This window comes from Pipistrellus kuhlii, unplaced genomic scaffold (genome assembly GCF_014108245.1).
Source record: "Pipistrellus kuhlii isolate mPipKuh1 unplaced genomic scaffold, mPipKuh1.p scaffold_m20_p_9, whole genome shotgun sequence".
Taxonomy (NCBI): Eukaryota; Metazoa; Chordata; class Mammalia; order Chiroptera; family Vespertilionidae; genus Pipistrellus; species Pipistrellus kuhlii.
This window is the reverse complement of record NW_023425595.1, coordinates 60,569,170-60,713,348: the sequence shown is the minus strand read 5'-3', so window position 1 is coordinate 60,713,348 and position 144,179 is coordinate 60,569,170. Positions and strand designations below refer to the sequence as shown.

The 144,179-nt window shown below is 40.5% G+C and overlaps 1 protein-coding gene and 1 long non-coding RNA gene across 3 annotated transcripts; both read left to right on the top strand.

The window, feature by feature from the left end:
- The first annotated feature begins 46,250 nt into the window (after positions 1-46,250).
- Positions 46,251-134,815, top strand: RDX (radixin). 2 transcript variants are annotated; one of them, XM_036428297.2, is made up of 17 exons: positions 46,251-46,436; positions 61,915-61,990; positions 72,157-72,240; positions 78,827-78,922; positions 79,386-79,660; positions 84,581-84,664; positions 84,852-84,998; positions 85,940-86,036; positions 86,864-87,027; positions 96,487-96,617; positions 100,533-100,693; positions 101,381-101,473; positions 103,805-104,047; positions 105,417-105,577; positions 114,288-114,340; positions 130,842-130,935; positions 134,255-134,815. In XM_036428297.2, exons 2-16 carry the CDS (start codon positions 61,979-61,981, stop codon positions 130,895-130,897), a joined length of 1,857 nt encoding a protein of 618 aa, XP_036284190.1. In that variant the 5' UTR covers positions 46,251-46,436; positions 61,915-61,978; the 3' UTR covers positions 130,898-130,935; positions 134,255-134,815. The 2 variants fall into 2 exon arrangements, with proteins under 2 accessions (XP_036284190.1, XP_036284191.1); XM_036428298.2 differs by lacking the exon at positions 114,288-114,340.
- On the top strand, positions 114,347-116,304 carry LOC118713596. Its single transcript, XR_004986325.1, has 2 exons — positions 114,347-115,963; positions 116,226-116,304. It is a non-coding gene; the product is annotated as an uncharacterized LOC118713596 (long non-coding RNA).
- Positions 134,816-144,179: the final 9,364 nt, after the last annotated feature.

Sequence of the window (144,179 nt, the reverse complement as noted above, 5' to 3'; positions counted from 1 at the left end):
GAGTTCACCTCCCTAGTTCCCAAAGCATTTAACAATATTTAGACATTTATCTATTTGCCTACCTATGTCTATCTGAAAGTATTAATAATAGAGAAATTATTTTAATTTTAGCCTCAGAAATCAGATTTAAAATTTAGGAGATTGTGTGTGTGTGTGTGTGTGTGTGTGTGTGTGAGAGAGAGAGAGAGAGAGAGAGAGAGAAGTTGGGCTGAGACTGTGAGAATTGAATTGCAAATAGGAATAAAGACAAACAGCAGATCATGGAGATTCAAAACACTAAGCACTAAGTCCTTTTTACAGATATGCTTCCACACTGCTATGTAACCCCAGGTAAGTCATACTCTCAGGAGCATTAAAATGGAAGTGATTTTTTAAACATGACACTCTAACTTGAACTGTCATGGACAGTAATGATAATGCATTTTAAATAGTCAATTTAAAAGGACCTGTAAAAGTGATTGTTGCATTATCCGAATTTCCATAAAAACTACTGATCATTTGAGTTTTTCTATTTGTACTTTCTTGCCTGCCTCAACTAACACCACTAGAATGAACTCTAGCTAGAGAGCCATTTGTTCCCAAATAAATAATTCTGTTTTGAAATGGCTTTAAAATCAGTTTTTGGCTTTTCTGGAGTTCCCACTGTGACTCTCCTGACTTAATAATTCTTGCTTAGATTCCATACCCTTCTAACACTTAGGCCTATCTCTTTAACGTCGTTCTCCTTATTGTAGGCTCCATCCCAGGACATTTAAATAAATTCAGACGGCCCGTGCCACGTATTTTTGAGAGTTCATTGTAGCTCAGCTTTTGATTGCAGCTATTTTGGATATGGCCTTCAGAATTCTCTGGTCTCTAGTCCCTTACCTCTCTATTCTAGCTCCTGAGGCTAGTCACAGGGTCTCCTGACTTTGATTACCTGGGTGGATGAACTTCTCTGCCGCTCTACATTCCCTTTGACCTAACATCATGCTTATTTATAAACTCATATCTGCAACTGTGGGTGAAAAGTATGGTCATTGCCCCGTTCTGGCTACAACGGACTCATTCCAGCCCACCAGCCTGCTCATCACAAACAGGAAGCTGGGCAAAGCCCGTCATTAAAGCATCCTTCCAAAACTCAAATTGCAATGTGTTGTTCTCTGGTTCCAGTGCCAATAGCAAAATGTCAGTGTGGTTGTTCAAGGTTTTATGGCTTGGCTGAGGACGGCTGACAACAGAAGGCTGGGAGGAAAACAGGAGCCAGCTGGGAACTCCCACCACTGGAATGGAGAGTGGACTAACCAAGCTTCAGTCAGGCCCTGGGGAAGGTTATTCAGTGAGGCACTGACAGGCGGTCTCAACAATCTCAGCCACCAACTCAGGAGTTGTTGGTTCTGCCAAGGGGGATGCGGGCATTAGCCATGCTCCCAGTAAGTTATACTCTTCACATTTTTACCTTAAAAAACACACCTATAAATGTTTGCTGAAGACTCCTTTCATTCTTTCAGTAAATTGTTAGGCATCAACTGTGTACCAGGCACTGTGCTGGGCACCGGGTACACAATGGAAAAGGAGAGCAGGCATGGTGACTTCTTTGGCAAGATTTGTTAACTGTCTTGGCATGAAGCATTCTTTGTTATTGTCTTGTCAATATCAGAATAGCTTTGGACCAGTTGATGTGGCTTCTAGCCAATGCATTTATGCAAACAACTCTTGGATGTGCCACAAATCTGTGGCCAAAATAACATTATAGCCTCCATTCCTGTTCTGGGATAATGACACAATTTTGCAATAAAAGGCATCTGTCATAGGCAAATAACAAAAAATATATTTGGTGGTCTCTGCATGTTTTGAATTTTCTAAGCAGTTATTTTCTAACTGATCATCCCTCTATATTCAATTCAAAATAATCCCAACCTAGAATCTTAGAATAGTTAAGCATCACAACACATTTTCTGCAATACATCCAAGTATTTATGCTGTCAAGAGTTTTAGTGATCTGACATGAAACTATTAAATTTTGTTGAACTTGGTTCTCACCACAGGATTGGCAACAAAAAGATTTGATCTCTTGAGAAGATACTAGTTAATATCACTAATAATCAGTTTCCAGTAAGGAAGAACACTTACATAAATAAAGAATTGTGTCATATTCTTGGCTTGGAAGACACACATTGTCAAGATGTCAGTTTTTCCTAAACCAACCTATAAATTTATTACAGGTCAATGAAATTCTAATGGAAATCTTTTGGAACTTAACAAAAGAATTTTAAAATTTGGAAGAATAAAAATATGCAAGAATAGCCAGGAAGATCCTAATGCAGAAGAATCTTAGGGAGAACTTGGCCAGTTATTTAAGCTGCAGTATTTGCTGCTAACCTATGGCTGCAGGAAAAGACAGATGGTGAAGGAAACAAAATATTGAGTACAGAAGTAGATCCTAATATGAATAGGATTTGATTATATAACAACATGGTGAAAAGATATGTGTTATTCAGACAACCAACTAGTCATTTGGAAAAAGAATAAAGTTGGATTCCTACCTTGAACTTCCAGACGGAATAAAAATTTAAAATTTAAAAAAATCACCGAAACCGGTTTGGTTCAGTGGATAAAGCATCAGCCTTTGTACTGAAAGGTCCCAGGTTCGAATCCAGTCAAGGGCATGTACCTTGGTGGTGGGCACATCCCCAGTGGGGGTGTGCAAGAGACGGCTAACTGATGTTTCTCTCTCATCGATGTTTCTGACTCTCTGTCCCTCTCTCTTCCTCTCTTGTAAAAAAATCAATAAAATCTATTTAAAAATAAAAAATAAAAAAATCATAAAGTACTGTCCAGTAGGTATAGCTCAGTGGTTGAGCGTCAACCTATGAACCAGGAGGTCACTAGTTTGATTCCCCGTCAGGGCATTTATCTGGGTTATGGGCTCAATCCCCAGTAGGGGATGTGCAAAAGGCAACCAGTCAATGATTCTCTCCCACCATTGATGTTTCTAGCTCTTTCTCCCCCTTCCTTCTTCTCTCTGAAACAATTTTTTTTTAAATCAGAAAGTACTAACAACTTTAGATGGCTCTAAGTGAAGGAGGACTTGAAGCCTGACAGTTGTTTGCCCACACATCTGATCTACCCTCAACCTCGCAAGGGAGAGAGTTTCCACAGTGAGCCTGTGAGTGGCCCTGGCTGGAGGAGCTGGAGGAGTTTCCACAGTGAGCCTGACTGAGACCCCTGCCCCTGGCTGGAGGAGCTCCATCTTCCCCCGGCCCACACACAGGGCCTGTGGGCACACCCTGTGACCTACTAACTCCAGTAGAAAGTGCTCAAGACTGTTTTTCGGATGGCTCTTCCTTGATATACAGTCACTAGCACAATTAGGACTATGGTTGCAAGTTCTACCCACTTAGAGGTGGCCTTGAAAGACTATTGGAAAGAAACATCTTCCTTCAGGCTTCAGTCAAAGGACACATTAAAGATTCCACTAAACTGGGAAATGAAACTTTTACTTTGCCATTTCTTGGCAAACAGAAAAGAAAATTGAAGTTTAAGCTGGGTGATTAAGTCTGACTATAAAGGTGAAAAGAGTTATTGTAGCATATGGTAACAGAGGCAGAGAGGTAATCCCTCCTCCCCCCATACACTTCCTCACACTCCATGGCCAGTGTTAAAAATCAGTAGGAGACACTAGTAACACCACACAAGCAGGGCCACTAAGGCTCATATCCCTTTGAAGTAAAGATTGGGTACCCCAACAAGTAAAGAACCCCAACCAGCTAAAGAGCAAATCAAGGAAAAGAATCATTTTTGTAATTTCAAGATAGTATAAATGTATTTTTGGTTTATGAATGATCAGTAAACAGACTGACTAAATATGTCAATATATCTCTATGTTAAGTACTAAGCCTGCTCAAGGTTCAGAGAGAAAAATACATCTCCTTGCTTACTACGGTAGTAGTTCTGTAGAGGAAGTTAATACCATCAGCCATGTTTTATGTTGCTCTCTCTTCAACCTCCCTCATCCCCTGCCTCTGGGCCCTTGGAATATTCTGCACCTTTCTCTCGTTTGAGCTTTGCTGTGCATAGTCCTTGCGTTCACCAGGTTAGCTCCCACCTCCATCACTCACACCTTGTGCTCTTTCTCCCCTTCCTCCAATGACTGCACACCTATTGCCATGTAAGATTCAGTCCTCTCAGAAGCCTTGTGAGGACATACCCAACAGAACTGACCACTTCTCCCTTACTTCCATAGGAGTACCTATTATACTGACAATATAGGCTTACGTGTTGGTCTCTGCTTACCAGATTTACCTTTAAAACCACAGGGATTGGCACCAAGAAGAAGCCCATAATAGGTGCTCAATAATGCATGAGAACTACACTGATGAATCACCAACATTAGAGGCAGTTGAGCATGAATTGACTTTCTTTATATATATATATATATATATATATATATATATATATATATTTTATTGATTTTGTACAGAGAGGAAGGGAGAGAGAGAGATAGTTAGAAACATTGATGAGAGAGAGTCATCGATCAACTGCCTCCTGCACACCCCCCACTGGGGATACGCCCGCAACCAAGGTACATGCCCTTGACCGGAATCGAACCCGGGACCTTTCAGTCCCCAAGCCGATGCTCTATCCATTGAGCCAAACCGGTTTCGGCATGAATTGACTTTCAGTCACAGACTTTAAATGAAACAAATATTCCTACAGTTTTGCTCTACCTAAAATAACTAAGGCTTATAGCCGCAAGCACTTAGAAAGAGCCAGAATTAATGCTTTCCTCTAGACCACATAAAACAACTATTTTTCAGACCCAGTATTTAAGGGGAAAAGGTTAAGTCAGCTTCCAGGCTTGTGGATCCCCAAAGATCATAGTAACAGCCAATCAGCGCTGGCCTTGGCCCTGGACTCTCCTCTCTCTTTTCTGTTAAAAGGGCAAGAGGAAGTTGTGCAAACATAAGACAGTAGTCTTCAGTGTGTTTCCCAGATCGGCAGCTCCAGGGACCATTAAGGCTTGGAGTGCAGTACTATTGGCACAATTCACATTTCTGTTACAAACTGGTCACTACTGACTTCTTCCTTTCTTTAACATTTTCTCTCCATATGATAATGTGCTTGGTAAATGTGCTATATATTAACAGCAAGCAAAATGCTAGGAAATTTGCATTTCCTTCTTTTTTCTCAAAAACACTTTTTCTAAGAGGCCATTTTCATTCAGTGTCATTGACAGAAGTAGGTTTAACGTGACAAGAGTCTTGTGACCTCTCCAAATAGTCCCTATTTCTCCCTGAGTATATTTCAATCATCTTTGTATCCCGTCAGCCCATACAATTTTAATTATTACTCCAGTGGGCATGGGGCTCAGACCAGATTTTAAAGCCACAAGCTCGGAGCAAATTAGGTAGCATTGGGGAGCTATGTTAAAGTTTTTAGGATAGTAGAGGCTATTCTTTTAAAAAAAATAAGTTTTAATTGATTTTTCTATGAAGAGGGGGGGATAGGGAGAGATATAGAAACATTGATGAGAGAGAGACATCAGTTGGCTGCCTCCTGCACGCCCTTCACGGGGGATTGAGCTCTAAACCTGAGCATGTGCTCTGGCCCAGAATTGAACCGACGTCTTCTTGGTGCACGTGAGGATGCTCAACCAACTGAACATTGGACGGGCAGAAGAGGCTATGGTATGCACTAATGTGGTAACTTGCCAAAAGCTCCTTAGTGAGCTGAGAAAAAAAAAAAAAAAAGCTGAATTTTTCATGATATTTATTTTGGTTTTAGGCAGTTAAGCAACATGAGGGTCTAAGCTAGTATGAACAAATGACTAATCTTAGATCTTACCTATTCTAAAATCTATACTGCGACCTGAGTGAACATATACAGGAAATAGGCTCAGGTACAGGCCCAGCTCTGAACACTCACATGCTTTATTTTCCTCTCTCAGGAAAACAACCTGAGGAGAAATTGTTTCTCTCTCCACCTCTTGCTTCCTCAAAGCTAATTCTTTACTCTATACATGCATTTTTAAACCCTAGGTTACAAAATATCAGATAAAGCGTGTATATTTTTACATTGAAACATAGACATAATTTAAACTAACAAAGTCAGTATTTTTCAAAATGACTCTATACATTACCCATCCCCATTCTATTGTAATCACTACTAAAGCCCCAAATGACCTCAAGGGAATTCCTGACAGTTAATTTCTTTGAAATAATCTGAACAGAACATAATATTCCACAGACATGTATGGAGCATGTACTCTGTGCCAGACACAGGGTTGAACAATGAAAATAAATTAATAACTAAAAGAGACATTATCCTGTCCTGGCTGGGGTGGCTCAGTTGATGGGGTATTGAGCTGTGCACCAGGAGGTTGCTGGTCCAATTTGAGGTCAGGGCATATGCCTGTGTTGCAGCCTCAATTCCTGGTAGGGACACAGCCAATCTATGTGTTTCACTTCACTTTCTTCGATGTTTCTCTCTCCCTGCAAAAACTATAAAAATATTTCTGGGGCAAAAAAATTAAAGAGATGACATCCTTACTTTTGTGAAATTTACAATCTGGGTGGGAATATTGATATAACAAGTCTTCAGTAATAAATGTCATAAAATGTCTAATTAAAACTCTGAGGATTTTTATCCCAATAAAATACTGAATCCATTATGGCAATGTCACCACTGACTTTCCTCTGTCTAAATCTAATGGTCAATTTTCAGTCAATCAAGAGCACTTAATGCGATTGATTACACCCTCTTTTTCTAAAAATTTCTTCAATTGATTTCCAATTCCATGGACAGACTCCTATATTTATTATTCCTGAATGTGTTTGTGACTCTTAAGTTCATATTTTCAGCCACAGCTATTTTTCTAAATTTGATACTTCCATATCTTTTGCCTACTCAACGTTGCCTCTAAGATACCTAATAGCTCTCAAACTAAACTGTCCCAAACTGAACTTTGAATTGTCTTCTACACTTCGCGCAAATCTGCTTCTCCACCGGTGTTCACTTTTTTTTTTTTAATTAAATGCAAGCCCTCTCCATTCAGTTGATCAGGCCAAACGTTTTAGAATTGTACACAACTTTTCCTTCTTTTATGCTCCTCATTCAACTTACCAGAAAATCCTATTGGATTAACTTTCAGCCTATATCATAATTTTGCCATTTCCCACTGCTTTCATTACTGTTCAAGACATCATTTTCTATCATCTATATCATTCCAGTAGATTCCCCCCGGGGTCTTTCTTATTCCATCCTTTTGTCATATTCCCTATACAGCAATCAGAGATATTAAAAAAAAAAAAAAAAAAAAAAAGAAAGAAAAAAGAAGAAAAAGAAAAAAAAGTCTGACCATGTCATTGCCTTGTGTACATCCTTTCAATGGCTTCTCATCACATTTAGAGTAACATGCTTACCATGACTTGTAAGGCTCTACATGATCTGGGCTTTGCCTGCCTCTCTGTTCACCTTCCCTCATACTCTTCTTGCTGTTTCTTGAGTTTGCTCTGCACATTTCCATTTGGGGGCTTTGGCATTTATGTCCTTCTGCTTAGAATGTTGTTCCCCTAGACATTACAATGGCCCTCTTCTTCCACTCACACATGTCCCTGTTCAAATGTCAACTTTTCAGACTGAACTGCCAAAACAGTACTCCCTGCCCACCTCTTTCTCACTATCTTTTGGCCCTGCCTTATTTTCTTTCTAGTTCTTATCATCCCCTAACATTGTGTGTGTCTGTGTCTGTGTGTTTATTTTTTATTGTGTGTCTCTCCTATTAAGATGCAAGATTCAAGAATATGGAAACTTTTGTCTCATTCACTTTCATATCTCCAAATGCCTAGAACACTGAGTGCTACACACTGTAAAAACTCATCAACTATAGGTTTCATACATAAATGTGATGATAGTAAAAATAAAAATTATTGGGAATGATAAGGTATCATACATGGACAAAACTTAGATTGGGTTATCAGTTAAGAAGGAAGCAAAAATGCATTCTGGTTAACATCTAGAAATAGAAAAGACAGCCACACAAATGTGGATAGCAGTTCCCTAACACTCTCAAGACAGTTGCACAGCCCTCTTGAGCTGACCCAGTGCTGGTAGGTATAAAAGCTCTATTGAAGAAAAATGTTTTTCATGTATAGTTTGGTTTAATTTTTTTCCCAGAGAAATGTGACCAGCAATATCTTATTTATCTGTGTAACAGATCTGTTAGGTAGTTGGACAAGAGAGATGAAAGGAGAAGGAAAAATAAAGGAATAATACCAGTGTTGTCTAAGTGAAAAGGCAATGAAACAGAGAGGTCTTGTGACACACCCAGCATGATAGTGGGAGAGCTAGACACGTAACTGATCCTCCTAACTTATTACTGATCTCTGCTTCCAGGACCTGAGATAGGAGGGAAAAGGAGAAGTTTCTGCATATCTACCCAGAGTGGATATATTTTCTCTTATAGTTTCTCAACCCAAACTTATAATCCCCATTATGACTCCCTTAAGGTCCCTTAAGGAAAGGGTAGGAGGAAAATAGGTGTTCTATAAATATTTGCTAAACGGCTACATTAACTGATAAGAGAAAAGGGGGCAAGAAAGAAGGTGTTGTTATGTGTATGTATTCACATTTACGCACACAACTACAATTCTTAATGATTTGGGCCTGTGTGAGGAAAAGAAGTTTAATTGATAGCATAAAAGAATTATAATTTATGGAATGTGGAATTGAATGGAAGATTTTTTTAAAATATATTTTATTGATTTTTTTACAGAGAGGAAGGGAGAGGGATGGAGAGTTAGAAACATCGATCAGCTGCCTCCTGCACACTCCCTACTGGGAACATGCCCGCAACCAAGGTGCATACCCTTGACCAGAATTGAACCTGGGACCCTTCAGTCCGCAGGCTGTCATTCTATCACAAAGCCAAACCAGTTAGGACTGAATGGAAGATTTTGTCTCTATTCCTCTGGCCTCTGAGTTTTTTCTCCCAATGACCTCTCAACTATCAGATAGTTTTTTATTTATGTCAAAGTATCTTTTCTGCCGGGACCGGTTTGGCTCAGTGGATAGAGCGTCGGCCTGCGGACTGAAAGGTCCCGGGTTCGATTCCGGGCAAGGGCATGTACCTTGGTTGTGGGCACATTCCTGGTGGAGGGTGTGCAAGAGGCAGCTGATTGATGATTCTCTCTCATCGATGTTTCTAACTCTCTATCTCTCTCTCTTCCTCTCTGTGAAAAATCAATAAAATATATTTATAAAAAAAAAAGTTTCTTTTCTTCCAAATTATAAAGTACATCTGCCAAGTATAATTTTATCGACCTATCAGATTTAAATATGTAGCTCATGTTTTCCCACTCCAGTCCAGGCATATGGTAAGATTGAAATGACAATAACAAACAGTATCACTTAGAATTTTTTAACCCAGTCATTCCACAGAGAATGTTCTATGTGCTCACAGATGTGATGCATGTGGCTACAGTACAGCATCTGCCATTTCTTCCCTTTTTAGCTCCTGACATGGGCCATGTGGATGCTGGGCCCTCGGGCTGTTCATTCTGTCTGTTTCTCTGTGTCAACATTTCTGTAATTCTTCCTCATTTCACTTCCAACTCTTCCAACACTTGTCCTCTGACCACTTTCCCCCTCTTTCTGAGGCACAGTGTGGTCTGCTCTTTCTTTTCCTCCTGAAGTACATACAATGGTTCTTATCTGCCTGTCTGGACATCACATTTATGTAACAACCTGCTAGGACACAAGGGCCAGGATATTATTTTTCAGACACTGACTCTGCCGTGTTTCCTTCTCATCAGGAAAGAATGAGGGGCTTGGGAAGATAATGTTAAATAGCTGCTAAAAAGCCATTCCCAAACCTCTTTAGCATTTATGTCTCCCACTGTGCAGCCTAAAAAACAGAACACTTGCTTTTCCATCTCCTCTCGCATCTAGAGATGGCCCTGGGAACCAGTGCTGGCCCATAAGACATGCCTGACCCTGCAGGTCAAGAGAGATGGGGTTCTGAGAAAGAGTCTGCTTTCCTGAAAAAAGAAAACAGAGGAGACTCATGTTGCCTCTTCCCTTCTACCCTCTTCTTTCTCTCTTGAATGCAGAATTGATGGCTGGATCTTGTAACCAGGAGAAAAAGTTCAGGAGAACCCCGACATCAACACTGACATCACTAATTTAGAGAACGCAAGGCCAGCACTTACCTTCCTATTAAATGAGAAAAATAAACCCATATTTGCTCGAGGAACTCTAGGTTTATTGTTTGCAGGTGAATGCAAGTCTAACTGATATACAGGTGCTCCCTTAGTCCACACCCATGGTCGGCAAACTGCGGCTCTCGAGTACATGCGGCTCTTTGGCCCCTGGAGTGTGGCTCTTCCACAAAATATCATGGCCTGCGCAAGTCTATTTTGAAGAAGTGGCGTTAGAAGTTTAAAAAATTTGGCTCTCAAAAGAAATTTCAATCGTTGTACTGTTGATATTTGGCTCTGTTGACTAATGAGTTTGCCAACCACTGCCCCACACCACAGCCCCCGTTAAAGAGAGAAGCCCGAGCTTTGTAAGCTGAAGGAGTAGGACATATTGGTCACCATGGAAAAGCTAAGGTGTTTTTATTTTTTTTAAAGTAGGCTACTTAGAGAATGGAGATGGATTAATCAAGAGAAGGGAGAAGGGAGACTGGGAAGGATGGGAGACTATTAGATTCCACAAATATTGTAGTAGGGACTTTAATGGCTCCTATGTAGTGCCTCAGAGCGGGAGGACCTTAGGTGGGTGTTTCTGTGTCACCAAGGGCACAGCACTGAGAGCAGAGGTACGTCGGCTCTTTGTAGCTGAGTCTGGTCAGCAGAGAAGGTCACTGTAAAGGTGACCTTCTCAATGCAGCAATTCTTGGAGACCACTCACCCTGCTCAATGCAGCAATTCTTGGAGACCACTAAGGAGCAATTGAAAATGGCATCGTGTGTGGGGAGCCAGCCCCAGGGTGCCTTAGGTGCCATGCCAGCTCAGCCAGGTTCAGTGATCCCGCGTGGGGGTCGATGAGGATTAGAAAAGACAGACAAGAGAATAAAAGCTGGGACTCGGTGGGACGCTGCTTCCCTGATGGGGACCCAGCAGCGCCAGTGCCCACAAGCCGTGTCTTTATTTTATAGCCAGATGCCACGAGGCAAAGTAAGGGCGTGGTCAGACGTTTACAACATTCTTATGGGTTTTGATCCTACTCAACTACATGCACCTGATCAAGCTTTGTTTACTTGCAGCCTGTATCACTTAGGCACATGGGGCCACGTGTTCAGACCACAGGTTCAAGCTTACAACTACAGCTGTTGGCTATCATTGTGCTGGGAAGCTCTGCCCTTCAAGCTGGGACTTGCACGTGGCCCTGAGAGGACTGTACTCTCTCATCAGTCCAAGGCTTGAACCTGTCCAAACACTGTACCCGCTCCCCATAATCATGTGTAGTATAGTGGAGCTCTACTGTATGTAAACTAAGGGCCAGGTCTCCTATCTACCCACAGGTTCTAATCATTTTCTGCAATCTATCTGTGGTTAGAGAAGAGATGGCAACAGTTTCTGATATTGGTCTTCTGTTCACCCTAATAAATAGAGGATTAAGCTAGATTCCACTTGTTTTTTTTATTAATTAATTTATTTTAAATTTTATTGATTATGGTATCACATAATTGTCCTCATCCCCCAATTCCCATCCCAAACCCCTAGATTTCACTTTTTAACCTATGTCTTTATATTTAAAGTCCATTTCTTATAAATAGTATATTCTTGGATATTGTTTTTATAAAATCTTTTTGTTTTATTCAAACAATAATTCTGTCATTCAATTAGTGTGTTTGGATCATTTACATTTAATGTAATTATTAATATGGTTGGATTAAAATCCACCATCTTGTAGGGGTTTGTTTATCCCATCTTTCTGCTTTCTTTTGAATTATTTGAGGATTTTTAACTCCATTTTTATCTCCACTATTGGCTTACTTATTACATCCTATTTTCAAAAATGTTTGTGCTTACCTTAGGTTTTAAAATATACATTTTTAATTCATCAAATAACATTATAGTATTTCACATGTTGCTAAGGACTACATAACAGAATATTTCTAACTCTAGCCTTTTATCTTTTATGCTGTAGTGATTGTATACTATAAAAATAAAATATATTGATCCAACTGGTTTTTGTTTTAGATAATTAGTTATCTTTTAGAACAGTTAAAAATAAGGAAAAGAAGAATTTTTAAAAAATATATTTTATTGATTTTACACAGAGAGGAATTGAGAGGGACAGAGAGTTAGAAACATCGACCTGCTGCCTCCTGGTTCGATTCCGGTCAAGGGCATGTACCTTGATTGCGGGCCTATCCAAGCTACATGCCCTTGACCGGAATCGAACCCGGGACCCTTCAGTCTGCAGGCCAACGCTCTATCCACTGAGCCAAACCGACGGAAAAGAAGAATTTTATATTTACCTTTATGCATGTCAGAGTTTTCATTTCTATTTGCAGATCACGTACAATATCTTTCTAAAATTAATTTAAAAACTATTATATTAAAATTGTATAAGGAAAATTATTATTTCACCCATGAGACTATTTGTTAGGTCCATAGATGATAAGAATTAATATAGAAAATACTCTTTTTCAATGTGATTCAATTAAATGGCTCAATGCATAGTTTACCGTATTTTCACTTTGGAAGAACTTTTTTAGTATTTTCACACTTGTATAAATAATCATGACATTTATACTCAAATATTTACATAAAGTTCAAACTTCAGGAACCTTTTGGACTGCATGTCGTTATTATAACTAACTGAATATAAAAATGACTTAAAACATGTATTTTGACTGTATTGATTAGATCTTCATTTGTGGCTTATTTATATGTTGATACCAAATTCCATAAAAATAGCCTATGGATTAAACTAAGTTAGTTAAACAGGGCAGAAAAAATTTAAGAGTCCTGAGAGCCTGGGATCTACTGTTAGACATTTAAACAACTGAGATATTTTCATATTATTTCCAAATGTATGGCACTGCTCTTTTGAATAGCTACCAAAAAGTAAAATATGAAAAAAATGCAATGGTACTTCTAATAGAGACCCAAAGGTATATCATAATCATTCTCCGTGTTCCTCAGTTCTTGGGCAGGTGGCAGATTCATTTTTTTGAAATAGAAAGTAAAACAGTTTCTTACAGACATTACTTATAATGATATAATATTTGCTAATACATAATTCACATTCTTTGGCATTTATTTATTTATTTATTTTTCTGCTGCTTTTGTCTGTGTCCATATAACTCATCAATTTTACTTCAAAGTAATGGTATAAGAAAAGGAATTTATATATTTTCAAGTGCCCTTGTCCAGAATGAATGGGCCGATAAACTGCCAAGATTATAGTGATTTTTGTTGTTGTTGTCATTTCCATTTGGGGGGACATGTATCAATGAGACCAAAGTTATTCATATATATATATATATTTCTTATAAATCCATGTTCCAAGTTTTATCTCTGAAGCAAGTCACAAGTCTTATTTAACCTTACTTCTAAAAACTTTCTTTGTCTAGGCTGCTACAACAGAATACCATAAGTTGGGGGACTTATAAACAATAAATTTATTTCACACAGTTCTGGAAGCTGAAAGTCTAAGAGCAGGGTGCCAGCTTGACTGGATTCCAGAAAGAGCCCTCTCTGTCTAGCTGCATTCTCCCTGTCATCACATGGCAGGGAGCAGAGAGGAAGCAAGCTCTCCGTGACTCCTGTAAGGGCACTAACCCCATTTAAAAGAACTCTGCCCCCAGGGCCTTATCTAATTCTAATCACCTCTTAAAGGCCCTACCTACTAATACCATCATCCAGAGGACGTGATTTCAGCATGTAAATTCTGGGGAGGCACAAACATTCAGTCCATAACAAAACAACCACAGAAAAACTACCGGTAGGAGCTCAGGAGGCAAGTAACTTGTTTCTGTGTAATACAGATTAGCAGCGCCATAAACCTGCCCAAAGAACAGCTGTGAACAGTGCGCAGGGGAATTTCCACCTAGTTCTTTTCATCCAGCCGCTGGAGGGGATAAACCAACTCTCCCACGAGGTGTCCAAATGAGGAGGCTCGCTAGCAGTTGAGAATGCTGCACCATCGGTTGGCCACGAGCAAGGAGCGGGCAGGGGTAGGACAGGGAGGATGTTGGAGCACTGGGTGGGCATTTAGTGGCAAGTAACGCTATTTTCAGTCTGGCCTATTTTTATATGCTGCCTTCCTTATTCTAATATCTTTATGATCCATTTCCATACATACCCCCCAATTTTTGATGAGATATACTACTAGTCACACAAACTTGCAATTCTTTAAGTGTGTATTCCAGAGTTGTTTTGGCCCTTCAAAGCATGATGAAATTTGACCCTAGTTATGGGTCTAGTGAAAACAGAGGGGCAGTGTGGTGGGTCTTGACAAGAAAGAGCAATCCCTTACAAGGCATATGCCTGAAGTGAGAAGATCACAGGAAGGCTGGTAACCTCAGGCATAAGAGGGCAAGTTACTTCTACTGGGAAGAGAGCCTTAGAGTGGCTCAGTGATCTCAGAGCCTCAGTGTGCTCTGGGTTCAACTAGATGTTCTCATTTCAAGTTTCAGGGTGCCATAATGTCCCTGTCAATACCCTAACTTTCTCATGAGAAAGTGAGACTGCGAATTCAGCTGATGTTGTAAATCTGCAACCCACATAATTAAGTTTTGTGTTTGATTTTCAACAAGATTGGATCTGTAGCTGCCAGAAATGAGATTCTTTTAAGGATGTCACAATTAGTGGTTCCAAGATCATTTCACTAGGAGTTAAAGTACCTGAGATTGTCATTTTTTTTTTTCTTCCTGCTCTCCAGTACACTCAGAAGAGCTTCTAATGGTCAAATACAGCAGCTTTCTGGGCTCCTACACACTTACTTAATTGGCATCTAATTAACTATGGGAGATAGCTTAATTATAATGCTTTATTCCCTGGGTAACTAGCATCTCATTTTCCATTGACAAGAGTCTCACCCAGTTCTCAAAATCCATCTTTTCAGGTTTGTCTCCTGGGATCACTCCAGATATGAATTCCATAGCAGTCAGAATCTAGTCAGGAGACAGAAATCACACAGTAATTAGAACAGGAAAAACTTTAAATAAAGAATTGTTAACTAATAAAAGGTCTTTAACTCCTCAAAAGGATAAAAGAGGACTCCAAAATGTTTATACGCGGCATGTGCAAAAAAGAAGTTACTAACTATAGCCAAAACCGGTTTGGCTCAGTGGATAGAGTGTCAGCCTGTGGACTGAAGGGTCCCAGGTTCAATTCCCATCAAAGGCATGTACTTTGGTTGCAGGTACATCCCCAGTAGGGGGGTTTAGGTGTAGGAGCAAGGGAATTACCCTATTTCCCCGAAAATAAGATAGTGTCTTATATTAATTTTTGCTCCCAAAGATGTGCTAGGTCTTATTTTCAGGGGATGTCTTATTTTTCCATGTGCTAGGTCTTATTTTCGGAGGATGTCTTATTTTCGGGGAAACACGGTAGTAGAGTAGATCAGGCCTTTCCAAGGAGGGTGTGGCTACCACAGAAATACACAGCCTGCCCCGTGAGTAGCTTGCCAGAGGGTCTGCACTGAAGTTGGTCTGTAGAAGTAAGTGGTTCATAAGTGCCAGAATAGGGGGATGGATAAGATCCAATCTATAGAAACATGACAAAGAAGGGTGGATTTGGAGCTGACATTAAATTGACATCTGGCACTTTTAAAGATAAATACACTGAGTGGCCAGATTATTATGATCTCTGAACGCTTAATAATCTGGCCACTCAGTGTATTTGTATCTCAAATGTGTACCAAAAGCATTCTAGACTTTTGATGGAGATCAAACCACCTATTTGCTGTGAGGTTTCTATCAGCCAGTGCCAAGGGGAAAACCGATCAGGTGCATGATTTATAGTATCTTTGATATCAAATAAATGAAGAACTCAGGAGAGGTACACTGAGTGGCCAGATTATTATGCGTTCAGAGATCATAATAATCTGGCCACTCAGTGTATATTAATCTATTTTTCCTCCTTTGTGGTTTGCTACAAAAAGAAGCCTTAACAATTTTAAGTCATCTTTTGATATCACATTATCTGAAACTCAAAAATTCAGATTGAGCAGTACTAATGACAAAATAATCCCATAATAGAACCTTTATTACTCTTTTCCTTAAGAAAACTGAGAAATTATATCATGAAAACCGGGACCTAGAGAGCAGATGTGTCTACCTTAAAGAGAAAAAGGATTTTACATCCAAAATAAGCATTTTGGATGTAAAATCCTTTTTCTCTTTAAGGTAGACACATCTTTTTTTTTTTTTTTTTAACATAAAATAGAAACTAGCTTTATTTCTCTGGAAGAAGCAGGTATCCGTAGCTGGGGCAGCGACTTTGGCGACAGACGGGTGGGAAGAGGGAACAGCACAGGGGAAGAGCTGGGTCGGAGGAAGCTCTAGTATCCCTCCCAGGAAGCCACCCCTTTGGTCTCCTTCTAACCTGGGGCTGTGGGCCCTGGTCCCTGCCAGAGAACGACTGGCACCGATGCCCTCTTCCTGGGCCGCTGCAGGCTATTTCCAGGCACAGGATCCTGAGAGCAGCCAAGTCCCAAAACACTGTCTACGGCGAAGCCACCGTTACCTCCTGGCCGACACCCCAGATCCCAGGGGCTCTCTGGACAAGGGCCCAGCCGCATGCTAGTCCACCTTTCAGTGTGGCCAACACATCCTCCTGCCCACGGCCTAGCCTGGCTTCCCCCTGGGCAGGACGTGGAGATACACTCCAGCGGCAGCCCCACCAGGGTAGATGCACCAGAGGCACACCAGCCACAGGCCTGCTGAGGCCACCCCCGTGCGAGCCTTCACAGCAACGAAGGTAGACACATCTTAATGTGTACCTGATGACAACTGTATGTAATGTGTACCTGATGGCAATATGTACCTGATGACAATTGTATTGTCCTCCAATTATTTGACATTCCTTCTTTGAAAAGGTGGAGCCTCATTTTCTTCTCCCGACATTGGCTGGATCAGGTCTTTTCTAAAACTAGAATGTGACAGAGGTGATAGTGGATGACTTCCCATGCAAAGTTACCGAAGGCACCGCCATGCCCCTTCTCCTCCACCCCATGCTCTTCGGCTCACTCGCTCTGCGTAAGTGACTGTCAGAAGGACACTGATCAGTGGAGAGGTCCACCTGAGAAGGACTGAGGTCTTCTGCCAACGACCAATACCAACTTGCCAACCATAGGATGGGTCATCTTGGGAGCAGATCCTCCAGTTCCCATTAAGCCCTCAGAGAGCAGCATCCCCTGATTTCATCTATACTGCAATCTCACAGGGACCCTGAGCCAGAACCACCCTGAAATCCTAGTCCACATATCCGGGGGCCTGATGTGGCCGGGATCTCCCTTTTCCGTGTCCCGCACAGAAAGAGAGATGAATGAACCGGTTCTAAGTGGAGGCGGCCAGGGATTAAGAAATATTAGAAATAAAGAGAGAAGACACAGAGATAGATTTTAAGCTGGGAGCTGGTTGGGCTGCCATTCTGTCTGCTGGAGAGCCAAGAAGAAGATGATGACAACCCCTCCCAGTGCATTTATTTTATACCCCCAATACCAGAAGTAACACCAACTTATTTACATGCCTGGATTTACATATCTAATCCCGCCCCTGCCGACACCTGGGCTGATATGAAGGCCGAGCTAACAACATGTCCACCATATTGGGGAAACATTTTCCCAGGGTGTGGCTCTGCCTATCTCCCTGAGTTCAGCTGAAAATAATTAAGGAAATTTGCCCATGTGCCTTCCCAGGCGGCCCTCTACACACATAAACTGTGATCATAGTAAATATTTATTGGCTTGTTTTTTGTTAATCCTCACCTGAGGATATTTTTTTTTAGAAAGAGAATGGAAGGGAAGGAGAGAGGAGGAGAGAGACACACAAAGAGAAAGAGAAAGAGAGAGGGAGAAAAAGAAGGGGTGGAGAGAGAGAGAGAGAGAGAGAGAGAGAGAGAGAGAGAGAGAGAGAGAGACATTGAGAATGAGAGAGACACATCAACTGGTTGCCTCCCGCACACCAGGGCTGGCGATCAAACCTGCAATCCAGGTATGTGCCTTTGACAGGGAATCAAAGCTGCAACCCTGAAGTCAGGACTAATACTTGAACCACTGAATCAAATCGGCCAGAGCTAGTTATTGTTATTTTAACCCAGGAGCTTTTGGGATAATTTGTTATATAGCAATAGAAAACTAACACAAGCAAGTATTGTGGTGCCACTTCATTTAGTAAAAGGTCCTTATTTTACAGGACCTTTTACTCCATGTGAGTCAGCTTACTATGTAGATCTGAGCATTGATCACATACTCAACACATTACCCAAAGTATGAAACATAATGTAACCATAACACACTCATGCAGCCAGTCTCCCTCCTGGTTTAATTAGTCCATGGTATTATTTTACGAAGTTTTGTTAGGTGTAATTTAAACATTTACTTATATATAGTAAGAGCAAAATGCATTCCATTCCAAATTGAACTGCTTTTTAGTTTCAATGATTATTTACGCAGAATGTTTTCTTGGTGAGTGAGAAGACACTTATTTCACATTAGTTTTCATTTTCATGGTCTCAAATGTAGGCTATGTTAACCACTGCGGCAGTGAGAACGTGATGTAAAGGCTCAGTTCTTTCTTCCTCCCTCTCTTATTACATCTCAGCCTTAAGCCCTTAACTTTAATTCTGGGACTGAGTTTGTTGATGTGCAGTGGGAAAGAATGGCTGTCTCTGGAGGAAAGTAGAAGAGAAGCGACGAAAATATATCTATTCCTGAGAGAGCAAAGTGTCAGGGTTTGTCTATAGGGTTGTCTGGCTCTAAACTAATGGCCCAGCGTTATCAAGCCTCCTGTGTACTGACTCTTTTCTTTGCTAAATGTCACCAGGCCAGGGCCCACCAGTCTGGCTCACTGGGCTCCATCATTTTCGGACGGGTTTTATTTCCTCTCCTGATGTTATCCAAGGTCAAAAATATATGACACAAACCATATTGACCCTTAGCTACTTGGTGCAAGTCTTCATCACTATACTGTTTTAATATACACAGTTGATTTGTATTCCCACCTGTACAATTTTTATTTCAAGAGCAGGACTAGGTAAGCCTGTTCTGGAAACCCTAACACATATATAGGGAGATTAGGGTTGGAGTTAACCAGTTTTCCTGGAATCAGAACGTGGTGCACCACACTTGTGTGAGTGCCAGAGAATATGATCTGAAGAGTGGGAGCCTTGGGCGATTGACCAACAAGGCATTGGCCAGGGACACAGAGAAAAGTGTGTCAAAGTGTTAGAGAACATGGGAGAAGATGACCTCTTCAGAGCCTGTAGGCCTTCACCCCCATCAACAGTCTTTCTCTTTTGGCCTCGCCTCAAGTGGACAGCATTCCAATTATACCCCTGAGAGCTCAGAAGTGGGAGCTGGCCTCCAGAACAGCCAGGAAAAAGGCCCAAAGGCTGGGGCCCTGGTGCTGAGCTGAGCTCTAGATCCGTGGTTCTAACAACTGATTTCTAGTTCCTGTTCACTTCCTACTTTTCCCGGTCCACAGAAGAGGCCGTTCTCATACAAACACCTTCGAGATGACCAGACTATTTGTCTTGAAGTTTGTGAAGAGTCCAGTGGACAACTCACAGCCATGGGAAGCAGCTGTGCCTGCAATGTTTGTTTTCTTTTCCACTTGCAGCTCCGTTCCCCTTGGGATGGAAGAGGAAAACAATCTCATTGTGTATTGCAAACGTTTATCTCCTATCTCCAGTTCCTGTGGTCACGGCAACTTTGTCATCTCCTTACCAACGACCGCTGCCTTTCCCATCACCAATACAGGCCTGTTGTCCTTGGGCTGTAGCCACCTTGGCTGTTGTTGCCATTGGATTTATCGCAAGGAGATATCATGGCGCTCACGTCACTACACTGCTATGCTCTTGACCACTCCTGCCTCAGCAGCCATTGAGTCTGCTGTGACCACATCTGCCACCATCTTCTCCACCACCACGTCCTCAGCAGCAGCCACTGCCCCTGCCACCTGCGAGCCTGTTGTCAGCCTTCACGGTCATCTCCTCAGCTTCCACTCTCTGTTGCCTGTTTTCCCATGGATAATACAAGCGTAGAATGATCTCTATGTCCCTTTTCCAAGAGGACCATTAGTCTGTTCAAGTTAGAGGGTTTTTCTTGCACTGGCTGGGTTACATTTCTACATGGGGAATAGATTATTTAATACAAATAAGTTATATACTGTACTGAAAACTCTTTGATCACAAACAGGGCAGCTTGGAATAATAATTCTGATAAAAGCCCTGCCTAGTTTGACTCAGTGGACAGAGCATCGGTCTGCGGACTCAGGTTCTCAGGTTTGATTCTGGTCGAGGTTATATGCTTTGGTTGCAGGCACATACCCACTAGGGAGTGTGCAGGAGGCAGCTGATCGATGTTTCTCTCTCATCGATATTTCTAACTCTCTATCCCTCTCCCTCTCTGTAAAAAATCAATAAAATATATTTTAAAATAATAGTAATAATTCTGATAAAAAATAATCTACACTGCAAAGTCAATTTATCTATTAGAATCTCCTGAAGAAGTGACCCTTTATAGCTAACAAAATTTGAAGCAGCCTGTGCAAAGGGGTAGGTATGGGTCTGCCAACATTGGGCTGCCATGAACTTGGTAAATGATGTTTCTTTACTAAATCCTTTCAAGAGGTGAGTGAGGCTTAGCAACTCCCTACCGTTCAGGCTTTGGTCATCACTAAAATGAATAATCTTTTGCTTTAAATTTTTAAAAATTTAATCTAGAAGAATCTTAATCTTAACCTTAGAAAATAAATCCTCAAGCTCAGTTGGAAAAAGAAATAATGAAAAGAAAGAGCTAAGTGAGAAACATTCACGTAGCGGCAGAGCATGTCAATGGATGGGACCTCAAGATTAATTACCTGAGTAGCTGTTTCTTTGAGCAGTCCCTTCCATATATTAGCATTTTTTAAAATTCTTTTGCCTAGGGATGACCAGTTTCACAAGAAAAAAAAAAAATCCTATGCTTTCTAGTGTAAAGGGTAATATAAGTTTGCCTCTCAGAACTCTGGGAGATCCCACTAATTATTATCTAATTGTTATTATGACTTTAATTTGACAGCACTCCCCTCATCCTGCTCACCTACACTTTCATCTATGCCTGGTGTCCCAGAGTTCAAAGCCTGACTGGTTCAATTTCTCCAGAGTGAACTTTGCTCCACTTTTCGAAGAGGTGAGGAAAGGGTCCTATAGTGGGGAGCAGATCTGGATGTACTAACTGCTCCTTTCAACTAAACCTCCTGTTTTCAGCCCAGCCCCACATCCCTGCCTTCAAAGGTGGCTAAAGACTACATGCTGAATCATTCTGTAATTCAAGGGCAGAAACTATTTCACTTCTGGTTACTTTTTCCCTGTAGGCACTTGGGTTATATTAACAAGTTGCCAGGAGGAAAAAAAAACAAACAACAACAACAAAAAACTTGTCTTTTCTTTTGTTCATTCTATCAAAATCCCTGTTATTTTCCTACTGTATTTCACTTTTTAAAATTTCATCTTTGGTCTATCAAATATTAATTTTTGTGTGTGAAGGAAGATGAGGAGATTAGAGGAATATTGCTCTATATTAGGGCTAGCCAAAGCTCCATCATTTATTGAACATCCTCTTACTTGTAACACATAAGGGAGTAGCGAATGCTTTGCCTTCAGAAATCAGAAATGGCATCACAAATTTTACAACATTTTCTCTGGGTCTTAAATGATCAGCGAGTAGAAATGTGTGGAGGGAAGTTATTAAGGCATAGGAAATGATGTGTGGAAACTGCATGGAGATAAAAAAAGAAAAAAGAAAAAAAAGATGGGAAGTGAAAAATGAGGCTGCTAAGAAGACACTAAGTCACATCTTAAAGAGCACTTAATGCCATATAAAAAAACTGAACTTAATGTATTGGACCACCAGGTCATAATATAAGATAAACCTAACATTTTAAGAGATACACACAAATCATCTTGTCATCAATTAATTAAGTGGCCTCCTGGAGGTCCCCTTTTCAATTCTATTTGACAGGTAATTTTTTCAGCTTTTTCTCTCCCAACCACACTGCATGATGCCATCACTGCTTATGCCTCTATGGCCTTTACTTCTTTTTCATCTGAATGTGACACCACTGAAAAGTTACTCATCTCACATATGCCAAATAAGCTCTTCCCACATCAGTAGAAAGCAAAAGGCAAGGACCAGGGGATAATTATCTAAGCTTTGAGTGCACTCCCTAACCACCACACAAATGAATCAGCACAGTATGGAAGCCTTAAGGAAAACAACCTTTGTTGGTGTCCCTCATTAGGCACCATAATGCTGGGGTTCTTTTCCCAGCCTTACAAAGGGTTCAGCATTCTGGAGAAAGGGGCTGCGCGTAGATGATTAAGAAGGAGTCCAAGGCCGAAACCGGTTTGGCTCAATGGATAGAGCATCAGCTTGGGGACTGAAGGGTCCCGGGTTCGATTACGGTCAAGAGCAGCGTTTTTCAACCGCTGTTCCGCGGCACACTAGTTGTTGTTGAGATGTTGCCTGGTGTGCCGTAGGTGCAGACAAGACAAGAATTTTATAATTTTTCACTATTTTGTTTACTTAATATTTCATAATAAAGTAATTATAAAATACTTTCTTTGTGTTTATTTGATTCCTATTCAAGAGAATTACTTTATATATAGTCAATATAGGCACAGAGTTAAATTTTTTAACATTTTCTAATGGTGGTGTGCCTCGTGATTTTTTTCATGAAACAAGTGTGCCTTTGCCCAAAAAAGGTTGAAAAACACTGGTCAAGAGCATGTACCTTGGTTGCGGGTATATCCCCAGTAGGGGGTGTGCAAGAGGCAGCTGATCAATGACTCTCTCTCATCGATGTTTCTAACTCTCTATCTCTCTCCCTTTATCTCTGTATAAAATCAATAAAAATATATTTTAAAAAAGGAGTCCAAGGATGAAAGATATTTTTGAAAGGCATTGGGGGTCAGAAGAGCGTCAGCTGAAAGAGCTGCAAGACTCTCCTTGTCTCAGGACCCCACGCTTTTTTTAAACACAATTTGTCCCAAGGCAAGGTGGAAATATATGCTTCAAAGGGTAAGGTATGAAGGGTACAGAAGCATTGTCAGTTTGGGGAATAGCCTACAAATGTTCAGGTGTTTGGCCAACAGGAGGCAATAAAATGCCCTGAGCTCTCTGGAAGCAAATGATCATCCTATTCAGGTTTGGGGCAAGTGCCTTTTAGCCATTTCCAACAGGTAAATTGCATGTGACTCAACCCTTTTAAGCTCTCCAAGTCCCATCAACCTTTTGATGGAACTCTTGTAATTATTACATGCTGGAATTGGTTCTCTGCAAACCTCTGCCCAAATAAGTGGCTGGCTATTAAGCTATGCAGATACAAAAATAAACCCTAAGAGGTTAGACTGAAAGAAATAAAAATTACAATTAAAATCCCAGCATATATTGTACATCAGCAGCTACATATTATGGGGAAGACAAACCCTGCAGTTCAAGTTCAGAAGAGCTACAACCCCTCCCCCCCAAAAAAAACCCCTCAAAATTTGTAGTTGCTATAACATATTAGCTAAGATGTCCAGTTTTCTAAACAACAACAACAACAACAACAACAACAAAACATGAAATATGCAAAGAAAGTGTGACACGTAGTTAGGAGAAATAAGCAATCAGTAGAAACTGACTTTTAGTGACCCAGATGTTGGCTTTATCAGGAAAAGCCTTCAAAGCAACAATTATATATAAGTTCAAAGAATTAAAAAAAAAAAGATAATTTAACAAGTCAAGGATATCTATGGAAAAATAAAAACTACACACACACACAAAGATTTAGAGTTGATAAATACCATGTTGAAATTTTTAAAATGTCACTAGATAGGCTCAACAATATATTAGAGATGGTAAAAAGACAGAAGTATCAGTGAACTCATAAGAGAGCAATAGAAATTACTCAATCTGAACAGCAGATTGAAAAAAAAAAAAAAAGAGAAAAATGAACAGAGCCTCAAAGACCTGTGAGACAATGTAAATTTATACTAGAAATTCCAGAAATAAAGAAGAGATAGAATGGGGCAGAAAATCGCATACAAAGAAATAATGGCCCCATACTTCTCAAATTTGATGAAAAACATAAATCTACAAGTTCAAAAAGCTCAACTAATCCTATGTAGGATAAACATAAAGATAGCCACTCCTAGACAAAGAAAAAAATGTTGAAAGGAGGAAAAATATATATAAAAATCCCCCTCCCTTTTGTGTGTGTGTGTGTGTGTGTGTGTGTGTGTGTGTAAATGTGGATATCTTTGTAACACAATTTAAAATCAAAGTCTCAAATAGGTTGAAAGAAAAAGGATGGGAAAGGATACATAATGCAAAGAGAAACTATATGGTGCTGGACTAGATTTATCATCAAAATAAACTTTAAAAAACATATTTCTTAAGACCAACAGGAATATTTCATGATAAAGGGCCAATACATTAGGAAGATTTAACAGTTGTAAATGGACAACACCAGTTCCAAAATACATGAGACAAAACTGACAGAACTGAAAGTAGAAATAGAAAATTCAACAACTGTAGCTGGGGATTTCAGTACTCTTCTTACAGTAACTGATAGAACAACTAGACAGAAAATTAGTGAAGATATATAGGGAAGTCATGAACTTAAACCCAGCCCTTATAACCCACTTGAGATAAGACAACCAAGCAGGAAGGAAGGGATTAGAGCGAAAGCAGGATGTCCGTGGGCCAGAGCCTTAAAGGCTAAGCAGAGAGCCAGCATGAATGCCGAAGATCAGAAGACAATCCTCACAAAACAGAGAGGGAAATGATTTTTCTACTTAGAAGAACAGAGAAACGAAGCTGGGCCACAAGAGTCAGGGGAGATATAAAGGAAAATCAGTTGAGGCCCACGCTGGAACTGACAACCAGAAGGCTGATCCCAGAGAACAGACACAGAAGTAAGTTCCAGGAGGAATGAAAAATCCTTTCTGAGATTCCACCAGAGATCATTTGTTCCAAAGTAACGTTGGGCCAGAAATCTGAGGAGCTCGGTCCAGCCTCCACCCTGTTGGGCCAGACAGAGTGGAGGCAGGAAAAAGAACTGGAGCTGAACAAGGGTGCCAATCCAACCAGACTCTGCTGGTCCTCGGTGAGATTAGGATAAAAAATCTCGGGTTTGTAAACCTATCCATTTGTCTGCTCTCGTATTTGCTTTCTTTTCCTTCAGTTTTTGTTTTGTTTTGTTTTGTTTTTTTAAAAAATTCCAGCAAGTCCCAGCTGAACCCAGAGGAAAGCTGGGTTCCCACACCTAAATCAAGATAAACAGTGGACATGCTCCAGAGGCAGCAGTGGGGGAATAGGACCTGAGGATGAGGAAGTGGAGTGGAAAAGAGTTCCAACAGTAGACATACAGAGACCTTCCTGCCTAGGGATTTTTGCCTTTCTTGTGTTTTTGGTGAAGTTTGTGCTGACAAGGTAGTCTTAGACATGAGATGAAGGAGACCTTGGAACTTCCCTTTGACAGAACAAATAGAGGATTGCTTTTGTGGAGTTGTAGAATGTTTATCATCCTAAAGAAAATCATTTGTGCTGAAACCGGTTTGGCTCAGCAGTAGAGCGTTGGTCTACGGAATGAAAGGTCCCAGGTTCAATTCCGGTCAAGGGCATGTACGTTAGTTGCGGGCACATCCCTGATAGGGGGTGTGCAGGAGGCAGCTGGTCAATGTTTCTCTCTCATCGACGTTTCTAGCTCTCTATCGCTCTCCCTCTCTGTAAAAAATCAATAAAATTAAAATTAAAAAATCAATAAAAGGTCCTTTCTTAAAAAAAAAAAAAAAAAAAAAAACATTTGTCTTCTCTCACAGGGAAATTCTGTCTTTTTATCTTAAACCAGCCCCTAAAACAAATAGTCTTCAGTGCATTTTTTTTTCCAGCTTTATAGAAATACTCGAGGCCTAGTGCATGAAATTCGGGTATGGATAGAGTTCGTAGGCCTGGCCAGTGATCAGGGTCTATCAGGGCCTTCCAGCTGCTGGCCAGGGCCTTCCTTCATTCTGTGCCACCCCCTGTTGGTCAGTGCACATCTTAGCAAGTGATTGGTCTCCTGGTTAAACTTCCGTGGGGACAATTTGCATATTAGGCTTTTATATCTATCTATAATACTAAAATGGTAATATGCTAATTAGACCGGGCCAACCAGCCATCTTCCAGACATCTGACTTCCTTCTGGACAAAGCCATGGTGGTGGAGGACAAGGCAGAGGCCATTAGGGATGATCAGACTGGCAGAGGAGGACAGTTAGGGTGATTAGGCAGGCTGTTGGGAGTGATCAGGCAAGTACGCAGAGAGGTTAGGAGCGATCATGTGAGCAATTAGGAGCCAGTGGTCCCAGCTTGCAAGAGGGATGTCTGACCGCTGGTTTAGGCCCGATCTAGGCTGTCAGACATCCCCCAAGGGGTCCCCAATTGAAGAGGGTGCAGGCTGAGCTAAAGAAATCGCCCCCTGCATGAATTTCCTGCACCGAGGCCACTAGTATATAGATAATTGATACATAACATTGTGTAAGTTTAAGGTGTATGTGTATTTGATACATGTATATATTAAAAAATGATTATTACAATAAGGTTAGTGCCTTTAATACTAGGGAAAATCGTAAGCACTGGAAGGTTAGGTGACTTGTCTATGGGTAGAGGCAAAGTTCTAAAGCAACCTCTATAGCTGCTCAGGTTAACATGACTATGAAATTAAAGCCTCTTACCCGATCCCAACCATGATTCCTGCCCTGTCCTTCCCCGCTCCTCTCTTGCAGGGAGCAGGATTTCAGAGGCTATAGCTTGGAGTAGAGCATCAGGGCTCAACCCCAAAGATGAGAAATGGAACTCACTGACCAATATTGCTGTGAATTCCTAGTGTGTTTAAGAGCTTGGAGGTAGCCAGAAAAAGCTGTATAACCCAGAGAGTACTAGGATACCTTTGTGGGCACACAACTGCTTTCACGACTCTGAAATTGCCCAGATGTTGAGGGAAAGTCTATTTCTAGTTTTTTAAAACAGACATATCTGGCTCCTTTGTGTTAAGATTTTACACTTCGCTTTTCCTTAATCTCTGCCGTATAATATAAACAGATGAAATATGACATTAACAAAAAGTTGTTATATTTTGTGACTAATTATTTACAATTCTACTTTCGGTCCTTTTCTTCTTTACTTTCTATTGTGATGCTCACTTTTCAAAACACCTTTCCAAAGGAAATTTAGGAACTCAATGTCTTTGTCTTCCTATTTTTTAAATATATTTTCATTTATTTCAGAGAGGAAGGAAGAGGGAGGGAGGGAGGGAGGGAGGGAGGGAGGGAGGGAGGGAGGGAGGGAGGGAGGGAGGGAGAAATGTGAGTGATGAGAGAGAATCACTAATCAGCAGCTTCCTGTACGCCCCACATTAGGGATAGAGCACACAATCCAGGCATGTGCTCTGACTGGGAATTGAACCATGACCTCCTTGTTCATAGGTTGATGCTCATACACTGACCCATGTCAGCCAGGCTGTCTTCCTATTTTAACTGTTCTTCTCTGCAGTCTTGTCTATAATAAATTCATGCACCCAAACCAAAATAAAGCATACTTATAAATTTATATAGCATAGTTTTTGTTATCATGCTTTTATAAAACCACATTTAGAGGTTTGTAAAAATACAGTTAACAGGCTTAGAGTCTAACTGATCAAATATTTTTATTTCTAAAGAAGGCAGAAGTGGAGGATTTTATGATTAAAATGAAAAGGAAATTTCAGCAAGAGAATTGTACAACCCTGTTAGTATATAAGTTAAATGGTGGGGGGGGAAAGAACAGAGGACACAGTGAAATCTTAATTTCTAGAAGATGAAAGCTAGCATAGGAATTCTATGGGAATTTATTCCTAAGTAAAATCAGGTCTCTTCTTTTTTTTAAGATTACATAATTTTGTAACATTACCTCTAATTCTGTGTGCTGGAGTTTGTTTTCTCATGGCTTACCAAACATGATTTTGTTTATATTAGTGAAATTTAAAAGGATTTGTTTTCAAATCAAAGAAGAGAGAAAATGAATCTACCAAAGATAAATGTAGCTGATTTTATAATAGCTAAAGGTGATATGGTTTCACACATTTCCGCTATTTACCAGTATTGGAAGTACACACATCACATGTAAATCTTGCAAATTTTTTATCCAATGTGAGTTTATTAAACAAACGAATTGTTATTTTAGACAAGTAGAGACTTTAAGCTTCAGGCTTTTGATAAATTGCAGAAGCCCGTGTAACCGCCGAGGACCAATCTGACAGGAATTGGCAGCAATAACAAACAGAACAATGAAGGTCCATTATCTTAGTCTTCACAGAAAAATGACTTGGCACCTAGCCAGTTGCATAATCAGTCTATTTTAGTATTTATCATACAAACCAATGGATTTTTCCAAATAGTAGTAAATTAGGTGTGGTTCTTTTTTTTTTTCTTTTTTTAAAAAGAGGATTTCCTGACAATCAGTCAGGAAGTTATGATAATATCTTTGTATATTTTCATAAAATGGTACATTATGCACCTATGATAAGAAACAATGGGCCCTCAGTATTAGCTTTTTTATTCTGCTCTTTTGGAGAATTTTATTTTCAATGGTTCTTTTTTGACTTTGTTAGTCTACTTCAAGGATGACTTTACTATAGTCTTATTTCCTTGAAATATGTGCTTTGCCATGCTTCTTTGCAATAAATAAGGAGTCACATTGCCTACATGGAAGCCTGGATTTCTCTCATTAGAAGAGGAGAGCAAAGCAGAGACAACACTGCTACTGCAACATTCCCTACAACACATAATTCAAGGGTCATTCATGGATGTATTTGAAGTCCAATACAGTATTTATTAGCACTTTGCAGTAATTGCTGCTTAAGTAACTTTTCTAGTTGTCACAATATATCAAAACTAAACTTTTAAGTTGTTGGTTGTGAAGAGAAAATATTCCTGAACCTCAAATAATTTAAGGTTATACCTAATATTAAAGTTGCCATAAAGAAGGTAAATATTTGTTTTTAAATATTAATAAGAAAATCCTTGATTTTTATGAATTGAATATACATACTATAAACCCATTATACCAATGAAATAAGTCTACCAATAAAATTAAAACATGACTTACTCTTGTATGTATTTAGTGAAAATTTTTAAATTACAATAAAATAATTGCTCAAACATCAAATAATGTGCAAAATGTTCAAATATTCAAAATTCATTCAAAATATGAGTAAGGATGGGGGGATGAGGACAAATATGTAATACCTCAATCAATAAAGAAATTTAAATGAAAAAAGTAAAAATAAATAACAATAAATTTAAAAAATATATGAGTAAGGAACTCCTTCTTGTAAAATTTTAGCAAGGGCAGCAACAAAAATCTACAGCTAACATTTTTTAGTAGTGGTAAGGACTGAATGCTTTCCCGGAAGGATATCTACTTCTACGTAAGACTGTATTGGTATTATTAAAATGTCAATTCTTGCAAAATTGATCTGTAGGTTCAGTGAAATCCCAATAAAAAAAATTTAGCATTCTTTTTATCTGTAGTAATTCATAAATTGATTCTAAAGTTCCTATGACAATGCAAAGTACCTGGAATAGTCAAACTAAAATTAATTACCATATTTTGCAATTTTCTTATTAATGCCCTGCAGTAGAGCAGTATGCAAGCTTTGAATGATTTCCTGAGTGTAAATCCTGGCCTCACTGATTACCAGCTATGTTAACATCGCCATTTGTTTCCTTATATATAAAATTAAAAACAAACAAACAGGACTCCAACATCGTGGCCGGCAGGACCAGAGTGAGGGAGAGAATGAGTGAGGGAATGAAGGAGAGGGTGAGAGTGTGGGCTTGGGGGAGGGTGTGTGTGGGGGGGCGGAGGGTTATTCAGATCGTGTGCAAGAGTCTTTAGGGAGGGAATTAAGCTCTCCTGGCCTAGGAGCTGCTGCTTCCCCCACAGCCACTCCCCTGGCATGGCTCCTGCTTCAAGATCTCACCATCTTGATAGTTTTACAAGGTCCTCCTGGGGAGGAAGCTGCAGCGAGCAGCAGCGGCTAGGCACCCAGCCTCACTGCCACCTGGACTGATTCCCAGCTGGACCCAAACCCACATACACCCCACCCTGAACTTTGAGCCAGAACACCAAGGACTCCAGCCAAGTTCACTGTCCCAGACACGAAGCATCTGCAGAGGACAGGAAGGGCCTGACGTGCGAGACGGCCACTCACCAGGCAGGACTCCGGGCCCCGCTGTGGACTTATCAACCGCCACCACTATTGTGTTGCCGCCACTGCCCCAAAGCCCAGGGCTCTGCTCCACCTCCAGGGCTCTGGGCCCCAGAGCAGCCAGGTTGTTGTATGAAGTCTCCCTGCCCTGGACCTGCTAGAACTGAGGACCTGGGGATACTGCAGAGCTGCAGATCTGGAGGAATGTGTGCTGATGAGCAGAAAAGGGGACTGGATAGTAGGGCCAGGAAGGATGATCTGCCCTGCCCATCTGAACCCAGTGGGGGGGAGAGGGGGTGCTCTCTTTCCCACCAGCAAAACAGCTGCTTCTGATCCAACCTGCAGCAACCTAAGATAAGGGGAACAGCCTGGGGCTGGAAACCTGTGCCCCTGCATGTGGCAGCGAGGAGGAGCCAGCAAGCCAGGCAGAGCTGAAGCATTGGAAGGAGAGGAAATACCTGTCCCCTTTCCTTCCCCCCTCCTCCCACAACCCGAAAGCTACTGGCACCACTCCCAACACTAGTCTGATCAAACCATCCTGGCCAAGGACAGGATACCCCTGCAGAGCCCAGCTCCGTATGGGACGGGAGAACACCTCAGAACATGGGAACACAAGGCATAAGATTCCAAGCAGACCCCTCCTCTGAGCTAAGGAGGCCCCACCCACTGGACTACTCGGGGCTTCAACCTATCAGCCTCAATCAGGTTATCCAGGGCCAGGGACACATTGGCCTGCACCAGAGACGCTCCCGGGAGGCCCAGGATAAACATACCAAGGGACCAGATTCAACATCAGAACAAAATCCAGTGAGTTCCACAAATAGCGGACCCAAAGGTTTTGAATGTGTGAGTGGTATGGTTTTTGTTTTTGTGTGTGTGTGTGTGTGTGTGTGTGTGGGCACAAAGGGGGGGTGGGGGGAAGTAAGTGGCTTTTGTTTTTGTTTTTGTTGTCTGCTTTCCCCCATTTTTTTTCTTTCTTTGCTTTGTTCTTGCATATCTGTAAATCCTCTCTTTCCTTTGATTCTATTAACTTTTTGTTTCTTTTAATTGTTATTAAATTTTCTCACTTCATTTTATTTTTCTCTTCTTTTCCAATTTAACTTTTCCTATCTATATCTTAATATATCTATTCTTACTGTGTTTTAAAATCATTATCATTATTATTTCACTTATTTTCTGTTCCTTTTCCTTCCTCTACTGGTTCTTTTAGCTTTCTTCTGGCTCCCATATTGCCATCTTTTCTTCTTATTTCTCCATCTTTCTTTATCTCTCCTCTAAGTCTTTGGTCTCATGTCTTTTAGTATCATTTTTATTTTTATTTTCTTTGCTTTCTCTTCCTTTTCCTTCTTAGTTTTTCCTGTTGTTGCTTTGGCTCAATGGTGTTTTTGGTTCAATCCTATTGTCTTTCTCTGTTCTATCAGGGTCTGTATAACAGTTGTTAAAGTGAGGTTAGTGTTAAACCTCACTATAAAAAAGTCATAGGGGAGTTCTCTCCAATGAATTGGACATCAATAATCAATTCCCAATTACAGCAGGAGAGCCCAAATAATGCAGAAAAGAGACAATCCTAAAGCATCTAGCTTAGGATGTCAAAGAGACTGCACCACTAAATCCTCAAGACACTTTATACATAAGGCTATCCTGCAAAGACTGAAAGACATAATAATTCTAATACACTGTAGCAAATATAAAGAGACAGCTAAAATGGGGAGACAAAGAAACAACCTTCAAATGAAAGAAAAGGAGGACTCTCCAGAAAAAGAACTAAATGAAATGGAGGCAAGCAACCTAGCAGATAGATTGCTTTATAACCACCCAAAGCAAAGTTTATAAAGATGCTTAAGGAACTTAGTGCAATTTACAACAGCATGAGAAAGGAAATAGAAACCACAAACAAGAACCAGACAGAAATGAAGAAAAATATATCTGACATTAAGAATACATTGGAAAGATTGGATGAAGCAGAGAATTGAATCAGCCATTTGGAATATAAGATAAAAATAAATACCCAATGAGTGCAGCAAGTAGAAAAAAATAATTAGAAAGTAGTGCGGTGGGCATTTTCTGTTTTCTGTGTCCCACACGGAAAACGACAGGTTCCTGAGTGGAGGAGCTGGGGATTAAGAAATTAGAGAAAGAAAGGAGACATGGGGGCAGAAATAGATTCATCAAGCTGGGCGCTAGGTGGGCACCACCTCTCTGATGGAGAGGCAATCACACTCATCACAGACAACACAGCACATTTATTGATTTCCAAAGGGGAGTTTAAGGTCAAAAGAAGTTTTGGGTGTGCCCAGGTCCTATTCTTCAAGACCTGGGTGAGTTCCTCATTTTTTGGCATAAGATTTAGCATATCAAGACCTGGGTAAGTCACAGTCCTATTTGTTCCTCATTCCAAGCACATGGATAAAGATAAGAAATCAGTACTGATAACAGGACTCTGCCAGTGCCCTCGGACTTAGCTGATAAGAATTAAAAGAATGTCCATGTGCCTTCTCAGGCAGCTCTCTACAGAGTAGGAAGATAGCTTAAGGGAGCTCCAGGACAACACGAAACATAACATTCTCATTCTAGGAATACCCGGAGGGGAAGAAAGTTGAGCAAGGGACAGAGAACCTGTTTTAAGAAATAATGTTAGAAAACGTCCCCAACCTGATGAAGGAAAAAGTCACACAAGTTCAGAAGATACAGAGTCCCGGTCAAGATAAATCCAAAGAGATCCATACCTAGACACATCATAATTAAAATGGTTAAAGACAAAAAGCAGCAAGAGTGAAACAGAACAGTACCTACAAAGGTGTTCTCATTAGAATTTCAGCAGAATTCTCAATAGAAACTTGTGAGAAGTGAATGGCATGAAGTATTTAAAGTAATGAAAAGCACAGGCCTGAGTCCAAGACTATTGTACCCGGCAAGGCTATCATCTAAACTTGAAGGTGAATTTTTTTGCTTTCCAGAAAAAAATAAATAAATAAAAGGAGTGCATTACCAGCAATGAAAGACATGTTAAAAGGGACTGCTTTAAGAAGGAGAAAAGGAGAGAGGATCATAGTCATAAAGAAAAGAAAAATGGCAATAAATAAATATCTGTCAATAATAACCTTAAATGTAAACAGATTAAATGATTCAATCGAAAGGCATAGGATGAGTCTTAGTTGTTTTTGCTCAGTGGATAGAGCCTCAGCCTTCAGACTGAAAGGTGCCAGGTTTGATTCCAGTCATGTGAACATACCTTAGTTGTAGGCTCGATCCCCAGACATGGTCGGAGCACCTGTGTCTCATATCGATGTTCCCCTCTCTCTTTCCCTCCCCCTCCCTTCCACTCTCTCTAAAAATCAATGGGAAAATATCCTCAGATGAGGATTAGGTGACTGAATTGAAAAAAAAAAAAAAAACACATGTCTTATATGTGCCATCTAAAAGAGACACACATAAAAACAAAAGATACACACAGACAGACTAAAGTGAAAGAATAGAAAAAAATATTTTGTGTAAATTGAAAGGAAAAAAAGCTGGGGTACTAATACTCATATCTGACAAAATAGACTTCAAAACAAAGCCATAACAAGAGACAAAAAGGCCACTTCGTAATATTAAAGAGAATGAATCATCAAGAAAATATAACCCTTGTAAACATATATGCACCCAATATAGGAGCACCCAAATATATATATATATATATATATATATATATATATATATATATATATATATATATAAATTCTTGATGGACTTTTAAGAGAGAGATCAACAGCAATACAGTCATAGTAGGGGACTTTAACACCCTGTTGACATCACTGACCAAAAAATCAGTAAGTAAACAAAAGGCTTAAATGAAACAGATCAGATGGATTTAACTGATATTTACAGAACATTTCACCCAAAGTAACAGAATATACAGTCTTCTCAAGCACACATGGAACATTCTCAAAGATAGACCACATGTTGGACATAAAATAAGTCTATACAAATTCAAAATGATTGATATCATACTAAGCATCTTCTTGGACACCAGTGGCATGAAGTTAGAAATCAACTATAATAAAAAATAACCCTCAAAAACCATCAAATCCATAGAGGCTAAATAGCATGTTATTAAACAATGAGTGGATTACCAATGAGATCAAGCAAGAAATTAAAAACTTCCTGGAAACAAATGAAAATGAACATAAAACCTCCCAAAACCTAAAAGTGAAAGCAATCCTGAGAGGAACGTTCATAGTATTACAGGCCTACCTCAAGAAAACCACTAATAAATTACCTAACCCTACAACTAAATGAATTAGAAAGAGAACAGAAAAAAACAAACAAATAAACAAACAAAAAACCAGAGGAAGTAGAAGGAAGGAAATAATAAAGTCCAGAGAGGAAATAAATGACATAGAGAATAAAAAATAGAACAAAAGATCAATGAATTCAATAGCTGTTTTTTTGAAAAGATCAAATTGATGATCTTTTTCAAAACCCCGAGCCAGGCTCATCAAAAAACAAAGATCCAAGTAAATAAAATCACAAATGAAACAGGGGATATAACAATGGACACCACAGAAACACAAAGAATTCTAAGTAAATACTATTGTATTAACAACTATGTGCCAACAAACTGGACAACCTGAGCAAAACTGACAAATTCCTAGAAACATACAATCTTCCAAAAACTCCATCTGCAAGAATCAGAAACCCTAAATAGGCCAATAACAACTGATGAAATTAAAGCAATAATTAAAATACTCCCAGCAAACAAAAGTCCTTGACCAGATGGACTTCAGGAGAATTTTACCAAACATTCAAAGAAGAACACCTTTCCTCCTCAAACTATTCCAAAAAAATTAAGAGGAAGGAACACTTCCAAGCTCTTTTTATGAAGAAAATATAGGCAGCAAAATATAGGACATCTTTTCCTAGCCAATTTGTCTCTAAGGATAGAACGTCAGTCCATGAATCCAAGGGTCACAGGTTCGGTTACAGGCTGGGTCCCTGGCCCCAAATGGTCCTTGTGCAGGAGGAAAGCAATTTATGTGTCTCTCTCAAATTTCTCTCTCTCTATCTCTCCCTCCCTTCTGCTCTCTTTCTCCCTCTTAAAAAAAAAAAAAAATAAACGGAAAAACATTCTCAGGTGAAGATTAACAAAAGTATCAGACATCTCATGTAGCAAAGTTTTCACCAATACATTGCCTAGGACAAGAAGAACAAAAGAAAAATTAAACAAATGGGAGTACATCAAAATAAAAGGCATCTGCACAGCAAAAGAAACCAGCATCAAAATTAAAAGGAAACCCATTGTATGGAAAAAAATATTTGTCAATGATACATCTGGTAAGGGGCTAATATCTAAAATACATAAAGTACTCATACAACTTAACAAAGAGAAGACAGCAACCCAATCAAAAACTGGCAAGAGACCTAAATAGACACTTCTCCAAAGAGGACATATGCAGGCCAAGAGACATATGAAAAAACTCTCAAGGTCACTATTCATAAGGGAGATGCAAATCAAAATGACAGTGAGGTACTATTTCACACCTATCAGAATGGCTGCCTTCAACAAACAAGAAGTGCTGGAGGGGATGTGGAGAAAAAGGAACCCTCATATACTTCTGGTGGGAATGCAGTCTGGTACAGCCACTCTGGAAAACAATGTAGAGTTTCCTCAAAAATTTAAAATGGAACTGCCATTTGACCCAGTGATGCCACTTGTACGAATATATCCCAAGAACTCTGAATCACCAATCAGAAAGAATATATGCACCATTATGTTCATAGTAGTGTGCTAGTGTGCCAGTTCATAGCTAAGATCTGGAAACAGCCCAAGTATCTATCAGCAGATGAGGGGATAAAAACACTGTGGTATATTTACACAATAGAATACTATACAGCTATAAAAAAAAGAAGGGACTCTTACCCTTAGAGACAGCATGGAGGGACCTAGAGAGTATTGTGCTGAGTGAAATAACTCAGTCAGAGAAAGACAAGTATCACATGATCTCACTTACATGTAGAATCTAATGAACAAAATAAACTGACAAAGTACAATAGATCCAGATTTATGGAAGTATCCAACAGACTGAGAAAATGAGAGTGAGGAAGGAAGAGATCAACCAATGAAGTTATATGCCAATTGGAAAGGAAGAAGTAAAATTGTCATTATTTGCAGATCACATACTATGTATAGAGAACCTAAAATTCCACCTAAAAACTACTAGAAGTGATAAATCAATTCAGTGAAGTAGCATGGGAGACAAAATAAATATTCATAAGTTGGTTGTCTTTTATTTTATTGTTGTTTTTTTTTACAGAGAAGTAGAGAGAGGGATAGAGAGGTAGAAACGTCGATGAGAGAGAAACATTGACCAACTGCCTCCTGCACACCCACTACTGGGGATGTGCCCGCAACCAATGTACATGCCCTTGACCGGAATCAAACCTGGGACCTTTCAGTCTGCAGACCAATGCTCTACTGCTGAGCCAAACCGGTTTAATATTCCAGAATATTTTTAAATTGATCTTTAGATAGAGTGGAAGAAAGAAGGAAAGACAGAAAATATTAATGTGAGAGAAACACATCGATTGGTTGTCTCCTGCACAAGCCTGACCAGGGTCAGGCAGGGGAAGAGCTTGCAACTAAGGTACATGCCCTTGACAGAATCAAACCCGGGACCCTTCCGTCCACAGGCCAAAACTCTTATCCACTGAGCCAAATTGGCAAGGGCTATTTTTAAACACAAATTTGAACTATCAGAAAGAGAAACTAAGACAACAATCCCATTTACAATTGCATTTAAATTATAAATACCTACCTAGGAATAAATTTATTCAAGGAGGTAAAACACCTGTACTCAAAAAATTATAAGACATTGAAGAAAAAAAATTGAAGAGACACAAATAAATAGAAGCATATATCATGGTCATGGATGGGAAGAATTAATATTCTTAAAATGTCCATACTACCAAAAACAACTTATAGATGCAATGCAATTTCTATCAAAATACCAATGGTGTTTTTCACAGAACTAGAACAAATAATCCAAATATGTGTGTGGATCCCAAAAAAACCCTGAATAGACACAGTAATCTCAAAAAAGAACTAAGTTGGATATCAGGTAGTGTGGTATCATGCTACCTGATATCAAACTATACTACCATATAGGAATATAGTAATAAAAACATTGTGGTACTGGCATAAAAACAGACACATGGGTTAACAGGACAGAATTGAAAGACCAGCAATAAACTCACACCTATATGGTCAATTCATATATAACTAAGGAGATAAGAACATACAGTGAGGGTAAAGACAATCTATTCAATAAATGGTGTTAAGAAAACTGGACAGATACATGCAAAAGAATGAAACTAAACCACCTTCTTATACATACATATAAATGAATAAATTAAAAATAGATTTTAATGTAAGACTCAAAACCATAAAACTCCTAGAAGAAAACATATGCAATAAAATTTGACATTTTCCCTAGCAATAGTTTATCTGATATATTTCCTCGGGCAAGGGAGACAAAATTAAAAATTAAAAAATGGGACTACATCAAAATAAAAAGTTTTTTCACGGCAAAGGAAACCATCAACGAAACAAAAAAGTGAACCTACTGAATGGAAGAAGATATTCTCCAATGATACATCCAATAAGGAGTTAATATCCAAAATTTATAAAGAAGTCAGTCATACAACTCAACACCAAAAAAAAGTACAATCCAAAGAAAAAGTAGGCAGAGGACCTGAATAGACACCCAAAGAGGACATACAGATGGTTATGCAAAGACGCTTAACATCACCAATCACCAGAGAAATGCAAATTAAACCATAATGAGATTATATTTCACACCTGTCCGAATGGCTGTCATCAATAAATCAACAAAAAACAAGTGTTGTTGAGGCTGTGGAGAAAAGGAGCCCTTGTGCACTGTTGGCAGAAATGCAGACTGGTGCAGCCACTGTGAAAAACAGTATGAAGTTTCTTCAGAAACTAAAAATGAAACTGTCTTATGAATCAGTGTCCCACTTCTAGGTATATATCCAAAGAAATCCAAAACTGTAATTTGAAATAAATATGCACTCCTATGCTCATTGTAACATTATTTACAATAGCCAAGCTATGGAAGTAACCCAAGTGCCCATCAATTGGTGGATAAAGCGTGTTGGTATATATATTTAATTAAATATTAGTAGGTCATAAAAAAAAGAATGAAATCTTACCATTTGCGACAACACGGATGGACCTAGTGAATATTATGCTAAGTAAAATAAGTCAGACAGAGAAAGATAAATATTTCACTTATATGTGGAATGCAAAGAACAAAATAAATGAGCAAACACAATAGAAACAGACTCATAGATACAGAGAACAAATTGATGGTTTGGGGGTTGATTGATAAAGGTGAAGGAATTAAGAAGTACAAATTGTTACTTTCAAAATAGTCATGGGGAGGTAAAGTATAGCATATGGAATATAGTTACTACTAGAGGCCCAGTGCACAAAATTTGTGCACTGGGCCAAAACCGGTTTGGCTCAGTGGTAGAGCGTCGGCCTGTGGACTGAAAGGTCCCAGGTTCGATTCCGATCAGGGGCATGTACGTTGGTTGCGGGCACATCCCTGGTAGGGGGTGTGCAAGAGGCAGATGGTTGATGTTTCTCTCTTGACGTTTCTAGCTCTCTCTCTCTCTCCCCCTGCCTCTCTGTAAAAAATCAATAAAACGTATTTTTAAAAAAAATTTGTGCACTGGAGGGTGTCCCTCAGTTCAGTTTGCACCCTCTCCAATTTGGGACCCCGTGGGGGATGTCCGACTGCCAGATGTCTCAGGGACTGGGCCTGAACCAGCAGTCAGACATCCCTCTCACAATCTGAAACCGCTGGCTCTCAATTGCCTGCCAGCCTCATCACCTCCTAACCACTCCCCTGCCAGCCTGAATGATGCCTAAATGCACTTCTGTGTCAGGATCACGCCCAACTGCCCTCCACTGCTGGCTTGGTAACCCCTAAGTGCCCTCCCCTGCAGGCCCAGTCGCTCTCAACTGCCCTTCCCTGCAGGCCTGGTACCCCCCAGCTGCCCTCCCCTGATGGCCTAGTCACCCCTAACTGCCCTCCCCTGCTGACCATCTTTGACCACATTGGGGTGGCAATCTTGTGCGAGGGTGTGAGGGTTAATTTGCATATTATTTCTCTATTATATAGAAATATTGTAATAACTATTTTAGCAAATTAACTCTGGGTTCGATATTGATAAGTCATTGTAGAGGGCACAAGTTGACATGAGAAGATTAGTTAGGAGGTTATTGCTTGGAGTCCAGAAGAAATTCTTGTGGTGTGACCTGACTGGAAGTGGTATAGATATAAAAGAGGGGACAGAGGCAAGAAGAGGTAAAAGCAATAGTATAAGAGGTTGAGTATGAAGGATGTGAAGGAGAGTGAAGTGTTAAGAATGGCTCCTGCATTCCCAGCTGACTTTGGGAACAGCAGAAGCACACCAGATTTAAGCAAGACAAACTTTGCAGATCTTAATTGCTGTTTCTACAAAATAGAAACTATCTTGCATATCTCTTTTCTTTCAAGTCTTGTCCAGTTCTAAAATTGAATGTTTACATAATCTAATTCAATCATTTCTTGAAATAAGGAGTGGCCTAATTATAGTAGAACTACAGGTAAATGCACTAGTTATCTATTGTTATATAAAAAGTTACTCCATACCTTAGTGATTTAAAACAAGAAACACTTATCATCTCACAATTTCTGTGGGTCAGGGATTCCGGAACAGCTTAGCTGGGTGGTTCTGGCTCAGGCCACAGCCAGCTGAAGGCTTGACTGATGTGGATCAGACCTAAATGGGCAGTGGAACATCCCTTGAGGGGTCCCAGATTGGAAAGGGTGTAGGCTGGGCTGAGGACACCCCCCCCCCCTGACACCCCCTCACCCCCCAGTACATGAATTTCATTCACTTGGCCTCTAGTTTCACAATAATGTTGGAGAGGTAATTCAATGCTCTTTTAGTCCTGCAAATCTGTATGTCTGGAAACAATCTCTGGGAAAGGCATAATAGGTGTAACATACTCCCTCTTTTAATGTTATTTGCAAGTAAGTTACAGACTAGTTCATTGGCTCTTTCAAGGTTACTTAGTAACTTGCTTATAGAAATTGGGAATCAAGCCAGATGTATAGATTGCCTCATTTAAACTCTTTTCACTCCTTTATTGCTTACTTCTGAAATTTTATTGCTGTTATCACAGACTAAATTGGCTTCATTATGTAAGCAAAGATGATTAAGTAAAAACTTGTGCCCTCTACAATGACTTATCAATACCGAACCCAGATTAGTTGAAGATTAAAATGCTTATATCTGTGAACACATTATGAATTATGTACATAATAATTTGATCTTAGATAGGGAAAGAATAAAGCTAAAAATACTAGTAGGTCTGCGGTTTCTTGACTGTTAGTTTAGGTACATTAGCTATGAAACCTCTATTGACAGTACCGAAATTTTATAGCTTATATCAGCAATTAAATTTGTATGGCTTTATAGGCATACAAAGCAAATGATAAGATAGTTTTATTTACCTTGTCTATTTTTTTTTCTCAAGGGCTATTATATAGGCAAACAAATTGTGAATATGTACTTAAATATGCAAGATAGTGTGAATAGGGTAAGATATAGTTTATAATAAAAAAATTTCTTTTGCATTTCTTTCAATTCAAAGGTTTTAAAAATAATTGTTATTTTACATGGTTATGGCTTTTGTAAAATGATAAATAAAAATTTTGATGGAAAATTTTATTACATTACTATGCTTTAGCTTAATTCAATATCTAGCTCTAGTAAAATCATTGGATTAAACTGAATTTTTCAAAGAAATAGGAAATGAAAGGTATACTTTATCATGTTATCTCTATAAGTTCATTTATTTAACAAGCATTTATTGGATGTCTCACTTGCCATTGTTCTTATAGTTCCTATATTTCCAGTTACTCAATATACATTTTTTCGTAGTTTGCCTATAGATACATAAAGGTCAGCATCTTCCTAAACTGCCTAATTATCTTGATCTCTCAGTTTCACTTCTTTTATACTCTCTAGTTATCATAATGGTACCTAGTGGAAATGCTGAAATCATTTTAATCTCTCTCTCTCCTACTCCTCAAATCTTTTAAAAGATTCTATTTCTTCATCTTCACAACCTCCCAAGTTCCATCCCGCATCCTCTCGGTCCTCTGACCTTTATAGCAAAGGTCTACCTAAGATGTCCCCGATGACCTCGCCATCCTCTCTCGCTATCACACTCTTTCGCAAGCAACCCTCATGGCCACATTACTTACTAACCCAACTCAGGTCACGTCGTCATTCCTCTTTTGGATTCCTTAGCGATGAAGGACAAATCCTGAACTTCTCGACCTGATCTCAATGCACCTTTCTGAAACCGCTGGTTATAAACATCTTTGTCTCTATAAACATCAACCCTTCTTGCTACTCAGTCTCCAAAGCTTATTCCTCCCTATCACTTCTTCCTTTAACCGCCCCTCCTCTGTGGCTCTCTCTTCTCCAGACAGAGTCCATTGCCTTCTCTCTGTCTCCCTCGACACACTTTGTCTATCTTTATTATAGCTCATATGGCACAGTTTGTTTGATTTTCTCATTACTGAATCTAGGGGGTAGGGACCAAGTCTTATTTACAGTAGCAAAGGGTTGAGTTTGCTCTATACCGAAAGACTTCCATTTATAAGCCATACTTGCAAAAATGAATTTCCTTCATTTTCAAGAAGTACCTTTATAAGCCATACTTGAAAAAATGAATTTTCTTCATTTTCAAGAAGTACTTTTATAGGTGCTAGCGAGACAAATGGTTTGTAACTATCCCAGAATTCAGAATTAGACAGCATATGTTGGTGGAGCACTGGAGGATTGTAGCAAAAAGACTCAGTAATAGATTGTAATAGATTGGTTTTGGCCTTTCCTTTTTATACATATTTTGTGCTATATATTTTTAAAAAATTTGTAACTACTGATAATAGCATCGGATTTCCTTTTTCTAAAAAGGTTTCAGCAAATATATATTGCCCCTTTGAAATCTGAAATGTTGGAATTAAACTGAGAAAGAAAATTGTCAATTGTCTCTAATATTTCATTTAAAGTGCAGATAGCCCTGGCTGGTGTGGCTCAGTTGTTTGAGTGAGGTCCTATGCTGGTTCAATTCCCAGACAGGGCACATGCCTGGGTTGTGGGCTCCATCCCCTGTAAGGGGCAAGCAGGAGGCAGCCAATCAATATTTCCCTCTCACATTGATGTTTCTCTCTCTCTCCCTCTCCCTTCCACTCTCTGGAAGATCAACTAATAATAAAGCATATTAAAGGTGCATATATTTGGTGTAAGCAATAAGAGAACAATGGTGGTGTGTAATGAAGTTATGATCAATAGTAAACTTGACTCATGACTATAAAATCCTGTCCACTCAGTTCCCAGGCCTTCATAGAAGAACCTATCACTTAGGCTTTGTTACCAGTGATGTTGGCTCTCGGTTTCGCAAAGAAAGAATTCAGAGTGCAAAAGGAAGTTTATCTATTATGCTAAGCAAAGGTACATTCCAAAGGTAGATTCCAGTGGGCTGCTCAGAGAAGTGCCTTGGTCCTTGAGAAAGAGAGTCCCAGAAGCAGAAGTGAGCCAGCTGGGCTGCATGGATTCAAGAAATAAGTTACAGAGGCAATAAATAAATAAATAAATAAATAAATAAATAAAGGGCCCCTGACGACAGGTTCATGGGGTTAGCCCAGGATGAGCTGCCTTGGCCTGCTGCCCCCCTGGTTGCAATTCTCACAAGGCCTCTTAGAGCTTAGAGAAAGAAAGCAAAGATAAATGTGTGAAGAAAGAAGGTATGGGCTTGTCTAGTCTAGAGAGAGAGATCAATGTGCTGGTCCTCCGACTCAAGGGATTTTTAAAATCTGTTTTCTAAAGTCAGGAATTCTAGGAGGTCTCAGGAATATTCATCAACTTTCCAGGCGTGCCCTTTAATATGCTGATTCGTCAAAATGAGCTTATAGAGTCAGGGTCATGGTTTCTACCTATTGTTCGGCACTAGGATAGGGGGTCAGTAATCATTGCATCTGGTCCTCATGTCAGCTATCATGTAGTTTCCTCTGGTTTTGCTGTTTTTCTGGGCCTGGAGCTGAAACCAAGATGTTATCTCTATTTTGACCAAAACTCTGTCTCCATGGTCAACAGACCTGAGGCTTTGTTCCCAAGATTATTTGATGCTGGTCAGAACCTCATTGTCTTGAGGGCTTAATGCGTAAGGGAGTGGTAATGCAAGGGGAATGGAGACAGGTGAGTCAGAATGCTGGATGAGACATGTTTGAGTCAGCCACCTGTCTCCATTTCCCTATTCCACTTGCCAAGGGATTGTCCAAGCTTCTTCTTATCCTTCCTCAGCTTTGCTAATTTTGTGTAATTGACAACCCACATTGTAGTAACACTTGGATTTCTTTACATTGTGAAAGTTATGTAGAAAATACTGAAGAACAGAATAAAGGAAAAATATGTCCATAGAAACTCTATCTAAAGACAACTCTGGTTTCAATCGTTCTTTTTTTCCCTAACACCTCATAGTGGTTGTTTTTTGTTTGTTTTAATCCTCACCTGAGGATATTTTTCTATTTTTTTAAGTGTATTTTTATTGATTTCAGAGAGGAAGGGAGAGGGAGCTAGAAACATCAATGATGAGAATCATTGATCAGCTGCCTCCTGCACGCCCCCTACTGGGGATGGAGCCCCAAACCCAGGCAGGTGCCCTAGACTGAAATCAAACTAGGGACCTTTTGGTATGCAGGTCAATGTTCTATCAACTGAGCAAAACCTGCCAGGGCAGTGTTTTTTTGTTTGTTTGTTTGTTTTGTGTGTTTAAACGTGGATGTGATCATACTGCATGGATAGTTTTACAACTTTCCCCCCACTTAATACTATAAAATCCCACTTGCCATGATGTTATATACATCATATAAACATTTAAAATTGTTACTAAAATTCTACAGAGTAGACATACTTTTTTACTTTTGCATCTTATAAATAATACTGTGATGCAGAGTTTATGAATAAAGCTTTTGCTCTGTTTCAGATTTTTGCCTTCAGAAAGAATCTCAGCCATGGGACGAGGTTTCCATGTACATTTTTGTAAGTTGAATGACAGTGCCAAATTGCTTTTTAAACAGGTTGTTTCTGTTTATACTCCCACTCAATGTCTGGGAGTATCCTATTTATCTCATTAGCCTTGGATATTATCTTTTCCTTAAACATTTACTAATAATGATAGCCAAGGGAAATGTTACGATTTCTGGTCTGGTTGCTGTTGCCTAGTATGGAGTAAAATGAAGGTTTTGGAGTCAATTGTAACTGCTTTGGTCATGGCTTTGCCACTTTCCAGCTGTTACATTGAGCAAATTACTTCACTGCTTTGAGGTTTTGTTTGTTTGTTTTTTTAGTCATTGTCCTCCCCCCTCTATCCCCCAACACAGGGCTGTTGCCAATTATTAAAAGAAAGTCATATACAAGCATTTCACACCGATGGGTGGCACAGGATGAACAACTTCTGCATTTTCCATTGCAGAAGTATTTTACATACTTTTAATTCACGTGCCACCTAGGAACGTATTACGTGTTACCTTGACTATTATGCAGGCAACTTGATGTGGATAATTCCTCCAATCCAGGAAGAAGGTCAGGGAGCAATCTTGTAGTTAAAACACAATCACACCTGGTTTCCATCCTGGAGAAATGGGCAATCTAAAGGCTTTGGAGTTAAACTCTCAGAGCTTTTCATTGTTTGCGGGGCAGTGGCGGAAAGTCACGGAAGAGTAAGCGTCGTCAAAGTGATCTATGGAGAGTTCCAGGAAAAGCTGCTGTCTCAGGGAAGGCAAACGGTGAGGAAGGAAGGATATGAGTTATTGTTCTATAAAAGTTAAGTATGCTTGTGAGGTTTTACTTGAATCTAACGTTTGTTCATAAAAGGTAAACTATATGAAGTGTTGTAAACAGGGCAAACGAGGCTAAAGTTGTGCTCTTGCTGCTTTTTCATAGTCAAAGCAAGTTTTGGTCTTAGAACTCCATCTACTCCCGGCCAGTACCACGCCTAGGCTGGTGTTATATACTATGATCCGATGTCTTTCTCTAAATTTAAAAATAATTTAGGTTTTGGTGGCTCTTTGGGGGCCCCACTTCCAACTTTTTAATGGACTCCACCACTGCCAAAGAATGCGGGGTGGCATACAAAATCACCCAATATCCTTGCCTGGATACAAATCTGCATTCTCGTTTGAGGACATATCCAAAAGCAAGTTTTTCTAGTTGGGTCAAACCTGCCAACACAACTTAAACGCTCTTTGTTGCAAATACAAATTCCCCTGCAAGGCCCATTTTCCTCTCCAGATCCAGGCTTTTCAAGCCTAACAGCCAACACACACGCTCCATTCGGTCTTGGGGTCCCTGCGGGGGGGAGTCCTCCCCGGGGCCCGCGGAGCCGCCCGCGGCGCGTGTTCCGGCTCCGGCGCGAGTTTCAAGTTTCCACGCGCGGGCGCGGCGGGCGCAGAGGATCCGGCTCCGGGTGGGGCGGCCCCGCACCGCCCGCTTCCCTCCAGCCCGGCCCCGGATGGGGTCCCCCTTCCTCGGCGCGCGGCCCGCTTCCCTCCGGGCTCCGCTGTCCCGCCCGGCGAACCCCGCCGACGCCCCGCGAGGGGGCCGCGGGGAGGCGGGGCGGGGCGCTCGGGGCGGGGCGGGGCGGGCGGCGGCGGTGCGCTCTGGCCGCCGGCAGGGGGAGGCGGGGGGCGCGGGGCAGCCCCGCCTCCCCCCGCCCCCGGAGCCGCCGGGCGGCCATATTGCGGAGCCGTCTGCGGCGGCGGCGGCACCGGCTCTCCTCTCCGGCCCGGACTCTGCCGCGCCTCTCGCTCCTCCGGCCGCAGCCGCGCCGCCCGCCCGCCCGCCCGCGCTCAGCGCCCCGCCGCCTCGGGTGGGAGGACCGCTCGCCGTGGGTAAGCCGCCCTCCCTCTCCGCCCGGCTTCCCCGCTCCCCGGCTCCCCGCTCCCCGGGCTCCCGGCTCCCGCTCCCCGCAGAGGCGGCGGGAGGCGGCGAGAAGTTGCGGGGCCCGCGCTGCCCGGGCCTCGCGCGCCTCCCCGTTCGCGCCCTGCGGGCCGCGGCGCCGCCCTAACGGCCCGGCCGGCCAGGCCGCTCCCGGGCCGGGGGGACCCCGAGGCCGGCCCGAGTGGTGACCGGCCGCGGCCCGGACCTGCCGCCGCGCCATTCCCTCCCTTCCCCCGGCGGGCGCGGGTCCGCCCGGGGCGCCGGCCGGGACGCTGTCTCCGGGCGGGCGGGCGGGTGGGTCCGGGCGCCTGGGCGCGGCCCGGCCCGCCGCGCGCCCCGGGGCGGTTTGGAAATGCAGCCCGGGAGCGGGTAGGCGCCGTGCGGGGCGGGCTGCCCCCGGACTCCCCCGGCCGCCGGCGGGGCGGGTGTTGAGTTACTAGAGAGCGTGCGGCCGCCCTCGTGGCCCGGGGATGGCGCGTTCCGGGTTCGGGGCGCGCCCCGCGCCGAGGCCGCGCGCCCGCTGCCCGCTACCTGCTGCCCCGCCGGCCCGGAGCCCCCGCTCCCTGGGCCCGAGCAGCCGCCTCAGTGCCTGAGCGCCGGCAGACAGGCCGAGTTCCCCCAGTCCCTCTTCCTTCGAGGGGCTCTGCACCGAGGGCCCGGGCTCCCGGGAAACTCGGGGGACATGCGTGGCTGCAGTTGAAGAAAAGCACCTCACTTCCGATGCAGAGGTCGTGGCTCTGTAACCACTCCCATTATTTGGCGTTTTCTTTCCCTTTAGGCTTTAGTGGTGGTTATTAATGAGGTTGGAGGTGTGAAGTCAACTTCATCAAAGATGATACAGCTTTTGAAAGTCAGTTGAGATTTTCAAGAAGACATTTGCATGATGTGAGCCCAAAAGCCCGGGATACTTCGGGTTTATCTGGTGAACGAGTACTTGGACGCAGTAGACATTGCGATCTATTGTTTATGGTGCATTTTTTTTTTTTTTGAACACACACTAAATAAGTACCCTTTTATGTTTCTGACGGAGTTCTGAGTGAACAATTGCCCCGTTCATTTTGCTGGATAAATAATGGTTTAATCCCATTTGCCAAAACAGCAGGATTAGTTTTGAGAAGAGATTAATACTCAGACTGCTGTATTTTCAGAATATCCTCCAGAGAGATTAATAATAATAGTTTACCTCCAGGAGGACAGAATGTAGAACATTCATTTTGAAGTCAATAGTATGCTGTAAAAAGGATTGCACCGACTTTGTTTCTTTGTTTACTAGTCACTTTTGTATAGGGTGGGATTTAATAAGCAGTACATTATTAGTAAGGAAGGAATATGTCAGACATTGGAGTGCTTTACAGTTTCATTTAAATGAGACAAAATTTGTCTGTGGCGTTTAGAAATAGTAAATTTTTGCCCTTGTGGATTGATTATGTATTGTTTTGTTTACTCCCATAACTTCACACAGGAAGGAGCAGGTACGAGAACTCAGAAATATTTGTATATGGAAAGTATATTGCATCTGCCCTTTGTTTTACTCGTTACTTCTTAATTGGAAATTAAATTCATTCTTTTTCCTGGTGTAAGAAATGACAGGTTCTACTATTCTTTCTCCCTCTTGCTAACTCTCAGTAGTCTCAGGGAGAGGGAACAAGGGTTGTTTCTTGTTTATTACTTCACTATTCCCAAGAGCAGAATTGAATTTTATTTTTATCTTTTGCATGCTGTTGAAAGTGTACATATTTCGTTTTAACATATTTCGTTTTAATTTCAGTTCTCAATCTTTAGTCTATGTGTAGTCTGATATAGTAGAGTCTGAAATGTTGGGTGATGGTAGGAGCCTTGATTTTCATTCATTTCTAACTTTCTGCATTTTAAAAACGGTAAATTTTAATGCTTCCCAAAGACCAAAGCCTAAAAAAAAAACAAACTGTTCTATTAATATTGTAAAGACTGAGCTGTGCTGGTAGAGCATACCTGATAGGGTAGCTAATAGGATTTTATTCTACTTTTGTGAATCTAGGAAATAGATTCTCGGATGGTGTGGATCTCCTGCAGACCAAAAGCTAGGGTGCACTTTTTTTTTTTTTTTTTAATATATTTTTATTGATTTTAGAGAGGAACTGAGAGGGAGAGTGAAACATCAATGATGAGGGACAATTCCTGATTGGCTGTCTCCTGCGTGCCCCTATTAGGGATCAAGCCCCAACTGTGGCATGTGCCCCGACAGGAATCGAACCCCTGACCCTTCAGTGTACAGGCGGCTGCTCTGTCCACTGAACCAAACCAACTAGGGCGAGGGTGCACTTCTTACCCACGGCGATACCACTCTTGGGTACTGAATCTGTGGAACTGGATTGAATTGCTGTGGACTCCACCCTTACCAGGTGTTTTAAGCCTCAGGCTGATGCTGTTAGGGGAACCCCCGGAGCTTCTGTGCTCACCTCTTAACCTCAGTAGAGGTGGCCATTCTGACCCTGGAGAGTGCCTCAATATCTAGCTTCTTTCAGAGAACTTCTGTCTTTCCTACTCGTTTTAGTTCCTGGAATATTTCTCAGTATTAATTTATAGTGAATGTATATTTTAAACCATTTTAAAAGACTAAAAAAGTAACACGTCTTAGGAGAAAGTTTAAAGACCCCAAAAGTTGTAAAGGGAAAAGTAAAAGTCTTCACTCCCCAGAACCCTCCAACCTCTTTTCCAGCCATGTTTCTCATTGGTAATTGCTATTAGCAATCCCTTGTATATAGAAAATGCCAGTACTTATAGGTGTATTTATTTACTTTAAAGTCTGTAAAAATAAGGTTATTTTATAACAGACATTGAAAGGGTGTTTATTACTGTTAAACATTAATGTTTCTCAGAAGTTTGTCATTTGAATGGAATAACACAATGGAATTTCCTATAACAGCTATTTTTCAGTTGGGTGCCACAAGAATTTTTAAAACATACAATACCTGACCTCTTTTCCCTTAGTTTGTCAAATAAAAATGACAACAGCCAATACAACAGTAGCTGTCTAGTGTGAATGAATCAAAATTATACCAATTTTTTTTTGTCAAACGGGCAAAAAATATATTTTTGGTGTACTACAGAATTTTAGTAATTATGTGTACCATGAGATGAAAAAGGTTGAAAATTGCTGTCCTATAATAATTCTTAAATGTGCCTACATATATGTGCAAGTTTTCTTGACTAATGATTAAAGGTGAAATTCACCTTTTGTTCTCTTAGAGTACGGTGTATAAATGCCAGTGGAAAATGGTGTCCTTTGAAAAAGGGTTTATTGTTTTGGGTGGTGAAATGTCCATATAATGCATACCTTTGTACCAGGGATCTGTTTGGAAAGAAAATATGGTCCATTTGATTTACTTCTTTATTTCTTCTATTTTTAACTCTAATTTCAGCTTCCTGAAAAAAGAGCTGTTCATTCAGGTTAGATATATAGGGTGATTTTTTTTTTCTTTGAATAATTATTATGTATGTAGTGAAATCTTTTCAAATTCACTAATTTAAAATACTTATTTATATTTGATGAGTAGATGCAAATTTGCATATGAATAAATTTTTTTTTTCTATTGTAACGTTACATTTCAATAGCATGTTATATACAACTAAGGTAACTAGACTTTATATCACGTGATCTAATGGGTATGAATAGAATGTTCAAGAGAAGTTTGTTACTTTTCTACATAGTTTATACTACTACACATTTTAAATAAACTTTTTAAGTTCCAGTAAAGTTGATTTGTTTAAGAGAGACATTCTCTTTACTGTTAACCATTTAAAGATCGGGTCAGCAAACTGGTTTGCAAGGCCAAATCCAGCCTGCTTTTGCAAACAAATTTTTTAAAAAAATCAATTCTCACCTGAGGATATGTTTTCACTGATTTTAGAGCAGTGGTTCTCAACCTTCCTAATGCCGCGACCCTTTAATACAGTTCTCATGTTGTGGTGACCCCCAACCATAAAATTATTTTCTTTGCTACTTCCACCCACAGGTTGAGAACTGTTAGCAGGGTCTCCCAAGACCATCAGAAAACACAAATATTTACATTACAATTCATAACAGTAGCAAATTACAGTTACGCAGTAGCAACGAAAATAACTTTGTGGTTCCATGTCACCACAACATGAGGAACTGTATTAAAGGGTCATGGCATTAGGAAGGTTGAAAACTACTGTTTTAGAGGGAGGAAAGAAGAGAAAGAAAGTAGCATCCATGTGAGAGAGAAACATGGATAGGTTGCCTCTCCTTGGTGTAGGTGCCCCCACTGGGGACTGAACAGCAACCTAGATATGTGCCCTAATGGGAATCAAACTCATGCCCTTGATGCTCCAACCAACTGAGCATGTGGGCCAGGGGTGTAAATAAAGTTTTATTGGAACACAGAAATGCCCATTTGCTTACCTATTGGTTGCTCTTGAGCTATAATAGCATAGTTTGTGGGGGTTTTTTTTTGCAAAACCTAAAGTAAATACTATGTAGGCCTTTATAGAAAAAGTTTTCTAACCCCCGATTTAGAAAAAACAAAACAAAACACCTTAGTGAAAGAATGTCTTACAGTATCAATGAAGGATGTACTGCATTGTTTTGTTTTCTCTACAATTACAGAAACTATAAAGTTACGAATTTCAGTGTCAGTAATTGGTATATGTATTTTTTTGAGTTGTAGGTAGTCTCTGGGCTTTCAGGACCTTAAATGTTTCTTTGTGAAAAGTTGTAATTAATAAGGATGGCTGCAGGTAAAATTGTAAAGGGAGCAGTCCTCATTTCAAGTCCTTATCACTTAAGATGCTTTGGCTGTTATAACAGAAAAGTCTCAAACATGTTTCAATCATGAGGAAATTTGCCATCTTACATAATAAAGTCCACAGGCTCAAGAATGACAATAATGACACCAGGACTCATTCTCTTACCAGTTCTCTGCCCTGGGTTTTCCCTTCAGCTTCATAGTTAAAATTGCTTTCCCTTCTAAAATTGCTTTCCCTTCCAATATGGCTGCAGCAGGGCTAGCATCCCATTCCATCCAGTACCCAGCTGTTTGTCTTCCGGAAGCCAGCTGCCCAGCAGATATCTAGTCTCATTGGTCAGGATTGGGTACTTTATATACCTAACCAGTCACTGGCGATGGTAATGGAATGGTCCTTCTAACTGTTCCCATTAGATTATTTTCCCCAGACATATACCAAATGTCTGGTATTCTTTCTTACGCCCATTCAAAATCAGATCCAAGATTGATCTGTCATACATAATCTACCATGAATATGTGAGTTCTTATCTTTATGGGTACCACATTTATTTAAATTATGTAATGAAAGCATTGATTTCCTGCTAAAACACTTTAAGGCAGGGGTAGACAAACTATGGCCTATGAGCCAAATCCGGCCTGCTGCCTGTTTTTTCAGTTTTATTTGAATGCATTATAACTCACTTGTTTACATATCACCTGTGTCTGCTTTCAGGCTACAACTACAGAGGTGTTGCAACATAGACTTTAAGATCCACAAAACTTAAAAGGTTTACTTCTCTAGTCCTTCACTGAAAAAGTTTGCCAACCCCTGCTTTAAGATATTTTTCATACATTCAGATACTTATAATCGTATGCCAGATACTCTTTACATTTGAGGTGTAAACTACAGAGAAGGTCACAATCTGATGGAATATAGTTATGCCATATTGTACATCATAAAGTGTGTTAAGCACTTTTGTGTGTATAAACAAGTAAATATTTCAGTGCAACAGATTTGAACCTATCTTTGTTTTTCTATTTTAAACATTTGTTATGAACTTTTTATGTTTCCATAAAGGTAAAATGAGGAAATTGGACTGGATTTAATTCTTTTGGTGTTTAAAATTAATTATAGCAAATGATAATGTTATTTGTTTTTCTACCTACCTTGGGAATAATACAGATTGGTATTTCTTTTAAATTTATGAAATTAACTTAGAAGATAATGTAAATTCAATGTAAAACTTTAAAAAATATTATAGTTTTCCTTTATTTTTAAGTTCTAGATATTGCATTTTCGTTAACATATTTTGCTAAAAATATTGAGTATTTCATTTCCTTGAAAATATTCTTGAACAAAAGTAATTTCCTACCAAAAAAGTACTTAATTTCTTATTTAGAACTGCATATCACCCTTACACGAAGTTCGTTTATAGAGGGGATTATACCAGCATTAATGTGTTCTGGTCATTGGTTGGGATGAACTTGTCTAGAATGATGTTAGAAAAGGGCAGAATGTCAAGCGCCCAGGACTAGGATATCGATGGACCTCTGACTTTGTTAATTAGCCTTAGTACTTTGTGCAAGTCACTTACCTGGACCTGCATTTCCTCATTAGAAGAATGAGGGATTGTGACACCTATGTTAGGCAGAGGGAGGAAGGGCTGTTAGGAAAACTAAGTGATGTAGGTAAAGTGGTTGAAGAGGGAGCATTCTGCAGCTACTTCCTCCATTCACTACCCCTGTCCTTGCTTTCGGCTATTTCTTTATTTGCAAAATGGGGCTTACAATTCTTGTCCTTTTTGTTTCACTTAGGGAATCACATGGCATTATGTAGGTAAAAGTGCATTATTTCTATTAAATACAGTCTTAAGACTGAGCTAAACATATAATAAACATAGTCCTGTATATATTAGAGGTTTTAAGCCTATGTATGGGTCTGTGAACGTGGATAAGGAAAAAGGTTACATTTTTACATACTTCCTTTCCTTATGGAAGTGGGCTGCAGTAGCAATTACTAGCAGTGGCAGAGACTGTATCCAATAGAAATTGCAGATCCATTTCTGTTGCAGATATCTTAAAACGACATTCATACTCATCATTACTTAGAAGTTTATTATTAGGCCCAAAAGTAGAGATTGTTTAAAGATTAACAAAGAAGCATATATATTACTGTTTTATAAATTTGTGCTTTTTATATTTTGATAATTTCAATGTGATTTTTGGTGTTATTTTAGTGTGTGCATTTTAAAACTGTCGCTTATTGATTAATTTTTGAGAGAGAAAGGGGGAGAGAAACATTGATTTGTTATTCCACGTGTTTGTGCGTTCATTGGTAGATTCCTGTATGCGTCCTGACCAGGGCAGGGATTGAGCCCACAACCTTGGTGGGACAATGCTAACCCACTGACCGACCAGGCCAGGGCCTATCGTGTGCATTTTAAAAATACTTTTCTAGGAAGAGCTGCGTAGGCTTCTCCAGAGGAGCCCATGGTGGCAGAAGATTAAGAACTTTTTTTGTAGATGCTGTTATTGGTTCAGTTTATTGGCAGAGGAATTCTTTTGTCATTTTTTTAGTCCATGGAGAGACCAAAATTGTGTTCAGAGATTTCTTTTGTGTCTCAAAAAAAACAACAACAACAAAAAACAAACAAAAGAACAGGTAGGTTTGGATAAAAGACAGAAAAAAATTACATTTAGGCTTAGGGAAAAGAGTATCTTAAGAGTAAAATTAGGCAGCCTGGTATAAATTATTGAAGCTTTAATGGAGACCTAGTATGGACTAGACTTAACACCTGTTTTACCACCTGACAGGTGGGAAGAGTCTGTTTTGCTGCTGACTTACTAGAGCTCAAGGTGTGGAGTCTGAGGCTGTTTTTCCATTGTGTGAGGTAGAGAGGAGGCTGTTAAAGGACAAAGAAGAGAATGCTTTATTTATAAAATGTGACACATTTAGTGTCTGAGGACATACTCATACATGAAATATTTTGGAAGTGGGACATGTATTCTGGCAGCCTCTCTTGATTTTTGGTTATTTTGCTGCCATGATTGTGCTTCATTGCTTATGGGAGTCAGTATGGAAAAAAAGGTAGGGTGAGATCACTCTAAGAAATGAATGAAGAGTGGGGAAGAGGGAAGACTTTTCCCCCTCAATAACTAGGTGTTAATATACAGTGGTTTAAGTGATTATATATTGCCATTTTTTAGAAGGGAAGATACTGACAGTATTCAAGATGACTCATTTGGAGGTGGGACCTATGACATGTTTCTAGGTATCATGTCTTTTCATATGACATTTGTCTGTTCTAACAGATGCCAGTTTCAAGAATAATATACTAATATAACCAGAAGTTCTAAAAATGTTCAATTGAGGTTAAATAATTTTATGATATATTTTTCAATCACTTAATTAGCTAAAAATGTATGTTTTAATTACATATATACACAGCCTTAACCTAAAATATTTAAGGCAGAATTCTTATCTATATCATAGTATACTAGAGTCCTGGTGCACGGATTCGTGCACTGGTGGGGTCCCTTGACCAGACCTTCAGGGATTGAGCCAAAACTGCCCAGTACATGGATTCGTCTAGGGCAGTGGTTAGCAAACCCTTTAGTCAACAGAACCAAGTATCAACAGTATGATTGAAATTTCTTTTGAGAGCAAAAGTTTTTAAACTTAAACTTCTTCTAAAGCCACTTGTTCAAAATAGACTCGCCCAGGCCATGGTATTTTGTAGAAAAGCCACACTCAAGGGGCCAAAGAGCCGCATATGGCTCGTGAGCCACAGTTTGCTGACCATGGGTCTAGGGGGCATGTCTGGCCCATCTTGCCTAGTCCCAATCAGCCAGACCCCAGCAGTAAGCTAACCTACCAGTCAGAGCATCTGCCCCCTGCTGGTCCGTGTGCAGGGTGGAAAGAAAAGTCGGACACTTAGCATATTATGCTTTTATTTTATAGGATATATTGTATAGGATAAGCTAGTAACTGACATACACACAATTTAGTGAAATCCTCATCTGATTTTTAAAATGAAGTTAATAAAAATAAGACTGATTAGAATTAAGTGCTCAGTTCTGTATATCTAGATACCATTTGTAAGGATATCTGCATTTTTACTTAGTTATAAAGGGGGGGGTGCATAATTCTGTCTTTTTGCTTACCTATGTAAATGGTGACCACAATCTGTCATAATATACCCCACGAAAAACTAGTTCATGTCACATGGTTTTAACATTAATTGTGGTTTTAATCATTGGCTGTTATAATGAGTGCAGCTGATAATATTTTGATACAGGTTATCTTCTTTTGGGATATACAGGTAGTCCTCGGATTCCATTGGATTCCAAGTATGTTGTTTCATGATTACGTCGCCATCTCCCATTTATTTATTTTAAAAAAGTCCCATCATTTTGACGTATGTACATATGTGCTTTATGTTTTTTATTATTAATTTACCACAAGGTCAGGAATTGTTATTTATCTTTTAAATTTTTACTGTTTCACTTCATTACTGCTGTGTATGTGCTCCATGTGAGTGATGTAGGTGCTTACGTAGGTGGGTTCCAACTTGTGAAAATCACATTACGTTGCTCCGTAGGAATTGATCTTGATGTAACCAAGGACCTACTATATTCCAGAAGTAGAATTTCCTGTTCAGAAACACTTTTTAGCTTTTTCTATGTACTGACAACTTATTTAAAAAATATATATATTTTATTGATTCTTTTTTACAGAAAGAAAGGGAGAGGAGTAGAGAGTTAGAAACATTGATCAGCTGCCTCCTGCACACCTCCTACTGGGGATGTGCCCGCATCCAAGGCACGTGCCCTTGACCGAAATCGAACCTGGGACCCTTCAGTCTGTAGGCCGACGCTCTATCCACTGAGCAAAACTGGTTTCAGCACACTTTAAAAAATTTTTTTTTATTGTTGAAATTATTACAGATGTCTGTTTTTGTTTGTTTTTCTCCATCGATACCCTTCTCACACCTTCCCTTTCCTGGGTTTGATCCCGGTCAAGGGCATGTACCTTGGTTGCAGCCTAGATCCCCACATGCAGGATGCAACCAGTCAATGTTTCTCTCTCTGTCTCTCCCCCTCTCTTCCACTCTATCTAAAAAAATCAACGGAAAAATATCCTCAGGTGAGGCTTAAATAATAATAAATTAAAAGATGCTACTGTATATATGATTTTAAAATCTGCCTTTTAACTCAGTAGTTTGCGAATAACTTGCCATATCATTTAATATTTTTTGATAACATTTTGATTGGCTGTGTTGCAGTCTAACAGACCCTACAAATATTTCTAAACCTCTTAACTAATCTCTCAGTATTCACATAATTAACTTCTTAGTCTTACATGTACTCTTATAATAGCATTATGACTGGAATCTTTGCAACTATACCATTTACACATTTGTTATTTTCTTTGAATAAGTATTCACAAGTGAAATTATTTCTCACCTTTTTTAATACAAAAAGAGGAAGACAGGTTAGTATATGGTAGAACTCTGGATTCTAGGTTTCAAAAAGACTCTTGGGTCACTTATGGCCCATGTGAGTTAGGACCAGTCACTTTTGTTCAGATGTTTTTATAAAGTATCCATGATGCGGCCTGTTTTATTATCTCCTAATTTTTGTTAGTAGAAAATTAAATGATGTATACGAACATACAACAATGAAGTATTCTATAAATATAAGGCATTGTTGAATAACCACTCTATATTCAACTGTTAAATAAGGAGATAGAACAGCATTATTCTCACATAACTTAAAATTAACTGCAGTAAAATAAGGTGAAGACTAATTTGGGTTTTAAGAGAGAACACTGGTCTGAAAATACACATTTTTAGAAGCTTCTTTTAGAAGTTAACTGAATCTGTCTTTATTTGCAAAAGCTCTGGTAAGGTCCCACACTTACCACAGTTCATTTAGGTCAGTTAGGCTTGTTGGAGGTTTAAAAAATGTAATTAACTTGTGTAAAACCTGATTTGTGTGTATTGATGTATCATATACTTTTTATGTCAGCAGAGTTCTTTTTAAATCTAAAACTTCAATAATGTATTATTTTGATTCAAAGGTCCTTTTCAATAGATTATAACTTGAAGTAATTCGAATATCAAAAACTTGGTAAATTATTTCTTAAAGGAAAAAAATACAGTCCTACCATTAGTATTTTAGTAATACATAGCTTCAGAAATTCTGCATACCCACAAACTTGGTATTTATTTAACCTGATGAGAGATGTTACATACCCAGTATGTATATAAGAAGAACTGTTGAATGAAAATAGAAAATGGGAAAGAAATAATAGCTAATACTTTGCTAGAATTTAGAAAAGCATCAGTTGTTAGAAAGCTTACCTCATTTTGAACAAAGTAAATAAAAGCAATTCTGAAGAACACCTCTATTTCCCTCAAGAAATCTTAAAGGGAAGCAGAGATGAAAGGTGTATTACCTCAAAGGAATGAATTAGATTGACAGCGGACTTCTCATCAGCAGCAACAGATCCCAGAAAAAGAAAGTCTTCCAAATGCTGAGGGAATAGCCATCAATGTGGAATTTTATATGCACTTAGATTATTACTTAGTGGAAAAGGAAAGTGTCCACTGGAAAGATGTAGCACTTGTAAGCCTCTGCACACCTGATAACATAGCCTAAAGCATATACATTTTAAAATGCCATTTTATAAGAAATAAATATCCATAGTCATACTTGGGAAAATTTAATCCATTTTTTTTTTCAAACTGATTAAGTACACTAAAATGGATAATAGTAGAAAGACTATAAAACATTAAGTAGTTGGTCTAGCTTGATCTAGCTAATCAGATGCAGCAAGTGTGTTTTTTATTTATGAGAAAGAAACTTTTTTTGGTTAAAAAAAAAAAAAGGAAATTGGCCAAGTTCTAGACATAAAGGATATCTAAATGAACTATTTGACTATAGTATAGTAAAGCTTAGAAATAAATAATAAAAAGATAGCATTCTGCCCCCAGGCTTCTAACCATTTCATTTGAAAACTTAAAGTTCTTAGTAGTGATTAGAAATTATAATTGGAAAAATAAAACAGAGTTAAACAACAATGAAAAAGTATATATAAAAACATCTGGGAAATCTCTCTAATGACTTAGAAAAATATTATGGATTCAAATAGAAGGTAAGATATTTTATCAAAAAATATTTCTCAGACTATATTTGTGTTCTTAGAAACTCTCATCTTCTCTTTCTCTTGAGCATAAGAAATCCTCATGTGCGTTTTTGTCTTGAACACAAAAGTTGAAGACTGGCACGTTGACCTGAAATGCCTTTTAGTACCGGTGAGTTTGGAAAGCTCAGAACTCATCTGATAAGAGGCAAAGAAATCTAGCACAGATCTGGTGCTTAAAAAAAAAAAAAAAAAAATCACTAAAAAGTAATACACTCTGGCTACACTGTAGATAGTAAAATGTATCTCAAGGGTATAAATAAGCAAGAAAGTCCTAATATTTTATATAAATGGGTAGTTGTAGGCTTGAGATAAAAATTTTAGTGATAGTATAATTCAGTGATTCAAAATGCTCATGTAATTTGGAAAATGTACTGTGATTCAGAAAGTTTTGATGCACGCATGTCTTGTGTCAAAATTTTTCTATGAAATATGAGATAAACAGTGCTCTGACAAAATCAGTAGTCTACAGTTTGTGTTTTAATATTTAATAAAATTGTGGACAGATCACAAGAATTCTCGTGTTTTCTGTTCTAAGGCTTGTGGCCAACCAGAAGAATTTTTTTAAAAGATATTAGCTTGTAAGAACATGTAATAAATAAATGCAGTGGGTATTTAGTTTTAAAGCGTGCCTTTAACATTTATGTAAAACATTTTTTTATTCATTCCATAGAAACTTATCTGGCCACTGGGTAAAACTAAGCAGTAAAACTACAGGTTTGCAGTGTGTTAAGTATACTAATAAATATATATTTGCTTACTTTACATATTGAGATAAAACTCATTTTAAAATTTTCTAACTGGCAAAATAGGAGAATCACTTTATATTTGGAGCTGCCTTATACTTGGACATACTTAGTTTATAACCTTAATGTGTGTATTAGAAGAGAAAACAGATTGCAAATTACTTTAGGTAACCTTTCAATTTTAGGAATTAGAAAATGAGCCACAGAGTAAAAACAATTGAGAAAAAAAATGAGGAGGAAAAGGACAAAAATTAATAAAAGAGAAGATTATATAAGAAACAATATCAAAACTGAAAGCTGTCCTTTAGACTGACAAACTAAGCAAACTTCTGGCAAAATTAAACAAAATGGAAGGCAAAAGTGGAATGAAAAGAGGATTATACCTGCAGATGTAGTAGAGCTATTAAAAAAAACACACATGAACTAATACAATGAGTAATTTTCTAGAAATATTAGAGGCCTGGTGCACAAATTTGTGCACCAGTGGGGTCCCTTAGCCTGGCCCATGGGATCAGGCCTAAACCGGCTCTCTGACATACTTCGAGGGGACCCAGATTGTGAGAGGATACAGGCCGGGCCTAGGGACCCCACTGGTACACTATTGGGGTCTGGGAGGTACAGAGGGAGGGTTCTAGGGCATGTCCAGCCCGTCTTACTGTGTCCTGGTTGACTAGACCCTAGCAGCAAGCTAAGCTACTGGTCAAGCACCTGCCCCATGGTGGTCAGTGCACATCACAGCGAGCAGTTGATCGGCCTTTGCGTATCATTAATTAGCATGTTATGTTTTGATTGAACGAATGACCGGACACTAAAGCATATTAAACTTCTATTATATAGGATAGCATCGAGACTGTTATGGAAAAGCAGACTCAGCTATAGGGTAGGGTTGAAGTGTTTTGGCCACTTTATATTTGAGATAAACTTTACATGTGGAGCAAGCCAAGTTAGCCAAGCAAGTTTTGGGGAAATTACAGATTTGGGAGTTTTTAACATATAGATGATGCTAGAATCAGATCCATTTAGAGGCTGTTTTAAGACCTGAAATGGTAGTGGGACGAAGAGGGTATAGAATTATAAGATAGACCTGAAGTACATTTATGTCTGTGAAAGTGAGTGAGTTAGGAAATAAGGAGTTTAATAGATAAAAAATAATTTGGAAGGAACTTCCCTCTCTGTAGGGAGGTTTATTGGCATGTGATTGAGTACAATTTAGGGAAATTACCTTACTTCAATGCTTTACTTTTATTTCAGTTTGGGGAATTTTCAGTTTCATTAATTATAGCATCTTAAAAAGCAACTGGTAATATAATTTTAAAACACAAAACTAATGGCATGTTAATCTAGTTGAAGTAATATAATGAATAAAGTTTCTTGCATAGGTATTACCAATATAAGCTGATTTAAAGAATTATCTGATACACTTCTTACTATAGGTTTTCAAATTGGATTGACAATCTTTTTTTTTTTTTTTATGGACAGTGAATAATGATAAAGAACGTTTGATCTTTTGGTAGACTTGTAGGGTGAAAACCAATTTTGTTAGATGTTTGTAAGAACATTTATCCTAAGACATACTAGCATTATGATTTTCCTGGATTAGGATTCACTTCGGTAGCCATAAGGGTGAAAAGATACAATTTAACTTTGGTTTTATCTACATTTCAGTGAGGGCCACTAACTTGTTGCTGAATAACATCAAATTGCAATTGTGCAGACTATGGTTGTTTTATAAATCTAGTGGGTGAATAACCTCACTCATGAATTTTCTTTATTGGATTTTTAAACTTTCAAAAAGGAAAAGTAATTTTCTTTAAAAAGTTATCATTTACTAGAGGCCCATTGCACTGAAGATTTGTGCAATAGGCCTTCCTTTCCCTGGCTGCCAGCAACGGTTTTTCTCTGGCATCTGGGACCCAGGCCTTCGCTCTGGCTGCCGCCTTCTGTCTTCACTTTGGCTGGGGCTTTCAGTCTTTGTTCCAGCTGGAGCACCACTCCTGTAGCTCCCTCTGGTCTCCTCTCCCCCCCCCCCCCCCCCCCGCCCCCCGCCCTCCTCATAGCAGGCATCCCACCCTGCCCACCTGCATGTGTACTGCCCAGAGGTCTGGAGCGGCTGGGAGGACAGGGCCATTGCCATATTTGTCAGTTTAGTTTGCATGCTCACTCCTGATTGGCTGATGGGCGTTGTGAAGTGATGGCCAATTTGCATATTTCTCTTTTATTAGTATAGATAGTTTATATTAGTCAGAATTTCCTTTGGTCTTTGGCAATACAGATAAAAGGTTGGAAAGTATTTTTTGATTCATTTCTTTAATCTCTGAATCCATCTATCCTCATCTTGATTCTCTATGTCTAGCAGGCAGGGTCTGGGGGTCAATCTGACTCAGAGACAGCATTTGGCCCCATAGCAATCTTTGTTTCCTTGCTGTATGTTGTCTCTAATTAGAGTTTTAGTTGGTGATCAATATGCTTTACATTATGCTATTTGAGTTGCATGCTGTTTAAATCATAACTAAATATTTTTAGAGAATGTGAAATTATAATAGAAAACATTGAAAATTGCAATAATACAAGAGATTACTATGTTACTTTAACATTTTAAAATGTTTTAAGTTTTTAGAATTGTACCCCAGAAACTTAATTTTATTAACCAATAAATTCAATAACATTAAAAATATGTTTGGACTTTAACACATATCATTAAAAAACATATTAAAAATATATCAATTATCTGTGTGTGTTTTTTTAACAGAAGGTGACAATACGATTTATAAAAGTGAAGAATTTTTAAAGAAGGTGACAAAAAGAGAAGGAAAATGCCGAAACCAGTAAGTATATTTTAGTTTTGCCACTAAATAAACAGCACTAAGTTTCTTGTGGTGGTGTGTGTTTTTTTAAATATATTTTTATTAATTTAGAGAAGAAGGGAGAAGGGGAGAGAGAGAAAAACATCAATGATGAGACAAAGTCATGGATCAGCTGCCTCTTGCATGCCCCACACTGGAGCAACCTGGGCGTGTGCTCTGACCAGGAATCCAACCATGACTTCCAAGTTCATAGGCCGACATTCAACCACGGAACCATGCCAGCTGGCACCAAGTTCCTTTTGGAGCAAGGTAAAGCATTGTGTAGAATTGTTGGGAATGAGAAGGCATTGACGTTATTATTAACTGGTTAGATTAATGTAGGTAAAGTGCAGTATTTTATGGGCCAGTAAAGAAGAGGTATGGTTACATTGTAGTTAAGATTAAAACTCATGGGTTCTGGATCAAACTTTCCTAATTCTTATTCAGGCTTTGTTACTTAATTTGAGTGCTTTTGTTAGATTAGTTCAGTCTCTTCATTCTTAATTTCCTTATATAATATATAGAACTAGGGGCTCGGTGCACGAAATTCTCGCAGGGGTGGGGGTGGGGGGGAAGGGTTGTCCCTCAGCCCAGCCTGCACCTTCTCCAATCTGGGACCCCAACTGCTCTTCCCTGCAGACCTGGGTCCCCTCAACTGCCCTTCCCTGCAGGCTCAGTCACCCCCAACTTCCCTTCTCTGCCAGCCTGGTCACCCCTAACTGCCCTCCCCTGCAAGCTTGATCGCCCCCAACTGCCCTCCCCTGATAGCCATCATGTGTCGACCATCTTGTGTGTTGGAGTGACAGTTAATTTGCATATTGTTATTTTATTATATAGTATAGAGGCCTAGTGCACAGATGGGAGCCGGCTGGTTTGCCCTGAAGGATGTCCTGGATCAGGGTAGGGGTTCCCTGAAGGGTGTGGGGCAGCCTGGGTGAGGGGCCTGTGGTGGTTTTCAGGCTGGCCACGCCCTCCTGGTGACCCATGTGGAGGCCCTATTATCTGGGATTTATCTTCTATAATTGAAACTTTCTAACCTTGAGCAGAGACCAAGGCAGGCCAGGGAAGGCCAAAAGTTTGGCTTCCATCATTGAAGGCAAACCAAGCCTCCTGCTCTCTCCAGCTCTGTGGCCACAGCCATTTTTATTGGGAATTATTTGTCTTCTATAATTAAACTTTGTAGCCTTGAGCGGAGACCAAGGCAGGCCAGGGCAGGTGGAAAGCTTGGCTTCCTCCATTGCCAGGGTACCCAAGCCTCCTGCTTTCTCTGGCTGCAGCCATCTTGTTTGGGTTAATTTGTGTACTCTCTCCTAAGTGGCTGGTTGGCATGGCTTGTGGGTATTGCATATTCCTCCTTTATTAGATAGGATAGGAATACTATTGTGAGGATTTAGAAGAAGATTGTACACATTCAGTGGTCAGTAAATAATAGGAGGAATGAGAGGTTCATTATTATTTTTCTCATAATTCTGTTTTGTTTTAAAAAGTCCTCACCTGATATCTTTTTTATTGCTTTCTAGAGAGAATAGAAGGGAGGGAGAGGGGAGAGAGATAGAGAGAGATCAATGTGAGAGGAACACATCAATCAGTTGCCTTCCCAGTGTGCCCCTCCAACCGAGATATGGTTTTTTGTTTTTGTTTTTTTAAAATATATTTTATTGATTTTTTACAGAGAGGAAGGGAGAGAGATAGAGAGCTAGAAACATCGATGAGAGAAACATCAGCTAGCTGCCTCCTGCACACCCCCTACCGGGGATGTGCCCGTAACCAACGTACATGCCCCTGACTGGAATCGAACCTGGGACTTTTCAGTCCACAGACTGATGCTCTACTACTGAGCCAAACCGGTTTCAGCCTGAGATATGTTTATCAGAGTTGAACCCGAGACCCTTCGGTCTGAGGACTGATGCTCTAACCACTGAGCACCAGGCAAGGGCTTAGAATTTTGGTTCTGATACTCATGATACCTGTGCTGATAATAGATAGTCTTAGATGTTTCATGTAAGGTTAAATGTTCTTTAAGAAAATAGGGGTGTGTGTGTTTTCCATAATTTTCTTTTGGCCAATTACCTTTAAAAAAAACTTATTGGTTATAAATATTGGAATTTTCTGGCATAGATATCACTTTAAAGACTTAGCAGGTAACAAAGTGTTCATTTGCTGTTTGAGGGAAAGAAGAATATAAAGAAAGAAGTCATAACCATGAAAAAGGAAGAAGTAAATTTTTTCTATTTTCCGATGATGTGATTATGTATGTAGAAAGTCTTCAGAAAGAATAGCTACTAGAACTAATAACTGAATTTAAGATTGTTGGACATAGGTTATATTATTAAAAATCAGTTGTCTTTGTTATATACTAGCAGTAAAATTTGAAAAGTCATTGACAGCAGCATCAAAGATATAAAATACTTGAAAATAAATTTATATAAACTACAAGATCTCTGTACTGAGAAATTAAAGACTTAAAATGCACAAAAAAGTACATATTGTATAGGTATGTCTGGAAAACATTAAGATGTTTATTATCTTTAAATGCAATGGTAGATTGAATACACTTCCAGTCAGTTAAATCCCAGCAAGCGTCTTTGACTAAAATTGTCTAGGTTGTTGTAAAATGTTTATGGAACTGTGAAACCAAGATTTATATGGAATAGCTAAAGCAAGTTTTCATTTATTATTTTTTATTATTAATTGAATTTATTGATGTGACATTGGCTCTCAAAACCATACAAGTCTCAAATGTATAAACTCAACAACGTATCATCTGCACGTGGCATTGTGTACCCACTAACCCAAGCAAGCAGCAGTGCGATGATAGTCAGGGGGAAAGGGGTAGGAGGTAGGTGGGCAAAGGGGAGGAAAACGGGGACGCACTAGCTAAAGCAATTTAACACTCCTGAATTTTAATACTTATTCACAAGCTATGAAAATAAGAAAGTGTGGTATTGTTGAAGTAGGGTCAGTGAAACAACATATATTATAATGAAAATGTTATGCCTTCAACAAGGGTCTCACACAACTCAATGGGAAAACTAAATTATTTCCAACAAATAGTGTTGGAACTAAAGTTATCCATACAATAAAACATGGACATTAACCTTCATCCCATAATTTACACAAAAAGTTAGCTCTAAGTGTATCATAGACCAAAATTCAAAAGCCCATATTATAAAATTGCCGGAAGACATAAGAAAACTTTTTTGCAACCTTGGAGTAGGCAATTTCTTATAGAACACAATGTTTGAATCATTTTAAAAAATTGGATTTCATTAAAATTAAAAACTTTCGCTCTTTGAAAAACCCTCGATTTTTGTGGACCTGAAGTGATTTAACTGACTGGAACTGCTGGGATTGAACTGACTCAATTTAACAGACTTTGGATTTAACTGACACAATTTCTGGTCCATATGTCCTGTGTGAAAATTAACATTGTGTTAATTTTAAAATGCTTTTAAGCAAGATTTGCTTATAATTAAATTCACAGGTTATTTTTTGTTATTAATAACTTATTTTTAACAAATTTTGGTGAGTAGGCCACATGTTGGAAAAAAACACGGTAGTAATTATGCCAACATCAATAAATATTAATATTTACAACTATAATATACAGATTTAAATCCAAGAGTCACCCCTTATAAACATTGTTGGGAAAATGATGAGCATGTGATCCTACAGCATCTTGGCTGGTAATTGGTTCTATTGTCTCATGGTGTTACTTTCTGCAGCAGTTTTAACATCGGATATTCCCACATGTGCTCAGCCACGCCCCAGCTATAAGCATTTGTTTACTTGCTGTGACTGGAAATGCATGCATTTACTCGATCTATTTAATATCAATTTAAAATTATTCTAATACATAAAGAAAACTTTTCTGTGGAATTAAATTTTTCATACATACTTAATTTTAATTACACAAGTGTATCTTCATAAGTAAAAACAGATGAACTAATTTTTTTTTAATATATGGCATTCAAAAAACTTTATCATATGACAGACTTTTGCCTTTAACAGACACCCCTTTGCTTGAATTAATTAGTCTGTTAAATAGAGGTTTTACTGTACTAAGAAAATGAAAAGGCATGCCAGAATGGGAAAGAATAATCCTTTGTAACAAAAGGCTAATACACAAATCGAATGGTGGAATCGACTGGTCACTATGATTCGCACTGATCACCAGGGGGCAGACGCTTAACACAGGAGCTGCCCCTGGTGGTCAGTGCACTCCCACAGGGGGAGTGCCGCTCAGTAGCTGAGCTCAGGGCTGGCGAGCGCAATGGTGGTGACAGGAGCCTCTCCTGCCTCCGCAACAGCGCTAAGAATGCCTGACTGCCAGCTTAGGACTGCTCCCTACAGGATATCGCTCAAAGGCTCCTAGATTGCGAGAGGACACAGGCTGGGCTGAGGGGCCCTCCCCACCCGAGTGCATGAATTTATGCACTAGGCCTCTAGTTGCAATACAAAGTCCTTTTAGAACTCAATAAGACAGATTTGTTTAAAAAAAAAAGGGGGGGGGGAGGCAAATGCTTCACAAAAGAACATATTAATAATCAACTCATGAAAAGATCCTCAATATCTTTAGTTATCTGGGAAGCACAAAACAACAGTGAGATACTACTTTACACTCATTGAAGGGCTAAGATTGAATACTGATGGAATCAAGTTGTTAGGATGTGGATCTCTTAATATATTTCTCAGAGGAATGTGCAAGAACTCTTTAGTCAATATAATTGAGTGTAAAACATTTATTCCTTAGGGTAAGGATTCAAAATTATATATACAGTTGGATATAAATTATGTGTTGTTATGCATACAGTTTCTGGAAGAAATAATTAAAGATATTAAAATTACTGTAGTTTTTTCTTTGAAACTTTTGAGCTCAGTAGTAATTACCCACCATCTCCCCTCACTCCTCTAGAAATGAAAAAAAGTCTAGTTTTTCAAAACACATGGAGAAATTTAATTTGATCTTTATATTTTATATTGATCTTATTGGCCCAGCTATGTAGACATGTAACCTAGGTCAGGTGACAACTTCTGAAGATCTTTTTTTCGTATTGTAAAATAAAGATGATTTATTAATGTACTTTGATTACTCAGAGAATTACTATAATATTAGGATGAAATGAAAAAGCTTTAAAGTTGCCTTATAGTACTCTATGTTAAAGATATTGATAAGTGGCATTCGTATTGTTCATGTTATGATAACATGTAATAGGTTTATTCTCATTACATTTAAATGAGTAAATATCTTAAAATTTTCTCAGTTTTAATTTTTAAGGTGGTAAATGTTGCTAGATAACCCACATAAACCAGTGTTTTGGGATGCTTTATAATTATTAATAGTATAAAGAGATCACAAGACTAGGAAGTTTGAGAATTTCATAGGTCTACGGCAGTGGTTGGCAAACTCATTAGTCAACAGAGCCAAATATCGACTGTGCAATGATTGAAATATCTTTTGAGAGCCAAATTTTTTTAAACTTAAACTTCTTCTTTGAACCACTTGTTCAAAATAGACTCGCCCAGGCCATGGCATTTTGTGGAAGAGCCACACTCAAGGAGCCAAAGAGCTACATATGGCTTGCGAACGGCAGTGTGCCAACCATGGGTCTAGGGTAGGGGTGTCGAACTCAGTCAGAGAAGGGGCCAAAATCTAAAATCCAGCCTAAGTCGCGGGCCGAATGGTTTACTGAACAGTCATAAACTGTCATTGTGATGGAAACGCAGCGGAGTGCAGTGATGACAGCGCGGTGCGGGCCACATTGCAAGGCCTGGCGGGACGGATTTGGCCCGCGGGCCTTGTGTTTGACACATGTGGTCTAGGGCATTCTTATCGTCTTCATAATTGAAGGTGCATTACAGCTGTGTCTGAGTCAGCAGGAAGGAAGGGAAAACATAGAGGAGCACGCAGACCATTTAATGCCTAGGCCTGGCAGTAGCCATTCTCTCTCCTCACGTTCGGTGGATGAGAGCTTAGTCACATAGCCATACCTAAGAAATATTGAGAAATGTTCTGTAGTTTAGTAGCCACGTGTCCACCTATAATTTTATTATATTTTGCTGGTTAAACAAGCAATCTCTGCCACAGTTAACATGGTTAGTTTAAAGAAGACAAATTATGTGATAAATGTAGTGGGACCAGTTGCTAAAATGGAATATTCATGATTTAAAAAACAAAACAACACCTCTTAAGCCAGTTAGAGAAGAGAAGCTGCAGACAAAGATGTTCTTAAAGGGTTAGCACTGGGAGCATTTATTTCTTTTTTCTCTCTCTCTTTTTAAAAAAATACATTTTATTGATTTTTTTACACAGGAAGAGAGAGGGATGTAGAGTTAGAAACATCGATGAGAAAGAATCATCTATCAGCTGCCTCTTGCACACCCCCTACTGGGGATGTGCCCGCAACCAAAGACATGCCCTTGACGGGAATCGAACCTGGGACCTTTCAGTCCACAGGCTGACGCTCTATCTACTGAGCCAAACCAGTTTCTTTGGCTCTTTTAAAATCAGGATCATGACAAAAGATACATATGATCACTCTTGCTATTCAACACTGAACAGAAACGTATATAGAAAAAGAGATAAAAACTCAAGGAGTGGAAAGGAAGAAACACTGAAGATATTAAGCTTATTCTTTTATTGTATAAAGGGTTGGCAAATTATGGCCATAGGCCAAGTCAAGCCTGTCACATGTTTTTGTATAGTCTGTAAAGCCACGAAGAATGGCTTTACATTTTCAGTGGTTGAAAAAGAAAATCAAAAGAATATTTCAAATGTGAAAATTATATGAAATTCAAATTTCAGTGTCTAAAGTTTTCTTGGTACATAGTATGTTTTATTATCTATTAGAGGCCCAGTGCATGAAAATTGGTGCACTCGAAGGGGTGATCCCTCAGCCCGGCCTGCGCCCTCTTGCAGTGTGGTACCTCTTGGGGGCTGTCCACCTGCTGCCTTAGGCCCTCTCCCTGGGGGGGTCTTTAGTTGGAACACCCTTAGTGCTGCTGCAGAGGCAGGAGAGGCTTCCACCACAGTCACTGCACTTGCAGGCGTCAGCCAGGTTTGTGGCTGAGCTGAGCTCCCCCTGTGGGAGGGCACTGACCACCAGGCAGCAGCTCCTCTGTTGAGCATCTGCTCCTTAGTGGTCAGTATGCGTCATAGCAACCAGTAGTTACACTGTTGCTCTGCAGTTAGGGTCAATTTGCATATCATACTTTTATTATATAGGATAACTGCTTTGTTGCTATAGCAGCATAAGTTGAGTAGATGCACAGACTGTGTAGTCTGCAAAGCCTAAAATATTTACTCTGGTCCTTTACAGAAAAGGTTTTTTGGGCCCTGGTTTATATAAACAAAGATTTACAGGCTCATTATAACAGTTGGCAAGGGAACTCATGAAAGGATTGTTTTAAAAATAAATTGCATTTCTACGGAAACAAAACCAGGAAAAAAAAATTGGAAAGATATTTTTCATGTTCACGATCCTGTATTTGAATTCCTTGTGCTAGATGAGTTTCAGTGTTTGGAATATTTTGGATTTTAGAAAGGTGTGAATATGCTATATTTATCTGTTCATGCCATTATATCATGAAACTTGCATGGAAGTCTTTGTATTACACCCAAAACGTTAATGCTTCTATAGGACAGTGCATGAATATTCATTTGAAGTAGGATGAATTAATTCACCAGTTGGTCACATTACTCCATGTTAAATTTTTGCTAGAAATTAGCTAATAAACTTCAGTTTTCAATGTTTTTAGGATATCAAGAAATTGTGGATCTGTATTTATAACAGCTACAAAGTTATAATGAACTGGGAAAAGATATCTAGCAAATGATTAATATGATTTTTAACACTTTTTTGAAAGATATTAAAGACTTAAATTAATGCATAGAGAGAACCATAGCCATGAATAGGAGAGCCAATTTTTAAAAGATGTAATTTCTCATTCCAAGAGAATTTGTTGTATTAATGAACTTAGTGTAGTTTTAGTTTAAATCATGATAGAGTACTGATTATGACTTGAAATGAAAAGTTTACAATTTCATATGAAGTCAAGAGCAAAAACAAAGTGCCAAGAATAGCTAAGACAGTTCTGAAGATAATGAGGTAAGACTTGCTTTACCAGATAAAAAGAATTATTTAAAGATACAGTAATCAAGACATATGATATTGGCGAAATAGTTAAGGGCACAAAGTCAGATGAATACCTATAGACATTTGATTTGTGAAAGAGTAGTCTTTATTCTTATGAGGATTAAAAAATGAAATTGGACCTCTACTTAAAATCATAAGCAAAAATTATCAAAGACAACTTATGATAAACAAAACTTCAATAGGAGATATATAAAGTGTGTGGTGATTAGTTAATATTTTCATAATTCTAGAGTAGAGAAATAGTTTTTAAATGCACACAAAAACATAGATAAATTCAATATCAAAATTAAGGATGTGTTTACCAAAAAAAAGGGCACTTTATAAAGTAGGCTTACAAACTACTAACTTGGAGAAAAGAAATTTTGTAACAAAGAACTGACAAAGTATCTAGGATACTTAAAGATTTCCTAGATAGGACTAAAAAAAACAACAACCCAATTAGAAAAATAAGCAGTAGCACTGTCTAATTTGGTTACAAATTGGGAATTTCCATGATCCCCTTCCTCATCAGTTTCTATAATTTGTTATAATAGCTCCCGGAATTTAGGGAAACAATACATGGAGAGAACCATAAGTTATTGTTACTGGTTAATATAAAGGATATTGTAAGGGATACAAATGAAAGATACAGATGCAGAGGAAGAAGATAAGAGAGGGTGTGGTCCAGAACAGTCGGACTCAGGAGCTTCTGTACTTGTCGAATTTGGATGCACCCTCTTCTTTGGATATTGATGCACTCACCAACTAGAACTCGCTGAACCCCCCCTTCCTTGAGGATTTTTATGAATGCTCCATTATGTAGGCTTGATTGATTAAATCACGGGCCATTGATGAGCTCAGTTCCCACTGTCTCTTCTCCCTGGAGGTTGAGAAGTGAGTGGCTTTAGTCACATGGTTGGTTCCTCTAATCACATGTATGGTTTCTCTGGCTACCACTCCCCAGCCTGAAGCTATCTAGGAGCCAGCCCTTCTGGAGTCAAGTCATTAGTATAAACTCAGGTTGGATGAAAGAGGCTTATTATGAATTTAAAAAATGCTCCTCACATCTCTCACTCAGGAAATTCCATTGGTTTTAGGAGCTTTGTGAAGAAGAAATATGCATTTCTTATGTCACAACTGGTTTGATTTTATTATGCTTCATTGTTTACATCTTACATGTACTGTTTTATGTGTAACAATGGTTCCTAATAGATATTACATTAAAGAAGAAACGATCTATAAGATGTATTTGATTAGAGAAGGTGGAGGGTCTATATGTGTAGAGATCATGGTTATTAGAATGAGTAAAATATGTAAGAAGAAATAAGCCTGAGTTAGAGTTCTAATAGTGGCATTAAAGTTTAAAAAGATATATTTGTACCACATCATGGTGAATTCTTGGTAAAGATGCTACTCTGGAGTTAAAATTATTTTGTTTAAGGCATCTTACATTTTTGGTAAGATAATGCAACTAGAAAAGGTGTTTACACAAAACAGAGTGTAAAATAGAATCTAAGGAAGGACATTTGATGAATGCTTTTTATAAAGTGAAGAATACATTTTCAGTATAAATAAAACTCAGATTTCTGTGTTTAAAGAAATATGAAATAATGAATGACATTCAAAGAATTTCGAATTATATCTCAGTTTAAATACCTACTCTGCGTTTGATATCCATGTATCGGCCAAATAATTGGAACTCTTTCAATTTCTGTGGAAAAGATACCTCCATTGCTGGGGCTAAATGAGAATATCGGAAGCTCATGGCCTAGATCCTAATGTATTTTCTTAAAAGAAGACTTCATAAGGTCTTTATTTTGCAAGTAGATTTAAGATTTCTTGTGATTAAAATCAAACCTTATTACTTTATCAAAGAAACTATTAGGTGCAATTATGGAATTGCTCTTTATTGCCTGCATATTATACCACTTTATTTTACAAGTCAGATGAAAGTGTTTTCCCCTGCCTAATACTTAATAAGTGTATTCTCTTTGTTCTTTTTTCTTGTTACAGATCAACGTAAGAGTGACCACAATGGACGCTGAGCTGGAATTTGCCATCCAGCCCAATACGACTGGCAAACAACTTTTTGACCAGGTATCACTTAACCACATGAAGGTTGCAACTTTTGACACCATAGTGTGTACTAGTATGCTATTGCACTTCTGTGTTTTTCTGTACCTTTACAAATAAACAACATTGTAGCACTGGAACGTGACACAATACCTATTCGGGTATCTTGAATAGCTGTAGAGATACTCTTCTCATTCCTAGATTTAAGGAGTAGGATTTTAAAAAATTAAGTGTTAGCAGGTATATATTTAATATCTGCTGTGAAAATCATTGTAATGAAGATGAAAAGAAATTCAGACATTTTACAAAGTGGAATGGGTGCACTAGACGGAGGGGATGGCAGTAGCAAAGATGGAGGTTAGTGGCTCATTTGTTAGCCTGGAGTTAGAACATGGATGTCATGTTAAGGAACTTGTATTACGATCTCGTCTTTTTTCTCTCCTGAGTGCACATTTGAGTCTCTTCTGGCATTAAAAAAAAGAAAAGTCAGTACTTGGAAACTGCCTCCAGAGTCCTGATTTAGTTACCTGGTGCCTACTTTAAACCATTAATTTTTGTTTTGGTTTTTAATTTAAGCTCCCTAGGTGATGCTGTATGTAGTGTTCTAAAGTAATCAAATTTTATTGAGGAAAGGAGGAGAATGGGATTGGTATCCAGGGGTCAAGTGATTAAGATGAATCGATAATTGCAAAGAGGAGGAGAGTGATATATTTTTCATGGCCTGAGACTTCTAACTTCTGCATAAACTTTTATGCATGTGCAAGAGCAACAGTCTGTGGTCAGGCTAAAGTGACCTTAGAGCAGCGATTTTTAAAGACATGCAATAGCTGACTATTTAGTCAGGGGCATTGACCTCTTTCTCATTAGGTTGTCAAATAAAAAATGACAGCAGACAACACAACAAGAGCTGTCCAGTGAGAATGAGCCAAAATTACATCTCTTTTGTTCTGGTGGGATACCTCAGTTGGTTAGAGTGCCGTGCCCATACGCCAGGGTTGGGTATATGAAAGAATCAATCAATGAACGCTTAAATAAGTGGAACAGCAAATCAAAGTTTCTCTTTTCCTTCCTCTCTCAAATTAATAAGTAAAATTAAAAAATAATTATACCTATATTTATGTCAGGTTGATTAAAAATATATTTTTCGTGTGTCGCAGAATTTTAATAATTAGTTTATGTGTACCATGATAAAGGTTGGAAATCGCTGCCTGAGAGAATGGGGGTGAGTTTCTTGCATTACAGCAATAAATAACATACCTTGGTTTTACTAAGTGTCATTCTATCACATACGATCCAAAATACAATGAAATACAAATTTAAAATTCTAGGAAAGTTGTTTTTTCCTTGACAAAGTGGTATACTTAATCTCCTGGTTAGGTGACTTAAGATCTTGATAGTCCCAAGAAAATCTTTTTGGAAGATGAAAGGCTTTTTTTGTGTGTGTGAGTGACCAAATTTTTAAAACAAAATTATAAGCAGCTGCATTCACCATACATAATGAACTACCCTGTTTCCCCGAAAATAAGATAGTGTTTTATATTAATTTTTGCTCCCCAAGATGCACTAGGTCTTATTTTCAGGGGATGTCTTATTTTTTCCATTAAGATGATTATGGTACACATTTATTGTTAAATGAAAATAAAGGAAATTTATTATCTGTATATGGTACGGTAGTACAGTACTAGTTGTCAACACAAACCAGACAAATTGTGAATCCTACAGTATCAAGAATGTACTCATTTATTCAATGACAATCATGTCATCATCTTCTGGAACATAATCATAACAAACCAATTCCTGAATTTCCTGGTGAATTTTTTATGACTCCATTTCTTTCAGAATCAGTGGACCTAATCTCTCATGTTTAGCCTAGGGGGTGGGGGGGCTTATTTTCGGGGAGATGCCTTATATTTCACTCAGAAGGAAACCTGTAAGTAGGTCTTATTTTCAGAGGATGTCTTATATTCGGGGAAACATGGTAATATCTTGTGAACTGATATCCACTTTCGTTGATTCTTGTAGGCCCTCTGTTTGTGAATATATAGCCTACCTCTATTTGAATAAAAATGTAAATAGAGTTAGCCTTTATTGGCTCATGGATTTGAAACAAGACTCGGCCACTTTTAGGTTTCACTGGTCAAGGTACCTGATCTCTCTCTACCTCCGTGTTCTCACCTGTTTAATTATAGTACCTACTGTATAGAGTTGTTGCAGAGATAAGATGAAATCTGTGTATGACACAGCATAGTACCTGAAACAATAATTCACTCAATTTGTTATAAACTGTTACTACCTCAATTCGTTGTTGACAAAATTACTCATGCTGAAAGAATAAAATTTTATTGATGAGAAAAATATCTTATTTTGTGATCCACATGGAGATAGTCCATTTTGCTTCCTATGCAGTAAATGGCAATCTGCTAGAAACTGCAAGGGAGAAAATGACCTCAATCAACATTGAGACAATGTATTATTAGCTGGATCATAAAGCAGAGAGGATGCCATACGTTCTGGGATACATCTGCAGTAAGAGGCTTCACCTCAGGTACTAATTCTTCTCAACTAAGCATCAGACTTAAGATGAATGGTGAGGAGGGTTCTGAGGCTGCCTCTAGACTTAGCAGGAATGGAACTCTAATACATAAGCAACAGTTACTATGGTTAATGATGGCAAGGAAAAACACCATGATCTATACTAATTAAAGGGTAATATGCTAATTAGACCAGGCGACTTCTGGAAGACCATCGGCATATCTTTCCTGACAAAACTGGGCCTGGGCAAAGCTGCCTGCCGGCAGTTCCGGGCACCAGTGCTCGCCACTGGCTGCAGCCTGGGAGACGAGAAGCCACCCACCCCACAGTCCGGGGCCGCAACAAGCCTGAGAAGCCGTCCACCCTGTGGTTCTAGGTGCCAGCACCTGTGGCCTGACAAAACCACCTGCCCACTGTCTCCTGCGGCTGCAGCCGGCCCTGGAGAAGCTGGCCCAGGTCCTGGTGCCTGTGGCCAGCCAGAGGGAGGGAAGCCTGGGCCCCGGTGCCTGCATCTGACTGGAGGAAGGAATCCTGGGCCCCAGGTGTGGGGCCAAGGCATAGGTGGTTAGGGGCGATCAAGCCAGCAGGGGAGCAGATAGGGGCAATCAGGCAGGCAGGCAGGTGAGCAGTTAGGAGCCAGCGGTCCCGGATTCTGAGAGGGATGTCCCAGATTGGAGAGGGTGCAGGCCGGGCTGAGGGACACCGTCCGTGCACGAAGTTTGTGCAGCAGGCCACTGGTATTTCATGTTGTAAATGAAGGTTTAGATTAAGGAGTATTGTTACCTGTTATGGGCTCTCTCAACAGATCTTGTAAAATTTTTAAAAAAATATGTTTTTACTTATTTCAGAGAGGAAGGGAGAGGGAGAGATAGATCAGTGATCAGAGAGAATCATCGATCAACTGCCTCTAGCACACCCCCCACTGGCGATTGAGCCCACAACCTGGGCATGTGCCCTGACCAGGAATTGAACCCTGACCTCCTGGTTCATGGATTGACCACTCAATCAGTGAGCCAACATCAGCCAGACTTGACAGTTAATTCTTATAATTGTTGTTCTGTTTCCTGACAAATTCTTGTGATCCAAGAAAGCAAGGATTTAAAAGCAAGCTTTACCTTGGGTATAGTGAGTAATGGGGTGAGCTGGCAGGCAGGTGGGTTCAGGGGCAGGCCTGAAGCAGACCTAGAGTTAGGAGTCCTCTCAAGTAAGGGTACTAGCGACATGAGTCCACCTGTAGCAGTCTCTCTTCTAATGATGTTGGCTGGAGGCCAGCTGTTGTGTTGAGGAGAGCTCTAGTTGAGTGCTTATGGATCTTTCTGTGCTCCCTGCTGACTCTTCCTTCGCTAGCTGCCTCTTCCAGCTTCTGGCTGTCGGATTAAAGTAGTGTGTTCATACCCCAAGTGTCCAACATGATTTGTTACGATGCAAGAAAAATTTTGTATTTCCTCTTTAAAATTATTTTTAAAATATGTGCTTTATAATATTCTAGAGGCGTGGTGCATGAAATTTGTTCACGGGTAGGGTCCCTAGGCTTGGCCAGCTGCCTGCCGGGACCTTCCTTCATTCCATGCCTCCCCCTGGTGGTCAACGCACGTCATAGCAAGTGATTGAACTCCTGGTCTCTTGGTTGAACTCCAGAGGGGACAACTTGCATATTAGCTTTTTATATATAGACTAGAGGCCCGATGCACAAAGATTCGTGCAAGAATGGGCCTTCCTTCCCCTGGCTGCCGGCACCACCTTCGCTCCAGCTGGAGCCTCCTTTCTGCCTTCCCACGCTGCCCAGAGGCTTGGAGCGGCTGGGGTGTTGTGAAGGTACAGTCAATTTGCATCATACTCTTTTATTAGTGTAGATGTGTGGCAGCATGTGTATAGTTTATGAATATGCATGTATTGTAATTATGTGCCCAAGCATTTTTTTTTTTTTTTACTTATACAAGGTAGGGCAAAAGTAGGTTTATAATTCTAAATAGAAAACAAAAAATATAATACAACACAAGAAAAAAACACTGTTTTGTGTACTCACAATTGGGAACCTACTTTTGCCCCACCATGTAAAGGTATGTGACTGAAAGTTTCCGAGAACATTTCCAGAAATAGGCAAAAAGCTGCTGAAAATACAAGGCCGCCTCAAGAACTTCACAGCTGAGCTCTCTTCCTGGTGTTTGTTGTTACAGTGTAAAGTTAGGGTACTGTCCCTGCTGCCTGCTGTGGTAAAGCCCCCTTCTTTAGAATCACATAAAGCCTGGAGGCAAACGCATAGGCCCTACCTGAGTACACTGCTGTCTGTTGCTCCGGACCTGAGTAATGTCCCTGCCTCTGCCGCTCTGAGCCGGAATGTTTGCTGTGGCTCTGTTGGGACAGCCTTTATTTTGCCAGAGATAAATGATCTGGTCTTCTTTGTCCACGTTAAAGTTTTGTTGTTTGGCATTGATTAACTTTTGCATCAGTATGAGTTTTCATGTCCTGTATCATCCAGAAATATGTGTTGTTGTTTTTAATGGTAATCTTCCTTAACACAGATTTTCCTATTTTTAATTTTGTGTATGTCATTTCAGTGAAATTTTTCAAGAGAAGTGAACTAAAGAGTTCAGTTTGCTATCTTGAAACCAAAAGCCTGGCATGTTTTTAGATTTAAAAGTAAAAAACCAAGAATATTTAACACTTAAGAATTAATGTTGATTCTTTCTGTAAAGCTTTTAAAATGTTAACAATCTCTCAGCTCCTCTAGCTCAATTCCCTCATTTTATTTAAAGACAGATTTTTAAAAAATATGCTGTGTTAAGTGTTGGGACAATCCTGACTGTGGGACCTAGCTCCCCATTTTATTCACTCTTAATACTTTTGAGTGCCTATCACAGGCTAATCATTCTTTGAGATGACATGTATATTAAGGTAAGTAAGGGAAATAATCTGTCTTTAATTTTAGACAGTCAAGGAGAATAAATAGATATACTGCTAATTTGGTTAATTATAGTGTGACACAGTAAATGGTCTAGTATAGGTGAAGTACCATGGGAACGTGAAGGGACAAATGATTCATTTTATCTGGATAAAAGGAGAGCTTAATTCACAGAAGGTGTGTCCGTTGAGCTGAGCCTTGAGGAATAAATCATTCAACAGGTAGTAAAAGTACAGAAGAAACATTTTAGGCCCTTGGTCGGCAAACTGCGGCTCACGAGCCACATGCGGCTCTTTGGCCCCTTGAGTGTGGCTCTTCCACAAAATACCACAACCTAGGCGAGTCTGTTTTGAAGAAGTGGCGTTAGAAGAAGTTTAAGTTTAAAAAATTTGGCTCTCAAAAGAAATTTCAGTCGTTGTACTGTTCATATTTGGCTCTGTTGACTAATGAGCTTGCCGACCACTGTTCTAGGCAGAAGAAAAAGCGTGAGCAAAGCCGTAGAGGGGTAAAATTCATGGCATGTTCCAATAATGGTTTCTTGCTCAAAGAATGAGTGGGGGTGAAAGCACCAGCTGGAATACTTGGAGCGTGGCATTTGAATGTTTTCAGTGAATCTTATCATCCAAGTGGTACTATTTTTGCCAGGCCTTCACCAATAGTGTAGTTGTGAGGGTAAATTGAACATAGGGATCCATATGTTTTTTTCAAATCAGTATTTTGGGTTTTTTGGAATATATACCCAGAAGTGGGGTTGCTGGGTCATAAGGCAGTTCCATATTTTTAGTTTTTTGAGGAACCTCATGCTCTTTTCCACAGTGGGGGTACCAGTCTGCATGTGTTATGGGGGTAAATTGAAATAGGAAAATGGGATTACAACAACTCTGTATCTGTTTCCCTAGACTCTTGTTATCTGTTGGGATCATGATGGGAGTGGGCAGGAAAAGGAGGTATAAAAAGTGGATCAAATGAGATTGAAATGACACTATCAAATTTAATATACAAACCTGAATTTAAGTTTTAGGAAATGTTCCTTTAATATGTTAAACTTAGGAAAGAGCTTCTGTATAGCAAAGGAATATACCTGTAATAGCATTGTAGTTTTGTTTTTATTTTGAAGTATAGTTCCATAGTTAAAGTGTGAATGTAGAACTGAAATTGACCTTTTTTTTTTTTAAGGTGGTGAAAACAGTTGGTTTGCGTGAGGTCTGGTTTTTTGGGCTGCAGTATGTGGACAGCAAAGGTTATTCTACATGGCTCAAGCTAAATAAAAAGGTAAAGTATGTATAATGGGACAATTAACTAACAATTAGGCCACTCGGAGGTTAATTATCTTGAATTATCTCTAGATCATTAAAGGTGCCCTGTCTTTTAATTCAATAAGGCACCATCATCTTATCTTAGAAAAAGAAATGTTCACTTTTCCTATTTGAAAATTTAAAACGTAAAAATATTATTAGTGTAACTTAGTACTGACTCTGATTGAGACATCTGTCGCATAAGCTTCTTAAGAGAAGTTTCAGTTTGGTTACTATATAGATAGGATCTGTGAGCTACAGATCATATTTGTGAGCATAGAATAGTCTCACATATTTTTTACAGGTTTCGAATCTAACTTACAGATTTAGAATCTTACTGCTGTTTTACACCCTACTTCTAGAAAGAATTTGATGTGACTAGATTTAGTTATTTTGAACTTAGGACATTTTTTTTATTATACTTGAAATTATTGTTCCAGGTGACACAGCAAGATGTTAAAAAGGAGAATCCTTTACAGTTCAAATTTAGAGCTAAATTCTTTCCTGAAGATGTTTCTGAGGAATTAATTCAAGAAATAACCCAGAGACTCTTCTTCTTGCAAGTTAAAGAAGCTATTTTAAATGACGAGATCTATTGCCCACCTGAAACTGCAGTCCTTCTGGCTTCCTATGCCGTCCAGGCCAAGTATGGAGACTATAACAAAGAGGTTCACAAGCCAGGCTACCTGGCTAATGACAGACTCCTCCCCCAGCGGTAAGTGAAACATGTGCTTATGTTATATTCTCTGAAGAATTACATTTCAGAAGTTTATAAACCGAATTTTTTTTTTCTTTAGGTTTCAAGATGAATCGGAGTATAGTTTTAAAAATCATGACTTAGTAGCTACATAGGTTTATACAGTGCACAACTACTAAACTTTCTGCCTCTTATCTCCTCGTTTCCACAAGATAAGCAATAAATAGAGATTTGAGCTTGGGGGAGGATGCCGCTGTCACTGCTAGGAAAAAACGGAGGCAGATGTGTGTTGAATAAATACCTCTGGGGTAATAAGTAACAGCCCGTGTGTCCTCCATAGAAGAAAAATGAAGTTTCTAACTTAGAAAGGCATTTAAACTTAGTTTTCAGACTAATAGTCTTATATTCTGTTCTTAACTGCAGTATACTGCTGCCTCTATAATTTTAAAAATTATGGCAGGAGACCTAGATTTTTGAATACTGATTCTGCTCTTTGCTAGTTTTGTGATCTTGGATGCAAAAACCCAACATCCCTGAGACTTGATATCTGATTCTGCATAATGGCAATGACAGTTCTGCTCTGCCTATCCTTTATGACGACTGTACATGAACTGTACAGTGTTCAATTTGGCAATGACAGTTCTGCTCTGCCTATCCTTTATGACGACTGTACATGAACTGTACAGTGTTCAATTTTAACTGTGAAGTGTGATACAAGTGTTGGTTGCATTACTTAAGAAATTTAGAAAGTAGAGCATCAGATATTTTAACTATCTCAGTTCTTAGTTGTAGCACACATGTCTCTGATAATAGAATATACCTGGAGATCTTCTAGAACCAGAAAGAAGTTGTTACTGTTCTTAGTTCAAATTCTCAAGTTTTAAAATTTCTATTTAGATTCAAACTGTATCTTTAAACCAAAACTTCAGTTCTGCATCACTTCTCATAGTAAAGCTCTTAGATGTTTCTTTTTCATAGGTACTAAATAAGAAGAGAGACTAAGCTATGTTAATGTCTACTTTCATTAATTTCCTTTGGTTATAGGTATCAATGTTTATTTTCATCTAACAAAGTATTAGTTAATATAAGCTTTATAAGTTATTAAGTGCAGTAACTTTAATATTTTATTATTAAATATTACTATTATATTAATAGTTATCTTTGAAGGTAAAACAATGCATGTTATTTACCAAAAGAATCAGGAATCTGATATATTTATTAATCTGTGTGTTTGTTTGTTTTTTATTACTATTCTAACCCAAAATTCTTTTTCTCAGATTTCTAAAAATAAGTTTTCATTGATTTTATTTTATTTTTTTAGAGGTAAGAAGGGTGAAGGATAGAGAGAGAAACGTACATGAGAGAAACATCTTGTTTGGATGCCTCCTATATGTCACTACTGGAGATTGAGCCCACAACCCCGGGGATATGCCCTGACTGGGCATCAAACCAAAGTCCTCTTGGTTCATGGGTTCAACTACTGAGCTACACTGGCTGGGCTTCTTAGATTTTTTTAAGCACTGAATTAAGAAATTGAGTATTGGCACAGCAGAATTTCATTTCTGATAAGGCTTAGTTTTTATTTTTAGTTGAATTATAATTTAGATATATAATAAAATAGACAGCAGATTAAGTTTTAAGTCAGTACATAAGGCAAATATTCTGTATAATCAAAATTATCCTGAAAAATTTCTTAATTCATCAAAAATAATTTTATCTCAACAAGTATAACATAGTTAGTTGTTCTATCAGTGTTAACTCAGATTTATATTTGGTTGAGCATCAGATGAAGTAATTGGTTTACAGTTCATAGTCGTGTGATTTTAAAAAAAATTGTAAACACACTGTAATCACATTTAAGCACAATTTCTTATTTATTTTTTAAAAATAATTTTTAAAGTATATTTTATTGATTGCCGAAGAGAGAAGGGAGAAAGAAAAAAAAAATCAGTGATGAGAAAAATCATTGGTTGACTGCTTCCTGCACGCACCCTACAGGGGATCAAGCCTGCAACCTGGGCATGTGCCCTTGACCAGAATTGAACCCGGGACCCTTTAGTCCACAGGCTGACACTGTCCACTGAGCCAAACTGGCGAGGGCCAATTTCTTCTTTTAAATGCATTTGTGCTGTAACCACTCCACTTAAAAAGAAGATAGCATATATTCTTTAATATGGTCTTTGCTATTGAAAGTACAGTCAGCTGGTCTTCAAGTTAATAGTCTGTGGAGAACTAATTTCAGCTATCTAAGATTAAAAGTGACACTGAAATGTTAGAATACTACTGATTTTTCAGTTCACAATGGAAAAAATACTTTCTCAGTGATTGCTTATTTCATGCTTGGTATATAGCACACTTTTACTCGTTATGTAAGTATTAGTAATCAAAAGGTTATTTGGCGATCATAAATCATAGTAATTTGATGACTTTTATGGATGCCTTTAACTGTTACATTAAAAAGACCAGAGAAACAATCTATTGTACCACAGTAGAATTTAGTTTTCTGGCGATATGAATACTTAACTTCCAGTAGATAGTACCTTTCTACTTTAAAAAGAGCTTGATATATTGTACATAGATTTTTATATCCCAGGTTCCTGACTTGGGCTTTTGGATGGTTGGTAATACCCTTTTGATGAGGTAGTAGGAGAAGGAATACATTTCGCAAGAGGGGGATTTCAGTTTTGAACCTATTGAATTTGAAATATACTGTGGTATAATCAGGAAGTATCTGTAATATAATCAAGAGAGAGCTAGTTAGTATTCATTGGTCAATGTGGGTTCAGATCTTGAAGAGCAGTTGGAGCTATGATAATAAATGGGAATGAAAGAGATGGATCTTAAAGTCCTCTTGGAAATACAGAATAAGAAAAAGGTCTGGGATAGACCTTGTTGGAACTTTACTTCCATAAAGAGTGTTACATCATGGAAGCCATGGTAAAAGAACACTTTAAGGTCAGCGGTGTCAAATGATACAAAGAGGTCGAGTATGAGGGAAATGAATGTGACTGTTGGGAATAACAGTAAGGTGATTGGTAATGGCCTTAGAAAGAGCAGTTTCAGTAGAGTGTTGAGGAATGAAACCAGACTTTGGTAGACCAGGGACAGTGGCCATGAGGAATGGAATTGAAAGATAGTGAATATATATGTGCTGCCGAAGCGAGCACGAAAGATAGTGAATATAGACAGTTCTCAAAGTTTGCTATTTAAAAGAAGAAAACTAGGAGTAGCAAAGCATGAGTTTATAGACATGTTCTGTAAAAATGGGAAAGAATTAGTTTTTAATTTTCTCTACACATTTTTGAATACTCTTCAGTGCTGACAATGGGCATATAGTGGTGAGCAATATTGATGTGGTCTTTGCCCTCTGTAACAAAAGTATAGATGCTAGTAATGTAGGCAGGGAACAATAAATATGTCTCCTGCCATAAAGGATGGGGTGAAGATGCTGTGAAAGTGGAGAGAAAAGTCATTTAAAGGCCCAGATAGAATAACAGTTAAGTTGGATAAATTGGCCTTAGGTGTGAAGACGGGCTCTTTCTGGACAGAAGAAAAAGGGGTAGGAAGTTTTACATACTTGCAAATTAGCATGTGTATTTAATAATACAAATACATTATGCAAAATGCAAACAAATGATATTTGAAATGCAGGGTATAAAAACCTATAGCAGAAATCTTAGTGGCATCCAATCGTATCTTCAGATTTAGTTAACATCAGCATACCAGCAATTAGTTGAATTGATTATGCCTTCAAGGCTCTTTGCACACCTATTGGTGAGCAGGGGTCAGATAGCAAGAGAAAGGATAAAGACAAGAATAATGATGTCAAAACCGGTTTGGCTCAGCGGTAGAGTGTCAGTCTGCGGACTGAAAGGTCCCGGGTTTGATTCCGGTCAAGGGCATGTACATTGGTTGCAGGTACATTCCCGGTAGGGGGTGGTGTGCAAGAGGCAACTGGTCGATGTTTCTCTCCCATCGACATTTTTGGCTATCTCTCTCCCTTCCTCTCTGTAAAAAATCAATAAAATATATTAAAAAAAAAAAAAAAAAGAATAATGTGGAAACTTAAGTGCTCTGAAGAAGAAGTCAAAACTTTCCCCAAAAGCAAGGGCTGAAAAAAAGAATATAGAGAGAAAGGAGCAACTTGTAATAAGAAAGTAATGGTCTTAGACCCCATTAAGGAATCTACTCTCAATAGTAACTTGTCCAGGGAAATATTGCACCCTAATATTTACTTTTTTTTTTGCCAAGAAATTCCTAGGTTTCATGTAAACTTTTTATATAGCAGAACAATATGTTAATACCATAGCTTTTGCAATCAATAAAATAGGAAAAATAATAATTATGTGACCCAAAGAGAATAGAATTACATACTCTGTAGCTTGCATAGTAGGTAAATTGTATGCATGTTGAATCTGCTAATTTTGAGGTGCTGCGAGTGGGCGGGGACTTGACTCTGGGTCCCGCAGTGCACCCCAGACTGACAGGAGGGAGATTTTTGTATACATTTTACTAATTTTCTCTCATCTCTGACCCTTCTATTATAAAGAAAGGGCAAATAGCAATATTAAATTATTTTCTCTAATTAATCCCCTTTTGATGTGCATGAATGTCATGCACCAGGCCACTAGTTTTTAGATAATTGTAGATTTGCATGCATTTTTAAAATTGTGGAAAGATCCTGTGTATCCTTCTTACCTCTCCCTTGCATAACTTCAATACAGTATCACAGTCATAATATTGACGTTGATACAATCCACCTAACTCATATTTCATGAGTTTTACATGTCATCATTTGTGTGTTTATTCTAGGCAATTTTATTGTGTATAGATTTGTTTGACAACCACCACAATGAGGATTAATTTTTAAAGAATATTATTAACAGGGTCATTTTCATTGATTCCCCCCCTCCTTTTTTTTTCTTCATTTCATTATAGTGTTTTGGAGCAACATAAATTGACAAAAGAGCAGTGGGAAGAAAGAATACAGAACTGGCATGAAGAACATAGAGGAATGCTAAGGTATTTGGATGGCTGTTTTCTTAATGTTTTTCTCAAAGTATTTTTATTCTATAACATTAATTATTACATCAGATTATCCTCAAAAGATCATTTGATTTATATGAATAAAGCACTGATTTTTAATTCAAAGTATTTTTGTAATTTGCTATTACTCTTAAACACATTGTAATCAGCTTTATTTCAACAGGGAAGATTCTATGATGGAATACCTGAAGATTGCACAAGATCTAGAAATGTATGGAGTGAACTATTTTGAAATAAAAAATAAAAAAGGAACTGAATTGTGGCTAGGTGTTGATGCTTTGGGTCTCAATATTTATGAGCATGATGACAAGTAAGTAAATAGTGAACTAGTCATTAATCAGTTGGCTTGATTACCCTTCCTGCTTTCTTCCAAATTGAAAGATTAATGTCACATAGGCTTTCAGATATCATATTTTCATTGTCTTAACATCTTGTAGTTTTATTTTATTTTTTTAAATTTTACTGATTTCAGTGAGGCAGGGAGAGATAGAAGCATCAATGATAAGAGAATCACTCATCAGTTGCCTCCTGCACTCCCCACACTGGGGATGTAGCCCACACCCTGGGCATGTGCCCTGACCATGAATCAAACCTCGTGAACAGGTTGACTCTCAACCACTGACAACGCTCAGCCATTGAGCCACCTCAGCCAGGTGCTCAATGTTTTGCAGTTTTAGAGTTTACGTGGTATATTTATCAAAATGGGAGGATTTATTTTTATTTGAAGTGTGCTGCTTGACCTCTTATAAGTTATGTTTAGTAACTATTAAAATTTGTCCCCCCAATAGTTGAAGAATAATTCTTTAAATGTCATATCTGGCATATAGGTTGAAATTAAAATTAGCATCTATAAGAAATCAGGTGCAATGAGACAATGAAATTAAAAAGATGTGTGATTTATTGTTTTGTAACACCTTTTTGTTGAACATTATAGGAATTGTTTTGAGTATTTTTGACACAACTCCGAGAGCTCAGTTTAACACTCTACAGCTAGATAGTTAATTTTAGAAAAATCAAGGTTCATGACACATTATGAATTTTTAGAGGATGGTTATTTGTTTTATGTGATTTAACTGATCAAATTTTCCTCTTAAAAGATAATGTCAACAGTGTGTTATGAGTAAGTTAATATATTTTGAAAATCTGGAACTCTTTAAGATCAGTCATTTAGATAAATTGGCTCCAAAAATTGATAGGGTTTTTGTCCATTGTTTCCTGCTTCTAACTAAAGGAATGCTCTCATTTTTTAAGGTTAACACCTAAAATTGGTTTTCCCTGGAGTGAAATCAGAAATATTTCATTTAATGACAAAAAATTTGTTATAAAGCCAATCGACAAAAAAGCACCTGTAAGTAAATTTTTAAAATGTGTTTCATGTATTGTAAATTTCTGTGATTTTGCTGTGGTATTACTTGAAGAATGACATTGTTCATTTATTGAATTACTCCTGAGGAATATTCTTTTTCACCTTGTATTATATAATGTATGTTATTAAAAATTAAAGGCTCTGATTTTATTATGCCATACAATTATTAGAGTTTTAGCTGAAATTTAACTATTAGCTAAAGGAGGTGGTTGAAAATAATCACCATTTCTAAGAAGCAATTTAGGAACGTTGGTGTTGGTATTTAGAATGTAACAGAGACAGTCCTATTCTGTTAATAGAGATTTACATCATGAATGTTGTATTTTTGTAAATGGAAGCCTTAAAATTAAATTCTTATATTTAAATAGATTTTTTTATTCCTGTAGTGTCAAACATGTATCCTATTCTGTCAGTTATTGAAAAGGCAAAAAATAAGGAGGACAATTCTAGGTTAAAAAACTTGACAGCCTTGAGCAAAGGATGGTTTTGAGATAAATGTGATAAAAATTAAAACAAACCCTGAAGTAGAGAAAGATACTAATAATTACTTTGAAGAAGAAAAAAATAATTAATGACATTTAATGTATTGTGAGTATAAGATTCTTATTCTCTTCACAAAACTGGTGGTGAAATGTTGGGAACCAGTTATATGACAGTATGGCCTACTCACTAAGATCAGAAACTTTATGGTATCTAAACTTTATGTAATGGGACATAAGCATTCATGCCACATACTGAAATTTATCTACAAGTTATTGTGTGAGAGAATATCCTTTAGGAAGATTTTAAACTCAGTACTTTATGTTTAGGATTTTGTTTTTTATGCACCTCGTCTGAGGATCAATAAGCGGATTTTGGCCCTATGTATGGGAAACCATGAACTGTACATGCGAAGAAGGAAGCCTGATACTATTGAAGTACAACAGATGAAGGCTCAGGCTAGGGAAGAGAAACACCAGAAGCAGTTGGAAAGGTATGGAATTTGTAGTTTTTCATACTCAGAATTTATATTTTAATGATGTTTTTATTGTATTAAAATTGAGTTATAATTTTCAAGTTAGAGATCTGACAGATATTTCTGAGTAAGTAGCTTTTCATGATTTCTCAAATATGCCTTTCCTTTATCATGCTTGCTTCTCACTGACAGATATTGGCTTGGATGTAGTATGAAATTTTCAAGTTGATTTGTTTGTGACTTACATTTTTTAATTTTTCAGGGTAAGAATATGCTGAATGTTTTTTGTTTTCTTGGTCCCCCCCCCCCCCCCCAACAATGTCATGGACATTGTAGAACTCAAAAAGTCATTGTTCAGAATATAGTAATACCAGTTCTCTCTGTCAATACTGATCTTTTTAATCATGGTCCATTTAGACTTCAAAAGAAGCTACTCTCTATAATAATAAAAGCATAATGTACCAATTAGACCGTACAGTCCAGACAGAGCCGAGGCTGTGAGGACCAAGTCCCTTGCATGAATTTCATGCTTTGGGTCTCTAGTTCCCTATATTAAATTGAGAAATTTTGAAATGGAAAGATTGAGTATAATTCTTTTTTATTATTATTTAATATATTTCATTGATTTTTTACAGAGAGGAAGGGAGAGGGACAGAGAGTTAGAAACATTGATGAGAGTAACATCAATCAGCTGCTTCCTGCACCCCCTCTCACCCCCATGGGGTATGTGCCCGCAACCAAGGTGTGTGCCCTTGACCAGAATCGAACCTGGGACCCTTGAGTCCACAGGCCGACGCTCTATCCACTGAACCAAACCGGTTAGGGCAATTGAGTATAATTCTTGTTGAGCCTAGAACTAGATTACTAGGTCTGACAACAAAATTCCCAAATCTGATTCGAGATTAATTTAAACTTTATGCTTTATTTGAAAAAATTTAGACACCAAACAAAAGTTAGCCTTCATTAAAGAAATCTTTGTAGAATAGCATGATAATCTGTGAAATACAGTAGGTTCTAAAGAAAACAAAATTGAGACCTAAATATGTGTAAATTTACATATTCAAATATTCTAAAATTAGATGATTTGAATCTAATATATAGGTCCTCTACTAAATGTAATTTTACTTCCTATACTTTGTATTTAATGATGTATTTTTTCTTAAATATTCTATGTAATTCAGAACTTTTATTCATATTACTCCCTTCAACTTACATGCCTTAGATAAGTTTATTGTATTTAAAACATTTTATGTAGGCATGAAACTTCTCAGTAATTTAACTTTCATACTGTTAAAGATACTACATTGGATTGTTACTTTGACTGGGCTCTCTCTTTCACTGTTCTCAGGTGGTTTAGAATCACATTGTGGCTGGAGTATTACATATCTTTACAGATAGTTCTTTTTTGAGGCATTACTTTCTATATATTTAGAAGTTACAGTCATCCTTCATAGGGGATTAGTTCTAGGAGCTCACAGATATTCAAGTCCCTTATATAAAACTAGAGGCCCGGTGCACAAGAATCATGCACTTGCAGGGGGGAGGGGGTAGAGGTCCCTCAGCCTGGTCTGTGCTCTCTTGAAATCTGGGAGCCCTCAGGGGATGTCTGACTGACGGCTTAGAGCTGCTGTGGAGGCTGGAGAGGCTCCTGCCATCGCGGCTGCGCTGGCCAACTGTGAGCGCACTGACCACCAGGGGGCTGTTCCTGTGTTGAGCGTCTGCCCCTTAGTGGTTAGTGTGTGCATAGTGACTGATCATTCTGATGTTCAGTTGATTTGCATATTAGCCTTTTATTAGATAGGATGATGTATTATAGTATTTGCATATGACCTATGTATACTTTACATCATTTCTAGATTACTTATGATACCTAATACAATCTAAATGCTATGTAAATGTAATACTGTATTGTTTAGGGAGCAATGACAAAGAAAAAAGTCTGTACATGTTCTGTACAGACACAACCATTGTAGGCCTAACTACATAGAGCACATCAGTGGATAAGGAACCCACAGATAGAGAGAGCAGACTGTGTTACTACATACTCATCACCCATGTCCTAACTGCTTATCTGTAATGTTCATATGTTACTTATATTCTTAATATTTGTCTACTTGTTCTTTATTCCTTACATGTAGAGAGGAGTGCTATATGGTTTTAATATATGTAGTATGGATAATAAGTACCATTTGGTGGTAGTTTACTCTTAAGGTCTAGATAAAAGTGGAAAACATTAAGTTTCTTTTTTGCCACAAAAAGAATCCTATAGTTCCTCCCTTAGATAAATAGTATAGCTTTTCATTAGCGAGCATTGTACATGTAGGAATTCTGTAATTATTTAATTCACTTGAATGCCTAGAGGATGTTTTATATTAGTAAAACGGGGATTTGGCAGGTGTCGGACACAGTGTGCCAAATCTTCATTTATTCCCTGCTTTACAGGTCAGAGGGACAGAAATGACAGCTGTATATGTGAAAACAGTTTTGGTCAAGCCCATTGGCAAAGTAGCCAGCAGACATACTTGGGGGAATGCTCGGAGGTATGCTGCCTGTGCTGCTGGACTCTCCTGGGCAAGAACAGTAGTTGGGAAGGGAAGGGGCAGGCAGCAAGGAAGCCACTTTCCCTACCGTATGTTGGTGTATGTGGTCCTATTCTTTCCCCATAACTCTCCTCACTTTGGGGTTTCCACGATGAAAATGGTGTTAGGTGTTACATAACTAGGTTACTGATCTCTGTAGTCTGTGCTCTGAAGTTACTTGCATCCAAATTGATGATAATTCATAATGTAATTCTGGACGTTTTTTTCTATGGCTAAAATTGTTACCAAATTTAAAAACGAAGAGCCTCAAGTTTACAGTTTAGATTCAGGTAGTTATGCGCCAGTTGTAGATTAGCTGTGGGATGTTTTGTGTCATGGCTGACTGCCTGTATCACTAGGACCCAGGTGGTGTCAAAAAGAGAATACATGCTTTGGAACTAGATAAATCTGGGTTTCAATCCTTGTCTAACACTTGCTGAGAAAAACTTGTGAGCCACTATTCTGTTACCGAAAACAGTAGTCCTACCCTCAGTGGTTTTTTTTTTTGTGTGTGTGTGTGTTTTTTAATTTTATGAGATAGACAGTGTTATACAAATATTTAAAAATATATATATATATATATATATATATATATATTTTTTTTTTTTTTTTTATTGATATTTTTACAGAGAAGAAGAGAGAAGGATAGAGAGTTAGAAATATCGATGAGAGAGAATCATTGATCAGCTGTCTCCTGCATACTCCCACTGGGGATGTGCCCGCAACCAATGTACATGCCCTTGACTAGAATAGAACCCGGGACCTTTCAGTCAGCAGGCCGACACTCCATCCACTGAGCCAAACCGGTTTCGGCTATTGTTATACAAACATTTAATAACTAGTAGCTATTAGGGTAATTTTTTTTCCCCTCTCACCCAAGGAGTGAGGATATTTTGCCATTGATTTTTAGAGAAAAGAGGGCATGGGGGGGCGCGTGCACACAATAAGGAGAGAGAGCATCATTGACATAAAAGAGAAACATCAATTGGTTGCTTTCTGATGGCACCTGCCCAGGGCCAGGGATTGAACCTGCAACTGAGATGTATGCCCTTGACCCTTTACTTTACACTCTAGCCACTGAGACAAACTGGCTGGGGCTAATTCTTATTATTAATACACTAGAGGCCCAGTGCACGTAATGTATGCATGGGGCCAGTGGGGGGCTGTCCCTCAGCCCAGCCTGCACCCTCTCCAATCTGAGATACCTCAAGGGATGTCCGACTGCTGATTTAGGCCCAATCCCACCGGGACCGGGTCTAAACGGGCAGTCAGACATCCCTCTCACAATCCAGGACTGCTGGGTCCTAACTGCTCGCCTGCCTGCCTTCCTGATTGCCCCTAACCACTTCTGCCTGCTAGCCTGATCACCCCGTAACTACTCCCATGCCAGCCTGATTGATGTCTAACTGCTTCCATGCGAGCCTGTTTGCCCCCAATTTCCATCTTCTGCCGGCCTGGTCACTCCTAACTGCCCTCCCCTGCAGGGTTGATCGCTTCCAACTGCCTTCTTTGCAGGCCTGGTCCCTCTCATCTGCCCTCCCTTGCAGGCCTGGTGCCTCCCAACTGCCCTCCCCTGGTGGCCATCTTGTGGTGGCCATCTTGTGTACACATGGAGGCAGGATCTTTGACCAAATGGGGACAGCCATCTTGTGTGTTGGAGTGTTGGTCAATCTGCATATTACTCTTTCATTAGAAAGGATAGAGGCCTGGTGCATGGGTGGGGCCAGCTGGTTTTCCCTGAAGGGTTGCCTTTGGGGCGTGGGGCAGCTTGAGCAAGGGGCCTGTGGTGTTTTGCAGGCCAGCCATGCCCCCTGGCGACCCAAGTGGATGCCCTGGTATCTGGAATTTATTTACCTTCTACAATTGAAACTTTGTAGCCTGGAGTGGAGCCAAGCCTCCTACTCGCTCTGTGGCTGCCACCATTTCTGTTTGGATTTGTTTACCTTCTATAATTGAAACTTTGTAGCCTGAAGTGGAGGCATAGGCCTCCTAGGGCAGTTGGAAAGCTTGGCTTTTTCAATTGCCTGGGAAACCCAAGCCTCCCTCCTGCTCTCTGTGGCCAAAGCCATTCTGATTGGGTTTATTTACATATTTGCTCTGATTGGCTGGTGGGCGTGGCTTGTGTGTGGTGGAGTGATGGTTAATTTGCATATTACTCTTTTATTAGGTAGGATAATAGCGGTGTGGGGTCAATTAGCAAATCCCCTCTTCAATAGATAGGATAAAATATCTGCTGCACATTTATTTTATTGTTGGTACAAAGACTCACCCTCCCACTCCCTAATTTGTTGCCAAATCATCTTATCTACCTTCTGAATAGACGTTTTATGTTAGTTTTTAATCTTTAGTTAAAACTGTAATTGGATCCATCCGATAGTCTTTAAAAAGTAAGGTATTCTAAAATATTTTTTATATGTTAGTACAGAGAATTGTAGTTTATTAATGTTATTTATATTCTTGAAATAGAAAAACTGGGTTTTCAAACATAAACTCTAATCAAAAATATTTATCTGTGATTTAGATTTACATCACTACACAAGAAGCTTCATGGGGAAATTGGGACTTTATTAAGGCTTTAAACTTATAAATAGAGTTGAGTGTTAGGGTACTTTCAGAAGAGGAAGCCAACATAAGCAAACATGTAGAGATGACAATATGCATGGCTTGCGTACGGGCCAGTGAATATACCTGCTTGGTCCTCCCAGTTGAACATTGCAAACTCTTCTGTTTCATGAGGGATATAAGACAGACTGCAAAACTAGGTATAACTAAGAGATGTAGAGAGCCTAAGGCATTTGTTTAATTGAATACAGTGTTAGTGATGTCTATAGTCAGGAGAATTCTTATAAGATGTGAGACATAAGCTTCATAAAAAAGCAACAGAGTAAACTGTATGTTATAAATATTATAATCAACTAGAGGCCAAGGTCATGAAAATTCATGCACTGGAGGGGGCATCCCTCAGCCTGGCCTGCCCACTCTCTCAGTCTGGGAGACCTCTGGGGTAGGAGGCGACCTAGCGATCAGGGGAAGGCGACACCCCTCACACCTCTGCTGCTGCCACAGCCAGCAGCACAAGCCTCGGCTGGCCCTGGTTACCTGAGCTTCAGGCGGCCCTGTGTGGCTGGGCAGTCGCCATCCAAGGCTTGCCTATGCCTGGGGCTGGCCTGGGCGGCTGGACAGCAGCCAACTGAGGCTTGCCTGTGCCTCAGGCCGGCCCTGGGCTATTGGGGATGCTGACGGGACTGTGTGCCTCCATCTTGTGGCTGTGGGTGCCATCATCTTTGAGGGCATGGCAGTCAATTAGTATTTTCCCTCCCTATTGGCTTTGGGCACCACCATATTGACAGTGGCGTGGGGTCAATTAGCAAATTCCCTCTTCCATAGATAGGATGAAATATCTGCTGCACATTTATTCTATGTTTGGTACAAAGACTAGTCCTCCCACTCCCTAACTTGTTAGTGGCCAAGTTATCTTCATTCTTTTCTTTTCTTCTTTCATATCTCCTTACCTCTATTCTTGAAGAAGAATGAATTAAATGTCAATAGGGAAAAACTAAATGAAACCAGCACCCAAGAATTAATGGAATATTATTGTAGCCATTAGGTCTTGAGATTTGGTTTTTTAAACTTGGGTTTTACAGGGTAAGGTAAAAAAAACTGTTGAAACTACTGATAACATTATCAGAGACTGAAAGTTGAGAAACTACATGGCTTTGTGCCCGGCATTCAGAATGACATCAGATGGCAGTGATGTCTTTTTGGGGGGAGTATTTTGACATATTCAGATAAGTTTGAGAAATGAAAATATAATTCATCTTTAAAGAAAATTACTTTTATTAAAGTAATGGTGATATTGAATATTGATTATACTTATTAAATGGTAATATTCTTGATGATTAATATAACATCTCACCTAATTCTTATTTATCTTTATATTTCTGGCCCTCAGCATACAGAACCATTGTGGGTTCTTTGTAGATGATCAGTGAGTAAATTTGACTGTACTTAAAAGGAACTGTCTCATTAGGTTCATGGCAGATGCAACTAAATGAAGGAGGCTGTTTTTTCCACCTAGCTTTCATGACCTTTTAAAATTGGCAGTAGATACCTGCTTTCATTCTAATGGAATTTTAACAGGAGACAGAACCAATTTGTCATCTTATATCTAAACATGAATTGAATCTACTGTAGAAATTAATCTTGCATTAATTTATTGTTAATGATTGAAAATTGGTGCTCTCCCAGTATTTTACTGTTTAAAATAAAACAGCCGCCGAAACTGGTTTGGCTCAGTGGTAGAGCATTGGTCTGCGGACTGAAAGGTCCCGGGTTCGATTCAGGTCAAGGGCATGTATGTTGGCTGCGGGCACATCCCCGAGATGTGCAGGAGGTGGCTGGTCCATGTTTGTCTTTCATCGACGTTTCTGGCTCTCTATCTCTCTCCCTTCCTCTCTGTAAAAAATCAATAAAAAAATATATAAAAATAAAATAAAATAAAACAGCCTTGTGTGTTTCCTTCAACTTCCTGCTAATAAACTAAATAAATAATTTTTTGGCATTTAATTCCTTTTGTGCAGTTAACTCCTTTTGTGCTGACCTCTAATTTATTGTCAAAGTTCATGGAGTATGCAAGTGATAAGTCTACTTCCAAGTCTACTTCCTTTTTCTCCATACGAGTTTGCATTAAAAAAGATGCTGTGCATACAAGTGATGCACTTGACATTTTTACTTTCCTACCAGTTTTGAAAATCTGTCCTTTGAATCTCTAAAATGGCTGTTTTTAATATTTTAAAAATAGTGATTAACTATATTTATTGTGATCCCACATTAAGAAACACATTATAATTTAGTATATGTGAATGTAACGGGGTACTCCTGTGTTTTTATTTTAAATCCTTATCCAAGAATATTTTTTTCATTGATTTTTATAAAGGGAGAGGGAGAGACAGAGAAAACATCTATGTGAGAGAAAGACACATTGATTGGTTGCCTCCTGCATGCTCCTGACCAGGGCAACAGCCTGCAACCAAATTACATGTCCCTGACCAGAATCAAACCTGGGACCCTTCAGTCTGTGTTCCAATCTCTATCCACTGAGCCAAAGTGGCTAGTGGATTTTTATTTTATTTTATTTTTTTTTAGGGTAAGAGCTCCTTTTATTGTTTGTTTGTTTATATTTTCATTGATTTCAGAAAGGGAGAGATGATGAGAGAGAATCATTGATTAGCTACCTCCTGCATTCTCACTCTGGGGATGTGCCCTGACCAGGAATTGAACCTTGATCTCCTGGTTCAAAGATCAACACTTAACCACTGAGCCATGTTGGCAGTGCATTTATTTTTAACAATATGCTGTTTTGAACACAGCTGAATATAATGAAGACATAATATTCATGCTGTAGTTTCTTTTTAAAAAAAATCTTCATTATTGAGAGTATTATAGATGTCCTCCAATTTCCCCTATTGTCCCCCTTCACCTAGTTCCTGTCCCACCCCTGGCTTTTACCACCCTATTGTGTGTGTCCATAGATAATACATAACGCATATATGTTTATAAGTTCTTCAGTTAATCTCTTCTACCATTCCCCATCCTCACCCCCCATTCCTTGTGAAATTTGTCAATCTGGTCCATGTTTCCATACCTCTGGTTCTGTTCATCAGTTTATTTTGTTCAGTAGATTCCTTGTTCCTTTATTTTGATTTAATTGTTGGTAGATATATATTTATTGGCATTTTATTATTTTTGTTTTTTATCTTTTTCACCCTTTCTTCTTCTTAAGCTTTTTTTTTTTTTTTTTTTTTTTTTTTTTCATGAAGCTCTTTATCTGACCTTCAATTCTAAATGATAGCTTTGATTGGTAGAGTAATCTTGGTTGCAGGTCTTTGCTTTTCATCTCTTTGAATATTTCTTGCCACTTCTGGCCTGCAAAGTTTCTGTTGAGAAATAAGCTAATGGTCATAGGGTGCTCCTTGTAGGTAACTAACTGCTTTTCTCTTGCTGCTTTTAAGATTCAATCTTTGTCTTTAACTTTTGGTATTTTAATTATGATGTGTCTTGGTGTGGGCCTCTTTGGGTTCCTCTTGTTTGGGACTCTATGCTTCCTGGACTTGTAAGTCTATTTCTTTCACTAGGGAATCTCCAGGGCAGAGGGAACAGTGTGAATCAGGTGGATAGAGACTCAGATATGGCACCGCCAGTCAGCTTTCCGAAGAGGGACATCTCAGCATAAGAATAATGATGCCTGTGAACACCTCTGTCTAGGAAAATGCTGCCCCTTAGTTCTTGCTCTGATGCCAGACAATTCAGTTTCTTCCTATATGTCCCTGATCCCCCACAAGTCACTACCCCAGTTCAGGAGCTTAGAGAGAACAAGTCTTAAGTAATTTTGTGCACTGGCCCTTTAAGAGGAACTGCCTGGGACTCCATTAGCCTCTGTATCATTCATCCACAAACCTTGCTGGTTTTTATAGCCTAAAGTTACATGGACTTCTCTTTCCAGCTCTGGAACCCTGAACTGGGAGTCTGGTGTGGGGCTGGGACTCCTTGCTCCCCATGGAAGGCCTCTGCAGCCAACAGTTTCTTCCCAATTTAAAAAATTCTACACGTGGGTATCAGACCAGCCTCTTCCACACCTGTGCCCCTCCTACTAGTCTCGATGTATTTTCTTCACTTCTCTAGTTGTAAGACTTCTATTCAGCCAGCTATCGGGTTGTTTTGAATGATGGTTGTCGTTTATTTTTGTTGTGATTTTGATGTGGTTGTAGGAGAAAGCTAATACCTCATTTACCTACTTTGCCATTTTGTAGTTTCTTCTTATTTGATTCACAGTACTTAGGCTTCATGTGAATATTTCTAGTTATTAATTTGTAACAAAGCAATTTCAATTCTTTTTAAGGGCACAATTAGAGAATGAAAAGAAGAAAAGAGAAATAGCAGAAAAGGAGAAGGAAAAAATAGAACGTGAAAAGGAAGAGCTAATGGAACGTCTAAGGCAAATTGAAGAACAGACAATGAAAGCCCAGAAAGGTAAAAGTTGCTTTTTGACATTAGATTCAAAATTGTTGCTTTTTTGTTAGGTATGGTAATACTTAAGTATTTTCAAGTGTACTATTACTCTATATTGTAAATAACTATGCATATTAATTTGTTTCTCTTATCCAGGGTTTCTTATAAATAAGGACACATGTTCAATACTTCCTAGCATTTAAACAAAAGAATTTATGCAGTACTTTATGGAAATTTAAATACTGTAAGACACCTAAGTAATTTAAGGCATTTTTAAGCTATTCTGACTGTAAACTCTTTTGGAACTCAGTCTCTAATTTAGATTTGACAAAATTCTGCAGTTTAGACTCTGACTGAGTAATTCAGTTGGTTAGAGAGTTGTCCTGATATGTCGAGAGTGTGGGTTTGAGTCCTGATCAGGGCACATATGAATCAACCAATGAAAGCATAAATAAACAGAACAACAAATCAATTGTTTTTCAATATCAATAAATAAAAATTTAAAAAATACTCCAGTGTATAAAAAGGTTAGATTGGATTTGGAGAGAGTTGTTTTTAGTAAATAACTCTAGGATTTACTATTTTCAAAACAATAAATAGGAAGACAAAAGAAAAATGGTGTTGAAAAAAGATGTTTGCTTCCTTACTAAGGAGCAATATCTTGGGCTCAAAATCTACACTTTATAAAACGAGAATTAATGCCTGCTTTCCTGACAATTCATAGAATCAGCCATTAGTTCTCTTGGAAATTAGTTCTCTTAGAAAAGTATATTATTCTATTTAAGGTTTGTTAAATAACTAGAGGTCCGGTGCACAAAATTCATGCACGGGGGTAGGGGGTGTATGTCAGCTCAGCCTGCACCCTCTTCAATCTGGGACCCAAGTTAGGGGCGACCGGGTCTGTAGGCAAGGGCAGTTGGGGGGAACACAGACCTGGAGAGGGAGAGCAGTTGTGGGTGACCAGTCTTGCAGGGGTGGCAATTAGGGGCAAACAGCTTTCTGCCCGCCCTTGAAACTTTGTAGCCTTGAGTGGAGGCCTGGGCAGGCCAGGGTGTGCGGAAAGCTTGGCTTCCTCCATCTCCTGGGGCAACTCAAGCCTCCCGATCTCTCCAGCTTCGTGGCTGTTGCCATTTTTGTTAGGATTTACTTATCTTCTATCATTGAAACTTTGTAGCATTAAATGGAGGCCTGGACGGGAAGGGCAGGTGGAAAGCTTGGCTTCCTCCACTGCCAGGGAAACACAAACCTCCCTCATGCTCTCTGTGGCCGCAGCCATCTTGATTGGGTTTATTTGCATATTCACTCCTGATTGGCTGGTGGGCATGGCTTGTGGGTGTAGCAGAGGTACAGTCAATTTGCTTATTACTCTTTTATTAGATAGAATAACATTGAATAAAATTAATTTTCTTTCCTTACACCAGCCTCCCATAGTGGGGAGTTCTCTTGAGCAGTGCATTAGTAATTTGCAAATGGGTATCTAGAGAAGGAAGTCACAAAGATTACTATAAATCCACAAACTGGTTGAGCATCCCAATTTCTAAGAGATGATAAATAATTTCTAAGGGAAAAAAAACATAACTCATTAGAAGCCTCACTTCTTAGAGCTAGAAGACCTAGGAACTATTTAGTTAAAAGTCCAGAGGAAGCAGTGACTTGTTCACAGGCCACAGCACAAGGGCAGAACTTGTTTTCTGAATTCCAGCTCCATGTTGTTTCTGCCTTGTTAGGTGCCTTTTTCATTAATTAAAACAGACATTTATGAAGTGCCTGTTTTTTGTTGCATTTTAGGAATGCAAATGCATAGTGTCTATGAGAGTCTGGTTGTCAGATAAAACAATATTAACAAAGTGAGGTATGAATGCTAAGTGCCATGTGAATTGTATAAGCAATACTTTAGAGGAAGAATGCTGTAAAAACCCTGGAATAGCCCACTTGGGGTGGCTCAGTGATTATCAACCTGTGAACAAGGAGGTTACAGTTTTGATTCCTGGTCAGGGCACATGCCTGGGTTTTGGGCTCAATTCCCAGTGTTTTGGGCTCAATTCAACATCCAAGTTCAGCTCCTCTGAACTTGGATGTTTTCCTCATGCTCTTTTTTCCCAGCTCTCTTAGATAGTCATTGGAATTATTGTAATGTCCTTATTTGCTAACTCCAGTAGCTATGACATGCACTGACATCCAGGGGACAGACACTCAACGTACAGGCATGGAAACATGGAACAGACTGATGAATCTCAGAGGGAAGTGGGAAGGGGATTTGTGCTCTGGTGGGGTCCCTTGGCCTGGCCTGTGGGGAATCCATGATCATCTGTTGGGTGAAACCATGCACCTAACCTCGGACATCCCCCAAGGGGCCCTGGATTGTGAGAGGGCACAGACCAGGTGAAGGGACCCCACCGGTGCACGAATCCCTGCGCCAGTCCTCTAGTCCGTTATGGTCCTGGATAATCTATGGACCTCGTCTAGAGTCTGTCTTTTCGGTCCCATGTCTTGGTATGCTTGGTAATTTTGGTTGAATGCCTACCATTGTGTATGAGACTGGGCTATGTTATTTTCTTTATAGAGACTTAAATTTTCCTTTGCTTGGCAGAATATGTGCAGATTATCTCGATGGAGTTGAACTGGTTCTCAGGCTTTGTTAGGTTGGTCTCTCTGGTCTGTAGTCCTTTGGGGGTGCCATCTGAAAGACTGCTTACTTGTGAGGGTCTTTCTATCTGAACTCCAACCTTTGATTCCACAGTTGCAAGAGAGTGATGATCTATTTGCTCAGCTGTTTAGCCTTACAGCTGCCTTTTTCTTGTTTAGCAGTATCTTAGCCATATGTGTGTATTTTAGGAGTTGGCAAACATCTTAAGGGAAGTAGCAAGCAGATTTGGGGACTTTTCTATTCACTCCTCTTCAGGATCTTGTCATCTCAAGCTTTGGCTGCCTTGGCATCCCCAAAGTCTAAATAAAATCTGTCTTCTCAGCCTGGTAGATCCCTGCTGGCCTCCTGCTCTGTGTTCTGCTCCACCTCTATCACCATTGCTAGGTAAAGGGCAAAGGACGGAATAAATGGTGATGGAAGGAGACTTGATGCACAATACAAGTCCACTCAGCCCCCCAGCTGCCAGGGCTGGCCTGAGGCGCAGGCAAACCTCAGATGGCGGCTGCACGGCTGCCCAGGGCCACCTGAGGCTTATGCTGCCGGCAGTGGCAGCAGTAGAGGTGTGATGGGGGTGTCACCTTCCCCTGATTGCCTGGTCGCCTCCCGCCCCTAAGGGCTCCTGAACTGTGAGAGGGGGCAGGCTGGGCTGAGGGACCCCCCATCTAGTGCATGAATTCTCATGCACTGGGCCTTTAGTATATAGATAATGTAGTGTAGAATTGTACATGTGACACCTATATGGTTTTATTAACCAATGCCACCCAATGAGTTAAACATTAAAAGAAAAGCTTTGGAAAGATTATTATTATTATTTGGGTTAATTCTCACCTGAGGATATTTTTTCATAGATTTTTAGAGAGAGTGGAAGGGAAAGGGAGAGACAGAAACATTGATGTGAGAGAGAGACATCAATTTGTTGCTTCCTGCACGCACCCCAGCCAGGGCCGGGTAACCTGCAAAGGAGGTACATGACCTTGACCTGGGACACTTCAGTCCACAGGCCAATACTCTTATCTACTGCCAAACCAGCTAGGGCTGGAAAGAGTATTTAAAAAAAAACACACAGTTGTGCAGATTTTCATTTCTTTGTTAGAATTTTAAAATTGTAGATTTTTTAAAAAATTACTAGTCGCCTTGGTAAGTTAAAAATGAAGTATATGTTCTTTTGCAAGTGTGATAATTTTAAGAAAATTATACAGATTAGATTCCTTGCTGCTATTTTGACTTCTTTTGATAACTGAGTATAATTGGAATTAACTTGTTGCGGTGGGGCTTGCGTATATTTACAGAACTAGAAGAACAGACTCGAAAAGCTCTGGAATTAGAGCAGGAACGAAAACGAGCAAAAGAAGAGGCAGAAAGGCTCGAAAAGGAGCGTCGTGCCGCTGAAGAGGCCAAGTCAGCTATAGCAAAACAAGCCGCAGACCAGATGAAGAATCAAGAGCAGCTGGTAAGGAGCCTGCGCTCCATCTCAGAGAAAAAGAAAAATGCAGGAATGAACCTTGTAAAACTAAGTATATTATTATGGCTTCTGGAAAGCAAACTAAAGATACAAGTAACTTAACAAAGGGTGGAAATAAACCTACAGATGGAACAGAATAAAATATAAATGAAGCCTATTGCTAACAAAAGATTGTGATTCACCTTAAACCTCACATAAGCCACTGCATGTTTTGCTTTAGATAAATTGATGATGTATTGTAGTTCCTATAAGATAACTGAAGGCCGTATTGATGGAGTTTTTGTTAGTGGATTTGCAAATAATAAGGAATAGGCATGACACTTAGAAGATCATAGATTTAAATAAATACAATTTTTTCTTTTGTAGGCTTTAGCAAATACTTTATTGTTGAAAGTTAAAAAATAGCTCCTAAGTTGCACATTTTGAATTTCTGGTCCTGAAACATGATTAAGTTCTTGTCTGTAGAATAATAAAAATTCTTTTAACTTTTCTCCTTATTAGATCTACTGTGAGTAAGATAGTTATGATCTTAAAGAAATAATTACCTTTTTTTTAAATGCAAGACTAGGAAAACATAAAACAGCCCAATCATGTTCCTGTAAGCTTTGTTGACTTAATATGAATTATTGAAAATATATTGCTTTTTAGTTTGGGTAATTATATTGTTTATTTTAGGCAGCAGAGCTTGCTGAATTCACTGCCAGGATTACACTGCTAGAAGTAGCCAAGAAGAAAAAGGAAGAGGAAGCTAATGAGTGGCAACAAAAAGTAATCATTTATTTGTTCATTACTATCATTTATTGAATACTTACTTTTACTTAGCAATCTACTGATTTTATAGAGGTGAATAATAGGATACTGTTACAATTTAGAGGTGAAAGATACCTGTGTGTATTGTAGTAAATATTAATCTATTGTGGTAAGCTAAGTACTTTGGAAACACAGGAGCAGTGAATGAGGCAGGTGTTGAGGAAACCTAAGTTTAAGTTGGATCTTGAATAATAAATTCAATTTTGGGGTAGAAAAGATTGGAAATGGTTAGAGGACTGAAGAGAAAGTCATTCCAGACAGAGAAAAATGAATGAGTGTAAGAAGGATGAAAGTATACAACAGATTTGAGGATAGTCAGTGATCAAGCAACTCAGAAAACTTGGGAGAGGTGGTTGGAAATTAAGTTGTGAAAGGCTTTATATAAATGCTCTGCTGAGGCAAGATGATGGGAATACCTGTAGATGTTGAGTTCCAAAGATTTTAAAACAGGATTGTAACATGATCACGTATCCTATATAATAAGAGAGGAATATGCTAATTATCCATTTCACCATAACGTGACCAGTCTTCTACAAGTGGTGGAGAGCTGCAGGAGGGCGAGGCAGCAAACTAAGAGCAGGGAGAGCTACCAGCAGTAGTGGGCAGGGGGGTGGCCAGCTGAGACAAGCGGCAGCGAGCTGCTCCTGCATGGATCGTGCGCAGGGCTACTAATAGTTTTATAAAATTAGGTTGGCAGTCAGTGTGAAGGATGGATTGAGATAGTGAGTAGGATTACTATAGAACTAAGACCCAAACTAATGATGTGGCCATGAGATTAAAGAACAGGAATTGTGAGATGTTTTGTGGTGGATTCAAAAGGGCATGGCAACCAGATGATTGATTATAAAGTGGAAGTAGAGGGATGCAGTGAAGATGATACTGAGATTTTTGTGTGTGTGTGTGTGTGTGTGAGGAGGGGGGAATTTGTTTGAAGCCACTATTGTCTGAAATTGCACAAAAGTGAAAACTAAGGCTATAGTTGGAGAAGTGGGAAATATAAGGTAATGAGAGCTTAATTCAAACTTTACATAACATTAATTCTTAAATGTATACTTATTACTTTTCTACAATAAAATGAATATGGTTTTCTTCATTCTTATATTTTCTTTATTGCAGTTTAAATTTTATAGGAAAGTTTTTCATATATTAAGAATTATATATAAAATTGTACAAAAGGAATAAAACTCTTAATCTACCTGTTACACTTTTTTATTAGAATTTTATAGAGACAATAAACTTAAAAAATAACATCCTGGGGCATATGTGTGTCACACGTATATGTTCAGAGTGAGGTCATACTTTATAGACTATTTTAGTCAGTTTTCATCTCATCTAATATTAGACTATTCAACAAAATTTTTTAATTTAGTTATAATTTATATTAGTTTTAGATATACATCATAAAAATTCATATTTGTATACATTGTGAAATGATCACCACAATAAGCCAACATATTCGATACATAACTACAAATTTTTTCCTTTGTATTAAAAATTTTTAAGTTAACTCAGCGACTTTCAAATATGCAGAACAGTATTATTAATTAAAGTTATCATGCTGTACATTACATCCCGTGACTTATTTTACAGCTGGGAGTTTGTACTTTTTGCATATTTTGCCCAACTCTGCCTCTAGTAACCACTAGTCTGTTCTCTGTATTCATAAGCTCAGTGTTTTTTTGTGAGTTTTTTTTTTCTTGTTCATTTATTTTTTCTTTATTTTATTATGTTCCATCACCATCTCTCTCTCCCTGAACATTCCAGAAATTGGTGAAATCATATGATATTTGTCTGTCTCTGTCTGACTTATTTTACTTGGCATAATGCCCTCAAGATCCATCCATGATGTTACAAGTGGCAAAATTTCCTTCTTTTTTATGACTGAAGAATATTCCATTCTCTGTGTGTGTGTGTCTGCGTGTAGCTACCATACTTTCTTTAATCCTTTTTTAATCAGTGGACACCCAGGTTGCTTTCTTATCTTGGCTACTATTAAATGTGGCATTCTTTGGCATTATACTACTATCTCATCAACCATTTACAAAACAATTTTAGCAGCAATAAACCTTGCCAGAACCAATAATTTTATTAGGGTTTCCAAAGTAACGTTTTTAAAAAAATTTGTCACTTCTACCTGTTAGCATTCTTCACTAAAAACAGAATTTTCATCAATAGGGCCTATTTTCATTATTTGAAAAATAGTTTCTGTTAGGAAGATTTCCTTGATTTTTATTTTTATTTTTTAAGTTACTGATTTTTAAAGTTACCAATATGCTTATTTTTATTCAGGCTTATGCAGCCCAGGAAGACTTGGAAAAGACCAAAGAAGAGTTAAAAAGTGTGATGTCTGGCCCCCCTCCACCTCCACCACCACCAGTCATTCCTCCAACAGAAAATGAACATGATGAACATGATGAGAATAATGCTGAGGCTAGTGCCGAGTTATCGAGTGATGGGGTCATGAACCATAGAAGTGAGGAGGAGCGTGTAACAGAAACACAGAAAAATGAGCGTGTTAAGAAGCAACTGCAGGTATTTAAAATTTGCAGTTGTATACATATTTAAAATACAGTTATCATTTTCCTCATTTATCAAGACAAAGTTACTAAAAAGGAATATTTGATTTTTGGAAGCTTTAACACTAGCTGGCCTTGTGATTGATTTGTGGGTGCTTGGCCTACAGGCACATCAATCATTTCTTTGGTTATATGACTCCATTAGCAAATGTTTGTTACCTTGTGTGATCAGTCCTTAACTAGTAAGTTATTCTTTTTTGTTGTTGTTGGTAATATACTTTTTATTTCAGCGAGGAAGGAAGAGGGAGGGAGAGAGAGAAACATCAGTGACGAGAGAGAACCATTGATCGGCTGCCTCCTGCACACCCCACACTGGGGATCAAGCCCGTAAACAGGGCATGTGCCCTGACCAGGAATCGTGACTTCTGGTTCATAGGTTGAGGCTCATCCACTGAGCTGTGCCAGCCAAGCAGTTATTCTAGGTTTACCCATGTTTAAAGGTAGAAAATATTTAATGCTGTGTTGAAAAAACAAATGAATTTAATTTTTAAATGAAGTATATTAGTATATTAAAAAGCAGTAATGTAATAAATTACCTGTATGGCATTACATAATCTGAATTATTTACTTATTGATCTAATCATAATTAGATCAAAATAGGGAATTTTAATATTTCTAGACTTCTTTCTCATTAAGTTCTATAATTTTTTAATTGGTGAAATCTTCAGATGTTAAAGAAAAGAGAATAGGGTGATTATTGTAATAAATATATTAAGATTTTTGGACAAAGCTCATTTTATTTTATTTATTTTTTAAAATATATTTTATTTTATTGATTTTGTACAGAGAGGAAGGGAAAGAGATAGAGAGTTAGAAACATCGATGAGAGAGAGTCATCAATCAGCTGCCTCTTACACACCCCCCACTGGGGATATGCCTGCAATCAAGGTACATGCCCTTGACCGGAATCGAACTCTGGACCCTTCAGTCCCCAAGCCGACGCTCTATCCATTGAGCCAAACCCATCTCTGCTCATGGTACAGATTTTAGATCTTATAGTAACATTATTTTGTAATGGCTACATTAAATCTTTTGGTAGTTATTTCAAGTATTGTGGGCAAGTTAAGGAAATTTAGATTAATACACAAAATCATAATGGTTCATGGCTGTAGAAATGGAAGGCCATGTGTATTGTTTCCTGACCATGGCCTCTGTGATTACCAGAAGTAAAACAAACTTAAGGACTTTAAAGATTTCATAATTGAATGCTAAATGTACTAAAAAGCAGATTTCTTATGTGTATATTGTCTTTAAGCCTTTTTTTTCCCTTAAGTTTTTAAAAACTAAGAAAAATAATCTTTCTACTTTTTAATTTTTAAACATAGGCATTAAGTTCAGAATTAGCCCAAGCGAGAGATGAAACTAAGAAAACGCAGAATGATGTTCTTCATGCTGAGAATGTTAAAGCAGGCCGTGATAAGTACAAGACTCTGCGACAGATTCGACAAGGCAATACAAAGCAACGTATTGATGAGTTTGAAGCAATGTGAGAGCTGTTATTTTGCATACGTGTTCTTCATAAGCTGAACCACCCACAGAGAAAAGCAGGCCTTTGCAGATGTGATGGAATGCATCCCACCTTGCCAAAGCACTTACACCCGTTTGACTGTGGTGGCTAAAAGACCTATTTGAGGGGAGCTCTTCAGCATTAAGGCAGGGTGACATCATGCTTGTTTTTCTTCTTGTTTTGAGCCAGGGACTGGACAACAGTGTTCATCACCTCCATTCATATTTTGCATTTTCCATTTTTTTTTTTTTTCTGTTGAAAGTTAACACTAATTATCATGTCTGACAAATGTGTAGGTGTGATTTAAGCACTATGTACATTTCAAAGGATGATAGTGATTTACTGAATGATTAGGTTTTCCCCTTGCCCCTTTCAGATTTTACCTGCATGTAGTTCCCCATTCTCTCATCATGTTTTCTCAGTGTGCCCTTCTCATATCTTGCCATGCCCCCTAGCCATAATTCTGCCACCACACAGATCATTGGCAGTGTTTAAAATGAGGGTAAGTCACAGGTACACAGTTTCTGAACATTGTGTACAAGATGGCTGTGAATTATGAAAGGACAGGAAAGTTTAACTGTAGGGTGCAACTGGTGGTTAATTTTTTTAAATCCCAGTTTTATTACGTTATTGGGTATTTGATACTTACAGCCATCTTTGATAGCTGAATTGATTGGTGTTTCATCTTCTGTCGTCCTTTGGTTTTCTTTGCCTACCAATTCACAAAGGTGTGGATAACAGGCTGTGGTGCCCTGTGAGGGTGCATTGGTGAAATACTACCTGCGAATAACAGGTGTCTGATTTAAAACATTTTGCTCTCTCATAGATTAGTTTAGACAGGCATTTACTAAAAGAAAATACGCACTTGCTGGTAATTGATTATAATCATTAAAAACCTTGGGCCTTCCTGCAAGGGCAGCATATGCAAACATCAGTCCCCCGAGGCGACAGTGACACTACCTCAGGACTGCACCTGCAACGACTGGTTGTTCAAGCTAATGTTTTATAAACACAGGAGTACTTTCAGTCACGAACAACCATGTTTGAGATTCCCTTTTCCTTCAGAATATCGTAGAGTGCTAAATTTTTAGCTGCCTTTTTGTTGAGCTGAATTGTGGGACTCTGAATTGTATTAAAATCACTGGTATACAATCTCCCTGGAGAGGTGTATGTCTGAAGAGGGGTGTGTGTGTGTGTGTGTGTGTGTGTGTGTGTGTGTGTGTGTGTGTGTGTGTGTATGAAGAGAGATGTTGCCTTGTATCATCTGAAGAGTTTCTGTACCTTCATTTCTTGATATAATTGTTACATGATCATTTTAGCATATTTGGTTCCTAAATCATTATGCTTTTTTCCCCCAGTTTCTAATTAAGAGTACTTAAATTTGGTTTGTGAATCCTGTTTTAGAAACTATAATTTAGGCAATACTAAGTTCAATTATGTCTTCAGAAGAAATCTTTCCAGTTTGAAAGATGTTCTAACATTCACATGTTCTAACATTTTCTTTATTGTGTAAACATCTGGATTTGGAAATAAGGAAAGCCTTTTTTTCTCTGTGTGGTTCAGCTACTTTTTATTTGGTATTATGCATTCAAATTGACATTTATCTATTAGAATTGCCATTTTATTAAGACATTTTCATGCACAGTAGATTCAAGTTGTGTCTGAAAATATCTCTTATGCTTTTTTTTATTTTGCTGACTTTAAAAGGATTAATCTGGGCAGACATTATGAAAAGGAAAGGTTGCATTTAATATATTTTTTTGACTTTGTAGGACAAAATATAACTGGTTAACCTTGAAGTGACTGTTGTACAGTGGTTGTGCACATGCTTCAAAACGCTGTGGAGGAAAGTGTTTCTACTCTCAGCACACAGAGGAAGGCTGGTGACCCTTCTGGCCTTGCTTCTCCAAAACTTTAAAGCAATTGCCATGACCCGGGGAAACGTGGATTTTTATTAATTTTTTTTCCATTTTGAATATTGTGCACTACCATTGCTACATGAGTTTGATATCAGTGTTGAAAAATTACCAGTTATATTGGCTGTTTATAATCTATTTGTAGATTAGGATTCAAATGGAGTTAATCCATTTTTAAAGCTGTGTGAATTTTTCTAAACAGGAAAAACTATTTGCGATATGGATTTTCATAGTGATTAAACCAATTATAACTTTTATTATTAGCAATTGAGAGCACATGTTCATATAGCAATGTAAAAATATATTAATGAGTATTTGGTAAATTCCAGCAGGCTTTTACCAATAGCTAATTTTGTGTTGTACAATTAAGTTACAGTTACATCTATAATTTTGGATAACATTCATTGGTTAACAATAAAGTGACAAAAGCTCATGCCTTTAAGGTCCACTGTTGTTATTTTACATGGATTTTTCTTGTATATTTCCTGAAAATTATCATCTTAAAAATGAAAAGTGGTTAGGAAAAATGTCAAAAACCTCATGGAGTTACTTTCCCCTAAATTATACCTATTCTAATATGCAAATAATAGTGCTTATTAATTCTGTGGAAAAATTAAATTGATAAATAGATTCTTTTGATAATAGAAATCAAGATTGTTAGGTAAGTGTAAAAATAGGAAAAGCCAAAATGTCTTCTCAGTTTATAGCAATACTTAAAAAACATTTTTTTTTTTTTTATTTCAGAGAGGAAGGGAGAAGAGAGAGAGAGAGGGAGAGAGAGGGAGGGAGGGGGAGAGGAACATCAGTGATGAGAGAATCATTGATCAGCTGCCTCCTGCACACCCCACACAAGATCTAGACCACAGCTCAGGCATGTGCCCTGACTGGGAATTGAACTGTGACCTCCTCATTCATAGGTTGATACTCAACCACTGAGCGAGCATGCAGGCCAGGCTATAATATTTAACTCACTTTTTTATTTTTTAATATATTTTATTGATTTCTTACAGAGAGGAAGAGAGAGGGACAGAGAGTTAGAAACGTCGATGAGAGAGAATCACCGACCAGCTGCCTCTTGCACCCCCCCCACTGGGGATGTGCCCGCAACCAAAGTACATGCCCTTGACCGGAATCGAACCCGGGACCTTTCAGTCCGCAGGCCGATGCTCTATCCACTGAGCCAAACCGGTTTCGGCTTAACTCACTTTTTTATTGCTATTCTCAAAGGCAGGTAGTGATTTCTTCTGATCCTGTCAGAAGGGAAAGTTTTATAAGATTTTGCTTTGTATCAGAAATTTTCTTATTTAGGATTTTCACTTACAAAGTGTCTTCTAATGAACTGGAACTCCTACTCCCAATTATTAGAAAAGCTTCAGTGTGAGTATTCTGATTAAAAATAAAACATGCCTACCACTTTCTCAGTTTTTATCATCTTGGTCCTGTTAGAAATGAAGATAAAAACATTTTAGATCCAAAGCCTCCCATTCTTTGTATGTGTGATGAAAACAATTAGGTTTTATTTTTTTATCCAAAGCTTAAAGTTGAAATATAAAGAATTACCACCTTTAACATTTTAAAAAATATATTTTATTGATTTTCTTTTACAGAGAGGAAGGGAAAAGGATAGAGAGTTAGAAACATCGATGAGAGAGAAACATCAATCAGCTGCCTCCTGCACTCTCCCTACTGGGTATGTGCCCGCAACCAGGGTACATGCCCTCGACTGGAATCGAATCTGGGACCTTTCAGTCCCCAGGCAGATGCTTTATCCACTGAGCCAAACTGGCTGTGGCCTTTAGCATTAATTTACTGAACTGATTAGATATCTTTAATAAGGATAAGGGAAAACATTTAAACACGGAGCTACACTGATAGACACGTTTCTTACGTCCTAAGTGAACAGATCTTTAGCATTTTCTTATTTTGTACTTTTTTTAACTAGAAGATTATGCATCAAATGTTCTGATATGGTTTATCATGTAGAATGACAGTATTCTAGTACATTTCAAAAGCTCTGGATTCTGCAGATGTTTGATAACTTCATAAAATGTCAAGGCAATCTGACTCCCCCCGTTCTACACTGGTAACCAGGAAAAATTGGCTCTAAGTGTTTCCTTTATCAAAGCTTATTACTTTCCCACCCTTGACTTTTTAACTTAAGTAATCTCAACTCTCTCATTTTTTCCTAGTGGACCTACTTTTTAATATGTCCATCTTTCAAGGTCTTAAAAACTGCCATTTTCCCTCTGGAAATCATAACTTCTTGCTTGGTTGCCTCAATATGTTGACCTCTCTTAAACTCTGTGATAGGAGACCTTTGAGTCCAGGTTACATACACTGCTGTAGGAGTTCAAGTATATCCATCACTATTTTCCACAGAATTTTAAGGTTAAAGATCATGAGTGAGATGATTATCCTGTGGCACACCTTTTAAATTCAGGTTTATGTTTGGCTCTGGACTTCCCTAGCTGCTGAAGGTTCCAGGTTTTTATTTAATGATCTTCATGTAGCCAGTATGCTTTCATTAAGTACCAGCTTTGTCTGGGAGATAGAAGCCAGATTAGAATGGCTTCGACTCTTTGTGATGGCCCATCTAAAAATGTGGAACTTCAAACATTACCTTAGCTCCTAGACCATTTGCCTTAATCTGTTACAAATACTAGATTGTTTTTAAATTAGCAGTACCATTTTGTTGATTCATATTATTTGTATGCCCAGATTCCTCCACGCTTGTATCTAGTCGGTTGTTTCCATCATGTAATTTATTATTTGTATGTTATGTTTATTTAATGTTCATTTGAAATTTAGATGTATTTTGATATTTATGCATGTCATTTAGTTTGCTCTTAAAAATAGTGATACTGGTTAAAGTTTATTTTTACTTAGTCAATGCAGCCAACAGTCCATCTTCCAAGTGGTAATATGGGATCGGAGTTTACAAGATTTATGTGACAATCCTTGGAAGAATTCCTTTTGATAAAGTATGGATTTATTATATGAAATTTTTGAATCTTTTTTTAATGTATGCCATAATATCTCTTTTAGTTTTTCTTTACACGTTCAGATGTTTTATCTTCTGTTTTAGACCTGGAAATACATGTATGCCGTAGACTCGCTAGGCAATACATCCTTCTCCCTTTCCTGTTGTTTATACTGAAAAGACTGTAATTCAGGCCTAGCATCTGAATCTGTGTGCCATCATTCCATTTATATTATTATTTACTTTAAAATTTTAGCTATTTTGGGTAAAAGATGCAGTTTTGTGATGAAGGAAACTACTACAACGTAAAGAAGATCAGTAGAGCCAAAACCGGTTTGGCTCAATGGATAGAGCGTCGGCTTGGGGACTGGAAGGTCCCGGGTTCAATTCTGGTCAAGGGCATGTACCTTGGTTGTGGGCATATCCCCAGTAGGGGGTATGCAAGAGGCAGCTGATCGATGATTCTAACTCTCTTATCTCCCTTCCTCTCTGTACAAAATCAATAAAATATGTTTTAAAAAAAAGATCAATAGAGGAAAATTAGTGAAGGAGAGAGAGTAAGAATACACAGTTTAGTTTCTCAAGTATGCTTTTTCTTTGGTAAATTATATTTTTATAGTTCAAATATTAAATACTGGCCAGTATTTAAAGATACCTTTTTTAAAGGGCCTAATTTTAAGTTTTTCCAACTCTATGGGAAGATTTGTTCTGTACCCAATTGATAAATCATTCAAGTGTCATAATACATAATAATCTGTATAAATATTTGAGAAATTTAATGGCGTTAGAAGTTTGGGTTTGAATTTTGTGTGTGTTTAAAATACACATAAAATTTTAACCATTTTTCAAGTGTGTACAGTTCAGTAATACATGCACATTGTTTTGCAACTATCACTCTCCTCTCCAGAACTTTTCCAGCATCCAATAGAATCTCTGTTCATTAACCATTAACTAACTTCCCATTCCTCCTTTGTCTTAGGCCCTGGTAACCACTATTCTGCTTTCTGTCTCTGACTTTTACTGTTCTAGGTACCTCTTATAAGTGGATTCACAATATTTGTCCTTTTGTGTCTGACTTACTTCACTTAACATAATGTTTTCAAGGTTCATCCCTGTTACTGCATGTATCAGAGTTTTTGTTTTTTGTTTTTAAGGCTGAATATATTCCATTGTATTTATGTACCGTATTTTGTTTATCCTTTCATTAGTCAATGGACATTGGATTGCTTTCACATTCTAACACTTGCCAGCAATGCTACTGTGTACATTTGTGTATAAATATCTGTTCAGTCCTTGCTTTCAATTCTTCTGGGTATATACCCACAAATGAGATTGCTATGTATAAATTTTTTAAGAGCTGCCATACTGTCTTTCATAATAGCTGTGCCATTTTACATTCCTACCACCAATGCATAAGGGTTCCAGTTTCTCCACACCCTCACCAACAGTTGTTTTGTTTGTTTGTTGATAATAGCTATTTTAATGAAGTGGTATGTCGTGATTTCGAATTTCCCATGGATGCATTTCTCTATGATGTTGAACCAATCTTTTCATGTGCTTATTCACCATATTTATATCTTTGCTGAAAATTTTATTCACATTTTGTCCATTTAAAAAAATATTTTATTGATTTTTTACAAAGAGGAAGAGAGAATAGAGAGCTGGAAACATTGATGAGAGAGAAACATCGATCAGCTGCCTCCTGCACACAGTAGAGGTACTAGCGATGTGCCTGCAACCAAGGTACATGCCCTTGACTGGAATTGAACCTGGGGGACCCTTTAGTCCACAGGCCAACGCTCTATCCACTGAGCCAAACTGGTTAGCGCTTGCTTGTTCATTTTTTTAAATTGAGGTGTTTTGTTTTTTGTTGTTGTTATTGAGTTGTAGCTCTTTATGTATTCTGGATAATAATCCCTTATCAGATATATGAGTTGCAAATGTCCTCTCATTTTGGGGGTTGCCTTTTCACTCTGTTGATAACATCCTCTGATGCACAAAAATGTGAAATTTTGATGAAGCCAAATTTGTTTTTTTGTTGCCTGCGCTTTTAGTCTTCATGTGTTTTAAAGGAGGAAGAGTAATTTTGATGAATTACTAAAGAGAGGCAGGCCAGGGTGGATATGATGTGCACTGGTTAGAGTCGAGGGATGAAGAGAAGACCGTCTTGACTGGAATAGACTGTGGGTCACCGTGCACTCACGTTGATGGTAAAGCTGGTGTGGGTTGGGTCAGATTTATGGAGCCTTGAATCCTGTGTTGAGGCGTTTTAGGTCTGATATACAACCATCTGGTGCCTTTGGGACTGACTGACAAGGGAACAATTACCAAACTTAGGTCCAAAGCAACATTCATGCTGCTGTGTAAGGTCTACAAGAAGTTCAGAGAATAAAGAAAGCCTAGTAGAACTGCGTGCACTGTGATTAGCCGGAAGAAAGGCTGTGGTCACGACAATTAAATCACTACCTTCTGAGAAATTAAAGGAAGTGTCTGGGTGTAACTTGCTCTCATGTTTGTAGTGTGAAGTAATGTTTTTTCTTCTGCTTATTTTTCAAGTGACCTCTTTTGGGACGGTTAAGACCTCCATTTTTATTCTTTCATCCAGCCTTTGAGGATGGGTTCTTTAGTGGCACAAAAGAACTGGAGAGAGACCCAAGAAAAAATAGATTGGATTCTGAGTTCTAATTTCAGATGTTATTCCCTCTTGTCTACGTTTTATAAGCAGTTTCATAATTCTGAATTAGATAATTTCAGAACATTTCTCTGGAGTCAGATTTAGACACTTCTATTCCAGATGCATCACAATGTAACGCCTGACCCCAAAGGTCAGTGTCCGTGTACTTTACATTTTAGTACTGGCTTATAGTTGACCACAGAGCATGCTTACAACAGTTCTATCAATATCCTCCCTGCTCCCATATGGTCCTAATTGGGTTGTGACTAGAAGACTCCTGAAGGGTTTTTAAAAGATCATTATGAAGAAGTAATATTCACCAAAACAGCTTAGTGAAGATTATCTCAGAACATACACACAGTTAATCACTGACTTTGGCGGCTTTGAGTAATAGATTTCTATAGGTGTTTTCAAGTTGGGGATCATATTTGATCATGCTTCATCTAAGTTATGATTCAATGCATCTGCTTATGATCAAACGATATTTTTTTCCTCTTGTTTTTGTTATTTCCCCCATATAATTGCTAATATGATATATTTCCATTTTTAGGCTAGAAAAGTGTTTGAATATAGGTAAATAGAATATTTTGGTAATCTAAGTTACAAGTGGACGGTTTTCCTCTCACTAGGTTTTTTAAAATACAACAACGTACTGCTGGTATGTTGATAGTACTTGACAGTAGCTCATTTTAGTTTCCTAGAACTTTTAAGTTGATTGAACTATTATCCCCCTTCCAGAAATATTAATATCTTTTCAAAGCAGTTGATTATAAGTATGGAAAATGTTTGTGTTGGTAGGTACAAACTAAAATCCTTATTTGGTAGTTTATATGCATTCTTAAAATATCCTGAGAAAATACCTCCATTTTGTAAAAATAAAGTACCAGGCAGTATAAAGCCTAGAATTAGGACTCAAACCTAATCATCTGAAAGTTTATAATAGAGTTTCATGTACTAGGACACATCACATTCTAAGACAAGCTGATGTCTTAAGGATATTTATGATGAGTTTGGGGGATATAAGCTGTGTCAAAGGCTTTGCATCAACTGTATCCATTAGAAAAGGTTTGCATCTTCAGAGGAGATTGTTGGCATTAATATTTTTGGAATGTTCCCTAGCATTAGGAAGACTGGAAGCAAGTATGTCATCCAGATTACTGGTATGTCTACAGGTAAGAAAATGTTCTCTCTCCTCTCATTTTTGAACCATTATGCTTTAGTTCTTAGATATTAGAAATTTAGAAGGTTTTCAGTTTAATAGTGTTATGAAAGGAATGCTGGGAGACGATAAGGCGGCACAGCATTTTTTCTCAAAGTAACAAGAGTAATGCATAAGTACACGTAGTCATCATTCTTCCAGACACATGGTAGTGGCTGTCTTGCAAAGCACTGTTAGAGGTATGGGAGACAGATGAGACCCTGGGACTGTACTGTGGAAATTGTTGCTAAGTCAGGGAGTTGAGACATGATCTCAAATTAAGATATAGAAAGTAAAATAGTAAACACTGGAAGAAAAAATGAGATAAAATGTGCAGAGGTTAGAGAAATGAGAAGTCACTTGCTAGGTGCCAATTAGCAGATAAGCATGATATTAACTAATAAGGCTGGAAAGAGTTTTCATTTGTAAATTACAGCTGCTGGGGAGCGCCACAAGGTATAAATCCATCACTACGTAGGCCAGCTAGTAAAGATTTGTTGACTTAGTTGTCTGCCACTAAGAAATGGCATATCCTTTCATATCAAAATGTGTGGTTTTTTTTTTAATAATAGAGTCTTTTGAATATGAGCAACCTTATTGATAATGCTTTATATCAGAATAGCCAATATTGAAACATAATTAAAGTTTTTTCAGTGGCCTTTTTTGTTTACTGCATTTAACTTGCCATTAAGTTTATAGTTTTTTTTACTACAAATTATTTTTCTCTTTACATAGCAGGATATCCATTATCTCAAGCAGTACAGGTAGAATTTCCTTCTAACAATTGTTAATTGTGTGGATTTTTGCAAGTTTATGTAAAATAGCTTGTATCATAGCAAAGCATCAGAAAACTGGAATATTTAAGGATTTTTTTTTTTTTTTCTGGGTTGTGGACAGGGAGGAGGGAAAGGCAGGGCTGCTCTTAGGAGCCAAGGATTTTTTTTAGTATATTTTTAATTGGAGATGTTTTAAAGCATTAAATCGTTATTACCAAACTTTTTCCTTTTCCATTAAAATTATTTTCCAGCTCCACTTAAAGAAAATTATGTTTTGTTTTTTTTTTTACTTGTAAAATATTAAATTACAGGTGTTTTTAGGAGAGTATATTTTTCATTGGCTTCTGGTATTCTATTACAAAATTGCCCAATAATGAAGGTGCTTTAGGTCATGTATTTTATGGTTAAAACCTCAGTTTAAAAAACTTGAAGTCATTAAAATTCTTCAAAAATATAATTAATAAAAGTTGCTACAGAGAGTGTTACATAAACATAAAACAAATTTCAGTACGTGCAATAGGATAACATTTACAAACAAGCCTTTCTATGTCCTTTAGTCTCCATGTCTCCCCAGATCCTACTGTTTTCGGCTTGTGCCTCTTTCTGGAGATTACCTGAACATGCACAATCATACATGTCCTATGTAGTTTTTGCTATTTAAAGAAGTTATGGCATTCTATAAACACGATTTCACAGTTCTTTCAGGGAATACTGTATATTTTAGAAATCTTTACATAATTAGTACAAAAACATGTGCACCTTAACTTCTGATGAGCATATATGTTTAAAGTATTACATATGTCTCCTTTCCCCCCTGAATAGTTACGTTTTTAAAAATATATATATTAATATTTTATTGATTTTTTTTTTTTTTTTTTTTTTTTTTTTTTACAGAGAGGAAGGGAGAGAGAGAGCCAGAAACGTTGATGAGAGAGAAACATCGACCAGCTGCCTCTTGCACACCCCCTACCGGGGATGTGCCCGCAACCAATGTACATCCCTTGACCGGAATCAAACCTGGGACCTTTCAGTCCGCAGACCCGATGCTCTACCACTGAGCCAAACCGGTTTTGGCATCAATAGTTATGTTTTGACCAAGTCTTTTCTGTTTCAAGGAAGACTGTGATGTATTATACAAACATTGCCTGTGTTTTATTCTCTTTTAATTGCATTATTGTCCGTGGATAGGTTACGTTTATATAAGATTTTCTACATCTTACACATTCCTAAAATATAGGACATATTTACATAAATGATGTAGGTATACTTTTCATTTAAAAAATAGTAGTACACTTATTGTACACTTCTCATAAATTGGATTTCTGTGTGTGTCAGGCTTGCTTAAAAGGTGACATAGCTATCGTGGTCATAATGTTTCATTTTTCAGAGACCAAGTGAAAAAGTTCTGCCAGTAACTCATATTCTGACTTCTTCAAGTTCTATAACAGAAAACATTATTTTTAAAAAGAAGCAAAACAATATGGTGGGATTTCCTAAGTATACTGTGGCAGCTTTTTTTTAATGCCTGGGACTGGATACCTATTTATTTTGGCTTAAATTTATTAAGCACTATTGTTACATTCTTTTTTGTTGTTGAATTTATTAAGGTAACACTTTTTAACAGTTACACAGGTTCCAGGTGCACAGTGCTACCACGCGTCGTCTGTACACTGTACTGTACTGTGTGTTAACCGCCCCAGGTCAGGTCTCCTTCCATCACCATGTTCCCTCCCTAACGTGGGCAGCTTCTTTGTTAATTTTCTTTACCATCATTTCCTCAGTGATGACAGTTTTCATTTGCCCTCTTTTGTTAAAATGCCAAAAGACAAACTCTGACCATCGCTCAACATGCTAATACGTAATGGAAGACACTTTATTTACCATGCCACCCAACGACAGCAGAAGTATTTAGAAAAAAAAGATTGAATCTGCCTGTTTTCTTTGGTTTGTAAGGAAGTAGATCAATTTGAGGGTTTTTTTTTTTTAATATCTAAGTGACAATATATGTACATCATCCCTTTTAAAAATATGCTTATTATTTTCAGACAGGAAGGGAGAGGGTGAGAAACATCAATGATGAGAGAGAATCATTGATCGGCTGCCTCTTTCCTGCATGCTTTCTACTGAGGATCGAACTGTGACCTGGGTCAGTGGTCGGCAAACTCATTAGTCAAGAGCCAAATATCAACAGTACAACAATTGAAATTTCTTCTGAGAGCCAAATTTTTTTAACTTAAACTTCTTCTAACGCCACTTCTTCAAAATAGACTCCCCCAGGCCAAGGTATTTTGTGGAAGAGCCACACACAAAGGGCCGCATGTGGCTCTTGAGCCACAATTTGCCAACCACGGGTTGACGCTCCACCACTGAGCCACACCGGCTTGGTATACGCATCATCTTTTAATTCAATGTAGTACTGTAATTCTTCTTCCTGAAGTTAAAATGTCCTTTAGGGCTTTCTTTTGGGTCTGTAAACTAGTTCTGGTGTTTAACTTCGGCCAAGTTCTCAAATGGTTTTCTTGAGCCACAAACAGCCTAGATTTGTTTAGAAAGTTCCAGTGCTATCTCATGCTAATCAGAAGAAGCATCCATTTCAGCGGTGTGCAGTCTCCCTCTCCCCTTCCCAACATTCACACGGAACTCTGAGCTGGTGTATGGGGCTCAGAACCCGCCTCCTCCGGTGCCCTTTCAGCCGCCCCGTGCCCCTCTGTGTCTGCAGGTTTCCTAGAAAAGCTCAGACGCTGTCAGTAGTCATGCTATGTACCATGGCTCTCCCCAGTGAGGGCACAAGGGTCTTTCCCACATTCTCCTGCTGCAACAGCCCTAAGCTCTAGATTTTATCCGTTCAGAGCACAGTACAGCCTGTCTGATTGGCATTCGGGGAGAGTTTGGGGTAGAAGTGAGGTAGCGTAATGTACAGATAATCACAAGGGTTTGGAGTCCCACATTTGGGTTCCAAAGGCCCAGCCACTTACTATCCGTGTGACCCGGGGAAGCCACTCAGCCACTTGGGACCTAAATTTCCTTGTCTCTTAAATGACAGCAACATTTATGACCTTGTGGGCACTGATTGTAATAAAATACATGAAATATACTTTGTTTACAGTTCGGCACATTAAACGTTTTAATAAATAGTAACTGCTGTCATTTGTTTTTCATAATATTTTTGTTCTGCCAGTAGTATGCTAGTATCATTAGAAGGATACTAATGTTTGCGCCCAAGTACTTTGGATTCCATTTTTAATGTCTTCTGTTCACCTTTTAGAGATTTTACTTGTGGCTCCTGGAAGGGCTTGCTCTGCATGTTACTAGAATGTGTGCCAGGCCTTGTGCTAGTGTGTGGTCTGTCAGGAGCAGTAGACAGTTTACAGTTTAAGCCCAGTAGACATGATTTGTGTTTGTGTTTTATGCATAAATGGGGTTTCCCTCTCAACGTGTTAGTGTGGGGTGCTCCACGGCCCAGGTCTGCCATTGGCTCTTAGTGACCTCACTCGGTGTTCCTTCATCCTGTCTCCTTCCAGTCAGATTTGTTCCCTGAACTTGGGGCCTGTATCTACTTGAAATTTCCACTTTGATATCCAATAAGCATCTCATACTTAACTATTTTGTCAAACCAAACTCAAGAATTCTACCCCTCGCAGCTTTGCTCATGCATCAGCCAATAAATGGCAAGTCCATTCCCCCCCCCCCCCCCCCCCCCCAGTGAATCAGGCCAAAAATTTGACTGTGTTACTTTTATTTTCCTCTTCTAACCCACATCCAACCCAAGCCTAAACTGTTGGTCCAGCATTCAAAATATACAATACTAGAGGCCCAGTGCACGGGGTAGGGCCCCTAGGCCTTGCTGGTGATCAGGGCTGATCTGTGGGGTGACCATCGGGCCCCCACAGGCACCCGCTTTGGCCGGCCTGGCACTGCCTGCTTGCCGGCTCCACAACCTGATCGCTCTGCCACTACTGCTGGTCACCTCCCTGTGCGGATGGCCAGTGGAGCAATCGGGGCTCCGGCTGGCACCCACCTTGGCTGGACTGGGGCGGCTCTTGCATTGAGCGTCTGCCCCCTGGTGGTCAGTGCTTGTCATAATGACCCATCATTCAGCTGTTCTGATGTTCTGCCAATTTGCATATTAGGCTTTTATTATGTAGGATATCCAGAATATGGCCACTTTATCGTCCTCACAGCCTTTAGAGCCTCCCATCAGAGCCTTCTGATGGGTTTTCTTTATTCTGTTTTGCTATTCTACAGTCTTAAGTGCCTTAAAAAGGTCAATCTGATCCCATTGCTTCACAAATTCCCTCAGGTTTCCTGCCTCAGAGCAATACCTCATTCTTCTCCATGGCCATGCAGAGCCAAACAGACTGGTCTGTCACTCTGGGCCTCATCTGCCAGCTTCCCTTCTCTCTGTGAAGTCCGCTGGCTTCCTTGTTCTTTCTTTAGCCAGTATTCCTGTTACCTCGGCTGGAATGTCTTTTCCCCCAGATATTTTTATGCCAACTACAGGATTTTGCTTACATGTGGCCTTCCCTTACTGCCTTGTTTAAAAGTGCACCTTGCCTGGTTGCTTTCATTGTTTTTCTCTATAGCTTATCATTAACACAGGTCACCTATTTGTGTTGTTTATTACTGATTTCCTCCCGCTAGAAAGCAAGTTCTATGAGGGTAGGAATGTTGCTGTTTGGTATAGTATGTGCTCAGTGCTAGAGCCCCCGAGGCCTGGCACACAGTAGGTAGTCAACGTGACTTGTTAAACGAATGGGATGGGTGGGTCTGGAATCTCAGAAGGAAGGCACCTAGTCCTGCTGGCGGGCTCCAGGGAGACTTCCTGGAGGAGGTAATCCCTAAGCCAGGTCTTTGAGGACCAGTTGTTCTTGTCAGGGGCCAAACACAGGAAAACTATCCAGACGGAAGGAACTGTAATGACGTAAACACATCAAGGCGCACAGAGTAGTGGACCTGCCAGTCTGTACTGAAGAAATACAAAGTTTGAGATTCAGAAGAAGGTAGAGTGAAACACGAGGAAAGCATGCGGGGAAGCAGGTGTGGATGGACTGGCATTTCCTCGGACACTTAGTTTGAATGCTGTTGGAGTGTCTGATAAAGTACACTCTCCTCCCCACCTGGGACCGTGTGAGGAAATGGCTTAATGCAGAACCTTGGTGAACACAGCCACGTGTGTCCCACTAGAGCAAGAGGGGTGATCTGGTCCAGGAGAGGATGGCGAGGACCACAGGGGGGAGGACTGCACAGAATTACCAGACAGGTGGCTAGCCTGTGTGACTCCCCTCCCCCCCAGCTCCCGGGGCCAGGAAACGCTCTAATACAGTATTTAAAATGTGCCCTGGTTTTACTAGGTGTATCGGTTAATAAAGCAGATTTTGTAATGAAAGAAAACACGATAATTTCAAGAGAAACATCAAAAGTGCCCTATTCAAAGTAATGTCCATCGCTTGCTATACATTTTCCCATCTTTCAGGTAATTTGTGGATACCGTTCCAATAGAACTTTTTTTGTTTTGAGGCAAACCATCCAGAAAACCAGTTTTCCACTTCTTTGTACGTTTTGAAGTGCTGCTCAGAAAATGTGTGTGCCATCGATCAGAACAAGTGGTAATCTGAAGGAGCATGGTCTGGTGAATACAGCGGGTGGGTTAATACTTCCCAGGCGAGATCTTTTAACGTGTCTTTAACTGGTTTTGAAGTGTCTGATGATACGTTGTCGTGAAGCAAAATTACTTTGCTGTGTCTTCTGACCCATTTTGGTCATTTCACGATCAAAGTGTGGGTCAAATTGATTATTTGTTGTCGGTAGCAATCGGTATTAATGATTTCACCTGGTTTTAGAAGCTCATAATACACCACACCTTCCTGATCCCATCAAACGCAGAGCATTGTCTTCTTTCCGAAGCAATTTGATTTGGCCTTGAAGTCAATGTTGATGGTTGACCTGGATCAACCCATGATTTTGTGCGTCTCAGATTCTCAAAATAAATCCACTTTTCATCCCCAGTCACAATTCTATACAAACAAGACTGTCTTTCATACTGTTAAAACAAAATTTTACTGATGACTCTTTCATTTTCCATTTGTCTTTTGTTCAGTTGATGTGGCACACATTTTCCTTCCTTTAAAATCTTTCCCATTGCTTGTAAGTGATCAGAAATGGTTTGCTGAGCAACATTTAATCTTTCTGCAAGTTGTTTTTAAGTTTGACACTCATCTTCATCCAGTAATGCTTGTAATTGTTGGTCTTCAAACTTTTTTGTTTGACCTGCATGTTTTTTGTCTTTCACATTGAAATAATCACTTTTAAAGCGTTTAAACCAGCGTTCAAAAGTATCTTAAGATGGAGCAAGTTCACCATAAGCTTCCCGAAGTATTCAGCAGCAATTTTCTTCAAAATAAAGTAATGAATTAAAACTTCCCACAAATGCTCTTTTTTTTTTTTGCATGAAATTTGACATTTTTAAGCATAAAAATATGATGTCACCACCTTCAGAAAATTTGACATGAAATTTTGAAGTTTGTCAATACAACAAAATAGCATACATATCAAATTGCATATATATTAACACGTGTAACTCCATCTATTGAAAAAAATCTGAATTATTAACTGGTACACCCAGTAGAAACATTGAAAAGAGGACTTTCTTGGCACTAGAACGTTTAAAATTATATTCGATCAAATTGTGAAAAACTAAGAATAGTTTTTACTTATCTTACTAGTAACTGCAGTGTTTTCTGCAAGTGTTTCCCACAAACCTATGCAAAGAACAGGAAAATGCTCTTTCTAGGAGTGTCCTCTGTCTGAAGCTGGCACTCCAGCATGAATCCCACCCTCACTTCTACTCACATCCATGGGATTATAGCTACTCAATAAAAATGTCCCCATATTTGCCTTGTAGGGATGCACTGTGTGGCACTTGCATGATTTAATCCATTCAAATAATTTTACCCACTCATTAACCATTAAGTGCCCAAAGTTAGGTCCTGAGGATTCGTAGATAATTTTTAAAAGCAGTCACAGTGTAGAGGAAACAGGAGAGTTTGACAAAGCAAGCGAACAGGAGCCCACACAGGAAGGCCCGGGGAGCCACGACATCCCTCTTGCTGACATCCCTGAGGCTATTGTAATTGTCAGCATTCACCTCAGGAGCAAGTGTCACTTCCCAGCTTGTTCCAGGGCTGAGAGAGGGACATCTCAGTGCATGTGCAGCACTGACCCCAGTGCTGGTTTGCACAGGCACTCCAGGAGAAATTTCACCCTTCAGGAGTAATTTCCAACGCCAGGACCAGGGGCATTCGCTCTGTGAGCAGAAGCTGACGAAGTCGGACTAGATTCAGCTCCAGCGCTGAGTGGGCAGGCTAGAGGTGGTAGGACTGTCTTGGGCTGTGGTCAGGAAAGTCCACTTGTAACATGGGCTAATTCTAGCGACCTCAGGTCAGGAAAATGCATTTCACGAATGTTCTGGGGCTGCTGAAAACTTTTGGTGGGGAGAGACTTTTCATCTATCCAAATATTTCAGTGCCTCAGATCTGCCAGGTGCTCAGTGAGTCAAAGTCATTGAGAATATAACAGCAACTAAGACTTAATCCTTATCCCACTGGACTCAGGTTCTATAGGAAAGCAAAATAAACGTTTAAAATTGTATTAGATCAAATCGTGAAATTGCAAACATTGAACCATCTTTGACCTGTAAAACAGCAAATTTATATCAAGTTGAGATGAAAGAAACAAGGGTCTGAGTTGGGGAAAATACAGGGATGATAATTTGAGGTGGCAAGATCACAAAAAGTCTGTGAGAAGGTGGCATATAAGTTGCCAGGTGGAAGAAAAGGCTAGGTCCTCTTCCTCTTTTTAAAATATATTTTTATTGATTTCAGAGAGGAGGAGAGAGAGAGAAAGGGAGAGAGAGAAACATCAATGATGGGAATCATTGATTGGCTGCCTCCTCCACACCCCACATGGGATCAAGCCTGAAACCCGGGCATGTGCCCTAGACTGGAATTGAACCTGGAACCCTTTAGGCCGCAGGCTGATGCTCTATCCACTGAACAAACCAGCAGGCCAGCTCTTTTATTTAAATCACGATGGTGATGCAGTGCCGGGGCTGCGGGGCCTGCAGGGCTGCAGCCAGGCCTCACGCCTGTCTGGATGGCCCAGCTCCTCAGGCTCTGTTGTTGCACCTTTTCATTTTCCTAGATAAGCCAAACATGGCTTTAAAAAAATTTTTAAAGAATAATGCTTTAGATATTTAAGTTGAAATGTAGTTTTATGTGAAATCTCCCAAATTTTATGTCAGCTTTTATTTATTTACTAGAGACCCTGGTGCATAATTCGTGCACTTGGGAGAGGTCCCTTAGCCTGGCTTGCACCCTCTCGCAGTCCAGAACGCCCCTCGGGAGATGTCCACCTGCTGGCCCAGGGGATTGGGCCTAAGCTGCAGTCGGACATCCTTAGTGCTGCTGTCGAGGAGGTGGGAGAGGCTCCCGCCACTGTTGCTGCACTTACAGCCATCAGCCCGGCTTATGGCTGAGTGGAGCTCCCCCTGCGGGAGCACACTGACCACCAGAGGCAGCTCCTGCATTGAGCATCTGCCCCCTGGTGGTCAGTGCTCATCATAGCAACCAGTTGTTCCCTGTTGTCTGGCTGTTAGGGTCTATTTGCATATTACCCTTTTATTATATAGGATTTATTTATTAAAAAAAAATGTTTTTGCCAGGCAAGCCATATGTCTGCTTGCCAGGAGCGGCCCACTTGACACCGATTTGCGTTCTTCACTTGAAAGCATTCCAGGTAGAGGGAACAGCATGTGCAAAGACCGTAGGCAAGAGAGGGCTTGACTTGTTCAAGGACCAGAAAAGAGGGAGTAAGTCCAGAGCTGAGTGACCCCATAGGAGGGGGTTTGTGAGTGAGGCTGGAAGGAGCCCAGGTGCTCACCGCAGGGCAGGGGCAGCAGGGCAGGATGGAAGTACAGGTCTAGTGGGTGCTCCGCTCGACAAGTGTGTACCCAGGACGACAGAGCTGCCTGTTCCTAAGCCACACAAAGACGCCATGACTGACGAGGGCCTCCCTGCAGTTTCAAAGGCACCCGCGGTGGCCGAGTCTGCATCTGTCTTTGGTTTTCTTTTCTTTTTTTCTTTTTGCTTTTCTTTTCTTTTTTAAATATATTTTATTGATTTTTTTTTACAGAGAGGAAGGGAGAGAGATAGAAAGCTAGAAACGTCAATGAGAGAGAAACATCGATCAGCTGCCTCCTGCACACCCCCCACTGAGGGGGTGCCCGCAACCAAGGCACATGCCCTTGACCGGAATCGAACCTGGGACCCTTCAGTCCGCAGACCAATGCTCCACCACTGAGCCAAACCGGTTTCGGCTGTCTTTGGTTTTCTTGGAATTGGAAGCCCGTGCCCTTTTGACCACGAAACACTTAACTACCTTTCCAATTGGGGTTTGAGTCCATGACAGTGCCCTTTGGAGGTGCGACATCACTCAAAGGGAATGCACCCATTAAAGTAGAGGCCAAAGAAGGACTTTAAATATTAAGTTGCATACAGAGTAACAGTGAGCTGGACACTTAGCCCCGCCACACTGAAGACCAGGATCATGCCACTGTTGTGCTGGGCTAGTGACACCAGCCTGTGAAGGGTTAATGCCTCATTTTCAAGGAAAGGTGAGTGTGGCCTGAAGATTCACAGTTGAAATACATGAATTACTCGGGTGAGGAAGCATTCTTTTCTTCTTACAGAGTGGGAAAGCCCTCAGAATCAAAAGGGCCTGTGCCCAGGGATCTTAGAAATCTAGAGGGAGATGAAATTCAGGAAGTAAAGGTGGAGATGGATAAAAATGGGATTTTTCGGCCACCCAGGAGGCGTTGAATGAAGCATTTCAGGAATTCAGTAAGCAGGTCTTGAGTGGTGTGATATGAACTTGGTCTGGAAATGTTCCAGAGGCCGAGGACCAGAGGGAGCAAGGCTTTAGGGGGGAAGGAGGGCAGAGGCCACAGTGGGAGGCCCGGGAGAGAAGTCCGTGGGCAGCCCGGGGAGAGCTTGCGGTTTAGGGGAAGCCCCTTAGGGAACGGGTGGGAGGGCGCTGAGTTAGTGTTCAGCACTGCATGTGTAGAGCTCTCCATGAAAACCCGCCGCCAGCTATTCGCCACGTATTAGAATGTTTGAAGAGAGAAAGCATAATTAATAACATTTCCCAGCTGCTCCGTGTGGATTATTTACTTTGTAGATAAAAATGGACCTGATTTAATTATCTTTATTATTTTTAAGCTGATAGATGCTTTTAACCTGTAGAATTAAAATGAAAATTGTATTTTTAAAATAAAAATATCAATACGATTGCCTATATTTTGCTTTTATCAATAGATGGATAGATTCTAACTATTGAATTAAAGTAGAAGTTGGCAAACCTTTTCTGTAAAGGTGCAGATATTAAATGTTTTCAACATCGTAGGCCAAATTGTCTGTCTCAACTACACAAGCTGCTTTTTCCGTACAAAAGGAGCTATAGGCGTATGTGATGAATGCTGCTGGCGGCCTTCCAACGAGACTATTTACAGACACTGAAACTGCCTTGTAATTCATTTCACCTGTTATGAAATATTTGCCTTTTGATTGAATTTAAAAAATGACGATCTCACCCAGCTGGTGTGGCTCAGTGGTTCAGCACCAGCCTATGAACCATGGTTCAATTCCTGACCAGGACACATGCCTGGGTTGCGGGTTAATCCCCAGTGTGGGGTGTGCAGGAAGCAGCTGACCAGTGGTTCTCTCTCATCATTGATATTTCTTTCTGTCCCTTCGTTTCTGGAATCAATAATAATAATAAAAAAAATACAGTCTCTACAAAAACAGGTGGGCAACAGATTTGGCCCATGAGCCGCAGTTGCTGATCCTGTGTCAGAGGGGTTATAAACCAGTCACGTTCTTGCAAAGGTCCATGGTCTGCTTTTCTCAGCTGTTCTGATCAGAGGGATCTTGTTTTGTTGTAATGAAGATGTTTCCTTATACATTAAAAAGAAACCTTCCAGGATGCTTTAACCTGTTTGGCTCAGTGGATAGAGCATCGGCTTGCAGACTGAAGTGTCCCAGGTTCGATTCCGGTCAAGGGCATGTACCTTGGTTGCGGGCACATCCCCAGTGGGGGGTGTATAGGAGGCAGCTGATTGATGTTTCTCTCTCATCGATGTTTTTAACTCTATCCTTCTCCCTTCCTCTCTGTATAAAGTCAATAAAATATATTTTAAAAACTAAAAACTTCCAGGGTGTGGAAGAGGGCATAGAGGGGATGGGGAAAAATAAAATAAAATAAAATAAAATAAAATAAAATAAAATAAAATAAAATAAAGCAGTCCACCGAAGTGGCTCAGGGGCTGAGTTGGACCAGGTCACGGTTGAGTCCCAGGGCACATCCTCAGGTTGCGGGCTCAGTCCCTAGTGGGGGCATGCAGGAGGCAGCCTGTCAGTGAGTCTCTCTCAGCATTGATGTTTCTATCTCTCCCTTCCTCTCTGAAGTCAATAAAAATATATTTTTAAAAACACACCACCTAAAACTTCCAGTAGTGATTCTCAAACCGGCTTGCATCAGAATCACCGGAGAGTTGGCTAACATGCAGACTGGGGGCCCGCGCCCTGAGTTTCCGGTCCAGTCAGTCCACGTGGGGCCTAGGCACTTGCATTTTGAGCCAGTGAGGCAGCTGCTGTCCTGGGCCAGCACTTTGAGAGCCGCTGGTTTAGAGACGAGGGTGCCCAGCACCGTGGGAACAACGGGTGGCCTCTTTTACTCGGAGTCCTTAGAGTAACTATTGACTTTGCTGCCTCGATGATTTCTGTGAGACATCCAACATTCTAATAGTTCGTGACCAAAGGTAATAGGAAGCAAATGGATAACTTCCCATCTATTGTAGTATTTTTCTGCCTTCAATTTCCATTTTAAAGGCCTAAGAACTAGAGATTGTTTTACAACAGTGTTGGGGAAAGATGTGTACCTAGAAGAATTATAAATAAAGGAATGTATATTATTATGTATAGTGTATTTTATGAAAACATGTATTTATATATGCAATAGATACTTTGTATCAGTCTTTATTTTTATTTTTTAGTATGTTTTTATTGATTTCAGAGAGAGGGACAGATGGTTAGAAACATCAATGATGAGAGAGACTCATTGATCAGCTGCATACTGCACACTCTCTTCTTTGAATGGAGCCTGAAACCTGGGCACGTGCCCTAACCAGGAATCAAACCTTGAACCTAAGACTTCTTGTTCATGGGTCTACACTCAATCACTGAGCCACACCAGCCTGGCTGATTTAATATTTTGACATTTGATTATTTTACAGCTATTTCCTTTCTTTCTGTGCCTTCTCTTTTCACATTTTTTATTATGGATAAAAGTTTAAAATTTGATTGTAGTTTAATTTAGAAAAGTTTGCCCTTGTGGTTTGGGGAAATTATTTTGATGTGTATCTTGTTTAACAACTTCTCTTCTCGGAGGTCATGAAGATTTCTCCTATATTTTCTTCTAAAAGTATTGAGTTTTTAAAATTTCTTCTAAAAGTTTTATTGTTCTTACTCTTGAGTCTTTAGTCCAGCTAGAAATAACTTTAGTTAATAGTGTGAAGTGTGAATCCATTGCTTTCTCTGGATGACTAGTGTCTTAACACTTTGCCAGCTCATCCCTCCCCCACCGATAGGATTGACACTCCTTCCCTGTGTCAAGCCAGCACATGGATAGCCTCTGTTCCGTGGCCAACTTGTCTACCCCCGTGCCAACACCATTCCGTCTTAGTTCCTGTATCCTTAGCTTTATATGAGCCCTGATGACTGATAGAGCTTTCTTTAAAAGTCTCTCCAGCTTGTTTTGATAATAACTCTGGGTTAGTTTGGGCTCTTTGTTCTTCTACATAAATTTTAGAATTCCTAAAGTGTACGAGGAACAAAAGACTTTTGTGTTGAGATGTATTAATAGATTAATTTGGGAGGAAGTTACATCTGTTTTATATTAAATATTCCTGGTCATGAATATGTTAATTCTCTCCACTTATTGATGTCTCCCTTTAATGCCTTTCAGTAAAATTTAACATTTTTCCATCAAGATAATACATTTTTGTTAGCATTAATTTGGTTTATTATTCAGCATCTCATTCTTTACTATCTTTCCCCCCCCCACTTTATTTATTTAGTTATTTATTTATTATTGATTAAGATATCACATAATTGTTCTCATCCCCCCATTCCCATCCCAAACCCCTATGCCCCTGTTGTCCATGGCCACTGGCTAGGCCCATATGCATGCACACAAGTCCTTTGGTTGATCTCTTCCCCTTACCCCTATCCTCCCCTACTTTTTACTATCTTTTAAGAGTTACATTTTAAAACTCTTGATGGCTGGTGTGTAGAAATGAAATGGATTTTTGTTTGCTGACCTTATATTCAGGAACCTTGCTTAACTTTTATCGTTTCTAAGCATTTCTGAAGTCTCTTGGGCTTTCCACAAGAATAGTCCTCTTTTGCAAATAATGACAGTTGTCAGTCTTTCCAAGTCCATAGGACATTGACTTCTTTTCCTTATCTTATCGAATTGACTGAAATGTTCAGTACCAAGTTCGACATAAATGGCATCTCATTTCTGGCTTAGGAGGAATGCTTCTAACATTAGCCACCACATTTGCTGAGGGTGCTTAGTACACGCCCTTTATCAGATTAACGAAACGTCCTGTTATATACATTCGCCTATTCTGCTAGAGGTTTTTTTGTTTTGTTCTGTTTGTGAGTTGTGTGTTTTTGAAATATAAAGGTTTAAAATTTGTCAAATGTAATGTCTATATATAGTGAGTTAATGTGTATGTGCTTTTTGATTGTAACTTACTGGATCAGATAAGTAGATTTTTTACTATTAAACCGAGTTTGCATTCCTGGGTTAACTTGCTATATGATCTAACCTATGGCTTGGCGCTCCTCCAGTCCTGAGTCCCTGCTCTGAGAATATTCTGCTCCTCTGATATGTGTGGTTCACTCCCTTTAAGGGCTGTCTTCAACCAAGTAGTTTTGATCTCATGGCGCCATCTGGTGGCAAACTTTTGAAATTTCTGACTTGCTATTCACCTTTCTTCTCAAGGAAATGGAGTTTCCTGGGTTATCGCTGTATTCTGTGTTCTCTCTGGTACCTTACATTGATCCACTTCACTCTCCTTTCTCTGGATCTCCATGTAAATCACTCACGTTTCCTTCCTTTGCTCTCTCTCCCTTCATTCCTCAGTTATGAGCATAAATCAACCTCAGTTACGGTTAATCCTGGTAACTAAGGAAAAATACAGTAATACACTTTTAAATGACATCTGATATGATAAAGTGGCAGTCTTCGAAATACTTCCAAGTCTCTTTAAAATGTTCTTAAATTTCCAGTACTACTTAGTCATCTAATTAATTTCCCCCAGTTTAACGTTAAGCCAGAGTATCAAAGGAAAATTATAACAGGGTTAGTATGTTTCGTTGTTTCTATCTTCCTTTATAACTGGCCAGGACAGATTTGGGGGTTCTCCTGTATTTTGCTGCAAAGACCCCATTTTTCATTATGGGTTACACTGCCTGGAGACCGAACTGCCATCTATCACATGGTTTCCATGGGCAGCTGCCTACCACAGGTGCTCTCGGGGCACATGACTGATTTATAAGTTACACATCGCCAGTTGCTTACTCTCTGCTTGTTTAACCCTAAGCGTAAAAATACTGTGAGCAATGTTCTTCCCACTCTGAGGACTGGCACTTGGATCCCGTGGCGGGGGTAGCAGTTGCCTTGTGGGGTTAACTGTGACTGTCCTGGTGTCTGAGACCGGCTGGGGAGTCAGCTGACTCTGATCTCTTGGGCCAACCTGGCCGCAGGAAAGGTTGCTTTTTTTTTTTTTTTTTTTTAAGAATATATTTTATTGATTTTTTACAGAGAGGAAGGGAGAGGGATAGAGAGTTAAAAACATTGATGGGAGAGAAACACAGATCAGCTGCCTCCTGCACACCCCCTCCTGGGGATGTGCCTGCAGCCAAGGTACATGCCCTTGACCGGAATCGAACCTGGGACCCTTCAGTCTGCAGGCTGACGCTCTATCCACTGAGCCAAACCGGACAGGGCATAGAGGTTGCTTTTATTGTTTGTCTTACCCCACACCAGGCTTTCGGTCGGCAGGTAGAGGATATTGAGCCTTTGCTTATTCCAGCACAGCAACTGTTGATTTCAAAGTAGACACCCCAGAGGATTTGGAGTCCCTGAGCCTGACTGGTGTTTAAAAGGCATTTTAAAAGTGCCCACTAGTCAAGAGAACTTCGGGTAACATATACACTCCCTCTCAAGCAATGTTCTGATATATACAGAGCTTTGATGTGTATGGCTTTGAGATCCATTATTCTTGTGAGACTGAATAGTTTATGTAGAGTTCCTACAACTCTTTGAATTCTAACATCTATTTAAAAGGAAGGTTTAATGTTATTTTTATTTTTATATGGGAATAATGGGAGATTCAAGAGTGGATTGAAAAAAAGATTAAGACGGAGATTACATTGGCGATTTGGTTACCAAGAGTCCCCCTCCCACCCATCCCCAATCCAGGAGGACCAGTCATCCTGGCATTCCAGACTGGGACATGTCCTTCCGTGTTCTTTGGCTAAGTGCTTTCTAACCTTGTGATGTCTCTTTTGAAAGGTGGGGACCCAAACTGTACGCATTCTTCCAGATCCGTCCTTGCCAGAACAGCATAAAGCAGATGTAACAGGAAGAAGCCTCCCTCCTTCCCTAGGTAAGTACAAGCAGCAGCTGTGGCCGGGGCCGCCCACCTTCCCATTAGACCCGCCACATCTGCTTCCCGCCATGATGCTAGGGCCCCAACGTATGGGGATGCTCAGTCCAAGGAGCTGACTCAGAGCATCTCTGCCCTTACAGCCTCTAATTCCACCCCCTCCAGATCTTTCTCAACTGCTTGCATCTCGTGGGCTCTTTGCCAGACAAAAACATCTTCTTCCAATTTAATAATTTTGAGGTTAGATAGTTTATCTTATTATTTTTGTTGTTGTTAATCCTCACCTGAGGATATTTTCCCAGTGATTTTTAGAGAGTGTAAGGGAGGGAGTGAAGAAAGGAGAGAGAGGGAGAGGGGAGAGGGAAGAGGGGAGAAGGGAGAGAGGAGAGGGGAGAGGGGAGAGGGGAGAGGGGAGAGGGGAAAAGGGAAAGGGGAGAGGGGAGAAGGGAGAGGGGAGAGAGGAGAGAGGAGAGGGGAGAGGGGTGAGGGGAGAGGGAAGAGGGGAGAGGGGAGAGGGGAGAGGGAGAGGGAAAAACTGATGTGAGAAAGACATATTGACTGGTTGCCTCCCACACATGCCCCAACCAGGGCCAGGGTCAGGAATCAAACTTACAGCCCATCTATCCATAGACCAGTGCTCTAACCACTGAGAACCATGGGCTAGAGCCTGATATTTTATTCAACTGAGATTTTATTTATAATCCTGGTGAACTGCTGCTTGATTGGACCGGCCGCTTTAGACTGTTCCCTTACCTTTAAAGGAACACCCTTGATGGGGAGTATTACAGTGCGAGCTCACACATAGGCCACTTGTGTGCTGCTGCTGGTTTTCCTCTTATTTTAGGAAAATATTTAGATAGACTTAAAAACGAAGGGTCACACATACACATGGAGTAGAAGAATCCCAGAACTGGTTCCTAAGCCAGGCTAGCACTATGCATTGGTCTTAATCTGGAAATATTTAAAAATCATTGATCAGCATGATTACCGTGACAGCAGCTTGTTTTAGATTCATGGATTTCTTTGGCAGACACTGTTTGGCCCTTCCCTTTCTAAATAAAACCACAGCGATGCCGTTTACCCTGTAGACCTGGAGTGGCTCTTTGACCTCCTTCGGCTTGCTGGTTAAGCTTCCCCACGGTCTGTAAACCTAACACTAGCTATAGTATGCGAATATATCTGATCGAACACTTTAAGATCTGGAATAAATGTCCATAATAACAATATTATTTTTTAGGATTTTTTTCATATGACACAAAAAACAATCATATATGTGTGCTATAGGTGGGAAATTTTTAGAATGATTTGCTTCTTTGGCCTTGAATTTTGGATTGCTCTGAAATGAATTGAAGGTCATTCAAGAATCTGGCATTCCATGACATCACCAAACACTTCACTGTTTCAAATTCACTTGAGGGGCTTGTGCCATATCCATCACCAGTCACTTGTTTTGAAGGGGGTGGAGCGATTGTGAATTCTTGCAATTTAGTCAGTCTTAGTCCTGGTATTTCAGCTAAAATCCTTGGTTAAAACCCATTCTTAATGTTCCATAGATCGCTGCCAATTCTCAGCTATTCTTGTTGATTTTTTTATTTTAAAAAATGTTATGAATTTATTTGAGCCAAAGGGACAACATACCCTGGGGAGCGAGATCTCAGATGCTTCAGAGAATAACAGTTTTGTAGCCACTTTTACGAATTTGAGATTAAAGAGTGAAAATAAGGAAGATTATATGGATGTGGGAGAAAGCAAGGAGAGGGTTGTATTATAGGGTAGTTAACACTGTTATGCGGTCTCGTGAGGAGTCTGAAAAGAGGCATTTCAAAGGCGAGTTCACCCGGATGCACAGAGACAATGGACTGGGACTCTCCAGGCAACGATAAGCCTTCTTCTAAAATCTTGTATGTTTGGGACGTGACTACCCACCATGCCCACTTGGCAATGAGTGACCCTTTACCCCATGCCTTCCAATGCAGGAATTTATGTAGCTCTCTCCATTTTGTTTCCTGATTGGTAAAAATCCCCCCAATTAAAACTTGCCTGACGTTTTGCAGTTTTTCCTCATTGACTTTTAACCGATAATGGTTTGACTCCATCCTGTTGTCGTCAGAAGTAGGAAAATAAGTTTTCTGAATGACTCACCGGAAAAGTCAAGATCAAATGTCAGAGATTGGGAGTGATCCAGAGATTAACTTATCAAAGGATCGCAGACGAGGCACGTCGCGGGCAGCCTCGGGAGTGATTAGAATGTTACCCAAGAAAAAGGACAGGGACTTCTCAGTGACTTTCTGGTCCTTCTCCTCCAGACTTTGGGGTTTCTCCATCAGACTCTCACCTGCCTTTTTGTGGCCCCTGAGATTGTGGTGGTGAGAAAGCAGGGGCCCAGCTAAAGGCACGGGCTGAGCTAGAGCTGGCGGTTTCTTCAGCGATAGGACACCCTGCAGCCTCAGGTACCAGACAGTGCAGCCTAGTGCGCTTAGACCCACAGGCTTCTTGCTCTCAACCTGCAGGCCTTGTCCTTTCTCTGAGTGCAGGACTGATTGCAGCTCAGGAGGCTGCTAGAACTGAGACACTCCCTCCTGGACCCCCGGGTTGGGGAGTGGCCTGACGAGGGTAAGACGGAGCTGGTGTACATACAGTGAGCTCTGGACACACATGCCCCCGGGCTGCTCTGTGACCTCTCCAAAGGTTTATCTGACTGACGTGAGAGGAAGCGTCTTCATACCGGGATCGCATGTCCACATCCAGATTCTGGATCTGCAAGTTGCAAGATCTGTGTCAGGCTCCCTTTGAAACCAAACATCATTGTAGCCTGGCTGCGCTCAGAGGGCAGAGTCTGTGGCCCACCCTGGTTTGGGAGCAGTCTGTGTACATTACGGCGTTGCATCCATTCGCCTTTCCAGTTCAACAGGAAACTCAACCAGCTAACTGCTACTTACAACCCGTGGAAAGGTTTGCAGGGTCCTTCCCATTTCGACCCTATAATGGTAATACTAGAGGCCCAGTGCATGAAATCTGTGCGCAGGTACGGCCCCTAGGTCTGGCCTGTGGTCAGGGCCATGTTCTCCAGCTGCTGGCAGCCAGTCCTGCCCCCGACCGCTACCCCTCCTTCCCCCGTTCCGTTCTCCATCAGGCGATCTGAGTCTGCTGGCTTGGGGAAGGGACCGAGAAGTGGTCAGTGCGCCTCATAGCGACTGGTTGAGCATTTGTTCTGGTCATTCCCTTTGGTCGATTTGCAAATTATCCTTTTTATTTAGACTTGTCTCATTTTCTTCATTCTTACCCAACTTTCCTGTTCACTTTCTATGTCTTCATGCAGGTCCCTGGCATCTGACCTATGATGAGCATTGGGATACGGACTTACCAAGACATGCCTGATATTCTGAATGTGAATACCCCCCTACCCCCCCAAAGCTGGAATCTCAGCCAAAACCAGATGGGCACCTGTCCTGAAACCAAGGCTCTCTCGGATGGTTCTTTCCACATCTCAAGTTTCCTGTTGGTTTCCCTTTCTTGCTATCCTGTCTCTCTCCGCCTCTCTCAGCTGCCTTTCCTAGGGACGGAGCTTGGAAAGATGGGCTGGGACTGGAGGACTCTGCGTTGCTCCCTGCAGCCCTGAGCCAGCCTCTCTTGCATCCCATCTCCAAAGCATCGTGCCCCGGTGTGCCAGAAGGCACCCGCTTCTGGGAGCCCACTTCTCTGCATGACTAGCCTGTAAGGAGAGATAGAGAGACTTTCTGAGAATTTTCCACTTTTTCAACAGCTCTGATTACTTGCTCACACCTGTGAAGTCTGGAGACACGGATGCAACATTCCTCTTCCTGTCTGGGCCGTTTGTATAATTGTATATAAAGGTAGCAATAAATATATTCTAACATCAGCCGGGCACTCCTTTCCGCTTGACTCTGCATGGGGATGGTAGGAGCTGAATATCACCTTCTCAAGGAACTGCCCTATTGCCCCATCTCAGGTTCTCACTGTCTCTGATTTCACAGTGCTGGTTTGAATCGGCCCGGGTGTGGAGAAAGAAGGCTGGGACCCAGGACACGAAGCAGCATGATTAATTCACTAGGTGGCACTATTCCTGGCGCTCCGAGGCGGCTTGAATGTCCAGGTGGTTTGAAGCTCAGAGGATTGGGTGACCGTTGGAGACATGAGTCAGCTATTTTTGTGATCCCTCTTACATCCTTCAAGAATGCGTGGTGGGGCCGTTATGTGGCAGGTGCTTACCCACTGGGCACAAACATACCCCTAAGAGGCTTTCAGAGAAACTATAATACCCCAAACCTGCCAGTGTGATAGTGAATTTTCCATCTGTGTGGGTCCTCTGAAAGTCTTTAAGGCGTATCTTTGCACCCAGCAGGTAAGCACCTGCCACATAACGGCCCCACCATGCATTCTTGAAGGATGTAAGAGGGGATCACAAAAATAGCTGACTCATGTCACAATGCCATATTGAATTTTCCATCCGAACCTGATGTTTTCCAAGAATACCGAGTCCGGCTGGGTTAGAGACCGTGTCCTCCTACAGCTGATGCCTAAGCCAACAACCTTTCGTTTGGCAGAAGTGATGTTGTTTGTCTACTAGGAAGGAATATTGGTTCCCAAAGGAGTCTCATCGTTTATTTGAAGTCTTCAGTTAGCAGGCGCGTCTATCACTGAAAAAACACTTTGTTGTGGTTTCTCATCAAATTGCTGTGTCTCGGGTCTCTCCTCCTCCTGCTGCAAGGCCTGCGCGTTCCGTGGAGCCAGAGGGGTGACCTAGTGCCGGGTCAGAGGCAGCGCGTGCAACGCCACCTTCTATGTGTTAAAACATACAGACCGGAAGCACTTGACGGGATCACCTGGTTGAGCCCTCAGAGCCACTGATCAGATAACCATCTGAAGGACCCAACACGCCAGGTATAGTCTCACTTTCACCTTTTAATAGACTGGAGGCTCAGGGTCCAAAGATAAAGCTGCTGCCTTCCGCAGCCAGCGCCCGGGGGACACCACCGGACACACAACCTCCTCTGCACAGACATTTCTGGCAGGACTGGTGCCACAGGGAGAAATCACTTTAAAAGACACATGGCAGCCCTCACCGGTCTGGCTCAGTGGATAGAGCGTCGGCTGCAGACTCAAGGGTCCTGGGTTTGATTCTGGTCAAGGGCATGTACCTTGGTTGAGGGCACATCCCCAGTAGGGAGTGTGCAGGAGGCAGCTGCTTGATGTTTCTCTCCCATCGATATTTCTCTCTATCCCTCTCCCTTTCCCTTCCTCTCTGTGAAGAATCAATAAACTATTTTAACAACAGCAACAAAAAAGATACCTGGCAAATAGGTGCTTCTGGTGAGAGTATTGTATGGGATGAGCCCACTATGGGTAATGCTGTGTCAGCAACAGTTCAGGAGTGTGTCTGCGGAGCTGAGGACATCCGGCCTGTGGCTGTTAAACTTGGATGTGGCTGTGGTCCTGCCACTCACTAATCAGAGGTTAAACCGGGACCGGCCACTCCCGCTCTCGGGGCCTATGATTCGTCGGCTGGAACACGAAGTGTTTGGACTAAGTGATTTCTAAGGTTCTAGTTCCTGAGCCTCTCCTCCTTTGGGAAAGGGGAGGGCATAGCATACTTTTTAATGCTAAAAGGAAGGCCATGGGATGGCAAACCTGGGCCACCGAGAGGTGTGAAGGTCACTGATTTTCAGCTACCAAGATGCATGAAGTCAGAGCAGCCCCTGGCCAACGCCGGCTGGGAGACAATCTGTTGAGCGTTCTGCACACATCCATTCACTGGATTTCTCCAGGGCTGCAGTCTACACTCCTCACCAGGACAAACTGATGGAGGTTGAAACTTCAAAGCAGAAGTCCACTCCTCTCCCTGAGCCGCCCAGCCCACCACAGGCGGCATGGAACAGTGCCCCAGGCCCTAGGAAAGGGGACTCAGTGCAGGCCAACAGGCAGAGCTGAGGGAGTGGAGCCACCGAGGGGGAAAAGCACCCTTCCCATTGCTGACAGCTGCACCCACAGAGGGAGCGCGTGGTGGGATGTTCCCTCCTGCAGGGCAGAGACAGGAGGGTCAGCACCGCTCCTGCCCTCTTTGGGCCTCAGCCCTCTCCCAGCAGGTGGGATGCGGAGTGTGGGAGGGTGGCCAGCCCTTCCTCCTCTCCCCGGGGAGCCGCAGGCAGCCCACACTCCTGGCTGCTCCCCCAGGGCTCAGTTGGACAGAGGCAGGCCCAGCCCTTCACACAGGGGACGGCTGGCTGCCTAACTTGGGGTTCAACATTAGGAAGCTAGAAGCCAGGAGATGAGCCTGCAATCTCCCTTCCCAGCTTTATCAGCCCCGGAGGCCCATGGCCTTCACCTGCTTTTCCTTTTGCTGGAATTCCCCATTGATCAGCACATGTTCTTGTGTTAAAGCGCCCCCCCATGTCAGTCCCTCCTCCATCCATAACCCCAACCCCCAGAGCCTGTGGGTCTGGCCAGGTGCCCCGAGGCTGTGGGCCGGGCTGCTGGGCTGGCCCACACTCACAGGGGACGGGGGTGGAGGACAGAAGAGGGGGAAGGAAGGGGGCGCCCGGCCGGAACAGAGTGTCCGGTCCTCCGGGCTGAGTCAGCGCGTCCTTGGGCAGGGCAGGCGGCGCAGGAGTGACTGCAGATCCCTCTCCTCTCCCAAGGCCTCGGGGAGAAATGGATGGGGATGGAGCCAGCTCATTGCTGCTCTGGGGAGAGAGCGCGGAGCCAAGGCCATCATCCATCCGCCTGAAAGGCCGAGTGGCAGAGACTCCCTGGGGACGTGGCCACTCAAACTCTCCCGCACACGGACCCGGGGCGGGCTCTGCGGAGCCAGGGAGCCCGCGCCCTGGAAAAGCCTTGGATTGAAACACAAAGCACAGGCCCCTGCAGATGGGCGGACAGGTCTCCACGGACTGAGCCCCGTGGGGTCAGCGCCGGGCGGACGGAGAGCCCTGGCCCCGCACCCCGCGCCCCTCCGGCCTGACGAGCTGTTCCCCGCGCTGGGCACCTCCACCTCCTGCGAATGCCCGGGCCTGGCTCCTTCATTCAGCCGCGCCCGGCTTCCCACCCTCCCTGCGGCCCGGGCCCCCCACCCTTCCCGCTCTGGGTGGGGCCTCCGCTCTGGGTGGGTGGGTGGGTGGGTAGGGGGGAGACAGGGCGGGGTCGGATGGGGTGTGGGGGCTGCACCGCCTGCTGCTCCCTCCACTTCCCCCCGCAGAGCCGCTGTTCCAGAGCCCGGCTCCCCCTTCACTGTCACCCCTGGGTCCCCCACCCCCGCCTCTCTCCACGCCCTCAGGAAGGTCAAGGCCATGGCCCCACGGCGGGCGCCCACGGCTCAGGCTCAGCCCTGGACCCAGCGTTGGGGATGCTTTGCTTTCTGGGCCGGGGCGGGGCCGGGGCGGGGCCGGGGCCGGGCACCAGGTCTCTGGCCCCGCGTGGGGCGCAGAGCGGGCCATGCCCCAGGGCCTTCCACCGCAGGCCCAGGCAGCCCCGCCTCTGCCCAGCTGTTCAGAGGGAGTGCGGGGGGGGCCCGCAGGGGTTATTGGTGAGCTTCCTGGTCTCTGCCACCGGCCTTCCTAAAACCCGAGAGGGATTCCCTTCGCCCTTTGAGAAGAAGGGACCTGAGTGACATCCCACCGCCTCCAGCCGCAGCAGTTCAGCGGACACGATGCCCAGGGCCTGCTCCGGCTCTCCCTGCGCGCAGGCCCGCAGGCCAGGGCACCCGGGGCACCCACCGCAGGGGAAGCGTGTGTCCCAGCCCTCTTGCACCCCGAACACACCCTCTCCATGGCACTGCTTCCTCCTCACCCCACCCCACCCCACCCCCCTTTCTGGTTAGCTGTGGTTGGAGGAAGGCAAGGCAACTCAGGTTGGAGCCAGTGAGCCACCCCCTTCCCTGGCCTCACAGAACAGGCTGCCGTGGCCTGAGGAGGAACCTCACTCTGATGCCCGGTTGTTTCTGCTGGGCGTCTCTCAGCAAGTTGTTGACCTCTGGAGGTTATTTCTACCAGTGAAATCACTGACTTCTATAGCATGTTTTGTTTTTCTCATCGACTTGATAAAGTCTGAGGTGCTCAGAACCTACTTTGGATTCTCTTCGTGTTAATTTAGCCCAGCAACGAGGCTCAGGTGTGGGACCTGTGCCAGGAGTCACTCAGGACAAGGGCAGGGACTTTGGAGACAGCCAGGGGGGTCCGGGCGGCTTTGCGAGGGACCAGAGGGGTCGACAGTCTGTGGGGCCATGGGACTGAGGCTTCTATCCACCTCATCAAGCGTTGAGTCCGGGTTGTTTCCTGGACTGAGGGGTGAGGAACAATGTTGGGGGGTAGATGCAGACCTTTCTCCAGGCCACTGAGTGGGGGTTGGGTGTGTGTGTGTGTGTGTGTGTGTGTGTGGGGGGGGGTGATTAGAAGCCACTCTGCCCTAGGACCTCTCACCGGTGTGGCCGAAACCCTGGTCCAGTCTTCACCCAGTAACAATGCGGTGTGATTCGGCTTCAGAGGTCTGTCCCCCCACCCCACCCCGCCACCGCCCCCAGCTTCTTTTCCCTTTGCCCACTTGCCCACTGTGTTGGTTTTGTTCCCTCTCTGGGGATCTCCCCGCTGCTCCCTTTCCTTGCTCTGCTGGGAGATGCTGGCTCAGCTCTGGCCGGCCTGACTATTCATTCCCCTCAGCAGGAATAGCCTTCAAACCCACACATCCCCATTCCTGGCCAAGCCCTCAGGCTCACCCCCCTTCCTGCCCACCCAAGATGAGTGTGGGTGATTCTCGGGAGGTGTGAGCCTCAGGTAGCCCAGCCCCTTAAGAGGGCTGGGTCTCAGCCATCCCAGTGGTGCTCGCTCAGGCGGATCCCAACAACATTCCAACAGAGCTTTGTTGATTTGCTCCTCGTATGCCTAAGGAGCAGACAATTCAAGTCCCTGCCTTCCCCCTCCCAGCTGAGAAAGATGAGCAGCAGTTGAGCCACAGGTGTGCTGGGTGGCAAGCAGACAGGAAGTGGGGCCTGGCAGGGCCTGGGAGTGCAGAGCTGCGGAGGCGAAGGTGGCAGGTAGGTGACACCTGCTGTGAGGGAGGGGCAGGGGATGCTTCCTTCAGGTCTGGCCTGAGAGGTGGGGAAGCTTCTGGAAGGGGGGGCCAAGGAGGAGCAAGGCCAGGCCCAGCGCCTGCTATCAGGGAAAGCCGGGGTGTTGAGGGAAGGGGATGTGGCCCCGCTGGTGGGCTCACAGGATGACGAGCTGAAGGACAGGGAACCTGCACACTTGGCCGCAGACTTTGCAACGGGGCAGGGTTCCTGCAGGGCAGGGAGGGCGGCCTACAAGAGGACGCATCTCCCAGCCGAGTCTGCAACCCCCGGAGGGTTTGCAGTGGGCGACTGAAGGGCCTTTACAATATGCTGGGTGCTCTGAGGGGGTGGGGGTGTGTGTGGTGGAATTGGGAAGGTGAGTTCTCAGTTTCTAGAGAATTCATAGGCCGGGCGGCGGCGGGAATGGCCATTTGCTGGGCAGCTCTCTGGGCCAGTGCGGTGCTGAGGGTGTGGTATCAGTGCTGGTTTTACGAGGCACCGTGGCCGTGTGGCAAAACCCTGGTCCAGTATTCACCCAGTAACAATGCGGTGTGATTCGGCTTCAGAGGTCTGCCCCCCCCGCCCCTCCACCGCCCCCTCCCCAGCTTCTTTTCCCTTTGCCCACTTGCACACTGTGTTGGCTTTGTTCCCTCTCTGGGGATCTCCCCGCTGCTGACCCTCCTCTAGTTTCATTGTCCTTTTCTTTCTTTTTGGGGAGTATTTTTAAAAAAATACATGCTGTTATTGTCCTTTTCAAAACTGTGATCTGTTATTTACTTCCCGTGTAAGAATCTGCAGCATTTTGAGCGGCCCTAGAATTGCCTGCTTTCATGGGCTGCAAACCCACAGTCTTCAGGAATCGGGCATGATGCAATCAGGCCGGGCCGTCTCTGGCGAGTGAAAGGAGGAAGTGGTGCTGGCCAAGAGGCGGTCTTGGCTCTGGTGGACCTTGGACCTGTGAAGAGGGCTGAGTGGAGGGCTTGGGGAGCCCAGCATGAGGAGTGGGGGAAAGGGCCCCCGCTGGGAAGGGAATTCACGCCTTTTAGCAACTCTTCCATCCCAGGCTCTGGTGTTGGCACTCGGCACAGATATCTTATTTATGCGAACACCCTTTTTGCCTGGGAGGTGGGTAAAAAGCTTCCCTTTTTTATTAGAGGAAGTGGCTGAACTTCAAGATCAAGGACCTACTCAAGGTCATCAGTGAGGCAATGGGGACACCAGATGGGCAAGCAGGCGTGTCTGGCTCTAAAGTTTCTGCACTTCCCACTGTACCCACCATGTCTCCTTCCCCACAACAGTAGCAGGGCCAGCTCTGAGCCAGGGAGCGGCTGTAAACCCCCTGCCCCCTTTGCCTTTGCCCACGGGCTGGAGGTGGGAAGAATCAATTCTCCTCATGAGCCCCTGGCCCCCTCTGCCCAGCTCTCCTTGCCGTAGGGTTTTCCTGCTCTGCAGGAGGCCTTGGGCACGTATTGCTGGGAACCACAAGCTTTTGCTCTTCAACTGGAAAGGGCCCGTGTCTCCCAGAATACATTCTGTTTGCTCTTGAGGATACTGTTTACTCAGAAACACTGGGCCCTTGGATGGAGGGTCAGAGTGGGGCAGGCAGGGGAGGCTGCACTGGTGCCTGGCTCACAAGGTCACATGGTCCGGCAGAAGTCTGTCTGCGAGACAGGCTGTGAGTCAGGGAGTGCACTGGCCACCTGGCTCCTTAGCTGAGGAAATGGCCGTGGGGACTGTCCGCCCCTCCTCTAACTTCTGCTTGGGCCTCTAGGGCCGCCACTCAGTCCTCCAGCACCATATATTTGAGCACATCATTTGAGCTGTGGCTAGATCCAAATGCCCCCTACACCCACCTAACCACCGGCACTTCCCGTGGCTCTGGCACAGGAGCTGGCTGCTAATTCTGGTTAGAGGGATGGAGGGGAAGCCTTCCTTCTTCCTCTTCCCCACCCCTGGGCTCCTGCTGTCTGGGCGATCTCAGTGTCCCCCACAACCCCTGTCTGCGAGGGTGAGGAGCAGATCTAAGAATCCGGCCTCTCCAGATGGCTCAGGTGCAGGAGAGATGGTGGGGCCCATGCAAGAAGGCAAGAGCCAGGGCCTCTGCCTCTGAGGTTTGTGAGAACTGGGGCTGGTGGCGAGGCTGACACTGACGCTGTCCCTGGGCCAGGGCCTCCTCCAGCAGTGGTCCCCTCCCCTGCTCTCCACCTCCCGAGCTCAGCACAGCCCTGAGGCTGAGCTGGGCCAGAGCAGGCATGGCCAGCTCCCGGCGTTAGAGCCCGCAGTGCTGCAGGTGTGCTCATCACAGCAGCACAGTGTGCTTCTCCTGCTCCTGATAATTTGGTAACAAATGTGGCAAACCCGTAAGTCTCCTCCTGAGCTTTCCATGTAGTTACACAATTGTATTTGCCATCTCCTTCCATCTTTTCACATGCATATTTGAAACAATTAGTTATGTAAATGATAATCACATCTTGGATAGCTGGGCTACGGGGAGAGCACCTTTGAAGGCTGAGGTGTCTGGGCCCCTGAGGGTGACCCCTGAGCAGAGTGAGCACTGAGACTCGCCAGCACAGGCTCTGACAGAGCCGGGCAGCCGAGATTTGGCGAATGCGAAGTGCATTTAACCATTGTGTGTCTTACTCTCTCAGTGATCTGTCTCGCACTGAGCTCTCCTGGGCAGCTGGGAAGGGAATCTGTTCAACCACTTAATTAAACTTCTCTGTTTCTAATCTCGTGCTGATTTTATGCAAATAGAAAGCATGGGAGACGCAAATGGCAGCTGCTTCACATAAAAGGTGTGTTTGCAGCAGGTGTGGTCAGTCTGCCAGCTGAGTGGGCCTCCAGAGAGAAACGAAGAAAGGCTCCACGCAAGCCTGGGACTGGCCCTGCCGCCTCTGCTCTCCGGGACCAGGAAGGATGGAGGGATGCGAGGGAGGAGCCAGGGCAGTCAGGCTAACACACTCTCCTTCCGGCAGGAACCAGCCGGTCTTGCTTATCAGGAGGGACAGGAAGCGGGTTTTCCTGAGGCCCTGAGCCCTGGCCATCTGGCCGGGTCCTGGGTCAGGGCGGGCATCACAGCCTCAGCACAGGCAGGTAGGTCGCAGGTCGTCCTTCCCTTCAGTGCAGGTGGCACCTTGCCAGGGCTTTGTACACAAAGCAGAGTGATGAAGGTGTGTGGTCTATGGGAGTTCTAATACATATTTCCCTCATCTTTCCCTGCCCCTAGGTCAGTGTTGGGCAAACTCATTAGTCAACAGAGCCAAATATCAACAGTACAATGATTGAAATTTCTTTTGAGAGCAAAATTTTTTAAACCTAAACTTCTTTTAATGCTACTTCTTCAAAATAGACTCGCCCAGGTTGTGGTATTTTGTGAGAGCCACACTCAAAGGGCCACAGAGCCGCATGTGGCTGAAGAGCCTGTTTGCCGACCATGGCCCTAGGTGGTCATGCATGTTTCAGGTTATGGCCCTAGGTGGTCATGCATGTTTAAATATGTGCAGTTACAGCATCACTGGCGTTCATTCCTTGGGCCTGAGCTTTTATAGACTAGCCCACAGCAGGGTGACCCTGGTCCCATCCCTAGAACTATCTTGTGGCATAATGAAAGGAAAAAAAAATCGGAAGCATGTGGAGAGAAATTTGCCTTAATGCTTTTCTCATTTCTAAATTAGGGAGGATGCCTATTGCATAGGATTTTAGTTTAACTTACCTACAGCACTGGACCCTCAAAAGTGAGTGGTCACCTACCAGCTCTCTCTCTCCGACTTTGAGAGCAGCAGCTATAAACTAGAAGAGGCTCGAAGAGAAAAACTATCACCTAAAAATTTCATCTGCCGTTTCCCCAGAAATGTGCACTGGCCACCTGAGGCCACAGATTGGCTCTGTAGCTCCCCATCGAGAGGGAGGGCCTCCTTTTACTCGGGTCAGGGGGAAATGGCTGCAGACAGGTGATGAGTGGCACCTCAGGAAGGAAAGTAGAGCTCAGACATGTCAACAGTGCAGCCCATGAGCTATGAGACATGACCTGGAAAGTTTTTAGAGATTTTCTTCAAATATGTTTACTGCCTTTTTCTCTTTTCTCCTCCTGGGACCCTGATGTTAGTATGCTTGATGTTGTCCCAGAAGTCCCTTAAATTATCTTCATTTGTTTTTTTTCCTTTTGATCTTCCAGTGGGGTGACTTC

Bases quoted from the DNA above. Each gene is read 5' to 3' on its own strand.
- RDX (XM_036428297.2), top strand. The intron at 100,694-101,380 runs GTAAGGAGCCTG...TGTTTATTTTAG, and splicing joins TGAAGAATCAAGAGCAGCTG to GCAGCAGAGCTTGCTGAATT. The intron at 114,341-130,841 runs GTAAGAAAATGT...CTCTTTTGAAAG, and splicing joins GATTACTGGTATGTCTACAG to GTGGGGACCCAAACTGTACG.